The sequence below is a fragment of the Trichomycterus rosablanca genome, chromosome 1 (genome assembly GCF_030014385.1).
Source record: "Trichomycterus rosablanca isolate fTriRos1 chromosome 1, fTriRos1.hap1, whole genome shotgun sequence".
Taxonomy (NCBI): domain Eukaryota; kingdom Metazoa; phylum Chordata; class Actinopteri; order Siluriformes; family Trichomycteridae; genus Trichomycterus; species Trichomycterus rosablanca.
In genome coordinates this window covers 43,102,133-43,220,340 of record NC_085988.1, presented here as the reverse complement: position 1 = coordinate 43,220,340, position 118,208 = coordinate 43,102,133, and the positions used below count along the sequence as shown (strand labels likewise).

The following is a 118,208-nucleotide window of genomic DNA, read 5'->3' as shown; positions in this document are numbered from 1 at the left end:
CAAACTCAGATCTGCTCTGACAAAAGCGTTTCGGAAATTTCAAGATGGAAACCGCGAACTTGAAGTATAAACGTAATGAAGTACGGTGTCTGCGTAGCCCCGAATATTTTTAAAAACACATTCGTTTTAATTAAACTGATTTTATTAAAACAGAATTATAAGAACTTTGAAACAGATTTTATTAGTAATTTACACATTTTGTTTCATATTTTATTTATTTATAATTATTAAATTATTTATTTTTTTCGGTGCATGTAATTACTTTTCCGAGATTATCTGGCGTACCACCTCGTGCTGCTTCGCATACCACAGTTTGAGAACCACTGGTCTAAGCAATTGAGGGTTAGGGGCCTTGCACAAGGGCCCAACAGTGGCAACCTGGCAGTGGTGGGGCTTGAACCAGTGACCATTCGATTACTAGTCCAGTACCTTAACTGCTAGACTACAACTGCTCTATTTAAAATATACAACAAGAAATATGTATGTATGATACATACGAGCAAGTTTAATAAACCATCATAATTTTGAGGTTTAATGAAAAACATCTAGCTCTCTTGGGAAATGTCTTAGTACTTTGTGAAACATCCTTTTGCATTGATAACCTCAGATAAGCGATTTCAGAAAGTGCTACCAAGCTCCTCTGTCACCTGTTTTGTGGAATCCTCACCCATACACCTCATTCAAAAGTTATCGACTCACTGAGGTTTGATGACTTTGGTGCTGCAACTGCTTTATTTAAATTCCACCGAATTTATTCCATAGGATTTAAATCTGGAGACTAAAGGTCACTGCACCATATTCCAGGACTGATTCCTTAACCAAGCTTTAATCGACTTAGGAATTGTCTGTACAAAAACACAAGCACGCTCCCAACAGCTGACAGCTTTTATTTAAATCAAGAGTGTAGTGTGTGAGAGCTCTTTTATAGTTACGGGAGTAATAACTGTCAGGTTAAATGTGTTAATAGTAGGGACACAAATCTTCCTAATTTCTTTAAACTAAAAGCAAACAATTAACTGTTACCAGACAAGCTTAAAGCATCACATCAAACCATATAAACAAGTATTGATGCTTTATTTCCTGAACGGAGCAAAACTAAAACACTATGAGCAGAACTAGTTCATTATTCTGAATGTAAATTATGAACAAAGTCACCACTGTGAACAGTTACAAGGTCCAAATAACAAGATATAAAAAATATAGAAACTCAGTGTATTCATTATTTTAGTATTATTTTTAATTAGTGTCATTAATGTCATGTTTTACACACTTTGGTTACATTCATGACAGGACAGGTAAATACTGGTTACACATTCATCACTTTTAAAAAGTTTAATGTCAAACACAGTCCTGGACAATTTAGTATCTCCAATTTACCTTACTTGCATGTCTTTGGACCATGGGAGGAAACCGGAGATACCGGAGGAAACCCACAGAGACACAGGGAGAACATGCAAACTCCACACAGAAATGACACGGACTGCTCAACCTGGGAACCGAACCAAGGACCTTCTTGCTGTGAGGCAACAGTGCCACCCACCGAGCCACTGTGCCGCCCCAGTGTACTCATGTGTATACTAGGACATGATGCAAAATATTCACATCATTTCTGTAAATAAATAATTAAACACACAGATCCACAAGTGCAGAGATTAATAAGCGGTCAGACTCCATACAGTTTAATTCTGATGTACAATATCAGGGCTTTCCCAGCATTAGCCAATCATATCGGTGTAGACCCCCAGCTGGCTGCTAGCAACTAGCAACTCTGTAAAACGAACACAAGCCATTAAGGGCTGGTAAAGGTGAGTCAGAAATTAACATTGAGCCTGCTCTCTTCTTGACTGAAGTCAGGCATCAGTTGTTAGAAATGAATTTAAATGACATTTTAAATTGACAGCAGTAACCAAACGTGACTAATTAATGATTTGCTTAATTCTAACTGTCGGTATAAAGCACTGTATATTAGTGCTTTATATTGTTAATGTCTTACAACTATGACAAAATGAAAAAAAATTAGGCTATGACCCAGTGTCCACTTTGAAGGACATATGTGCCATTTTACCCACTCCCAAAGTGTATTTTACAGTCCATTTGTCAGCAGGTCAAAGCTATCTGGAAACCAATAGATAACTAACCAGAAAAGCTTTTCTCCCAAGTTGTGGCATAACCTGGTGAGCACATACAAGAACAAAACTTTCCACCAAAGAGGCCACGTTCTCTAATGTGATTACATCTGTGTTTGTCTGATTTTGTGTTTACGTACCACAAGGGCAGTGTAGTGGCAAATGCAGACTGCTGGACAGCTGGAAGGCTCCAGTTACACTGTCCAAAGCACTTCTCCCTACAGTTTGGGGAGGGGAGTCATAATCTAGTGTTGTGGAAAATAATGATACACTTCAGAGCTTCATTGCTACAATAATTAATTAAAAAAAAATACATAAAAAATTTAAAATAAATAAATAATATAAAATAAAATATATACTTTCAACTCTGTGACAATAGTCTTGGGAAGGCTCTTTCCTGTTCCAATATGACAGTGCTTTTGACCATGTAGTGTGAAGAAACTTTAGTGGCCTTCACAAAGTGCTGCCCTCAATCCTACTGAAAACCTTGGGGATTAATTAAAATATTAATTGAAAGCCAGGCCTTCTCATATAATATCAGTCTGACCTCACAAAACACTCTTTACCGAAGGGGAATAAATTCCCACATATGTTTAGTTGCCCATATACAGTACTTTGGGCTATACATTGGATTATTAAGATATCCTTTATTTGTCATATATACATATACAGGAGTACAGGACAATGAAATTCTTTCTTCGCATATCCCAGCTTGTTTGGAAGCTGGGGTCAGAGTGCAGGGTCAGACATCATACGGTGCCCCTGGAGCAGGCAGGGTTAAGGGTCTTGCTCAAGGACCCAACAGTGGCTGCATAGCAGAGCCTGGATTTAAACCGCCAATCTTCCGGTTGATAGCCCAAAGCTCTACCCACTAGGCTACCACTGTCCCAATTACCTGATTGTGATTGGTAATACCAGAATTACAAATGAACTGTTTGGTCACATGGAACAAGAAGGAACACATGATTGTCTCTGAAGTTTATTGCTCCTTAATACATAAAACTTTTTGGTTTAAAACAAAAAGTTTCCGCACCTTTATATTTTGGTTGGAAACGATGAGGGCGGGAGGAGTAGTAATTGCTCGTGATTTCCACCTTTGTGGATGCTCAAAGAAGCTTTAAGGGGAAAAAGATTTTCATGTGATGATGATGTGAAAGCAGTGATGCATCAGTGGCACGGTACTCAACCACAAACATTTTTTGCTGATGGCATTAAAAAGTTGGTACGACGCTGGGAAAAATGCATCGGTAGGTGATTAAGTAGAAAAGAGATGTAATTTGTTTTTGAAATTCTTAATAAATAGAGTTTTTAAAGTGCGGAAACTTTTTGAAGAACCCTCGTGGTAGCATTTGGCATTTCTATTCCTGGAGAGCATCATATTTTTGTTTTTATTGCTCAATCACACTCATTTCAGGAGTTTTTGAGTAAATATGCACTAAAGCAGGCAGAATGCTCAGACTTTGTTACTCTCCATCTGAAACTACTTTACAGAATTTTATTAATGCCTCAGGAGATGAATATTATAGAACAGTCTAACATGGCTAATGTAGAACAGCCAGGTTTCAAATTATACAGTTTGTCTTACAACACAATAGCCAATAATTTCTGCCAAGAAGCAACGGTCTAATGCGCTATCCTCAGCTGCGCTATTGCATGGCCAGGCACTCACACACAGGAACAAATGGCTGTGCCAATATGGGAAAGAAAATAATAAAAAATCATTGCTGCTGAACATTTGTGGGACTGAATTAGAGATCACTACTATTTTAAAGAAAGTTTACACCTTTTACAAACCAGCAAATTTTCCTCTGATACATTTTTAAAATGAGGACTAATATCACTCCAGTACTGCAAAACCTGATTAGCCCAGTCGACTTGGTTTGCAGAACGTGAGTACGTACACTAGATCTGCTTACATCATTTTCCTTATTCGAGTAAATCATGCCACTCTTTTAATTTTGTTCCATGCATCTCTCACAAAAAGATCAAATAAAGTATTATAACCCTTTTAAATCTGACTTGATTTCTCAAACTCGTTGGTTAAAATCTCAGCTCGTCTACCGGTAGGCTGGGCACCTACACGAACAATAATTGGCTTGTGGTTCAAGGGGTTCAGTTATCCGACTCATAACATAAATTACGACTGCGGCAGGCTGACTGATGGTGCCTGCACAGAGATGAGGGATAATGTGTTGATCAGGGTATGTCTCTCCATACACAAAGCTGGTCCACAAAGCAGGTGAAAAGATGCAGTCGGCTACTGCACACGTGTCGGAGGGGGCATGTGTTAGTCACGGCTCTCCTCAGCCAGAGTGGAGGTCAACAACAGTAAAGAGGAAGCCTAATGCAATCGGGTAATTGAATAAAACTAGATTGGGAGGAAAATTGGGGGGAAAATGCAAAAAGAAAGTAGAAAGGTATAACATACAAGAACAGCAGGATATTTTCTCTGCTCATGCAATAGCATTGAAATTACACCATTTTTTTAAGTTATTGGAAACTTTTTGTGGCTGTTGTTGGAGCCTAAAATAGGACAATTATATTATATTTGAACTAGGTAAAAAAAAGTCGGTTTTGATTAATGCTTTTGGTTGACGAGATCATTCCAATTCATTTCCAACAGTTGATTGATTTGACCAGAAAGAGGAGCTAGTGATTCAGACTGCTGATTCGAGACGAACCTCTATACCTTCAGTGCGCAGCGCTGCCAAACTGCACAAACTCATTCCAGAAAAGCACAACAGAGAAACATTTTAAATGCATTTAAATCATAAATGACAGAACTATTGAAGATTAAACTTACAAACGGTCAAGCTGCCTTGAGGTAGTATGGAGTCTGACTGCACATTACACTCTTGTATTACCTGCACTAACGATGGGCGATATGACAGTACATTGGGTAAACCGTCTTTGATTCCTCATACTGTATGGATTTTTCAAATGCCAAAATACCATTGTTTTATTTGTTAATGGGAGAGCTAAGGGTAATTGTACAATACTTAAATATTAAATAAACAATAAAAATTGTATTTATTTCAACTGTTTCACGTGTACTGATTCCATCATATATTGTGTCATTTTGTGGGGCCAAGCAAAGCTTACAGTACTCAAAACCTTCATTATATACATGGTGAAATTAACTATAATAATAAAAAAAATAAACTTTTTATATTCTATGTACTTAAGAAGGAACAAAAATGAAAACAAAAATATAAATGGACAATAGAAACAAGAAAAAAATGACTTAAACATAACACCAATCATGTCATAAATAACACAATCAAGTTTTTAAAGTGGCCTAAAAAAATTCAATAAATAAAATTAAAAAAATCTATGTACTTATGACTAGGGGTGGGTTTATAAAATCGATTTTTCGATTCGAATCGATCTTTATTTGAATGATCCGATATCGATTCATATAAACGCGAGATCGATCTTTTAAATACGCCCCTTTTTACGGTGCACACGGAAATCTGTTACCTTTTTTAATTTCTCGTGACCAGCCAGTGTTTTTTCATGCAACGAGATCTGACCTGCACATCAGTTCAGCATGGCAGAAGCTCAAGTTATGACCACTGCACAACTTTTTGCACTGATTTTCGCTCGGCGACGGGTCGGTGCTGGATTCAGGAGGAACTCGGTGTTCGCTCTGCGATCAAAACTCGGCTCTCAATCAATGTGTGAAACAGCGAGGGGAAACACAGGGGAGAGGTTGTAAACAGGTGGTGGAGCGCAATATAGTTTCTATCAGGATACATCAGCACACGCGAATTTTACAGTATTTCTGACCTGATCGTTCTCTACAAAACAAAAGATTTATTAACCTCCAACTCACTATAGAACAAGCCATGCTGCTCGTGTTGCCAAATCCACTCAGATTCATTTATTTCATCAGCGCACAAACTTTGATTGCTCGCTACTTGTTGATGTGCATGTTTGGACGTGGTATCATTAAACCTTTCATCACTTCTCACGTGTGTTTTCGTGACAAAACGTAGTTTTGGAGACCAGAGAAGCTCGCCTGTGATTCCCCCTGGTGATAGATGGTGTAGTGTAAAACTCCCCATCGCCGATCAGTCGTGTAGTGTGAACATTACAGCGACCAGGTGTTAATCAGAGTGTCGTGTAGTGTAAACTTGGCATAAGCTGTTGAACAGCCAGGTGTATGTTTACATTACATTTACAATGTTGTAGCGTGTCAGACATAAAATAATAATAAAAAATGAATGTTACTGTTTTCTGTTTTGGATTAATTATTTATGTAAACAAAATACACATATTTTTAATAATGAGTGTTCTTTGTACAATTATCACATTCGTTCTCTGAACATCTGTACATATTTAAACAAAACCTGTTAATGTAACTCAAATATGCCTAAATGTGTTGAATCGAAATTGAATCGAAAATCAAATCGAAAATCGAAGATCGAATCGAATCGGGACCTTGTGAATCGGAATCGAATCGATCCAGGAAATTAGTGGCAAAACCCAGCCCTACTTATGACAGTAGAATCAGCCACAGACATATAACAAGGCCCAGTCATACAAAAAAAAAACATACCGTGATACCGCCAGAATAAAAAAAAATACTGTGATACAAATTTTTGATTATACCGCCCAGCCCTACTTAGTGCTTATAATAAACTGATCATTACAACTACTTCTTAAAAGGTCCTGGGTTTGATCCCCAGGTGGGGCGGTCCGGGTCCTTTCTGTGCGGAGTTTGCATGTTCTCCCCGTGTCCGCGTGGGTTTCCTCCTGGTGCTCCGGTTTCCTCCCACAGCCACCAGGCTAACTGGAAACACTGAATTGTCTTATAGATACCTAGCCGCTAGATGCACAAACCAGTGCGTTGTAGTGCCGGTCCCAAGCCCGGATGAATAGGGAGGGTCGTGTCAGGAAGGGCATCCGGTGTAAAACTGTGCCAAATCCCGCCGGCGACCCCTAACGGGAAGAAGCCGGAAATGCCGACCCCGTAATCGAAAAACGGGACAAAGGCTGAGGAACAAGAATTTTTACTTCTTAAAATTGGTTTTACCCACAGTGTTTATCTTACTGTGCCATGTTCACTACATCTTACGTACTGCCATGTTCACTACATTTTTACACTGTTTTTATTCAATAAATCATAATGACATGTTGGTACAAAACTGTGATGCTTGTTTATAATGTAATGTGATGCCATAAGCTTGTCAGTTATCATTTTATGGTTGACTAATGACATGTTGGTTTAAAGAAACTGGAAAGATTCACTACTGAATTGATGCCATCTAAAAATGCCTTTGCAAACAAACTTTGTAACATACGACTATACTAACACAAACCAGTGTACATGCTCACACACCCAACCCAACACTTCCACTGTTGAGTACAGACACACTCCATATAGAAGCAAACATGTTGAAACGTTTTCATTTGACAGGTGTGTTTACAGAGATGCAGACAAGCGAGAGGCAGTTAGCAGAACTGGAAAGTCTTGTTTGGGGGGGACAAACTATAGAACAAGTAGTACAAAAAAATTCATGCTATACAAGTAGGTACTCTGGCCAGTCATTCACTCAGTCAGCGCTAAGAAAGTGGGACCTGAGTAGACAGCTCAGATTCCAAACTCAAGCACTCTTTCTCACGCCTGCCAGAGCAAAGCCTTACAAAGAACGTATGAATGAAAGAGACTGAAAGAAGGAGAACGTGAAAGAAGAGAGAGAGAGAGAGAGAGAGAGAGAGAGGGAGATGCAGTAAGCCACAACATTATTACAGGGTGCTAAAATCAGCAGCATGTACTAACTTGAGTAACTGAGCGATGCTGAAAAGTCAACCCAATCCACAGGACAGCACGTTATCTTTTTTTATTGTTGGTATTTTATAGCCACACAGTGCTAATCATTAAACTGTTCACTAAATGCAAAGCTCCCTCACGACCAGTGATTCTCAAAGTTGTTTGGTTACAGTACTCTTTTCTTTTGCCCAGCTTAGAATTTAAGCATGTCTATAAGACTAGAATTAGTCTTCACAAAAATGCTTGATTCAACAATACCCATATATTTAGAAAGACGTTTTTTATTCATTCATATTCCTTTTGACCAACTACGCTATCCTGGTCAGAGTCACCATGCCAACCACAAATCCTGGTCAGGACAACAGTCTGCAGGGTGTCACACATTAACACACATACAGTACATGTACTCATTCGCCCATAACACAGGAGAATTCATACACGCTAATCAGAATCAGAATACTTTATTGATCCCCGAGGGGAAATTTCAGATGTTACAGTTGCTCAGATTGTATATATGTATTAAGAATATTAAAAGGTAAGAATATATTAAAAAGTAAAGTAAAGTAAAAACGCTCTTAAAATAAAGTGGCAAAAACGCTCTTAAAATACACTTAAAACGCTCTTAAAATAAAGTGGCAGATGCAGTGGTGACATATATTGCACTATTTATGATACAACTATCATATTGCACGTATTGTAAGGTCTATTACTTAAGTGAGGAGTTGTAAAGTTTGATGGCCACAGGTAGGAATGACCTCCTGTGGCGCTCCGTGGTGCTTTTGGGTGGAATGAGTCTTTGACTGAACGTGCTTCTAATCCACCTAATAGGGATTTTGCAGAGCACTGGGGAGGTGGAAAGGAACCCCTAGTACCAAGAGGAAATGTGCAGAGATGAGAAATATGTGCATTAACTTCAGACAGACAGAAGTCATGTTGCTGCACCTTTTTTTCAACCATATTGTAAAATACTCAACTGGGAAACACTGGGCGCAAGGCAGAACTACCCTGGACAGGGTGCCAGTTTATTGCAGCACTTTGGCCATTCCCCCTCAGACACAGCCAATCGTGTCTGTGTAGACACCCAGTCGACTGATAGCAGTCGATAGCTGGTGGGCAAGCGTAAAAGAACCTATTGAGGAGTATTAAAGGCATTAAAAAAAGCTGTGTGTCAATTATTATTGATTGTTTACATTTACATTTTAGGCATTTATCAGATGCTTTTATCCAAAGCGACTTACAGTACTGTGACAGTATATTATCTAAGCAATTGAGGGTTAAGGACCTTGCTCAAGGGCCCAACAGTTGAAACCTGGCAGTGGTGGGGCTTAAACCAGTAACCTTTTGTTTACTAGTTCAGTACCTTAACCATTACACTACGACTGCCCTATACCCTATTGCCCTATTGTTATTGTAATTATAAAAAATGAAATAGTTCCACAAGTAATTAGTAGTTCCAATAGTAGTACATCCAAGTACCTGAACCAGTACTAGTACCGGGTGCTAGTGTAGTGTAGTGCTTTACTAGATGCAATTAAATCAAATTAATGAACCTTATACTGATCAAGTATATTTTTGTATACAATTTGAATTGTGTAGCATTTAAACAGAGTGGGAAAAAAACAGAACAAAAGTCATAGAAAGGCAAGTAAATAGTTCTGTCAGAACATTTCTGTCAATGCACAGACGAAATCAGAAGCATTCCACAAGTGGCTGTCTTTGCATGTCCTAGAGCTCTGAGCAATGCATGTCTGTTCAGGCTATTTACACCACAGGACCCCACTAAAAAAAAACCAGTCTGCTTCTTGTCCAGATTATCTTACCAGCCATCCTCAACCTTGCTTTATTTGCAATGCTACACTTAGCCTGGAATGTAGAGCTGCAACAACCAATTTGATTATCAAAATAGTCAGCAACAAATGTCATTACTGATTAGTCAATCTATTGTTTATTCCATACCAGCATGGCTTAATATAAAGTGTTGATGAATTGTCTTGGTCAGGAAAGCGAGAATTGAACATAAAGTTTTCACCTAGTTTCTGTTTCAGTGCATTAGATAGTGTGCTGATGCTTTATGGCATAGCTTGTGTTATAATGTAATTAATTTTGTAATCATTTATTAGTTGCTTATATAAGTACACATTGGAAGCATGATTTCATGCAAATAACCACAATCATTGCGGCCGGGTATTGTGTTTAGTTTAGAGATGTCAATGACAGTTTACTGATAACCATAGTCATTGTTTGATTAATGCTGTTGGTTTAAAAGCTCAACTGAATTAATTTCCAACAGCTGAAGATTGATTCTATTTGAGATCAGACCCAAACCACCCTCAGTGTGCAAGAGCCAACTCTGTTTACAAACACTGAATTTTTATGCATTGAAATTCCAATCTGTAAAGCTGTCTTGTATCAGTATGAAGTCTAACTGGGCTGTTGTAGCCTAGGGGTTAAACTACTGGAAGATAGATAGTACAGAAGATTCCTGGTTCAAGACCCACCACTGCCAGGTTGCCACTGTTGGGCTCTTGAGCAAGGTCCTTAACCCTCAATTGCTTAGATTGTATTAGAGATGCATGAGTACCGATACTGGTATCGGGTATTTGCCCGATACCGTGCTCATTAACTTGTAATCGTACTCACAAACGAGGCTCCGATACTAAACATCCGATACCGTGTGCCTAGTGCACGTTGCTGCGTTATGCCTGGTTCACACTACACGATTTTTGCCCTGATTTCCGCTCGGCGACTGGTCGGCGCTAGATTTGCCGGCTCGGGAGTGTGAACTATCCAACAACTCGATCCGACCGGCTCAGCGACCGGATCGAGTGTTCTAGCATGTCAGATATCTGATCCAATAGGTATTGGTGTCGGTATCGGCAACTACAAAAATACATGTACTTGTACTCGGTTGGGAAAAAAAGGTAGTGATGCATCCCTAGATTGTATACTGTCACGACTGTAAGTTGCTTTGCTAATGTCTGGGGGGGTGTTCAGATAGGGTTTCTCCAGGAATTGTCCTGGATGAAGTGTATGCTCTATGCACAAACCCACCACCGGCAAGTGAAAAAGCTGGCAACTGTGCACTTGTCACAATATACGGTACTTTACCGCCACTGTGGGCTAATGTTTGTATAACAACTGGATGGTTAAAATGAATATGATAAATAATATTAATATGAATAATGTACTTCTATGAATAGAATGACATAACCTCTCACCCCGACAACCCCAGTTACTTTACATTCTGCAAAACAACTACACTGGTAACCTGAAAGTAGAACATCTAGAACTTTTTGGCAACTTTCACCAGAACAGATGTGAACATCCCAAACATTAATATTGTGCAATACATGGAATGAATCAATAACATGATAAATAATAGAGTTTTTATAGATTATCCGTTGGGAATGAGAGGAATTAGGACAATACATCAACCACCCATACAACCTTTGATGTTAATCTTGACAAAGACAGCACTGCTAGTGTTTGTAAGTACCAGGGAATGGCTACAATATATGAGGTTTTGGATTCATTTGTAATGGGACAGAGAAAGAACTGAAACCCCAATGCTAAAAAAACACAGTGGGGTCCTTGAATGTAATAATACGTGCTTACTGTGCACCTATAAGTGTGTGTGGGTTTCTGTAAGATATTGTGTTTAAGTAATTGGGATTTTTGGGGGGATGGATACTTTCTCTAAAAAGTTTAAGAACCACTGGCTTATGGTCCTCTTACACTTATTACAATATCAGCTACGTATGATGCACCAGAAGTAATATGGGTATATTTGCAATTTTGTGTTTGTTGCTTCTAGATGTTTCTATAGTTTTGTTTGGTTTAGTTTCAACAAATCATGTCATACTTTTGTGTAGCTCAGAAACAACTGCATTTTTGAATAATAGCACAGTTAATCAGACATCATTACCATTAAATGTCATTTCTTGCCATAAGTAAGCAGTGTATGATTTGTTTTTGATTTTTGTTTTTTTATTATTATTTCCCAATTATCCCCTTTATCTCCCAATCTAGTCATTTCCAGTTTGAGATTGTGAATCTGCTGCAGCTTGAACAACCGCCGATCTGATCAAGCAAATGTGCCACATTGTTTATAATGATGATTAGATCATTTTTGATGGTTCGAGGCTTATACAAAAGCTATGCAAATTACAATCCAGCTGCAGGATAAAAACTAAACATACTGTATGTAAAACCAAAAGCATTTGTGCTCCTACACTTCATGTTCACTTCTGCAATTTTTTTGGAGAGTAAATAAACAAAACATTTATTCTATTGCCAAAAAATATTGTCAAAAAAAATGTTATTTCATTTATATGCCATTTGGCTGTCAGCTGTTCCAATAACCTGGCGGATCACACAAATGCCTCCAAGGTTCAATAATTATAAGGTTATCTTCCTTCTTAATCATTTCATGTTCTATCTGTGTCTGGGTTTCCTTCAGGAACTTTGGTTTCCTGCCACAGTCCAAAGACAAGTGAATTGGAGATAACCTGTCCTGACATGAATATAATGTGAGTGTAAAACATGACATTAAAATCGTAATAAATAAATAAACAAATCAATATAATTATTCTATAAATTTACCCAAAAGCAGCATAAGTTTTAGATTTGGAGCTTGGACTTTTTGCATGGCAGTATTTGAGCACCAGACCACATAAATGACACCTGTGTTTCAACAGCTTGCAATGTATGGCATACCTGTTGTGGTGGGTTTTGTATTACATCTGACCAACCATAGAGTGATGGTATGGTTTTATCTTTCTGACCTTGGTCACAAGACCACTGTTCCATGGGGTTTGAACTTGCTGTAAGTTGTTTGTACAGATCATCTTAGGACCTTTTAGTTGTTTAGAAATAGCTTTTGACAAAGAAGAAGTCCAGAGAAGTCACCAGCAGTTGTCAATCATAATGCCTAACAAGGAATGAAGAGGTCACGCCAGGCAACTAAATAACATGATAGTACTTTGGAGGAGGCACGGTGGCTCGGAGGGTAGCACTGTCGCCTCACAGCAAGAAGGTCCTGGGTTCGATTCTCAGGTGGAGTGGTCTGGGTCCGTTCTGTGTGGAGTTTGCATGTTCTCCTCGTGTCTGTGTGGGTTTACTCCGGGAGCTCCGGTTTCCTCCCACAGTACAAGGACGTGCAAGTCAGGTGAATTGGAGATACTGAATTCTCCATGTGTTCGATATTAAACTTGTGAACTGATGAATCTTGTGCAATGAGTAGCTACAGTTTCTGTCATGAATGTAACCAAAGTGTGTAAAACATGACGTTAAAGTCCTAATAACTAAATAAATGATAGTACTTTGAACTCTTTGGTGATTTTATTTTACACCCTGCATTTTTTTGTCGTATTTTTTTTTTTTTCAGATTCGTCAACAGACGTGTGTCCAAGTCACAAAAAGAACAGTTTGCACAAATCAAAATTGCAGAAATCCCAAAACTGAGTATGTAAGCTTTTGACCTTAGATGCATGTGAAATATAAAAAGCATGTTATATTATTTGCAGGGAGTAGTACACAAGCTTCAGGCAATAAATCCCAGCAGATGTGAACGTGTGATAAAGTTACAACTGCTGGAGTAGAAACAAGAACATTGCCTCTGGCGTTATGTAATGTTCCTTCCAGATGTCTCAGGTGCACATATGCCCCAGACTTGTACACAGAAGTCCTAACAATCATTGCAATGTATTTATTAAACACTCGGTCTGTTCTACTGCCAAATACAGAGTGTTTTAATTATACATCCTACACGAGATAAAACTAACCACCAGTAATGCCAGTTTATGGAAATTCAACACAAGTCCACAAACACAGGACATACCACAAGCAGAGATTTACAAAGGAAGCAGTCGGAGCAGGTTTGTCTACATGATGTACAGTGCAGCGTCCCAAACCGCATTCTCTGTTAACATATGTAAAAGATTAAAGTGCGGTTTGGGACGGAGCCATGGCGGCCTGATGGTGAATATAAACAATGCAGTTTAACATAGCGACCATGTCAGTATGAGAGCTGTGTACCTTGAGTTGCAGTGCTTCCATGTTGCGGAAGCTGACAGCAGACTGGAGCAGGTTTGAGAGTAGAAACAGGACTGAAGAAAGCCGGCTCTCCTTCCACGCGTCCTTGTTTGTCCGCCGCTGTCAAACTCTCTCCCTTCTCTCACCACCTGCCCATCCTCCCAAGCGCCCGGAAGCTGCGTCATGACAGGCGCCGTAGCCGTGGAGACGCTCGCGCACACCCCCCAGACACACCTATAGCGCGAGCGAATAGGAATGCGAGAGGATGTGAGCGCGAGCGGTGCAGTGCAGCGCCCCCTGTAGAGTTATCAAACCAGCTGATCTTACTGCGTTCTAACGGTCCACGCACAACAGACTCAGACATTTATTCCTTTGTACATTCATGCATTAATACGGAAGCGTATTGCTGCCACACAGATAAAATAAAAAGCCGTCAGTATGTCGTTTTAACGAGAAAAGATGTCGTTATAACGAGAAAGTATGTCGTTTTAACGAGAAAGGATGTTATAACGAGAAAGGATGTTATAACGAGAAAGGATGTCGTTATAACGAGAAAGTATGTCGTTTTAACGAGAAAGGATGTTATAACGAGAAAGGATGTTATAACGAGAAAGGATGTCGTTATAACGAGAAAAGGATGTCGTTTTAACGAGAAAAGATGTCGTTATAACGAGAAAGTATGTCGCTTTAACGAGAAAGGATGTTATAACGAGAAAGGATGTCGTTATAACGAGAAAGGATGTTATAACGAGAAAGGATGTTATAACGAGAAAGGATGTCGTTATAACGAGAAAAGGATGTCGTTTTAACGAGAAAGTATGTCGCTTTAAAGAGAAAGGATGTTATAACGAGAAAGGATGTCGTTATAACGAGAAAAGTTCATTACCTCAGATGCTGCATAGCTGACAGAAGCGTATCTGCTGATGGAGAGACAGTTTGCACACATGCATGATGCTGTAGTTTGTGTAACCTTGCAGCTTGTCGTACCGATCAAGATTCTCCTTTAGGAACAGTGCAACAATGTCTAAACTTAGTTTAATATTCAACATTTGTCTGACATTCGGCATTCCGATCTAAATAAGTGCTTGTAAAAACACCTAAGACCTTCTTATTTTATGATTTCTTACACGAATGAAAATAGTCAACATACTACAAAACAATTTTATGTTCATTTTAAGATTACGTCTATTTATCTAAAGAAAGGTTATAATGAAACCGTTTATCAAGCTCCCACTTCGTCCAATGAGTTAGGGACCGTCATAAAACTAACTGAGAAACTTAGGAGACATTAACTCTGCACTTATCCAGACAAATAAATCCATTTAAATCTTGTATGATTTGATGAATTAATGTCAAACAATTTTTACACAAACACATCAATGTTTCTCACCTACTACACACACCTTATTTTTTGAAATAACACAGTATTTCTTTTACATTACATTTAAATAAAGATCAATAAATCTGTAATAAATTTATATTTCAAATATACAAATTATATATAAGATTTAAATGGATTTATTTGTCTGGATAAGTGCAGAGTTAATGTCTCCTAAGTTTCTCAGTTAGTTTTATGACGGTCCCTAACTCATTAGATGAAGTTGGAGCTTGATAAACGGTTTCATTATAACCTTTCTTTAGATAAATAGACGTAATCTTAAAATGAACATAAAATTGTTTTGTAGTATGTTGACTATTTTTATTCGTGTAAGAAATCATAAAATAAGAAGGTCTTAGGTGTTTTTACAAGCACTTATTTAGATCGGAATGCCGAATGTCAGACAAATGTTGAATATTAAAGTTTAGACATTGTTGCACTGTTCCTAAAGGAGAATCTTGATCGGTACGACAAGCTGCAAGGTTACACAAACTACAGCATCATGCATGTGTGCAAACTGTCTCTCCATCAGCAGATACGCTTCCATCAGCTATGCAGCATTTAAGGTAATGAACTTTTCTCGTTATAACAACATCCTTTTCTCGTTTTAACGACATCCTTTTCTCGTTATAACGACATCCTTTCTCGTTATAATGACATATTTTCTCGTTAAAACGACATCCTTTTCTCGTTATAACGACATACTGACGGCTTTGTACATTAATACAATAATTCATTTATTCATTTAAAGACTAACTTATTTATACATTTTTTATAATACATTTGTGCATTCAATCATGCATTTATACAATCAATACATTTTTCATTCATTGTCTGTTTTACCACTGTTTTATCCCCTTCAGGGTAGCGGTGGGTACAGTTAATTGGGCAAAAGGTAGGAAACTTCCTGGACAGTTTGGCAGTCCATCACAGGGCAAACACAAACACACACACACACACACACACACACACAGGGTGGCTCGGTGGGTAGCACTATCGCCTCACAGCAAGAAGGTCCTGGCTTCGATAACCAGGTGGAGAGGTCTGGGTCCTTTCTGTGTGGGGGTTGCATGTTCTCCCCGTGTGTGCATGGGTTTCCTCCGGGAGCTCCAGTTTCCTCCCACAGTCCAAAGACATGCAAGTGAGGTGAATTAGAGATTGTCCATGACCTGAACTAATAATTCTTGTGTAATGAATAACTACCGTTTCTGTCATGAATGTAACCAAAGTGTGTAAAACATGACGTTAAAATCCTAATAAACAAACAAACACACACACAGGGCAATTTTTGTATCTTCAATTAACCCAACTGCATGTCTTTGAACTGTGAAAGGAACTCGGAGCACCCGGAGGAAACCCACACAGACACTGAAAGAACATGCAAACTCCACACATAAAGGACCCAGGTCGCTCAAACCTGGGAATTGAACCCAGTGCTACCCACCGATTGTTGGGTTTATACAACAGTTTATTCATTCATTTTTTACATAAGACGTCTTTATTCATTCATTCAATCCATTATGTATTTACATATTAATTTGTTTATTCATTCAATTATTCATTTATTCATATTCATTAATCCAGTCATGTAATACATTTATTCTTAAATTTATTTATTTATTTCTACAATAATTTAACCATTCATGAATTCATTAAAATAATAAATTTATTAATTCATTCAACCAATCATGCATTTATACAAGTATTCATTCATTCAATCATATCATCAATTTATATCTTCATTAATTTATTAATTCAGGTACAGTGGGGCCAAAAAGTATTTAGTCAGCCACTGATTGTGCAAGTTCTCCTACTTAGAAAGATGAGAGAGGTCTGTAATTTTCATCATAGGTGCACTTCAACTATGAGACACAAAATGAGAAAAAAAAAATCCAGGAAATCACATTGTAGGATTTTTAAAGAATTTATTTGTAAATTATGGTGGAAAATAAGTATTTGGTCAATAACAAACAAGCAAGATTTCTGGCTCTCACAGACCTGTAACTTCTTCTTTAAGAAGCTCTTCTGTCCTCCACAATGTCACCTGTTTGACCTCGTTATCTGTATAAAAGACACCTTTCCACAGCCTCAAACAGTCAGACTCCAAACTCAACCATGGCCAAGACCAAAGAGCTGTCGAAGGACACCAGGAAGAAAATTGTAGACCTGCACCAGGCTGGGAAGAGTGAATCTACCATAGGCAAGCAGGTTGGTGTGAATAAATCAACTGTGGGAGCAATTGTAAGAAAATGGAAGACATACAAGACCATTGATAATCTCCCTCGATCTGGGGCCCCACGCAAGATCTCATCCCGTGGGATCAAAATGATCATGAGAACAGTGAGCAAAAATCCCAGAACTACATGGAGGGACCTGATGAATGACCTGCAGAGAGCTGGGACCAAAGTAACAAAGGCTACCATCAGTAACACACTACGCCGAGAGGGACTCAAATCCTGCAGTGCCAGGCGTGTCCCCCTGCTTAAGCCAGTACATGTCCAGGCCCGTCTGAAGTTTGCCAGAGAGCATATGGATGATCCAGAAGAGGATTGGGAGAATATCATGTGGTCAGATGAAACCAAAATGGAACTTTTTGATAAAAACTCAACTCGTCGTGTTTGGAGGAAGAAGAATGCTGAGTTGCATCCCAAGAACACCATACCTACTGTGAATGTAGGGTGGGGTGGAAACATCATGCTTTGGGGCTGTTTTTCTGCAAAGGGGAAAGGACGACTGATCCGTGTTAAGGGAAGAATGAACGGGGCCATGTATCGTGAGATTTTAAGCCAAAACCTCCTTCCATCAGTGAGAGCATTGAAGATGGAACGTGGCTGGGTCTTCCAGCATGACAACGATCCCAAACACACCGCTCGGGCAACGAAGGAGTGGCTCCGTAAAAAGCATTTCAAGGTCCTGGAGTGGCCTAGCCAGTCTCCAGACCTCAACCCCATAGAAAATTTGTGGAGGGAGTTGAAAATCCATGTTGCCCAGCGACAGCCCCAAAACATCACTGCTCTAGAGGAGATCTGCATGGAGGAATGGGCCAAAATACCAGCTACAGTGTGTGCAAACCTGGTGAAGACTTACAGGAAACGTTTGACCTCTGTCATTGCCAACAAAGGTTATGTTACAAAGTGTTGAGCTGAACTTTTGTTATTGACCAAATACTTATTTTCCACCATAATTTACAAATAAATTCTTTAAAAATCCTACAATGTGATTTCCTGGATTTTTTTTTTCTCATATTGTCTCTCATAGTTGAAGCGTACCTATGATGAAAATTACACACCTCTCTCATCTTTCTAAATAGGAGAACTTGCACAATCAGTGGCTGACTAAATACTTTATGGCCCCACTGTATTTATACATTCATTTATATAATTACCTACTTTAAACTTTTCATTTTCATCAACCATTTTATGTTGGTCAGAATCATTATTTAACATGTATATGTATTGTATATCGTATCAGGATGACAAAGTGTCACAGTTGATAGAATTGGTGCTGCAAAACAACAGGTGTCCTGTGGATTTGGGTTACATTCTCACCTCTGGTCACTGTTTAAAGTTTCTTTATGCAGTATGTGCTGTGAGATTTCTCTCCATACTATTGATCGGCTGTCCAAAATTTTCCCTTGTAGTAGGTTGGAGTAAATGACTGAGTAATGTGTGATTGGCATGCTTTCTCTGTGTTCTGTGTCTTCATGGATGTTTCCTCTAAGCAGTTTGGTTTCAGTTTCCCTTCATCAGTAGCTAGTGGGAATCACAGTTAAATGTCCTTAGGTGTAAGCAAGAAAGAAAATGTGTGATGCTCTGTGATGGATATTTGACTGGGTAGGCTCTAGACTCACTGCAACACTAATCAGGATAAGCCAGTCAGTGGAGATGAATGAATGAATGAATGAATGAATGAATGAATGAATGTATAGATAGAATAGTATGTGCCTGCAGTAAAAATCTTGTTGAGTTGTCTGCATCCTGCATTAAAAATCTTCTTTCTTATGGGTTCTACACTATAAAGGTTCCATTATTGTCATGCACCCAACAGTAAAATAACTTCATGTCATGTGCCTATAGTAAAATAAATGTCTACATTATTTTGTCATGATCTAGTTTTCATAATGGAAATATAAACCCCATTTCCATAGGATGTTTTGTAAAATGTAATAAAATAAAGAATCTGTACTTTGTTCATTTTCTTGAATCTTGCAACAGAGGCATGTTTACCCGTGTTCCATCAGCTTTCCTATTAATGACTTTTTATTGGTTTGGGAACTGAGGTCACTAATTGTTACAGTCTTGCAAGCGGAATTTTTGTCAGTTCTTGCTAGATATGAGACTTCAGCTGCTCAACAGTCTGTAGTCACTGTTGTCTGATAACGAACATTTTCAATAGGAGACAGATCTGGAGATCTGGAGAATCTGTTCTTTTCACTTTTGTCAGTTGGGATAGGAAGATTAAGAAATTGGTTGGGCGCTGTACCACTTAGGCCTGAAATTCCCTTATTACACACACACAGCTCTAGGGATTCCAGTTTAATTCTTGCCCCAGTCTGGCTTCTCTCCAAAAAGTCCATGACAGTAAATTATAAAAAGTCTACCCGTCATGTTTTGTGATGTAAAAAACATACCAAGATAAATGATTTCAGAATAAACCAATCATATTTAAAATCATGTTAGTCAGTGACACCAGTCAGCGATTAAAGTGATTAACACACTTTACCAAGTTCAGCTCTTCTAGTAGAGTTTTCCTGACATTTACTTAGTTCATCTTACAGCAAAAGTCATTAAGTCAAAGCATCAAAGGGATCTACAACAACACACAGTACTGGATACATGTGACAATTTCCCATGTTCTTCATATGTCTGGGCTGTGGGGGTGGCAAATGTATGGTGCAGCATGAACAGGTGAATCAGACAACGATCACAAACTGTTGAGCAGCTGAAGACTCGTATCAAGCAAGAATTGGCAAAAATTCCACTTGCAAAACTGCAACAATTAGTGTCCTCAGTTCCCAAACCATGAAAAAGTCTCATTAATAGGAAAGGCGATGGAACACAGTGGTAAACACACCTTTGTCCTTCCAACCTCTTTGGAAATGGAGTTTGCAATTTAAGGGTATGCATATTTATGCAACCACATTATTTTAGTTTTAATGATATTTTTCCACTAAAATATTTAGTTTGTATTTTAATTAAATTGTACAGATTATAGGTCACATTAAACATGGACGTTTTGAAAGGCATAACAGCGGTATGTAGACGTATTACTGTATATTTAGTATACAGTAATATATACTGTATACAGTATATATTACTGTATTGTGCATACATTACCCTGATTGTGCATACAGTGGAATTCACTAACTGATGCAAGACTAAAACCTTCTACAAGAAAAGTGCTAACAGTCTTTTACAGTTTAAATTTAATTTCTTTCTCCAGTTTCATTTTTGAAAAGAAAGAAATCGAGTGTTCCTGGATGACGAAGGCCTTTATGTCATTGATTGACCCTGACAGTTCCCAAACATCAATCCAGATGTGAATCTCTGGAATGTTATGTAGCAGTGCATCAGTCACTGCCATGTAATGCCACAGACTGTCCTCTAGCTCATTGGTTGTCCCTGTTCCAGATCTGGACAGCATAAGCATAATCAGGATCATGCCTTGACATAGTTGGGGGCGCAGACAGGCGTGTGAATGCCATACACACTACTGAGCCATTTGTTGCAGTGATGAAATTCATGCAAATTGGCTCAGCCTGTGATTATAATTTTTTTACCTTGATTTTCAGTGTGATTTCGAATCCAGGCCTCAGTGGGTTGTTGATTTTGGTTTCCACTCACCAGCGTTACATCATTTTGTTCTCAACGAATTACACAATTTACATAAGCAAAGATTTTTATTGTTGATTTTTTGAGCTGTGTATTTGTAAGAGTAAATGAATTAGTGTATATTGTGCTTTGTGCAAGAGTGTATTCCCACCTTGTGTTTAGTATTTTTGTGGTCCCTGATCAGAATCCAGCAAATACTAAAAATGTATGACAAAGAATAAACAAAGAAACAAAAAAATGTGGCACAGTAGAATATGTTGGTGCCTTTCAAGCTGAAGATCTAAGTTCACTTCATTTTCTGGATATACCAGATTCCTCACAGGATTGGCTCCAACTGTAGATTATCAACCTTAACCCTGAATAGAATAAAGGAGTTATTGTAGATAAATAATCAAATACATTAAAGACATTGCTCCTCACCTTCAGATATTTCCTATGTGGAATAGGGCTATTTCCTACCCTGGTGTTTTCATGATAAGCTCTAAGCTCCCAGGATCCAGATCAGGATAAGGCAGACACTTAAGATAAATTAATGATAAACTAGACGACTTTGAACAGCACAATGACAGCCAAAAGTGTTGCCTATGGACATTTGCCATTTGCCATTTATGTGGGTTTCCTTTAGATACTCTGGTTTCCTACATCCTATCATAATGTGCCAGTGGGATGACTGGCTTCTCTTACTTGCCCATAGGTGTCAGTGAGTAAGTTTAATGCCCTTAATGGATTGTGCCCAGTGTTTACCATATGGGCTTGTCAGAATTAATTAGCCACTGAAAATAATTACAGTATTACAATATACAGGTCCTTCTAAAAAAATTAGCATATTGTGATAAAGTTCATTATTTTCCATAATGTAATGATAAAAATTAAACTTTCATATATTTTAGATTCATTGCACACCAACTGAAATATTTCAGGTCTTTTATTGTTTTAATACTGATGATTTTGGCATACAGCTCATGAAAACCCAAAATTCCTATCTCAAAAAATTAGCATATCATAAAAAAGGTTCTCTAAACGAGCTATTAACCTAATCATCTGAATCAACGAATTAACTCTAAACACCTGCAAAAGATTCCTGAGGCTTTTAAAAACTCCCAGCCTGGTTCATTACTCAAAACTGCAATCATGGGTAAGACTGCCGACCTGACTGCTGTCCAGAAGGCCATCATTGACACCCTCAAGCAAGAGGGTAAGACACAGAAAGAAATTTCTGAACGAATAGGCTGTTCCCAGAGTGCTGTATCAAGGCACCTCAGTGGGAAGTCTGTGGGAAGGAAAAAGTGTGGCAGAAAACGCTGCACAACGAGAAGAGGTGACCGGACCCTGAGGAAGATTGTGGAGAAGGGCCGATTCCAGACCTTGGGGGACCTGCGGAAGCAGTGGACTGAGTCTGGAGTAGAAACATCCAGAGCCACCGTGCACAGGCGTGTGCAGGAAATGGGCTACAGGTGCCGCATTCCCCAGGTCAAGCCACTTTTGAACCAGAAACAGCGGCAGAAGCGCCTGACCTGGGCTACAGAGAAGCAGCACTGGACTGTTGCTCAGTGGTCCAAAGTACTGTTTTCGGAAATCAAGGTGCCAGAGTCTGGAGGAAGACTGGGGAGAAGGAAATGCCAAAATGCCTGAAGTCCAGTGTCAAGTACCCACAGTCAGTGATGGTCTGGGGTGCCATGTCAGCTGCTGGTGTTGGTCCACTGTGTTTTATCAAGGGCAGGGTCAATGCAGCTAGCTATCAGGAGATTTTGGAGCACTTCATGCTTCCATCTGCTGAAAAGCTTTATGGAGATGAAGATTTCATTTTTCAGCACGACCTGGCACCTGCTCACAGTGCCAAAACCACTGGTGAATAGTTTACTGACCATGGTATTACTGTGCTCAATTGGCCTGCCAACTCTCCTGACCTGAACCCCATAGAGAATCTGTGGGATATTGTGAAGAGAAAGTTAAGAGACACAAGACCCAACACTCTGGATGAGCTTAAGGCCGCTATCGAAGCATCCTGGGCCTCCATAACACCTCAGCAGTGCCACAGGCTGATTGCCTCCATGCCACGCCGCATTGAAGCAGTCATTTCTGCAAAAGGATTCCCGACCAAGTATTGAGTGCATAACTGAACATAATTATTTGAAGGTTGACTTTTTTTGTATTAAAAACACTTTTCTTTTATTGGTCGGATGAAATATGCTAATTTTTTGAGATTGCAAAGCTGATTTACCAAAAGTATTTGGACACCTGACCATAATCTTGTTGGACATCTTATTTCAAAAACAAATGGTATTCGATTAGAATGTCCTTTATTTGATTTTTTCCACTATAACAACTGCCTCACTCATAAGAAGGCTTCTCAAAGACTTTGACTTTGTCTGTGGGAATTTGTGCCTATTCGGTCAAAAGAGCATTTGTAAAGCTAGACACTGAAGTTGATCAATGAAGGTCAAAGCACAGTGTAGTCTGCTGGAGTTTCTTTAAACTAAGCTGTTCTTCGTTTCATTATAAGCCTTGCTTTGTGCTGGAACAGCATGACTAAGCTATTATAATTTTCTTTATTTAGTTGATTTACTACACCTGTTAATAATTGTTGGGGTTGAAACACATGAATTCAAAAATTAGAAGGGGTGTCCCAGTTTGGCATGGAAGTGTCTACCCTTAAAACATCCATGAGAGGCAACATTAAAATACTACAGAGATTGGGTGGTGTGGTGGTGAATTATGCTAGCCCACTACCACTGGAATCTTGAGTTTGAATCCCCTAGTGGGGCTATCAATTAGTCAAGTGTCAACATACAGTCATGATTGGCTATGTCTGAAAGAGAGGGAATGGCTGAGGCCTTCTGATGTGGCCACTGACCTCAGGGAAACAGGACCCACCATGACTGGCTTCAAGTCTGTTATCAAACATTTGCTTTGCATACAATTTTGGCATTACAGGTTTGTTCCCCTTGAAGTAGACAGGACCATGGACCACTGGAATATACAAGGGTCATTTCAACAATGACTGTAGTGGGTCTCTTCTTAGAATATTACATTTTTGGCCCGGCTCCTCTCAGCAGGATAGACTAAAGGCCTTCAGTTCACTGCCTCTGCTGGACTTATTCCAGGAATGAAGTGAAGCAGAGCCCCAGCCATTTTCTCTGGGGGTCTTGAACATAAGGACACCGGCATTTTATTGCAACACACCCAGAAATCCGTTCTTCTCCTCCTTGCCTTACTTACCATTTCTCCACAACAGTGTCCATGCATACTTGATGAATGTCTGGATGATTTTATGGCATAAAGTGTAAATCTCGAGTGATCTCTTCAGCACAGAGCTTTTGCAATGAAAAGATTTCAGTAGGCTATTTCAAAAGAAACAGTACATCAGTACTTGCTCAACTGTGAATAAGATGGATTAGCTGAAATACTCAGTTCTAACATTTATAGATCATAAGGAAAATGATTAAGGTAATAAATTGTGTTAGAAAAGCTATGATGTTGAAAGAGCACAGTTTTTGTAATATAATCATGAAATGCTGTATCCATTGACAAATATTTGCTTCCTTCTGGCTAAAAATTATTCCTTCAAGGATAAAGTGATTAGCGAAAATAAATAAATGAATGAAACCATGGTTGCATATGACCTTTAAAACATTAACAGTTGTTACAATTGCATTATCAATAACTAATTAAATAGCATTGATTCATTACACTAAATGAGTTCATCTTTACAACCTGCTTTATCCTAATCAGGGTTTCTTTGGGTGTGGAGCCTACCTGGAAACTATAGGGGTCAGTCAGGAATTACAGGGCATTATTATTCACATTTACTTACTCACTTATCTGTTTCTAGGGAGAATTTTAGAATAAGTTGGAGAAAACCCAAGCAAACACCAAAAACGCATGCCAAATATGAGCCAGGGAAGACATTATCCCCCATTTCTGGAAAATGCATTCTGGGACATTATGAAAAAATAAAAATGCAATAAAAAGAACCTGTAATCACCTTTCTTATTAATTACAATTTTCAATGGTTTCAGAACTGAGGACATTTGAACATTCTTGCTTGATACAAGTCTGTGGTTCCCTTTTTTGGATTCTCCTCTTCATGATGCAGCACAGATCTGGACTGGCAGTCAAGCACATGCACTCTGTGTCCACCTAACCAGACTGTAGTAGTGTGTGCAGAATAAGGCCTGGCATCATCTTGCTAAAATAATCATGGACATCCCAGGAAAATATGTGACCTTGATAGCAGCAAATGCCTCTCTAAAATCCCTATATAAACCTCTGTGTTAATGCTACCTTCACACATACACAAGTCACTCATGCTTGGGCATTTATACCTTACATGCACCTACCATGGCAGGTGTTGTCTTTTGCACCTTTCACTGATAACAGTTTGGATGGATCTTTCTGTTTATGGGATTCAACATCTATTTTTTTCCAAAAACAAGTACAGAGTGGTGAGCCACAACCCATCTTTGGTGTGTACTTATTACGTTCATTATACTCTTACAGTCTAAAGACATGCTAATTAGCTCAAATTGCCTGTGATGGTGTTTGACATTGAACTTAAACAGATTAATCATATGTAACCTCTAACTTTCAAATCCTGTCATTAAAGTAACCAAACTTTAATACATGACATTAAAATCTTAATTTTAATGTCATGTATTAACACACTGACATATTTCATTTATTGGTGGGTAGCACTGTCGCCTCACAGCAAGAAGGTCCTGGGTTCTATCCCCATGTGGGGCAGTCCGGGTCCTTTCTGTGTGGTGTTTGCATGTTCTCCCCGTGTCTACGTGGGTTTACTCCGGGTGCTCCGGTTTCCTCCCACAGTCCAAAGACATGCAAGTGAGGTGAATTGAAAACACTAAATTGTCCATGACTGTGTTCGATATAACCTTGTGTGAACTGATGAATCTTGTGTAATGAGTAACTACCGTTCCTGTCATGAATGTAACCAAAGTGTAAAACATGACGTTAAAATCCTAATAAACAAACAAACATTTATTGGTGGGAAGCTGGATATTTTGGATATTTGGATATATGCATACTTGGATATCTGTATATTAATCAAGATTAATAAAACATACTAGAAGGAGATAAAACACACACTCAGAAAGGTACAATCACACGTAAAATAACCAGAATTGACATAACTAACAAATCACTTTTGTATTTTACAGTGTTGTATCAAATACTCAGTTTTCCAATGACTTTTTAAAAAGTGTTTATATTTACTAATGCAAACCCTTAATAAAATGGCAACTTTCTGCCATATTAATAAACTATTTCAATTACTTATTTGACAAAGCTTTTAACACCTACTAAAGTAAAACCCAAGCTAATGATTCACCTCTTTATAATTAACCATACTCTGAGGGCTTTGTAAACTTACTATGTGAACGACACTGCATTGAGTCTTTATTTAAAAGCAAACCATTGCAGTAGACTAAACCACACTAACATACATTATTTTTATGAACTTTGAAATTAAAAATACAAATATAAATGAATTGTTTAATTCGACATTTGCAACATTGTGTAGTAAGAAAGTCGAAATGAAACACGTTTAATATTTGTAACAATGTTGTTCGGCAACGTTCAAATGGAACTATTCGAAACTGTAGCTCAACATTGTAAACACCTGTCGTGCTGTGTGCTACCATTTTTGTCAGTCGAGTGAACACGGATGTATTTCATAATAAATGTGTTTTATTTGAAAACTAATCGAGATAGCTATACCATTACTTATAAGTCACTATCTCTATTTATAGCCTAACGTATTAAACTTTTTAAATGTAGTTTTAACAGAACATGAACTCAAAGACAATTCAGGAAAGGTTCACAACTTAAGTTAGCTATGTACTACCTAAATACAATGTTACATGGTAGCTGAGTTTTGCCAGGGTTAGCATTTAGCCTACTATTGGCATTTTTCATTATGTTCTATGTGATAGCGCAACGGTTAACGTAAAGGACTCGTTTAGTCCCTATTGCTAGACTGCCACTTTTGTGTCACTAAACATGACTATAATATTCCGTCACTATCCCTGCGATAGATTGGCGATATGCTCAAGTATTCGGAACAGCCACGACCCTGACCAAGACGAAGTGATTGATAAAATAATAATAAAAAAGCCGTTTCATTCACCGTACTAAACAGCAGGTGGCAGTGTTTTCCGTTTATTGAAGTTCAGGGTTGCGTATTGGACCAGGCGATTTGTTTTCCATTTGGGACTACTGTACTTTGTGAGGAAGTCTGCAGTAACATTTTATTAATGTATCGCTCACAACACCATATTTACGCCATCGTTTAAACCCCTAAAATATCAAGCTAATACATCTAAAATATTTATTTTACACTTTTCGCCCAGTGAATTGGACCCACCGCGACGCTAAATAGGATAAAGCGGTGGTAAAACACTGAATGAATGAATGAATAAATGAATGTTACACTTCTGATGCCATATATCATCATTAAACACAACAGGCCTAAAAAGCCTATTACTTCCATCTTATATACAGTGTGAGAAAACAAGAATTTTTACCACGTTTTTTTATTTAATATGCCTACTTAAAGTGCATTTACTTCAAAACACTTTAAAAGCACTTAATTGTATATCAAATGAATACCCATGGAAACACTAGGCTACTATAGTAACTGGACAAAATAACGTTGAGGGAACATTCCAATGCAACGTTCCCACAACCAAAATGGAACGTTTGGGGAACGTTCTCAGAACGTAATTTTATTAGCTGGACATGCTCACGAAATTGTTAGATGCGCTATTGACACACAACGTCGTATGTATGTGGTTAGTAAATTGTAATGAAAAGCTTTTTGGGGCTGTACCAACGTTGTTCTGCAACGATATACAGTGCCTTGCAAAAGTATTCAGCCCCCTTGAACTTTTCAACCTTTTGCCACATTTCAGGCTTCAAACATAACGATATGAAATTTAAATTTTTTGTGAAGAATCAACAACAAGTGGGACACAATCGTGAAGTAGAACGAAATTTATTGGATATTTTAAACTTTTTTTAGAAATAAAAACCTGAAAAGTGGGGCGTGCAATATTATTCAGCCCCTTTACTTTCAGCGCAGCAAACTCACTCCAGAAGTTCAGTGAGGATCTCTGAATGATCCAATGTTGACCTAAATGACTGATGGTGATAAATAGAATCCACCTGTGTGTAATCAAGTCTCCGTATAAATGCACCTGCTCTGTGACAGTCTCAGAGTTCTGTTTAAAGCGCAGAGAGCATCATGAAGACCAAGGAACACACCAGGCAGGTCCGAGATACTGTTGTGGAGAAGTTTAAAGCCGGATTTGGATACAAAAAGATTTCCCAAGCTTTAAACATCTCAAGGAGCACTGTGCAAGCGATCATATTGAAATGGAAGGAGTATCAGACCACTGCAAATCTACCAAGACCCGGCCGTCCCTCTAAACTTTCAGCTCAAACAAGGAGAAGACTGATCAGAGATGCAGCCAAGAGGCCCATGATCACTCTGAATGAACTGCAGAGATCTACAGCTGAGGTGGGAGACTCTGTCCATAGGACACAATCAGTCGTACACTGCACAAATCTGGCCTTTATGGAAGAGTGGCAAGAAGAAAGCCATTTCTCAAAGATATCTATAAAAAGTCACCTGGGAGACACACCAAACATGTGGAAGAAGGTGCTCTGGTCAGATGAAACCAAAATCGAACTTTTTGGCCACAATGCAAAACGTTATGTTTGGCATAAAAGCAACACAGCTCATCACCCTGAACACACCATCCCCACTGTCAAACATGGTGGTGGCAGCATCATGGTTTGGGCCTGCTTTTCTTCAGCAGGGACAGGGAAGATGGTTAAAATTGATGGGAAGATGGATGGAGCCAAATACAGGACCATTCTGGAAGAAAACCTGTTGCAGTCTGCAAAAGACCTGAGACTGGGACGGAGATTTATCTTCCAACAAGACAATGATCCAAAACATAAAGCAAAATCTACAATGGAATGGTTCACAAATAAACGTATCCAGGTGTTAGAATGGCCAAGTCAAAGTCCAGACCTGAATCCCATCGAGAATCTGTGGAAAGAGCTGAAAACTGCTGTTCACAAACGCTCTCCATCCAACCTCACTGAGCTCGAGCTGTTTTGCAAGGAAGAATGGGCAAAAATTTCTGTCTCTCGATGTGCAAAACTGATAGAGACATACCCCAAGCGACTTGCAGCTGTAATCGCAGCAAAAGGTGGCGCTACAAAGTATTAACGCAAGGGGGCTGAATAATATTGCACGCCCCACTTTTCAGTTTTTTATTTCTAAAAAAAGTTTAAAATATCCAATAAATTTCGTTCCACTTCACGATTGTGTCCCACTTGTTGTTGATTCTTCACAAAAAATTACAATTTCATATCGTTATGTTTGAAGCCTGAAATGTGGCAAAAGGTTGAAAAGTTCAAGGGGGCTGAATACTTTTGCAAGGCACTGTATATTATCAAGTTGATAATATCAACCCTCTAACGGTTCCAGTCTGCTTATTTAGCACATAAACCTTAATATTCCTTATTAATTTTGTGATTTGCAATGCTCTACCATTTGTCAGTAAAGTAAAAAAGAAGTATATTTTTTGCCTATCCTTAAAAGTATATTTTATTTAAAAACAGGTAAATAAATACATGTAACAGTATGTAGCATATTATAACCACCTTAAATCAACATACACTGATCAGCCATAACATTAAAACCAGTGCAGTGACACTGACATGGTGGTGGTGTGTTAGTGTGTGTTGTGCTGGTATGAGTGGATAAAACACAGCAGCACTGCTGGAGTTTTTAAACACCTCACTGTCACTGCTGGACTGAGAAAAGTCCACCAATCAAAAATATATCCAGTCAACAATGCCCGTGGGCAGCGTCCTGTGACCACTGATGAAGGTCTAGAAGATGACCAACTCAAACAGCAGCAATAGATGAGCGATCATCTCTGACTTTACATCTACAAGGTGGACCAACTAGGTAGGAGTGTCTAATAGAGTGGACAGTGAGTGGACACAGTATTTAAAAACTCCAGCAGCACTTCTGTCTGATCCACTCATACCAGCACAACACACACCACCACCACGTCAGTGTAACTGCAGTGCTGAGAATCATCCACCACCTAAATAATACCTGCTCTGTGGTGGTCCTGACCAGTGAGGAACAAGGTGAAAGCAGGCTAAAAAGGTATGTAGGACTGCTTGTTTCAAACCTACCTTACTTATCTATCAAAGATTTAAGTGTCCACTTATAGATTCCAAAACCAATTGTACCTACATTTCCACAGATCTTACAGGAACCCTGAATTTGTAACAAATCTGTCAATTTAGTCCCAAGACACTTGTGGTAAATGTTAGAGGACAACCATTTGTTTAAGGATCACTTTTGGAAATTTGCAGAATCTTTAAAACTAGATTCCATGAACTCTTAAGACAGCAATCTATTCAGAGGGTGTGCTTCTATCAAATCACAAATGGGGGGGGGCTTTCTCTGCCAAGAAGCTAAAACTGTCGTGGTTATTAACTTTTTTTCCAGGAGAACAGAGGCAAAACATACTCCTAAATCCATATAAGTACTTTGATGACCACAAAATTAAGGTTTCTAAAGGAATGGGAGCCTGGTGAGATATGGAGATTCTGTGTTGAGGAATGCTTTCAGATTCCTTCCTCTGTATTTAAAAATCTTATGTAGCCAGTTTGTTAACTTGCTACCGTTAAATTGTTGTAAATGTGAAATACAGCAAAATTTACCACAAAAGAACAACTTTACCCATTTTCCCCAGGTCCGCTGCATGTAGTCCACACACTCCTTGAACATAGAGTGTCCATGCACCAGTGTTCCACTTGTACAGCAATCAGTAAAGCCTCTTTCTTTGAATGTAGGGGGTCCACCAGTGAGGTTTTTTTTTTTTTTTTATCAAAAATGTAAGATGTCCTACACTGGTGCTGTTTGCATAGTTTCAATTCTAGACAATCAATCTAAGTACTGGAACAGGAGAACTAAGGACTTACAAAGGTACCTTTTTGCTGCTATGTAGGAGTGTGCAGAGTAAATATTTTGGTCTATACTCATTCATACCTACCACAAAGAAGCTGATTGAAAACCTGCTGCCTAAGACAAATGTCCTTAACGAGAGCTTTTTTGGTTTTGTAGACTTAACTCACCCAGTCTTTAGTAATTTATTGTTGTCACTCATGACATTATCAGTAAACTTACATTCTACATTGCATTTGTATCACACACCACCATGTAGCATTTTTGTATCTCTAAATGTTCAGACATTATTTCATACAAACAGTCCATGGGAATGATTAAATAACTGGGACCTAATTTTCGTTAAGGTTTTCATCTGATAGCACTTGAATGAATGAATCTCTCCCTGTTGTTAAACTGTCACTTTGTCCTTCAGCACGAAACCTCTTTTCAGAATGCTCTGTCTGAAAGAATGTAGGTGTTCATCTTAATGACATTCCTAATAAGCTGTCTTCTGACCTTCACACTGACTACAGAATTAGAAATTACCCTGCTCTTCACTTTGTTTTGTGTGCATATGAAAAGAATATGGTCTTAAAGCTTCACGTATTATATCCACGAAAACATCTTTCTCAGTTTGTCTTTTATTTCAATAAATGTTGGCCCTTAGGATATCAGTAAATAAGCAGTAAGAAAAATGGGCAAGTAAAAGTAAAAGAGGGCTTGTTTTATTGTCAATTTGCAGTATAAAAACAGACTAAAATAAAACACAAACAGCACACACTTCATTAAAAATACATTATAATACACATTATGTTGTGACGTGCCAGACATTGTTATAGTTGGTAAAAAAAATAATAAAGGGTAAGTGTTGCCCCCTGCTGGTAATTTGGTGTTGTAACGCTGCCCTTCAGGGAAGGCAGTAGGATGTATAGTTATCTCCTGATGGGGCAAAATAACTACCCTGAAACCACACAACCTACTACCTCACCCTGTACGAACACCAGGAACTACAAGTGCAAGTTCATAAAATAGCAACATAAAAAAGACTAAGAAAAGCAACATCAAGAAAGACTAAAGGAAAAGTAATACTCCTACCTCTGCACCTAACATCAAAAAAAGACAAAGACTAAGAAAAAGCAACATTAAGATGGGCTAAGACGAAAAAAGTAACATCAAGAAAGACTAAGAGTTAGAAACATAAACAGCAAGAACTAATACTTAGAAAAAGCAACATCAAGAAGGAATAAGAACAGGAAAAGGCAACATCAAGGACTGAAAAAGCAGAATGAGCAACAAAACATAAGCAGAATGCAGCTTGGAATTGTCTTGCTAAAAACAGGGAAAACAGGGGCATTCCTGACAACTCAGGGGTGCATGTACACATCAGCACCAATGGTGCATTTAAAGATGTGCACATTACCCATGCCATTGGCGCTAACACTCCCCACCACCTCTGGTCTGGAAAACACATCCATTATTTACCAAAACAATTTAGAGCACAGTACATGTTTCCACTTTGTGTTAGTTCTGCTTTCTAAGTTTATTCAGTTAACCTGTTTTAAAATGAATATGAGTAAAATATGGTGCTGATCATTCAGAGAACTAATTCATAACTAACTAAAAAAGAAAACGTTGTTACCTTGAATCTTAGACATATTCATACATTACTATTTAATTATTGGTGTCATTTTTATATTGCAATTTAGAGACAGTTAAATATTAATGCCGTTAACATACTGAAAACAAAGCAAATTAGAGTAAATATGTGCAATCCATGTGTGTGTTATAAATGTAGCAGTCACTTCACTGGATTCACATCTGGAGACATCCATTATTCATGGTGATGATACTATAGCCACTTCAGGAAAGACAGTAAGTTGTATAGTTATCTGACAGGAAGGGTATCACCCTAAAACTATACAACCTACTACCTCACCCCAAAGGACAGTTTAATATAGAGCTGAGTGGTTTGCTTGTCCAGTGTGGGCTGTAAACAAAGCTTCATATAGTGTATAAACAAGATATATAATCAAATAACTGAACATTTAGCTTCACATAAAGTGTATAAAATTGTTACATACAATGTACTGTACTTGTTCTGTAATTTTACTTACTACTGATACATTACATACGTGTTTTTCCTGTAAATGGTTCCAGTTTTACTGTTGGTGAATCTCTTGACTATGTCTCAACAGCCCTGGTTGCCATCTATAACAAAGAAAAAAAAAATAAAGACATTAAATTCATGATGCCTGAAATAGATTTTCCTTCACAAATACTTAAAGTCTGTTAACTGGTTTGATCTGACACACCTCCAAGATCAAACCAGCTTCAATTGGAAGGATGGAGAGGTCAGAGCGGTAGAGAGAACAGAGTGGCGACACTCCCATAGGGAACCGTTGGAAAGGGGGCGGGACATATTTTCTGTGCAGCTTCCGGGTTGTGGAGCTCTGTATAGTTCCAAACATCCCATAGAGCCCCATTCATTTTCACTACTTATCAAGCATTTTTAGCTGTTTGTTGCTTTGTTTTAAAAAAATAATGAATTTGATGTCATTAATATACTTAATACTGTTATTGTTTAGCATTTGCTCAGCACTAAATGTTACATGTTTATCTTAATTAATAGGTATAACTGAATTTAGCTTAGTCAGCTAAGCTAAATTATTGACACTAGTCTTTTCACCTAAAATTGATTAATTAAAAGTTGATTAATCAAGAGTCTTGTTACAGAAATGATAATAAAACATCAGAGCCATAATAAATCATTATACTTTTACTTTCATTCTTAAGTACATTTGAAGGTAAATTTAGTTTAGTACTTTAGTGGAGGTAAAGAGTATTTTACTTTTATTACTACTTTTACTGGAGTAATATTTCACCTTGGATATCTCTACTTCAACTCAACTACATGGTTTGTGTACCTTGTCCACCACTTACATTAGACAAAATGAACTAGTGCATATTAATTATGAATTAATTCATGTATTACATGTAGGAATACATTATTACTTACTCATGAAATAAGACATGAATTAATGCTATTTCATGTACCTGCACTATAATGTTAAAGGTATTGGTACGGTAGTGTGTTTATGAATCTGTTCATTCAGTGCAGGTAAACCTTATGAATCCAGCCACATGGCTTAGTGTTTAACCAAAATGATTATTATTATGAATCCTCGGGAAAGTGAAGGGAGATTAGTTTATGTAAAAAACTAAACATAAAAAACTCTTTAATCTCTGTACTGTATATCGTCTCTACTACTTAATGATATCACATTATGTAATGTATGCTAATATAATGTACTGTGTGTTAACAAGAACGACCTATTAAGTCATTATAAACATCAATCTTCCACTTCATATACCAAATTGATATTAAAGCAGATGCAGTAAATGTAAAGGCAGGTGAAAATACCCAGAAATTGTACAAATGTTTATTATTTAATGTTTAATATTTCACTCACTGCTGCCTGTCCCATATGAGAACATGACAGCGCCGGGTTTGTTTGGAACTATTGGAGGGTTACATGAACCACGTGACCGCGTGGCGGCGAGATCAAGGAGTGTCGCAACTCTCTCTATCTACGGCTCTGGGAGAGGTGTAAATTAATAAAATGCTTTTTATTGGAAGGATGTCAGGGTCTCCCTTGTTGCTATGCAAAGCACCAGCCAATCACAAACCTGCCTGGTCATGTGACAAATCTACTGTTCATGGGTGATTCTACAATACTGTTGCAGTTTTGCAGAGTGGAAACACACACACTTTACAGCCAACTCTCAAAGTGAAATTAATCACAACATTGTTTGGGAAAAGAGGAAAATAATACATGGTACCGGCAGACTTATCTTATGTGCATTCCTTCATTTAATTAAACAGTGGATCAAGTTTAATTGGTTATGTGCATCTTTAGTGATTAAGGGATTAATCTTCTTTAGTGAAATGCTGTATAGCCAGTGAATTAAAGACTGGCTCATATGTCGAAGCATAACATTAATATACTGTTGGATGTGTGCAGTTAAAATCCCCCTACACCAGGATTAGCACATTTAAACAGCATGTGTCTAGACTCTAGTGCCACATATAACATTTTAATACAGCGACTAACTGTGAACCAAAAGAGAGTGTTTATTCTTTATGCTTCAAGGCTATTTTATTCAGCATTCAGAACAAGATGAGAACAGTTCTTTCTCGCACTGCTACATTTATCTAACTGATACATATAAATTCCCATTTGGTGTAGTAACTACATCCAGATAAAATAAAACTGGCAAAATATTATTTACAAATATTAATATTAAAATCACATTCAAATAAATACACTGAGGTGTTCATTTGTAGGGTTGTTCCAGTCAAAGAACCCTAGTAAACTGTCATTAAAGTTAAAATATACCTAACAATACTAAAAAAGATACTAAAAAAATATGTTAGCCACTGGCTGCAAACCAACTATGTGACAGCTTTTATTATTGCCATGTTTGCCACAAAAGAAAATATACTTATTTCATATAAAGGGTGTGGTTGGGAGTTTCATGTTCTTAGAAATTGATTTTGACAACAGTGTTGCTGACGCCACAGCTTCTAGTTGGACCTTCATACTTTAATATGTTTTCATGCAGCATGGCCTCTAGTGCTAAGCAAAGTGGGTTTTGACCTCTCTACATTTGTATTTTAAGAGACAGTGTTAGCCCATTTTACTAAAAACTTAAATGGAGATTCTACGGATAGTGGTTTGATGGTTTAAAACAGCAGAAGTAAAAATGACAGCAAGGTTAAGAGCACAGTGCACCAGCAAAAGCCTAGTGGCAGGTGTTTGAAGTCGTTTCTTTCCTGAAGGTCAGTCCAACCACTAGCTATTCTTTAACTCTCAAGTTCAATTGAAGTAATATAATATGGATACTTACTATATCAAACTCATTTAACAGGAGTGAACTAAGCTTATTTGAATCATAAGACGAGTTATAAAATCAAATAGCTATCAATTACCTAAGCTGCCACCAGTGGAACAAAAGCACACACATTCTTAGAAACAAGTCCTAGTGGATTGGGTTGAAAAATATGAAATATCTTATTTGATACTAGTCTACTATTTTGGGTCTGTACTGGCATTTACACCAATCAGCCATAACATTAAAACCACCTCCTTGTTTCTACACTCACTGTGCATTTTATCAGCTCCACTTACCATATAGAAGCACTTTGTAGTTCTACAATTACTGACTGTGGTCCATCTGTTTCTCTGCATGCTTTGTTAGCCCTCTTTCATGCTGTTCTTCAATGGTCAGGACCCCCACAGAAGCAGGTATTATTTAGGTGGTGGATGATTCTCAGCACTGCAGTGACACTGACATGGTGGTGATGTGTTAGTGTGTGTTGTGCTGGTATGAGTGGATCAGACTGTCACGCGTACTAACGCGCACCCTGCTCCTACCGATACGAACTCCATTTCCCATAATTCAGCGGATTCTCACATGACAGTCACCTGCCCCCAGCCAGCCAATCCGACACGCTCATCATCGCCAGTGTTTTGATTCGTTTCACCTGTTCGGTATTCCATGAACTGTATTTAAACAGTCCTGTGTGGTTAGCTCTTGGCGAAGTATTGCCAACCTAGTTTGCATACCGAGCGTTATTGATTACTAGTTATTGCTGTTTCCGTGTATGACCTGTTTTGCCTGCCGTGTTCCCGATTTGCCTCAGTCCTTTGGTTTTGTCTGTTAAGTTGTTTATCTTCCGGTTTTGAACTCTGCCTGCCTATCGACTCTGGTTTTGGATCATCCTTTTGTTATTAAATCTCTGCTCTACACTCCGCGAGCGTCTGGTCTGTTACTGCCGCGTGACACAGACACAGCAGCGATGCTGCAGTTTTTTAATACTGTGTCCACTCACTGTCCACTCTATTGCACACTCCTACCTAGTTGGTCCACCTTGCAGATGTAAAGTCAGAGACGATCGCTCATCTATTGCTGCTGTTCGAGTTGGTCATTTTCTAGACCTTCATCAGTGGTCACAGGACGCTGCCCACGGGGCGCTGTTGGCTGGATATTTTTGGTTGGTGGACTATTCTCAGTCCAGCAGTGACAGTGAGGTGTTTAAAAACTCAGTCAGCGCTGCTGTGTTTTATTCACTCATACCAGCACAACACACACTAACACACCACCACCATGTCAGTCACTGCAGTGCTGAGATTGATCCACCACCTAAATAATACCTACTCTGGTCCTGGGAGAGTCCTGACCATTGAAGAACAGGGTGAAAGCAGGCTAAAAAGGTATGTAGAGAAGCAGATGGACTACAGTCAGTAATTGTAGAACTACAAAGTGCTTCTATATGGTAAGTGGAGCTGATAAAATGGACAGTGAGTGTAGAAACAAGGAGGTGGTTTTAATGTTATGGTTGATCGGTGTATACTGATCAAAAATCAAATAAAAACTGACATTATTAGTATGGAGAACCAACCTCCTGCTTTAGCAGAGGCTAAATAGGGAGGCTGGAGCCCCTGTGGCCCCAGGTTAATGGGCAAAAACTATTTTTACATATTAGAGGCTCCTATTACACATGTGCAGGGTAAGGCTGGGGCAAGTCGCGTTGTGCTAGGGTGGGGAATTGAGTTTGGAAGGGGGAGCAGTAGTCTGAGACAGACATGGTGACCTCTGCATCACCTTTGCAGCTGATACAGCAGCAAAGCACTGCAAGCAAGCATAATTAAAGCATTTAGAAATATAAACTCATCGAGCACTTTATTAGGAACAACTGTTATGTTTTTCATTAAATATTTTATAAGCTACACCTGCTGTACTACTGCTGTACCTGATACAATCATACCAGCACAACACATGCTACAGACACACACATCATTACCATGTTAGTATTGTTGCAGTGCTAAGAATGATCCGGCAATCACGGAGGGGTGACAAAGTCTACAGAGCAACAGATGGGCTACAGTCAGCAACTGTATACCCATACAAATAATCTGTATAGGAGATGTAGCTTATAAAGTGATTAATGAAGGTCCATAACAGATAGGTGTACATAATAAAGTCATTGGTGAGTGTATATACCCACATTTGTCTTTATCAAACAATAGATGCACAGAACAATTTAGTAAAAAAAAAAAAAATATGACCAGTTTTTCTTTAAGGGTGGGTTGTAATTCTATAATCACCCTGTCTTTTGCTTTGTATGTGAGATTTAACTGCTTTGACTCTATGGCATAGTCAGCACTATGCTTTGGAGATATTGTAAAAGACAGACATAAATGTTTTCAGGATACATTTAAACTCAAAGTACAGATGAGCTGTTCGTCACAAATGATTCAAGACCCACAAATTAATATCTCGCAAATTAACAACTTCAAACTGGTTTATTAGGATAAGAGCTAAGAACCAATTTGTGTAAGAAGCTTGGACAGGTTCTGAAATTTGACTTGAATATGCATATTACCTAGCTAAACACAACAAACACAAAAAAACTTAAACAGGACTTAATATGGTCTGAGACACACCAATTGCTGGTTCAGTGGTAGCCTAGTAAGTAGAGCCTAGGGTTATCAGTCAGAAGATTATCGGTTTAAATCCAGGCTCCGCTATGCAGCCACAATTGGGCCCTTAACCCTCTGACCCTGCGCTTTGACCTCAGCTTCCAAACAAGCTGGGATATGCGAACAAAGGATTTTGATGTACTGTACATGTGTATATGTATATATGACAAATAAAGGCATTCTTCCTCTTCAGTTCTAATTCAATAAAATATTTATGGTATATACGATACACACAGTAATGCACAATAACTAATGACGGCTTTGTGTCAGACCAGAACTCATTATGATCACCACAATCTATTATAAATTAGCACTCATTGTCCTCCAAAGCCTACATTTCCGTAAGGAAGAACCAAATATCCAAACCTGTTTTCTGCTTTTATTGGCCAAATCCAGCGAGACTTTTTACAGTCCTTAGTTACAATACAGTACAAGAATGCATCTCTATAACTGGCAAAATAAAGTTATTGGACATCCCTCTACAGACACTCTCTGACTCAGCCTTCTCCATTCATACAGCAGGCCAGCTGCATCCTGTTTTGAGTGTAGAAGGTTAGTACTTGGCTTCACCTGAGCACCAGCCTCCAAAGTTCAACGTTGGCTAAAATAGAATTTCAGCAAGGGACGAGCATTAACTCAGGCACTTAACACTGAAGTAGCAATATGTCCTTCTCACAAAAACTTTAAGTTGTAAGATGGCCAGGATAGCATGTGGCCTAAAAAGACACATCAGATTCAGAGTTGTCACCTCAAGTGCTAGTAACGACAGTTTTATAGTAGAGGAATCTGAACCCCTAGGTACAATTTAAGTAGGGCATTTGTGTATCTTTGAAGTTACATTTACAGAAGGTTAGGTTCAGTCTCAGAGGTAAAGATACTGAAATGAACATGCTATGTGAACATGTAAAGACCCTGAGCAGGGCAGAATTCTCTGAACAGGGCTCCAATCACAAGACTTTGGCCACCTGCCACCCAGACATAGTAAATCATGTTCGTGTAGATGCCCGACTGATCGTAGGCTAGCAAAATACATTGCTGAGCCAACTGAGTGGCCTGTCTATCTGTCTGTCTATTCTCTCTCTCTCTCTCTCTCTCTCTCTCTCTCTCTCTCTCTCTCTCTCTCTCTCTCTCTCTCTCTCTCTCTATATATATATATATATATATATATATATATATATATATATATACAGTGTATCACAAAAGTGAGTACACCCCTCACATTTCTGCAAATATTTTCATTATATCTTTTCATGGGACAACACTATAGACATGAAACTTGGATATAACTTAGAGTAGTCAGTGTACAACTTGTATAGCAGTGTAGATTTACTGTCTTCTGAAAATAACTCAACACACAGCCATTAATGTCTAAATGGCTGGCAACATAAGTGAGTACACCCCACAGTGAACATGTCCAAATTGTGCCCAAAGTGTCAATATTTTGTGTGACCACCATTATTATCCAGCACTGCCTTAACCCTCCTGGGCATGGAATTCACCAGAGCTGCACAGGTTGCTACTGGAATCCTCTTCCACTCCTCCATGATGACATCACGGAGCTGGTGGATGTTAGACACCTTGAACTCCTCCACCTTCCACTTGAGGATGCGCCACAGGTGCTCAATTGGGTTTAGTCCATCACCTTTACCTTCAGCTTCCTCAGCAAGGCAGTTGTCATCTTGGAGGTTGTGTTTGCGGTCGTTATCCTGTTGGAAAACTGCCATGAGGCCCAGTTTTCGAAGGGAGGGGATCATGCTCTGTTTCAGAATGTCACAGTACATGTTGGAATTCATGTTTCCCTCAATGAACTGCAGCTCCCCAGTGCCAGCAACACTCATGCAGCCCAAGACCATGATGCTACCACCACCATGCTTGACTGTAGGCAAGATACAGTTGTCTTGGTACTTCTCACCAGGGCGCCGCCACACATGCTGGACACCATCTGAGCCAAACAAGTTTATCTTGGTCTCGTCAGACCACAGGGCATTCCAGTAATCCATGTTCTTGGACTGCTTGTCTTCAGCAAACTGTTTGCGGGCTTTCTTGTGCGTCAGCTTCCTTCTGGGATGACGACCATGCAGACCGAGTTGATGCAGTGTGCGGCGTATGGTCTGAGCACTGACAGGCTGACCTCCCACGTCTTCAACCTCTGCAGCAATGCTGGCAGCACTCATGTGTCTATTTTTTAAAGCCAACCTCTGCATATGACGCCGAACACTTGGACTCAACTTCTTTGGTCGACCCTGGCGAAGCCTGTTCCGAGTGGAACCTGTCCTGGAAAACCGCTGTATGACCTTGGCCACCATGCTGTAGCTCAGTTTCAGGGTGTTAGCAATCTTCTTATAGCCCAGGCCATCTTTGTGGAGAGCAACAATTCTATTTCTCACATCCTCAGAGAGTTCTTTGCCATGAGGTGCCATGTTGAATATCCAGTGGCCAGTATGAGAGAATTGTACCCAAAACACCAAATTTAACAGCCCTGCTCCCCATTTACACCTGGGACCTTGACACATGACACCAGGGAGGGACAACGACACATTTGGGCACAATTTGGACATGTTCACTGTGGGGTGTACTCACTTATGTTGCCAGCCATTTAGACATTAATGGCTGTGTGTTGAGTTATTTTCAGAAGACAGTAAATCTACACTGCTATACAAGCTGTACACTGACTACTCTAAGTTATATCCAAGTTTCATGTCTATAGTGTTGTCCCATGAAAAGATATAATGAAATATTTGCAGAAATGTGAGGGGTGTACTCACTTTTGGAATACACTGTATATATATATACGTACACATACATATTCAGTCTATTTTAAGCTGACTAGTACAGTAAAAAAGCTGAATCAGCAGGGGGAACACTCAGATGCAGAACTTAAACACTGATATACTGAGATGACCCTTCAGGGTTGACACATTCTCAAACCATCTGCCCTGATTGTGCCTCTTAAATACTTGGAGACAGAAATGCATCTGTTGCGAGGCTATTAATAGAGCGCTGTCTGCATACTTTGTGCTCAATGGTAGAAGAACCAGAGGATTGCTAACCTTAGGCAAATAAGTTACTAAGACTGCAGTTGTACAGCTCTTTTTTCTGTTAGGCAAATCATTGTACAAAAGTGATTATTGTAAAGTGTGAAAGGAAAACCAAATTTAATTGTAGTAAATTCAATATTTTTCCAATTCTCTAGAAACAGAGCTAATTGGAATCTGTTTCTGATTTGTGATGTGCATGAGTAGTTTTCCCTTATATCTGCAAATGCATCATGTTGTGACATCCCATGCCATGCAGAGATACCATCTGCTCCTTGGAACTCTAACCAGGCACAGGCAATGGCAGAGGGACTCAGTACTGCATTTTTCTAATAGATCCAGCCTCTAGAGTTCCAGTGTGCTTGCTGTGGTCATATAGGAGGTGGTGTGGAAAAATGTGTGATTTGGGCACAGTTATGTAATGTGGCATACAATTCTAAGGTAAACACAATATGGATAGTTCAATGTGCCAAGCTTAGGTGGGGGGCCGCCTAAAGAAAATTATATAAAGAACAAAAGGGAGGTTTTTTGTACAGTCGGTTCATGTTAAAACCTGCAATGTTTTTATGTTTTAATCTATTTTAAATGTGTAATCTAAGACAATAGGTGGCTAAATACTTTGATACTGCTAATACTTTGAAGCTACTAATATTTCTTAGTCACAAAAATAATCAGAACTTCTTGCTAAGTAAGTATTTGCTTGCTGAATATGCAACTAATAAGTGATTTTAGTCTCTAGTAACACAACCAGTCATTAAAAGTGTACTCTTAAGTGTAATTCTTTTTCACCTTGTCACTGAATTCCTGGCATGTGCAGAATTCCAGAGGAGCTATCATTCAGCAGTGATTGGGTACAGTCACTGACCTAACCCCTTCGAAACTTTAAGCAAGTTATATTCAATGTCTAGCAGCAGATGGGGACACAGGAAAGAGTGGAAAGCTAGTGTGGGATTTAACAGGGATTTAATCAAGTCTAAAACAATAGTTTATGGCACTGGTCCAAGGTCAAGGCTCAGAAAAGAAAAACAAGGAAGAGTTCAGGATACTGCCAGCCAGCTTTGTCACTTAGCACACATAACACTTATACACTTGGCCACTTGTAAAATACTGGCCAATGTACAAAATGGTTGGTGAATATCCAAAAAGTCAGACATGTTGTTGATTCTCCAGGCACATATACATATGTATATACTGTATATATATATATATATATACAGTGTATCACAAAAGTGAGTACACCCCTCACATTTCTGCAGATATTTAAGTATATCTTTTCATGGGACAACACTGACAAAATGACACTTTGACACAATGAAAAGTAGTCTGTGTGCAGCTTATATAACAGTGTAAATTTATTCTTCCCTCAAAATAACTCAATATACAGCCATTAATGTCTAAACCACCGGCAACAAAAGTGAGTACACCCCTAAGTGAAAGTTCCTGAAGTGTCAATATTTTGTGTGGCCACCATTATTTCCCAGAACTGCCTTAACTCTCCTGGGCATGGAGTTTACCAGAGCTTCACAGGTTGCCACTGGAATGCTTTTCCACTCCTCCATGACGACATCACGGAGCTGGCGGATATTCGAGACTTTGCGCTCCTCCACCTTCCGCTTGAGGATGCCCCAAAGATGTTCTATTGGGTTTAGGTCTGGAGACATGCTTGGCCAGTCCATCACCTTTACCCTCAGCCTCTTCAATAAAGCAGTGGTCGTCTTAGAGGTGTGTTTGGGGTCATTATCATGCTGGAACACTGCCCTGCGACCCAGTTTCCGCAGGGAGGGGATCATGCTCTGCTTCAGTATTTCACAGTACATATTGGAGTTCATGTGTCCCTCAATGAAATGTAACTCCCCAACACCTGCTGCACTCATGCAGCCCCAGACCATGGCATTCCCACCACCATGCTTGACTGTAGGCATGACACACTTATCTTTGTACTCCTCACCTGATTGCCGCCACACATGCTTGAGACCATCTGAACCAAACAAATTAATCTTGGTCTCATCAGACCATAGGACATGGTTCCAGTAATCCATGTCCTTTGTTGACATGTCTTCAGCAAACTGTTTGCGGGCTTTCTTGTGTAGAGACTTCAGAAGAGGCTTCCTTCTGGGGTGACAGCCATGCAGACCAATTTGATGTAGTGTGCGGCGTATGGTCTGAGCACTGACAGGCTGACCCCCCACCTTTTCAATCTCTGCAGCAATGCTGACAGCACTCCTGCGCCTATCCTTCAAAGACAGCAGTTGGATGTGACGCTGAGCACGTGCACTCAGCTTCTTTGGACGACCAACGCGAGGTCTGTTCTGAGTGGACCCTGCTCTTTTAAAACGCTGGATGATCTTGGCCACTGTGCTGCAGCTCAGTTTCAGGGTGTTGGCAATCTTCTTGTAGCCTTGGCCATCTTCATGTAGCGCAACAATTCATCTTTTAAGATCCTCAGAGAGTTCTTTGCCATGAGGTGCCATGTTGGAACTTTCAGTGACCAGTATGAGAGAGTGTGAGAGCTGTACTACTAAATTGAACACACCTGCTCCCTATGCACACCCGAGACCTAGTAACACTAACGAGTCACATGACATTTTGGAGGGAAAATGACAAGCAGTGCTCAATTTGGACATTTAGGGGTGTAGTCTCTTAGGGGTGTACTCACTTTTGTTGCCGGTGATTTAGACATTAATGGCTGTATATTGAGTTATTTTGAGGGAATAATAAATTTACACTGTTATATAAGCTGCACACAGACTACTTTTCATTGTGTCAAAGTGTCATTTTGTCAGTGTTGTCCCATGAAAAGATATACTTAAATATTTGCAGAAATGTGAGGGGTGTACTCACTTTTGTGATACACTGTATATATATATGAAATAAAGGTGTTTACATTGCTTTAAACAATACTGAACTATTTTGTACACTGTTAATAAAAGTAGACATTTTAGAATAATACATAAATTGATCTATTTACACAGATCAGCCAAAACATTAAATCACCCACCATGTTGTCAAAACAGAAAATTACCAGCATTGGCATTCTTCAATTCCTGTAACTTGCAAGGTGGATTTTCCTAGTGCATCCTTGACAGTCAACCTTCCTCCATTTGATCCGATGTCCAGCGCATTTTAGGTGTGTTCAACAGTTAACAGGAGTTAACAAGGGGACTCTGACTGGACTGTGAAAACGCAGCCTCATACACTAAAGGGTTCGATGCATGTATGTTGTGACACCTTCACCTGATCACCAGTATTTAAATGATCTGCAATTTGAGCCATAGTAGCCCTTCTGTTGGTCTTTGCCAGATGCGGTAGCCTTCATGTCCTCTGGTATCAATAAATCTTGGTTGGCCAAAAAACATTTTGACGGTTCGTGGCCTGTGATCACCCTTTGTTGTTTCAAAGTTTCTTTAACCCAGTTGTCTGGCCATAATGATTTGTCTTTTATTAAAGTCACTCAGGTCTATATGCTGATCATATCTGCTGCATTCAACATGTGTTGTACGAGTATCTTACCATCAGCCCAACATTTAATGGTTAACATTTAACAGTTGTTATAAAATAGCCACTTCCTATTTGAAATAGGGAGCTTAGATTAATGTTCTTAATTAGTTTTTATCAGAACTACTTGTGAAATGTCTGCTATAAATGAAAAAAAATTACTTGTCCACTGTAATTAATAATTTGACCCAAATACCGCGAATTTCAACAAAATCAGTATAAATAGTTATTTAAATAAATCACTTAACTGACCCAGTTCTGCACGGAACAGTTTTATTATTACTCTTCTATTGCAATAATAAACTGGCAGGAGATGAATTCATAAAGAAAAGATATTTAATTCTGGAATGTGACTACTGTGGGAAATTAATTGCTAAACTGGTCACAATAAATTGACCATTAGTACATTCAGTCATTGTTTTACCCCCATATATCATATAACTGATTGCCCACAATCATGACAAATTACTTCTATCTACTTAGTTGTTTTTTTATAGAGGACGAGTGCCAATGACTGTTTCATGCTTTTGCAACATGTGAATATATACCAGCTTATATTTATGCAATTTGTTGAGTAAAGCTGCACATTAATTTATTTAGTTATATATTTATTCATTATTTCTTTTTTTCTTACTGCCAGATGGTGTTGCATGATTTATAGGAATGAATATTAAACTTGACTGAAGTGCAACTACAGTATTAATATTTTTCTCTTAATTTATATTATTATCTCCAAAGAACGATGTATCAGGCAGAATTCAAAGCCAACTCTGTAAGAAAGATAAACCTAAATAAACAAACCAAATTCCAAAAAAGGTTGGATAGTAGGCAAATGTAAATAAAAACAAACAGCAATGACCTGTATTTAATAGAAAACTGTTCAAATACAATGTTTCAGTATAAGTATGCTCAATATAAATTTGATGGCTGCAACATGATCCAAAATTTTTGGGACAGCAGCATGTTTACCAGTGTGTTTTGTCACAGGGTTTTCCTTGTCATATATTGTGCATCATAATGTTAATTTTCAATGCAAGGCAAGTTAGCAGTGCAGGCAGGTCAGTCTAGTGCATGCACTCTTTCACTACAAAACCATGCTTGTTGTAACACAACAACACACAGCATGTGGCTTGAGACAAATGCTCTTTTGACATGTGTCTTTTCAAAAGAATCCTAATGTAATTGGTTGCGTATGTTGCTCCAAAATGTATGTACTGAGCATGTGTGTACTGACACTGGTTTTCTGTATTCCATAGCTCATAAGGTTATATTCATTACAGAGTTGTCATTTGTAGTGCTATCTGAGGTATCAAAGGTCATAGGTATTTAATACTGATTTCTGGCCTTGCCAAATTTGCACATTTTTATAAAGATTTTTTCGGGATCCTCTGAGTCTTCTAATAACAAAGTGGAGAACCTTGAGACGTTTTTCCTTAATGCTCCTTTCATACCCATAATAGCATCACTTGTTACATATTTACCTGTTTACCAGTGGAAAGTTCCAAAACAGGTGTTTTTGACTGTTTAAAAAAACTTTACAGTCTTTTATTTGTCATGTGCTTATTTTTTGTTATTGATGCAGGCATCAAATTACATTGCTCTTCAGCTATGGAAATTTCTCATAAACTATAGATCATCACTATTATCAGTAAAAAAAAGCTCTGGTCTTTATTTCAGGTACAAAATGCCACATCTTGTGTTTTCAGGATTTATTTAAGTTACTCTGAAATTTATTAAGTTGTTTAGTATTTTTGTTATAACTACTGGTCAGGGTCGCTGCAGTTTCGGTATCGCTGGGAAACACTGGATGCAAGGTAAGAATGTCCTGGTCAGGGTGCCAATCCATTGCAGGGCTTCAGCCACCCCCCTTGATAATCATGTCGGTATGACAATAACACAGCTGAGATTCGAACCCAGATTTAAGCGGTGGTGGGCTAGCGTAATACCTTGAACGTCAAGTTTTTTATCTTGTGTTTTAATTGTAGCATTTAGTTAGGCATTAAACCAATTTCCTTTTATAGATTTATTATATTAATGTCAAAAAATCATTTATTTATTTCATAATTTATCCCTTCGTGTACAGAAACCACTTAATTAAAGCTAGGGGCAATTTATTTTAACTAATCAATCTGCTGGCAAGTTTGTGGGAGAAGTAATACTAGAATAAAAGAAGGAAAACCCATGCAGGCACAAAAAATGCAAACAAAACTCCACACAAACTCTAACCTATGGCAAAGATCAATTCTGGGTCGCTGGTGCTGGGCAGCACCAGCGTTACATGCTTTGCCACTGTCTATAGTGCACCAGAATCACAGACTTCTACACCTAACCATAGATACTTTTTCTAGAAGAAACCCATGCAGACTTGGCGGAAGGTACAAAAAAAGACCTAATATCAAGATTGAGATCTGAACCCAGGTTCCTGTGATCCTGGTTGCTGTGACAAAAATTAAAAAAGAAATCCCTAATAGACCTAATAGAGTATATTTTGCCATCATGTCAAATTTTATACTCATTTTCTTTAGAAATTATTGTAAAACCACTGATATTTACTGATACTAGTGACATTTAGTCTGAAATGAGCACTGCAAAAAGGAATGCATTTGATTCAGATTATCTGTGAAGTCAAATGCAGATAATCTGACTAATTACAAACGCTTCACAAATGAATAATTTACACTCAAAAGAACTCTATGCTAAAAATGTATTTGATATTGCTTATTGCGCAGTGGTCTACTGTGCTAGCCCAACACTCAAGATATGCATTCGGCCGGCCGTGTGTCTACACAGACAAGGCGTGCGATGGATTGGCAGGATATATTGGCAAGTTTTCTGGTGGAACCAAACCTGCTACCCTTTTTATTTGTTTGGCCACAAGGTGACAAAGCTGATATGGTGGATAGCCTTGCATATGCCACCAGTTTCAGTGTGGGTTTTCTCCAGGTACATGTTTCAACCCACCTCCTTAAATCTAGGGTAATCACTGGCTACATGAAATTGCACCTGAATATAAGTTCATCAAATGAATATACTAGTGTGTGTGCCCTGTTATGTATTGACATCCTCTCCAGAGTGTGTTTCTGCCACGCAGCAAGAGTTTTTGGGTGGCACTGGTACCCACCACAACCTTGACCTTGTAAGTGAAAATGAATGGATAATTCTTTTCTTCTTCTTTTTATTAAAAAAATTATTTCTCCGTTAATTTGTCCATAATTATTTTAGCTGCATTTCAAACAGCAATAAAATATATACTTTTTATTAACCTTCTGCAAGGGGATGTATATACATTTATAAACCAGGAACTAATACACAGAACCAAAGAAAAACACACTGTCCATAAATTTCTAAAAGATGTCATTAACCAAAGCAAATAAAACCATCTTTAAGGCATCTTTAAGTTTTTTAGTAACACCTGTCTTACTGCAAAAATGATGTATTAATATAAGAGCATTTTATTTCCAGCGATTCCAAGTTAATTTGTTTTGCTTCTTTTAAAGCACTCTTGTCACTCACCTGAGCTTTGAAAGGGGCAACAAGCTGCAGCACTCAGTGTAATAGCCATTCTCAAGCTTCACACCACTCCACTCTGGCAACAGAGAAAAAAAAACAACAATTACAATCATCACTGTTGCTTTTAATTGCTTAGCCTGTGTATTTTATTTGAAAGGTTTATACTATGGTTATGATCATATTTTTGTATGTATAAAAGCAAACACTACTTAATTTGTTTCTGGGCACACATTGTAATGGCATACATCTCTCACACATTAACATGTTCAGTTAGTTGTACATTTGCATTCTAAATCAAAAAAATAAGTGCAAAAAGCATCATTAACAAGGTCTCACTGAGACATTCTTTTCTTCAGTTTAAACACTCCCTACCTGATATGGCAATTAAAATCCGTTTTAAAAAACTATTTTAAAAAATCACTTTTTGTACAAATCTAACCAATTTATAGATCACCAATCTATCCCAGACACACAATATTACAACACGACCACCAAAAAGACCTTGCCATTTAACAGATATCAAACATGCATGCATCATATAGAATATGTGTTTAATAATCAAATCAAACAAGTAATTTGAGTTCACATAAACTGTTTACGCCCTGTGATGGATTGCCACCCTGTCTGGGGTGTGTTCTTGCCTTGCGCAGTGTTTCCAGGGAACCGGACCCATCACAACCCTGACCAGGATAAAGCGGTGATAAAAAATGAAATTAATATAAAATTAAATAGTGAAAACTGACACAAATGGCAAGCACATGAGAATACAAGGCACCTGCATTGCCTGAACAAATCACAAACAACACAAACATCTAAATGTCATGAATTCATCATTAGAAAGCAAATCTATTTTTATTTACATGTTTGTGTTGTTTATGATGAAAGAAAAGTGTTAGAGAAAATAAGTGTCAGTAGTAGAGAAAGAAAAATTTAAAAATAGCTTATGATTAGTCATAAATCATTTCAAACCTTGACCGGCACCTGTCACATTTCTTCTGTTTGAATAATCTGTTTGATAATAAATTCTGTAGAAATGTTTTGAAGAAAATGCTCATACAGACCATTTTTTCTTGGGTTCGGTTATTATATCTCATATGAGTGTGTGTGTGTGTGTGTGTTTAAGCCTGTGTGTAACATTCTGATTGACATTCATGATGCATTTACTGCATATTGTGTGTTAACATTTTTAAACATTTAATGCAAGATATTATTAACCGCATGACATTAAATTAATATAGCAAAGTTGGTTTTCATTAGGCTGTTGCCATTTAGAAAAGGGCAGCATTTCTACAGTTTGTATCCTTATTTGTGTTCATGTGAGTGGGTGTGGTAAAAAAAATGTAATGTCAAGTTTTGCGGTTTCTTTTTATTGTACATTTTCTACATTACATTACAAGTTCCTATAAATATTGGCTTGTAATGTAATGTAGAAGATGCACAATAAAAATAAATGCTGCCTGTTATTGCTCATTCCAGATCGGAGTTAATAAAGTGTCTCTATCAGCAAAATCCTGCAGCAAATATAGGTGATGATGCACATGGTTCCCGACTCCAACACACACATGTTGAGTATGCAGATATAAAACACAGCAAGAAAGTTGTGTTTATGCATAAAGTCTGAAAATGCATTTCAAATTGAAAAGTTAATGCATAGTTTTAGGCAAAGGAGATTCAAAAAGCAATTCAAACAATAATTGTAAGATCAGTTTTGCTTAGTCTTTGAGTGGAATAAGAAAAAAAACCTAAAAATGACTAATTATAAAGAAATGAAATAATTTAGAATTATCCTGAAAAATAAAAATATTAGTGAATAAGCGAATCCATTTCAATCGAAATATGCCGCCATTTTGATAAAAAAAACAGCTTATTCCTAATTACTGCTAAAATATATGAAATCTATTTCTGATTATACACTTTCATATAAGGTCAATTTAAAATGAGGTAATTTTAACCTGTTTAGTAAGATCAAAGTTTAACAAAGACAAAAAAATCAACCTGCAAAACTCTGCCCTGTGCAAACAGTTTGTTTTTGGCTACAACATAACTGAGAGAAAATCTGCATTTACTTGTATGAACTGTATAGAAAATCTACTCGATAATGAAAAATGCAGGTTTATTAACAAACTCACTTTCACACTTTTACATGTAAACATGTACAAATAGGAAAAACAAACTTAATGGTAAAATCTTACCCTGAAGGCCCATAAAAAGTGTTTTGGTTTCCTACAGGCCTCGCTTCGTTTTCGCAGCTGTCTTTCCACAAAATGTTTAAGTTTGGCGGAATAAAAAAGCTTAAAGAGTTCTGATTCTGATAGGGGAACTCGAGTTAATAGTCTCTCCCTTTGGTCCTCTCTCCACAGCAGCCTGGAGCTCCAGGTTAACCCCATGCTCATCACTGTGCCTGGGCCTGGAGCTGTTCGGCTCGTCAACAATAGGAGGCCACGCGGGTGTCTAGGAGGCGTGTGTGGAGCACAGTCTCATCCGAATGAATGGAGTATGTTAGAAAACACACAATTAGCATGTTCGCTGAATGCAAATCAGGATGCTAAGTCTCGGCCGGGCCTGGGGAACATTTAACAGGCTGGAAAAGGACCTCCCCTCCTCCTCCTTCCGTTTTCCTTCTTTCCTTCTTACCCTCCCTTCTTGGAGTCCTTAAGTTTCTCTCTTCGCTTTTCTAGCTACTGAACCATCAGCAGAACCAGGTTCAGGATGTATGATACTCCAGGCTAGCAATTAAAGCTTTTTGGCGGGATTGTTCCCGCTTTAGTTCAGTGTGCGTGAAGAATCTGCAGCACAAGGCGAACCACGTTTTCTTCCTGACTCCCTCTCACGAGTCTGCTAAACATTTTCAGCTCAGAAATCTGCGCTCTGCTTTCGCCTCTGTGCCCTGATTTTTTCCCTGTCTTTTGTGAGCAATTGGCACCTGTCCCATGAACAGCTCCTACACATCACTGGCCCTGTCAGAGTTAAAAGAGAGACAGACATGGAGTTAAAGAGTGAGATGGAACAGGATGGCAGTGGGACACTTCAAAAATGTGTGCCTGCCAGTGTCTAGCAGGCACCAACTACACAGTTTTAATCTAAAGAAACAAAGGTAACATTCGTGTTGCCAGAAGGATTTGGGCTGACCTGAATGCAACATGGGCCACGTTGAGGCCAAACATAGATCGGAAAATGGGGAAAGACTTCTTAAAGACATACCTACTGGTCCAGGCTGCTTTATGTCCCAAAGAAATCCCACGTTCTGAATCGCTCTCAGAAACTTACAAGTCATGTTCGTCAAACGGAGAAGTCAAAACCAAAGCAATACAGAAAAAAGCTGCATCAAACCTTGAGCAATTCGTTAGAAAGTGTGACTTGTTGCCAGGGTTTGCTTAGGCTGCAGTGCAGTGGCTGGAGACAGAGGGTTAAATCCTCTTAGGAGAGCAGAAGCCCTCCCATTCTGGCTGGGCCCGCCAGTGGGGAGGCCTTCACAGCAGAGAAAGCAGTCAGCCGAGTTTTTTTTTTGCCTCCTTCCTTTTTTTTTTAGCACTTTCTTTTCTCCGTGCCACGGTTTCTTTGCGGAGCTCCAGCAATCTCTGCCTTGTGAAAGGGCTGAGGAGTGGAGTGAGAAGAGGAAATGAGGGGAGCATGTGAGGAAAGAGCAAATGAAAGAGTGAAAGCAAGAGGGAGAGAGAGAGACTGACTAATGTTGAAATATGAGATTCGGTGGGGTGAGCCTCTTTTTCATCATACGCCCCACATGGTCTTGCATTTGAGATAGAGAGAGAGAAAGAGAGAGAGGGAGGTAAAGAGCAAATCCACAGTGCTAGAAGTAAAGAGATACAGAAAGAGGGAGGGAACATGTGTGACATACAATGCCACTCCTCCCCCAGTGTACAGACTGTGTGCACTCTCACACCATTCCGGATCTCGGCAAGCGCATAATCCCGCCAAACTAAGAGCTAAAGAGCGACACAGATTTATTAAAAGCTGTGGCTTTTCAGAATGTGTCCTCACTACACCTGCTTGAATACAAAGGCACTTTGCTTAACAGTGAGTATTTCTGTAATCGTCAAAAGCAGAGTACTAAAAATGTCCTGGGAAATTTCAGCACTTACCAAATTCATATTTGTAGCCAATGAAATACAGGCAGTTCAGCGAGTCCCCTCCCTTGTTACACCGCTTTCCTCATTTGCCCTCCCTTACTTTTTTTTTCTAGCCTAATCCCCTATGCTTCAATCCATCTACCCCACCTACTAAAATCCCACCCCGCTTTACACAAATAATAGAAAATGAACCCCCTCCCTCACACACACACACACACAAAAAAGACAAAAATAACTGAACCAGAACCGCACCTAATAGACAGAACACCTCAAAACAACCTTTATGCTTTGTCTTAATTAGGATTTGATTTTCATTTCACTACTCCTCCAATGCTTTTTTTCTTTTATATGTCCATGCATCCTTTTACATGAACACATTTAGCCTTCATTTATGGTAGATTGCTTTAATAAGAATAGATTCTAACCAAAAAAAGGGGGGCTTAGAAAGACTGAACTTCCTTCCTCGTATGCCTTTCACGCCAGAAAACCCGGCTGGACTTTTTGTGCTCCAAGTTTTTTTTTTCCTCCCTTCTCACTAGCTCTCGCTCTCAGGGGAAAGCCAGCAGACGCTAAACTATCTGCTTATCATGGATTTATGTCATTTGACAATTTCACATCTCTTTTTTTGCTAAGACCAAGATCTTGCGAGTCTGATTTGGAGTAAAACCAAAGAGGTGGGGGAAACTTACTTTGCTCTTTCATTAGTAGCTTGGTGACAACTTCAGATTCTGTTTAGATGCCTTCTAACATGGCTGCTGCTGTCATTTGCTGCGGTGCAGTTTTAAGACTCGGCGCACCCAATCCCTTTTGGATTGACTTCGATTCAGAAGGCTGCTTCGTGTCCGTCCACACACGCACACAAACACACTATACCGCACGCACACACACACACACAGTGCCGCATACACACACACACACACACATATACAGACTCAATTCAAAGCTGCCACATAAGTGAGGGGCAGTGTCTAAGGTTCTGATTTGGCCTGCGCTACAAATCCGGACAGCAAAACCAGCCGAGTTTGAGTCTAGTGTCCAGCACTCTGCTTTCTTGCATATATGAGTGATCATATTCTCTAACACCAGAGACACATCTTTGCATAGCTCTGAAACCATTTCACAGCATTGTTTGCTTAGAGCAGATAAAACATTTATCAATAAATTTAATGCGAACCTCCTTGCGCAATAGTTAACCAAAGACAAGGTCACTAATCTTCAGGCTTTCTGAGGTGTAACACAAACTGGAGCAATTGAATTAAACTGACTGTTTAATCTTTAAGCATATTCTCTCAAAGCTAAGGATGTGGAAACGTGAAAAGCTTTTCTCCATTTTCTCGTGTAATGTGTGCATAGCAATGAACGTGTGCATCTCACTCGAATGTTGCTTTAAGATTAATACAAAGAAAAGCAGAAACGGTTAGAGAGGCAGAATTGTGATCACTCCGACAAGCAGCTTTACTGTACTCTGTGTAAACACACAACTACATTGTTCTGTGTTTATTATAGCAAATGAGCTGCAGTGGACGACGAGGGCTGCCTGTGTTGACTTATAAGCATTCAAACTGATCCAGTCTTCTACACTCGAGCAATATATAACACAAAATGGCTGCTACCGCCATCTCGTACGCAGTTGGCTAATCGTGTAGACTTCATATTCGAAACAATGGCACAAAATTTGTCGCAAGTTTTAATGAAGTGATTCTGAAACCACTGCATTTTCTGTGTATTTTCATTCCTTCAGTTACATCATCTACATCAAATTTTTTTTTGTAATCCGACAAACTAGCTATATTTAACCTAAGAATAGGAAACATAGATTGAATTGCTTCAAATTCATTCCATTTTAAGCTATTTTTAAAAAGGGCAGATCTCTAATATGGTTACTGCTGGCATATAGCTTTATTGTCTAATGCTATGTTTTCAGTACCCAATTAAAAAAAATTCAAAGAAATGCATTCGTGAGCAATAAAGGTTTATTTATTTAACAATTTATCTACAAAGAAACCGCCAACAAAACAACAAATTAAAACAAGGGAAATTTAATAGATCTTTTAAGCCATTTTTGTCTATAAATCTGATATAAAGAGAGCAAAGTATGACATCTAGAAAAATATTAAATATGTCAAGAATAAAACATTCCTTGGCAGGCTTAAAACAAATAAGTTGCAAAGAGTTCTAAAGGCAAAGTGTGCGTGAAGTTACAAGAGAATATTAAATATTATCACAGAAATGGAGATGCAAATGTTGAACTAGACCGGTTTACATTTCTCACTATTGATGTCCTAATGTACATTTTAATGGTGTTTTTTATTTCAAAACATAAATAAACCTTAAAACAGTAAATCTTTTATGATACATGTTATATGTCTTTTATTTAGTTCCGAGGGCATGTGAACATTCTGAAAAACATAAAATATTTGTACCCAAATGAGGTGTGCAAAGTGAACTGATGAAGCAGTTTCCTTTTAGTGTATCTGTGCTCAATCACAGCCATAATGAACTTTTCTACATAATGAACCACATGAGAACAGTGGGGGTTTGTGACTTACACACCAGGTCAGCTCAGAATTTCTCTAGTAAAAGAGTTCTAGGCCACAAAGATAAAACAAATGGAGATGCAGAATGTTGAACTTAATAATTTTTTGTCTTTATGGCAAAAGGAAACACTGGACGAAAAAAGTGGGAGAGCTAATAGTCCAACAGCTACGCCCTGCCTGTATGGGTGTTATACAATTCTCTTTGCTCACATGTCCATAGACGAGCACTTGCTTGAAATATGATCAAAAATGAAATCCACATTCGGTTTAAAATGACATATTCAAGTACTTTAAAAATGACAAAGTATGAAATGACATTTATTTGGTGTCTCTAATTCAATTACTGTCATTTAAATAACTTAATAAATGTGTAACATTTATCTACAAAAATTATTTTAAATGAAGTTTCAGTGCAACTGAAAAACTTTTTTTACATTTTTACATTCTAAAGAAAAAAATAATATCAGGCAATGTGATCATCCTAGAAATATATACTAATAAAGCAAACTACTAAAAACCTAATACAGTTGTTTAAAATTGTAAATAAGATAAAACTTTACTGATCCTCTCAGGGAAATTAAATACGGTAGTTTGTCGTTGTTTTATTGGTTTTTCCCCACAAACTTTTTGATACTTGGGTGTTCAGAAAGACAAACAGGTCTAATATTAAAACAATGAAAAAAGCCAGTCACACAATTCAGAAAAAAAAAAAAAATTCTAAATGTAAGATTTCTTTTCTAACAGATGCATATTTTAAATAATGTTATGTCAACTGTGTGCAAAACAAAGCAGCTTGATGCTTTGCTATGAAAACATGCTCACACAAACATGAACCAAAGCTTTCATTTCGGCTTGGTTAAAAAGAAGATATTGTTTTATAAAATCATTTAATAGGATTTTTTTGTACAGCAACAACATCAGGAGCTTTTCCAAAAAAAATCGTGTCATTTTAAATTTAGGTTAGTTTTAATCAGACGATATCACTGTGAAGTGAAAACTTATGAAAGCATTATTACAACGCAGTGCCACCACTACATATTTTGATATATATTTTGTAGTAGTTTGAAACTATTTTAAAAAGATGTATATTTTTAAGGTTGGTGATAGTTTCTAAATGCTAAAACTATTTCCTTTTTTAAAATGACTTTCAAAAGCTATGATAGAAAAAGGCATGATGGCCAATTTTATAATTCTTCAGATTCCAGTTTTGACTAATTTTAAATTAAACCAAGCGTCACATCACAGTTTCTTGAGTAGTTGCCATTCCTGATAGGGACCAACCTAGTGCTTTTGGCTTTTAAGATAGTCTGACCTTTGACCGTTACACGTGCCTAAAGCACTGCTCCTTTACTCCCCACTGGCCAAGATGGAAAGGTCATGACCCCTGGGCCAAACGTGTGACTTGGGGGGCGTTCAAAGCCCTCTGAAATGCTGCAGTGCTTGTTTGATTTGACAAGGTAAAGACTGCGCACACATTAAGTGTTGCTAACAAGAGGGTCAGCCCCTAAGGGATGACTTCTGAGACCTCAGACAGCACTCCTTATTAGCTATCATTGACCTGAGACCCCTGCAGTCAACCAAGCGTGACCAGGTTCTCAATCACTCCGCCACACACACTAAAAACTATATTGAAACCAATATTTTATAAACATTCAAATAAAATTTTTTCTGTCTAGTATTTTAATCTAGTATTTTAGTCTTTACAACTAAAATACTAAGTTAGTTATACAATTTTTTTAGTTAAAATATAAATCTTATTTTTATCTGGATTTAAATTGGAAAAATTACCAAATATATGTATATGTACACACACACAAATACACACACACAAATACACACACACATTTTACCATATGTGGTAATATATAGTTTTTTAATAGTGAATAATCAAATAGTTTTGACTTGACAAAAGGCACAAATTAATTTAACAAAATAAAGTTTTCAAAGATAATACACACAGCAAAAATATTCAAAAAAAAGATAACTTGCAAAAGTTTGGACACCTCTGGTCAAATTTATTGTTTTATATATTAGGTAAATGTAGGATCAAAACCAAAATGTCTGTTAAATTAAACATATTGGAAAAAAATTAAAAGATTTAAAATGAAAATAAAAATGAAAATATTTAAAATGAAAATATTTAAACATGCTCCATTTAACATTTATTCTTTTTTCACCCAATAGGTTAAATTAAACAAATAAACAGCAATGATGTATTAACGGGAAAAGGTTTGTTCCATGTGAGGGATGTGTTTACTTATTTTACACTGACTTTGAATAAGATTGAAAGTGTGACAAATACTTTTTTAGAACATGAACATTAAATTTATACACAAAAACTGCAGAAATATCATGTTTTCCATTAAATATTTTACATATATAAAATCAACAGTAAATATTGCAAGCAGTGAATTAACTCAAAATAATTTTGACATCCTGCACTTGTTAAAAAAGTTATCAAAAAAAATAAAATATCATCAATAACTATTTAATATAAAATACAACACCCACAAGTTGCACTGGAGCACCTTTAAAATTCCATACAAAAATTCTAACATATTAATTATTTACCATGTAGATATTTTAACTCCTGATCATTTCCGAGGTAATTTACACATTATGCATTACTAAAAAGATCACATGTAGTGACAATTTTAATATAGAATTCACTGAACTAGACACAAAATATGGTGCCTATGAAATATGTCCATATCTCTAAAATATTATTATTATTATTATGATAGAATTCTGTCAAATGAAGTTTCTTAATTTTGTGTAGTTTATGTACATCTAAAGTACATTTAACTCAAAAGTATTCTACAATTCGATGTAAGATGGGTATAAAAAAGAATGAATATATATATTACAGTATATTATATTTTATTTATATACTTTGGCATGACCTTGTACTTCAAATTAAACATGCTATATATATATATACAGTGTATCACAAAAGTGAGTACACCCCTCACATTTCTGCAGATATTTAAGTATATCTTTTCATGGGACAACACTGACAAAATGACACTTTGACACAATGAAAAGTAGTCTGTGTGCAGCTTATATAACAGTGTAAATTTATTCTTCCCTTAAAATAACTCAATATACAGCCATTAATGTCTAAACCACCGGCAACAAAAGTGAGTACACCCCTAAGAGACTACACCCCTAAATGTCCAAATTGAGCACTGCTTGTCATTTTCCCTCCAAAATGTCATGTGACTTGTTAGTGTTACTAGGTCTCAGGTGTGCATAGGGAGCAGGTGTGTTCAATTTAGTAGTACAGCTCTCACACTCTCTCATACTGGTCACTGAAAGTTCCAACATGGCACCTCATGGCAAAGAACTCTCTGAGGATCCTAAAAGACGAACTGTTGCGCTACATGAAGATGGCCAAGGCTACAAGAAGATTGCCAACACCCTGAAACTGAGCTGCAGCACAGTGGCCAAGATCATCCAGCGTTTTTAAAGAGCAGGGTCCACTCAGAACAGACCTCGCGTTGGTCGTCCAAAGAAGCTGAGTGCACGTGCTCAGCGTCACATCCAACTGCTGTCTTTAAAAGATAGGCGCAGGAGTGCTGTCAGCATTGCTGCAGAGATTGAAAAGGTGGGGGGTCAGCCTGTCAGTGCTCAGACCATACGCCGCACACTACATCAAATTGGTCTGCATGGCTGTCACCCCAGAAGGAAGCCTCTTCTGAAATCTCTACACAAGAAAGCCCGCAAACAGTTTGCTGAAGACATGTCAACAAAGGACATGGATTACTGGAACCATGTCCTATGGTCTGATGAGACCAAGATTAATTTGTTTGGTTCAGATGGTCTCAAGCATGTGTGGCGGCAATCAGGTGAGGAGTACAAAGATAAGTGTGTCATGCCTACAGTCAAGCATGGTGGTGGGAATGCCATGGTCTGGGGCTGCATGAGTGCAGCAGGTGTTGGGGAGTTACATTTCATTGAGGGACACATGAACTCCAATATGTACTGTGAAATACTGAAGCAGAGCATGATCCCCTCCCTCCAGAAACTGGGTCGCAGGGCAGTGTTCCAGCATGATAATGACCCCAAACACACCTCTAAGACGACCACTGCTTTATTGAAGAGGCTGAGGGTAAAGGTGATGGACTGGCCAAGCATGTCTCCAGACCTAAACCCAATAGAACATCTTTGGGGCATCCTCAAGCGGAAGGTGGAGGAGCGCAAAGTCTCGAATATCCGCCAGCTCCGTGATGTCGTCATGGAGGAGTGGAAAAGCATTCCAGTGGCAACCTGTGAAGCTCTGGTAAACTCCATGCCCAGGAGAGTTAAGGCAGTTCTGGGAAATAATGATGGCCACACAAAATATTGACACTTCAGGAACTTTCACTAAGGGGTGTACTCACTTTTGTTGCCGGTGGTTTAGACATTAATGGCTGTATATTGAGTTATTTTGAGGGAAGAATAAATTTACACTGTTATATAAGCTGCACACAGACTACTTTTCATTGTGTCAAAGTGTCATTTTGTCAGTGTTGTCCCATGAAAAGATATACTTAAATATCTGCAGAAATGTGAGGGGTGTACTCACTTTTGTGATACACTGTATATATATATATCATGTTTAATTTGAAGTACAAGGTCATGCTAAAGTATATAAATAAAATCGACACATTAATTAGGACTGAAAATGTCATTTTTTATTTAAATAATTTTGTGTGCTAATAAAATCCCAGCCAGGACCTTTTTTACACTAAAAATGTTAATGGTCTTTTTTAAAGGTTTTAAACATACTTTAGTGCAGATGTACTATGGTTCTTTTTACTCTATTACATTATATTGTGATAAGATAAAGACCCTTGCAAAGCAAAGCAGACAAATAGATTTCAAAGTTTACATTTACATTGAACTTTAAAAAATCTTTATTAAAATGAAATGATCATTCTTTGCAAATATTGATGCAAAATTGACTGATCATTGAAGAAAAACAGTGACAGCATTTTACAGTAGGCATTGCATTTCCCCTGCTAAGGTCAACCTAATAGAATTTAAAGTAGGAATGTATTAAAAGTCTTACAGGAATATTTTTTAAAGTATTTAACTAAAATGCAACAATGCAGTAAAATCCATCACAAAGATTAAATGCAGCACCTCAAATCAACTATTCCAACTAAAGTTACAAAAAAGTGCAGAGCATTAGAAGTCACTCAGGTGAACCCTACACACCCAATCTCTGTTCAAAACTTCTATACTCCTTGTCATTTAAATTAATTTCAGGTCACAATTTTTCATTTTTATTTGCTTTTGATGCTTTAATTATACATTTAAAGCATTAAATGAGACAATCTGACCTAACTAAATAGCAAGGAAAATATGCACATCTCACTTAAGGTATACTGGGTCAATTACAGCAATCTCTACTTTTTTGTATGACAAGACAGTGAGGAACAGTTGCTCTAAATTAACTTAAATTAAATGTGGGCATTGTTTCCATGTTAAAATAAAATGCTGCAATAATTCAATGTTGTCTTTGCTTTTCACTTTTTTAATAAGCATGTTAATATCATTTAATTAATGCAATAAAACATTCAGTTTTAGATTTATAGCTAAATAAAATCTAAAATAAAATATTTTGTCACATTAATGTTATGTAAATACTTAAATTAACTAATAGTTTTTGCTCATTTATATATAGATGCACGTCAGTGGTTGCATGTTTTTGTATGTGTTTCTATATATATATATATATATATGTGTGTGTATCTTCAGATGAAGAAAGACTACTGAGGCAAAATGTGGTTAGAAATATATAGATGTGTGCTTTCTGGATGCCACAAATGCCATATTACGGGAGAACTTTTGTTGTCATTGTTCTGACAAAGAAAATAAGCCCAGATTTGTGGTGTGCAGTGCTTTTGTTAGTTACTCATGTTACTGATGTCATAAACATTTATTTATTCACTGATCCAGAGCTGATCTAACAAAAGATCACATGGATCTATGAGTAATCGTTAGCTCATTCTAAAATAGTTCTTGAACCAGTCACAAAATACATTGAGTAAATGCGTAACGCCCTGTGATGGTGTAATTCTGGCCTTACATTATGGATGATATTGAAAATCAATTGTTTAACAACGAACAACATACAAATGCTTTCTCTGCTTGTGAAACTATCATGCTTATCTTTAAAGAAACTCAGAGTACATGTAAGTTTTATCACACAGTTACCCATTTATTGCTAAAAACATGCACCTCATTTTATTATTAGATTTCAACAAATGCCAATGTAATATAGGATTGTTGTGAGGGAGGCTTGTATTTGCATGTTTTTTTAAATAATAGTAACAATAATAATACTATGTAAATAAAAAATTTTTTTATTACTAATTATTATATAACTAAACATAAAAGTAATTTACTGTTTGTGTTTTTGAAAAGAATTTAAGAAATTAACTAAAATATGACAAAACAAGTAACTATAAGTTTAAGAATTTGGTGTTGTTTCTTTTTATTACAACTTTTTTTAAAAATTTCAATTAAATTTCAGTGGAAAACTTATAAATAGTGCTGAATATGGGGACTTGACAATAAATTTTTTAATAACATTAAATAGTATAAAACATCCATGTAATAAATATTAAATAATAATATGTGAAAGACAACCATACCTTTTCACCATAGTATTACTCTTTGAAAGGTGGCAGACTTGGGGTAGTTTTTATTTCTCTCTATCTTTCTTTTCTTCGGTCTAGACTGAAGGGGGTGGGGGTCAACTCAGGATGGTCATGTGTGCCAAGTCCATGACAAAAGAGTCTTTTATGCACAGCGTATGCAGATAGAGCTGCTTCTTTTGTGCATAGACAGGGAGCCCATGCCTGTATGAGGGCAGAAAGAAGAAGAGGGAAGAAAAGCAGAGAAAAGATGATGCAAGGCACCCCTAGACTGGCATGAAATAAGCATCTAGGTTAAAGAGTGTGGAATATGGGTAGGTACATACATTTCAGGGTCCAGCAGAACTATGCAATAGGTTTATTTCTGTTCTGCTTTGTACTGCAGAGTCCTTACAAATAGCTATCACTGTGTATGCTTAATGCTCTCCTCTATTACATTTAAAGGCAAAAAGCCCTAGATACACATGTTCACATGCACGCCTCATTAAAAACCCAAAGAACATGAAAGATAATGTTGATTGTGGGTGATTGTCTGGGTGCCTGCAAGCTGTGTGCCAGAGAAAAAAGTGTGGTTGGCACCGGCCGCTCTCCACCATCTTATGCACAGCTGGCATCACCCTGACAAAAACACCCCAGAGCCTCTGTGTCACAAATTTGCCTCTAAAATGGACGGGTCTACCTATGGTGTGAATGCACATTTGGAAAAAAGGAGGTTAAAAATGGTCTTGACAGTCATTCTAGATAAATAGTGTGTGAATGATCATTATAAGAAACAAAGGTGAAGAAGAAAAGGAGTGGAAGAGAGCCTTTAATTACACAATTTAAGGCTGTTCAAACTGGCCTCTGAACCTTTCTGGCTGGAATAAATGCAAATAGCACTAACTTGTTCCCGCTAATTCCTATAGGCTTTTCAAAAAAAAAGCAGTGCTAAAAATATTCAGGCTGGAGTAGAATACACTGATTGGTGCTATTCCAAATGCAACATTTCTTAATCTAAGCATTTAGAATCTTAAAAAAGGAATGGGGAACTGATGACAGGAATAAAAAGCTGCAAGTACGCAAAAACTAAAATAGTCTTAAATGCATACAAGTCACAGTAAAAAGCAATATGGAAACTTCAAACTCATTTCAGTGTTGTTTATAGTACTGCAATCTTAAACTACATTATTTAAAAAAATGTCATATTAACAGCGTAAACAGGTATATAAACTTAGACACCTAACTATATTAAAGATGCACTAGTCAATGTTTAATTGTTTTAATTTTTCTAGGGTGAGTTCAGCAGTTAAGATACCGGACTGGTGAGCAGAAGGTTGCTGGTTCACCACCTAGTTGCCAATGTTGGACCCCTGAGCAAGGCACCTAACCTACAACTGCTTGCACTGTAATCAGTCACAATTGTAAGTCGCTTTGGATAACTTTCTAAAAATGCAAAAAAAAAAAAAAAAAAAAAACCTAAAAACTGTCATTTGTGAAATTGCTTAAAATTTTATTAAACTTTTATTTAACTGATAAAAATAAAATGTGATGCCTGAACACACTCAACACAGTTGGGGGGGAAAAATAGGGAAAACAGAGGGAACAGAACAGAAAAGTTCCACAGTTAGCAATTTAACTGGTAACAGAAGAGGTCATCAAGACTGAGTATAAATAAAGCATCCACCAAAGGCTTAGTCTTTGCAGGCAAAGATGGGTCATGGTTTACCACTTTGCACCAAACTTCATTAGAGAATTGTCAGTCAGTTCAGAGGCAATTTTTCTCAGTGCAAGATTATAAAAAAATCTAAAGGTTATAATATCTAAAGACCATCGAGCCCTCAGGTCAAGTGTTTGAGAAATTATCATGCTACAGTGATGGACACAGCCACATGGGCTCGGGAGTACTTAGGAAAATCATTGTCACTTAACATAGTCCACAGCTGCATCAAAAAATGCAATCTGAAACTCTATTATGCAAAGAGTGCAAAAATATATGCAAAGAAGCCATATATTTTGTGCAGAAACATTAGCGAGTACTCTGAGCCATATAAGTCATATAAGATGGACAGAAAGACAGTGGAAATGTGTGCTGTGGTCAGACAAGTCCACATTTTAGATTGTTTTTGGAAAAAACAAACATCAGATTCTACATGCCAAAGATTAAATAGACCATTTGTCTGAACTGTCCAATTTGGTGTGCTGCAGGCATCAAATTCTAAATTCTAAAAAAATCCTCATTAAAAGCACTGAAAATGTTTTTGACTGTTAAATAAAGGTTCAAGTAACATAACATATTACAGATTTCAGTTTTAATGCATTTTAAAAGATGTCCCAACTTTTCTGGAGAATGGGTTTGTACATGCACAGCACACAGTTTATTTAAAGTGTTAACTACTAGTTGTCTAAAAAATTGCTTGGTACTTTAGGAAATAAGTATTTTTGGATGGTTAATTCTTTAACTACGTGTTTGCTATGTGTTCTGCACATGTGAAATATCTACTCAGTATACGCACAATAATTAAAAACAGCCCATCTACCCATTGTTTCCTCTTTTTTTTTTTTTTTTTTTTTTTTTACATTTATTTAAATATTAATAGCATTTTTCTAAGTTTTTGTTTGTGCCAAGTCTTGGAGTACCCCAAATAACCTTGCAGGCAATTTGTTAGACAGGCAAGTTCCAGAATGTACAAGTTAACTGTTTAAGAGCCAAAACATTGTACCATCCCACAAAGTTTCACAGAGACATTAAAAAAATAAAGAAATTTTGCTTTAGTAGTGGTAGTCTCAGCTCTTTATCCTCTTGAAATGAAGATAAAGATTAAGGATTAAGTCTTTTTCTTAATCACAGATGTATTTCATTCAGTTTCATCCCATGCCTTGTTCTCTGTTTAATTTAATTTACTTCAATTACCTTGTTTGAACTCGGACATGCCTATAAATATGAGTATACATATAGCAATTGATTTATTTAAAATCTTACTTTCATTTATTCATAATCACTTTTATTTTTTCTCTGGCAAGTAGTCTCCGACATCAAGGCAAGAGTTAGCGTTTCATCTTTTTGTTTATTTTTTTTTATTTTTTTTTTTTGTTAATCTTTAATTTTATCTGAAATTTTATCTATGCTGGAGATTTTTATTTTTTGTAAAATGTTTCAAAGAACTTATTCTCTGTTAAATCTAATAAATTTTGACAACTAAAATAATGGAAAAAAAGCCATGCCAGCAAGGGTCCCTTTAAATAAGCTGGTGCACTAAAAATCAAGATTCATCTGTTAAAATTGGACCTCAACCCACCTGGTTCATATTTCTACCCCTTACACTCTCTTTGTCTCATATCCTAAAATCCCAGTCTGGTGAAACACGCTGCTACTAATGAATAATGCTTCTGGAAGACACCTGTATTTTGTAAAGCTGTGTTTAACAAGAGAGTAAGAGAAAATGTTACAGACAAATTGAAAGAAAAAGACAGATAACTGAGCACTGAACATATAATGAAACATTATAATTTATTGATAGGATACCATTCCCACTTTTTTTTCTTTTCACAGTTCACTGCAAACAAGTTTTAAAAACATCCAGACTTGATGATGTGCTGTAAAATATGGACAAAAGTAATGGCACACCTCTTTATGCATTTTAAAATCCACATTACAGCCAGAACAATTGCTAACAGGTGTTATAAATCCATAAAGAAAATGATATACTGTCAGGTCTTCCAGGTCTTTAAAGACAAGCTCAGTTTAAAGAAACTCCATGTCCTGCACAGAGCTCTGACTTCAGCCCCACTGCACAGCTTTGGAATGAACTGGAACATCAGTTGAGGCTTTCTTGATCAACACCAGTGCCCAGGGCACAAATTCCCACAGAAGTCTTATCAGAAGAGTGGTAGTGGCAGTACTCTATTTTGACACTCAATCCATTTTTGAAATGGGATTTCCATCAAGCTTGTGGTCAGGTGTCCAAATACTTTTGGCACCTTGTGTAGTTTAGTTCATATGTTTGTGTAAAACATTTGTCACTGATTAAAACAACATGCAATCCATTGAAGATCCGTGGATTGAAACATTTATCAGATCCAACTGAATATACACCCAGAACCAACTGCTCAATACTGACCAGGGTCACAATGGGTCTGGCTCCACCTGTAAATACAGGGCTCAAAAAAGAAAAAAAATTAAACATGCTGTTAGTCCACTGCACTTCGAAACACACTCTCATCCATTTAATTTAAGGCCAATCTACCTTCTACACATTTTAAAAGGTGAAAGAAAACCGGAGTACCTGGATAAAAATTTCATACAGTAGAATATTCAAAACCATGTCCCCCAGACCCTATGTTTTATGCTGCACCCACATCACAAGCTGAACCACCATGTCAAACAACCCTGATACAGTAAGGTTGCAAAAGCAATAGAAAAAGCATTTCTTCTGTGCTGATTTAAAGTAAATATGTGGTTATTTAAATATCAGCATTTACTATAGTAATGTCTTAAGCCTATTTATTCTTTGTAAAATAAACACAGAAATGAAAGCAGACTATGTGACCACTGACTGGGTGGACATGCCTAAGAAAGAAGGCACTGGTGCCACCTCATGGCCTAAATTATATACTAAAAATGCTATGGTTTTAGACTAGGCATTGTGTAAACAATTAATAATTGTCCTAAAAGATCATAATTAATAAAGACAAGCACTTAAACTGAAAATAATACAGAGGTGTACAAGAGCTTTACTACAAAAGCTTAAAATGACAAACATCTAAACATATCTGAATATCTAAATATAAACATAAAAATATAAAATATCTAAATATAAAACTGTTACTTATGTGTATCTTATTATTTTATGCTTGATATTTTCTTAATACTAAATGATCTGCCCAGCACTTTTGTCTGCCTGACTTAAGTTTTCACATCAGTTTAATGTAATCTGTCCATTTTATTTAAACCATTAATGGCAAGTGTGTTTACAGGTAATGTCCACAATTCACAATTTACTCATGATTCTCAGCACTCATGAGTGCTGTACCACAAGAATTCTGCAGTGTAAATGCAATAACCAAAAACATCGCAATATTAGGGCACTTTCTGAAAAAAAATGAATGAATCTCAGATTGTGAACTCTCAAAACAATCGCATATCACTTTATTTTAATAATTAATAGTTACATATTTTATAAAGTGGAAGTTCTAAGTAAAAACAAAATTACTATATTGAGAAATAAGTAAAAGTGGGTTGTAAAATCAATGACAAATGTACAAAGTATACACAAAATTCTGGTAAAATAGCCCAATGAAATCTGCAAAAGGCATATTCATATTGTTAGCAGTTTTCATGAAGCAGGTGGTAATAAAATATGTGTTGGGACTTGAAAGACAAAAAAGCTGGTGTGGCTAAAGGTTTCCAAAATTAAGAGGCCAAAACAACCTACAACATGTAAAGTGGCTAATAACTATGAATCTGTCTTCATAACAACACTACAACTAGAACTACACACAAGAGCAAGGACAGTATATGCCCGTATCACTCCTGTGTTGCATTAAAGACAACTACCCAAATAATAGCTGGTCGAAGGTGGTGTTATGCTGGGTGCTTTATTACTGGAAGACCGGAAATAAGAGAGTAAAACTATAAAGCATCAGATTTTTTAGTAATTACTTAAAATATTGAACCAAATAAAAGTAATACACACAATGTCAAGCACACATGAGGCAAAAAACTTCATGCAATATACAAACCCCATTTTCTAATAAAGATTTTTTATTTTATTTAACTGACAACTAAATATTTTATTTTATTTATTTTTATTTAACTGACAAACGTACAAAAAAAAAGATTTCCAATGATTTCACTGGTCGGATTAACTGTATTTTTTAAATATCCTTTTTATTTGATGCCTGCAACACATTCAAAGTTTATTCTTTCTCCTGTGCCAACATCGTTTTTCTTCAATTACACAGTTTACATTCACCTTATTAAGCAGCCATGCACTGCACATAGGTGTGATTTAGTATCTAAATGGTGCTCTATGCCCATGATAACCCCTGGACCCACTAAAACCCTAACCAGAATTAAGCAGTTACATAAAGATGAATAATTTACAGTACACAAAAAGTATTTGCCCTGTTCTGAATTTTCTCTCTTTCTAAATAAAGAGTAAATAGTTTAAACCTTGCTTAAAAACTGTAATAAAAAACAGACATAAAACACATACCTGTTTTTAAATTATAATAATTTCATTCACTAAATATAAAAGGTTAGGCAACACATGTAGGTAACCCATATAAAAATATATTACCCCCACTCTGAACTTTGAAAAAGTTTAAAAAAGCTTTGCCCAAATTTTGTTTTGCAGAATTTATATAATTTATAATGACAATTTTATAATTTATCATTTTGTGATTTATCATTTTTGACTAGGCCATAATGTTTTTGTAAAGTTGTTCTTAAAATTCCGAATAATGTTTGTTGTATAACCTTAAGCTAAAAGAACATAAACTGTATTTTCTTCAGGATTTTCTAGTAAAGAGCCGAATTCATGATTTTGTGACAACCCAGAATCAGTGAAAGTTGGGACAACATGCAAATAAAATGCAAATGTTTCTTACATTTACTTTTATATCACTACAGACAGTATAAACCCAAGATCTAAAACTCAGGTCTCGTCAACTTTTTTTGGTTAACATACATCCATTCATGCATTTCAGGCATTCAACATATTCCAAAAAAAGTCTTTGGGAAGCAAATATGGGCAGAGGATTTCCAGCTTGACCAGTCAAAAAATTAATTATCTTGGGTTTATACTGTCTGCAATTAAAAGTCAAAGTAAATGTAAGAAGCAATGTTTTTATTAGCATTTTCCATACTGTATTACTTTTTCTAATTTGAGGTTTTGATAATGGAAAGTTGCCCATTACACCATTACACTACCACTAACATGTTTGACTTCTGGAATGCTGAACAGAAGTCACACCAGATGTTACAGGACCTGTGTCTTTTAAAAAGTTCAAATCAGTCCACAAAATGTTACAAAAAGGCCTACTCTCTCTTAAATACTCTTTCTGACAGTGAAAGTATGACCACTGGCCTTGAGGGAAGCAAGCCCTAGCAGTTTCTTAGATGTCTGGTTCTTTTCTGACTTCTTGGATGAGTTGTCATTGCACTCTTGGAGAGATTTTGGTAAGTCAGACACTTTTCTTTATTTGGAGATAATGACTCTTTCTGTGGTTTTCTTTTCAGGCTGATATGTTTCATTAACTTTCTTTCTAATCTCTTTTAGAGTTTTTTTCATTGTGGCTTGGTCTGCAGCTTGTTTTTAGTCTACATTAAATTGCTCAAAACGTTTTATTTATGTTTAGATTTAACGGAACTGGCAGTAAAACCACAGACTGGATTGTCTCTGGTTTTACAAAACTTAATTATCAACTACATTTGATTAAGTGGTTAACTGAATGACTGAGAGCCATTTTATTTTTACACACAGACAGCTGTTGTTTGATACCTTATTTCTTAAATATTTGTAATAGTCTATAATAAAATGTTTTGTGTTTACTCAGTTTGTGTTTCTCTTATATAAAAAAAAAATGACTTATTCAAATATAAAATAAAAGTCATATAGAATACAAAAAGTAAGGGAAAAATACTTTGAATGTTTTAGCTTTATATATATAATTAGATGTGGTATTAATACATTTAAGGCTTTTATTTAATTCTGTAGAAGAATCTGAGGTCATGACTCAAACAAGACTAAACGAATGAAGCAAACAACACAGTGAAAAAGCTGACATCCTACAATGCTAACATGCTACTTCTGGTTTGACAATAGTTTGAACTTGTTACTTGGATTTAGGCATTTTAATTGAAGGCAGCACTTACTGTTTTTATTATTGACTTCAATTCACTTTCAAATTTTATATTCAAGTTAATCACCTAATTTTCTTAAAAGTTCTGTAACAAGGCTTCAGCAACAAAAAGAAAAAAAAAGTAAACTAAAAATGCAATGGCAGCCAGGAGCCATGATAATATTTTGCTGATAAGCCCTCACCACCACACTGTGTGCTATCCAGCAAGAGAGAGTCATGTCAGTAGGGCAGAGCTCCAGACCTGCCTGTAGCCATGGCAGCAGACAGGTGCTGTCTAGGTCACAGGATAAATAAGTGCAGGACTCTCAGGCCAACAGGGAGTTTTATAAATACTCATGCTATGACACTGATCACCTTTGGAGGCACACACACACACACACACACTTTAGCCAATAATAAACCCATTGTGTCTCTATGACCCCACTGACACTTGCACCCACATGCAATGATATACATACAATAGCAGTCCTTATGCCGCAAGATTACTGTTGTACATTAGACAGGTGTAAGCCTGCATTTTCTAGGAAGGTCATTAATTACAGTACAGTATTAATTAGAGGTCAACTATTTACAGTATGAAATTACTTATCTTCTTTAATGAAATAAGCAAAAAATATGCAGTTACAATGGCTAACACATGCAGGTATGTCACTAACTGGTTAACCCATAAACAAAGTCACGGTACAGTTAATGCTATCTGTCAAAAATGGCACTTTAATACGACAGAAAGCGGAAGTGGTTCTGCTCACTGTCTTTCTGATCATCTTACTGTTCTACATCACTGCCATGTCTGCTACATCACATTTATGCTATTTTTAATCAAGAAATTTTTTTGAAATTGTCAATATGAAACCCTATGGTGTGTTTTATATTTTGATGGGGCGCTGTAAGCTTGTCAGTTATAGGTTAACCTTCAACTAGTGACAGCCGGTTATTGGTTATAAGAATTTGTTAAATTTTCACAACACAAAATAAATTTATAGATCAGATTGAAAAATATGTCAAATAGGTTGATATCAGTCTATCAGTTTAGGCCAGTTTTGGCCCAGACAACAGTATTCAGCACTGGGGCAGGACATCCCGACTGCTAATAGTTTTAATGTCTGAGAATCAGCATAAGTTACCCTGCTTTTGTCTAGGGTCTTCTTAGTTGATTTAGGTATAGAGAGGAGGAGATAGTGTGACATGTTATTACTGAGGCAAACCAAAGCAAACACGCTGAATAAAGCCCCAGTTCAAACCAACCCTGCTAGCACTCAACACACCTCTTTAAAACTAGGCCATAATGAGTAGCTCTGGGCCTGTATCCTCTGAAAGCTCCCCTGCCAGATTATACATGGAACCGTAATAGAGGAACATCGAGTGCCAGAAGACCATTGCTGAGCAGAGCTGCTTTTATTTCAAAGCCTCTTTAGTGGCGTTTCCTGATACACGTTTGTTCTGGCCTATTAAAAGCCTTATAAAATTAAACTAGCAAATGGTTTTGCCATTAGCCATTATCTTAGGAGCTCAATCACTGGGAGACTTGGGTTGCTAGGGATTGAAGCTGACCACTAATAGCATGGACTTACCCATGCAAACGACCATTTCCTAATGATTCTAACAAACATAAGACAGAAAGGCTAAAGTTAAATTATGCTTCAGATTTAAGGAGCATAGCATTTACATCCTAGTTAGAAAAATGTGGACGGTATGTTGGGTTCTTTTTATTTTATTTTAACAATGCATAATAACATAAATAAAGGTAAATTTTACATATAAGATTTATAACTAAGTTTATAACCTAACATATGGTAAAAAATTTATTTATTACTTATATTATAGAAATTACTTTAAAATTATTTTGCTTTTCATTTCCTAATGTCAAATTTCCTCAAGTCAAATGCTAAGGAAGGCACTGCTGTAGAGTTTCTTTCTTAACCAATCAGTGCCTTGCATTCATTTAAAGATACAGGAAAGAGCCAATAGTAGGCCAACTCACTGTTTCCTCTTCAATAGTTGGATAAGCAGAAGTCTATAAAATGCCTGTAAAGACAATTACTCATCATAATTATGCTGCTGGCCAGCCTGGTGCTGTCATGACGCAAGAGAAATACAGACCAGCTGGTGCTCTAGTCTATTACACTGTGATTCACACCCAAGACAAAACCCCTACCCTTATTCACTGCTATGGGAGCTATAAAAAATTATAATACTATGGGCTACAAAAATCTAATTCCATTAGACAATTCTTTGCTCTAGGGCTTTGGCTTATGTTCAATTAGGAAACATTTTGTCAAGTGTGTGGTAGGTGTTGTGGTGGGTCCTGAGTCATTCATTCATTCAATCATGGTCAGGTCACACACACACACATTGTACTTTCTGTTCAAATTCACTTGAAATTTACACAAATATAAGATATTTGGCTCTGCACATACACATTTGTACAAAAATTTTACCTTAAATTACCTCTAATTAACAATGAAAAAGGGATTTGAGGTAATTGAATATGTAATTCAAGCACCATTTCCTTCTTTTTAGAAACCAGTTTAAAGTGGTTTTGGCTTTATGCTTGGTGTTCTATGGTATGCTATGGTGTTCTTGGGATCATATGTGCAAACTAGGAAACCATTTCCTTATTCACAACGTCATAGTTTCAGATTCTGAATAAAGATGGTGATGAATCATTGCACAAGTGTGTTACTTATGTTTCTTTTGTTTAGATTTGTCCAAATGTTCATGTGCAAATTGTAGATATCTTTGTGACTTTTTAGCAGAGCTGTTCGGCATGGAAAATAAACATGTTGTTTAGGTTTTGTTTTTTTCTTACATTCCTTTTTATTAGTGTATGTGATAGTTGTGTGGCTTCACTGTCTGGGTTGACTTGTGGTTTCATAAACATTTCACTATAAATTTTTTTTTAATAATTGTAGTAACAGAAATATTAACGGTGTTTTTATATTTCTGTTTATTTTAATTATACTTTTTATACTGAATGACATTGTACTGTATATATGATACTAAATACTTATTATAAACTTATTTTAACAAAAAACAACATATTAGTACAGACCTTGCTTCAAAGCTTATTATTATTTTTAGCAACAAGTTTTCTCATGCAAATATACTTTCTGAAAATGTAAAAAAAAATTTCACTTTCCATAAGCTATACTCAGCTACATACAAACAAGCAGCCCTTTTCCCAATGGAGTTCTAAACCAAACAGGAAGACATGGCTGAAACCTAGTGAGATTTATTTAATTTGCTTTAAGGACATGGTTGAGTCAGGAACTGGCTTTTGCCTGATGTATCTTTAAAGGACCTGAGGTTTTCTTGGCAGTGAAATGAAGAACTGCAAGTTCAGCCAAAACAGACAGTAAAGCAGTGCAGAGAAACATGCCAAAATGCAGAGGCAACTCAGTTCAGGGGCTCATTTTTCCTAAATGATTCACGCTGGAAAGAAAAGCATTCCTCTGTCCTCAGATGAACTCTTTTCTCACTCCACCAGCTCTTACAAGGAAACCGGGGGAGGGGAGGAAAAGGCACTTGCTACACAATCCCTCTTTCTTGTACTGCACATACAGTAAATACACAAACCCTTACAATGCAGAATCTATGCCAAATTGCTGATTTTGGCCAATTACATGGTTTCATAAAATAGACAAGTGAACATTAACACCCCCAAAAAGAATGTATTTATAATAAAAAATTAAATAAATTTGCCATTTAATTACAAAACCTACTGCTGCAACACACTCACAATTATATCCTGTGTAGATATGAATGACCTTTACAACGCTAAATCCACTCTGTCAGTGTTTGGAAGCAGAACAGCAATAAACCAATATATACAACAATTCAACATTGTAAGATACCAAATCTTGCTGGTTCTTACAAGACTAAGAAACAATACATAAGTAAAGAAATTAATAAATGAAAAATGATACAATACCAAAATAAATAAAACACAGTGTCACTGTGTAAAATGACTAGGTAGAAAAAAACCCAGAAAATATGTTACATCTGTTAAATACAGGACAGAATCAGCCATTTTACAAATGATACATTCGTACACTTGTATCAGATTATTGCATTCTTATTTTTAATGGAAATATACATGCATACTCATATTAATGAAATGAGTCAATTCGGAGTATCAGAAAAACAAAGCTACAGATGTTATTTTAATAAAGACTGTCCTTACACAGTAAAGTTCAACTCAAAGGTTAATTATATTTTTAATATTAACATGGAATATGAATTAAACATGTAGGAAATGTGATCTTTAATGTCTGCTTGTCTGTTTGTGACCAGAACAGGGTACGTGTGTCTTCATTTTAATAAATAGGCTGCAATATTGGACAAAAGCAAGCCAAATACATGTATTAGCATGTATAGTAGGGTTCAAAAATAAAATAGAATCAGAATACTTATCAATGTTATTTTCAAAATGCGAATGTAAGCAGGTAAGGGCACTCATGCAGCTTTAAATGCTACTGCTGCTTCATGTAAACCAAAATGTAAGCTGTTTTGGTCAGTTAAAAAATCTGTATTATTTATATTACTTATTATCTAATAAAAAACTGTACATTTGTGGTTTTGTGCTTATGCTTGTGTTTTATGCTCGTTTCTTAAATTGGCAGTAAAGAAATCATGTATGAATGTATTGTTATAACAGGCCTAGCATGTAGAAGTGTGGACTGCACTTTTATTTGTCATGGCAACAGGTTTAAAATCACTGTGCTGTGTTGTGCCAGAAGTAAGACACTCTTCTGACAGTTTTGTACAGGTAATATTAAATTATGGTATATATTATGTACTACATAATAGAATAATAGAGTGTTCTGGTCGAGTTAACTGAATTAGAATAAATGTAACACCGGAGCATACATGAAGACTGATGACTAAATTTAGTTAAATCTAGAACATGCACTGTTTGAAATTTGTGACTATGTCCAAAATCCATATACAGTCTGTTTAAAAAATATAAGGGGGATAGAACTTAAGGGCAATAGATCATGTAAATTCTCTTTTTTTTTTTGTTATGCACATAATTTAAATGAAAAGAATAGCTTATTTGTTCTGTTATTGACAGATTGGTGGCTGTTTTGAAATATTCTGACATTTCTCTAAAAGGAGAAAAATGCATTTGCACTGCTAAACATCATATATCATATAAATATCTTATGTATCTAAATATATTTTAAATATCATATATGTATCCAAACTATTATATTTACATAGAGAAGTTTTAAGCTGACTAAAATCTGTTTGGAATACCTAAGAGGTTTAAGATCACAAAGTGTAAAACATCAAACGTCACATTTAGGCAAAATATTAGATTTGCACAACCAGGGTCTTGCATTGTGACTTTATTGATTCTTCATTTAATAAATACAACATTGTGTAATAATATATACATTACAATACATGTGTTAAATATTTTCTTTTAATAATCTTTTTATCTATTTATTATCAGTTGATTTAATCTTAAATTAATAATCTAAATAAACTGAGTCATGTCTAGAGGATAAGTCCTTTTTTTCAGCTCCTTCTATAGAACCTTTTTTCCTACAAAAGTTTTTTTTGTCATGGTTGTCATAGGCTTGCCTGTTAATGATTTTGGACCTGTTTTTGTGAATATGAAAGAAAATGCAATACAAACGAATTTAACTCTGATAGTCACACAATATACAAAAAGGTCCAAATGTAATGTTTAAGGATTTGGCAGTTACAAGGTACTGCAACCAAGTCTTTTAAAGATGCTTTGTAAGGTTTAGAGGTGCTGCTTATCTTATCAGTTTCCAGATAAATTGCATTTTGCATGTGTAGACAAATTTAGGTAAATAACCTTGCGGCCTTAAATCGTGACATCACACAAGTCAGAAAGACCTGCACCAGATCCAACCTGATATAAGTCATAAGTCATATTAAACATTGAATTAGCATTCTTAACTTTCAAGGGTGACAGGTTTCAGTGCATACATAGAATATTTTAGATTTATGGAAGCTTACTTCACCATGTTACTTTTATTTTAAGAGGCAAAATATGAGACCTACAAACATAAGCCGTTTAATGTTTCAAAGCAATACTTTTAGTTTCATAGCCTTTTTAAAGAGTATTGTCAGGAGTATTGTGTACAGTATGCTATAAGCTAAGTTATGGTCCTTAAAGCAAACATGAAACAATAAACTTTAGCAAAACTACCAAAAACAGACCAACAACAGAAACGAAGAATATGGCATTAGAGTCACACAAACCTAGAGTTGACTGAAGATAAACTTTTTTCGACGAAGGCGTTTTTTTCGAGTCCTTAGCAATACGGTCATTCATGTTGTCAAAAACTTGCATGATAAATTAGCAACTGCGCTGATAAACTGTCGGACAGCAGCCGTCAAATTCTTGTTTACCTTTTCTAAACATGTATATGTATTTCTCTGAGGGTCCAAATTCGGGCTGGAGGCTAGAGGATTGCTATAAACCAATTTCGGCTCGACTAAGGTAGCAGTAATAGAGAAGCGCAGTCAGCGTGTGTGGGAGATTAAGCAGAGTTCAGCGGGTTTATATGTGCGCGTGCAGCACAGAGCGACCGTTACAAATTCAAACGCAGCGCTTATTGCTAACGGCGGTGTGAGTGCGTTTCAAACAACGTAACGTCCAAGAGCAGCACACACTCATCTACACATTTCACCATCGAGCTCGAGTCTGCTACCCTAGTGCTAATGTTCATCATATAACTGATTTATTTAACCTAAAAAAATACCGAGACATCGTAAAAAAGTCTTATATACATTACAGTTTACTATATTACACTTAATTATATATACTACAGTTACACACTTTCTAGACAATAATAACTGAAAGGCCAGGCTGTGGGCAGTTGTTCTGTTTTACCTTTTTTCTTTACAAATATTTACTCAGCAGTAAGCTTTATTATGCAGGACAGTGTTTAAAATCATTTTTGTATTTTAAAAAGTTATGTTGTATTTTGTATTATACAGTTTTTCTAAGGTTTCTTGCAAAAATATGAACAAATGATCAACTTAAAAAGGTACAACAGCATACACCGATCAGCCATAACATTAAAACCACCTCCTTGTTTCTACACTCACTGTCCATTTTATCAGCTCCACTTACCATATAGGAGCACTTTGTAGTTCTACAATTACTAACTGTTATCCATCTGTTTCTCTGCATGCTTTGTTAGCCCCCTTTCATGCTGTTCTTCAATGGTCAGGACTCTCCCATGACTACCACAGAGCAGGTATTATTTGGGTGGTGGATCATTCTCAGCACTGCAGTGACACTGACATGGTGGTGGTGTGTTAGTGTGTGTCGTGCTGGTATGAGTGGATAAGACACAGCAATGCTGATGGAGTTTTTAAACACCTCACTGTCACTGCTGGACTGAAAATAGTCCACCAACAAAAAATATATCCAGCCAACAGCACCCCGTAAGCAGCGTCATGTGACCACTGATGCAGGTCTAGAAGACGACCAACTCAAACAGCAGCAATAGATGAGCGATCGTCTCTGACTTTACATCTACAAGGTGGACCAACTAGGTTGGAGTGTTTAATAGAATGGACAGTGAGTGGACACAGTATTAAAAAATCCAGCAGTGCTGCTGTGTCTGATCCACTCATACCAGCACAACATACACTAACACACCAACACCATGTCATTGTCACTGCAGTGCTGAGAATCATCCACCACCTAAATATTACCTGCTCTGTGGTCGTCCTGTGGGGTCCTGACCATTGGAGAACAGGGTGAAAGCAGGCTAAAAAAGTATGTAGAGAAACAGATGGACTACAGTCAGTAATTGTAGAACTACAAAGTGCTTCTATATGGTAAGTGGAGCTAATAAAGTGGACAGTGAGTGTAGAAACAAGGAGGTAGTTTTAATGTTATGGCTGATCAGTGTATTAGGGCGACTGTTGAAAATTAACTTTTAATTATCAAAAGTTTGCAAATTTGCTTGCAAGTCTGCAAGTTTGTAAGTTTTGATTCCGACAATAAAGTCGAAATGCTTTCAAAAATAAAGTTGTTGAAGTTTTGAGTTCGAATTATAATGGCCACAGCAACCTCATATTAAAATGAGGGACGTTGAGGATTTGGTATAATTATACTTTTATATCGCTTTCAAAATTAAGAAATACATAATCTCCTGGCACATCAGCATCAGTTTGTTGTTAGTGTAAGAAAGCTGTAACTGCTTTGCAAGTAACTGTGTTTATTTAGAAGAAAGAACCAGATATACTTTGAGGAAATTGTCTGTTTTGTTGAAGCAGAACTTGCAGGAAGTACAAGTCCGCGCTTCTCAAAACTGGTAAGCGTGTACGACGCTCATCGTAGCACACATTTGGCCATTATATTTTGACATTATTCTCGAAATCATTTCTGATTCCTTTTTGAAATCAAAACTATGTAATTAAATAAATAAAGAAATAAAAACAACAGTGGTCCTAATACACTTGTAAAAAAGAGATGCCTTTCTTGCATGTTTAAAATCACGTTTCCTTTTAACTTTTAGTTTAGTTTTTTTTAATCTGCTCTTTGGTTTCAATAGTTTACCACACTGAAAGAAAACTAATCAACAAAAATGTCTATATTCAAGTGAACTACATCTAAAATCCTTGCCTCAATGAACATTTCTTGCCACACCTGAAAACAACACTTCAAAAGCGTAGCTCGAACACCTTGATGTATGCTGTGGCACTTTCACTTGCGCTTTTAAGCTTTTTCTTGAAACACAGTTGGTAAAAGATAGCAGCTATCAGGTTGTGTAGCTGCCATGGGGGCCACCCTGTTCTCGAGTTTTTTATTTATTTATTTTTTTCAGTTCCTTGGTTTTTGGCTCCTATAGAGACGATTTGGGCTACAATTTACTATGGATCAAGTAGCTGGAGGAGCTGTACCCAAGCACTCTTGTTTTTTTCTGAAGTCCGTCCCTTTATTTTCAGTGTTTCCTTGCAATCCGGTTGCATGGAGTACAGTGAATTCACTCCAGCTGTACAGTTGACTTTATTAAGTACCACTTTGTTTCTAAATAATTTTCTGTACGTTCATTATTTTGTTCATTTCATAATTCTTTTTCTTTTTAGTCTCTTTTTGTGTGTCTTTTGAGCCAGTCTAAAGCCCCATAACCTAAAAAATTTCATCACAAAATGTCAGATAGAACATGAGATTATTTATCCAAACATAAATTGTCAGAGGACAACAATGCATAAGAAATATTCTTAAGACAAATCAAATCAGAATTAAATACACAGTAAAACAAACAAAAAACGTTGCTCCAATCTTACCAACTGTTCACAATGTCATGACTCGAATTTGCCATTTATATGTGTGGTGAGATGTTGAGCTACACAAAGGCCCCATTTTTAACGTTGACATCTAAATAGAACCTCTGGGGGACAGGATGGGTGTTGTATCGCCTGTAGTCACAGAACTTCAGCCCCCACCCCAACTGGCAGCTTGAGTAGCCAAACCACTTTAGCATTGGTTTTACCCATGGGTCTCAAACAAGGGCAGTGCAGATGCTTCCTGTGGAACAGCGTATATTGGCAGTGGTATATTGATTGTTGGTGTATGGGCTACTACTTTTAATCATATATTTTGTTACAGTATACCTATTACTTTAGATTACTTTGAATTAGATCGCTATTGTTGAGGCCCCTAAAGAAAACTCATGATCAGTTCTCCAGCTTGTGCTGCTCTTACCTGCCATGTAGAATTCATATAGCTTCAGGATGCAGTTAAATCTGTGGTCATGTTTAACCATGGTTGTTGACATAGAAATTGTAGTTTGAGAAACCCAGTGGGAAGATGTCTTGTGGTTTTTGACTGGCTATATATTAGACAAACTTTGACGTGTACTTTAAAATATGTCCAGCAGAACTAATCTACTGTATAGGCATTTTTTGTCTGTGATTAAAAAAAAATTGTATACTCCTTAATCAGCTCATGTTAAATTATTTTGATGCAGTGGTGTACTGTGTTAAGTAACAAGTACTCATGAGCCCATATACAGTATACGGTATATGAATTATTTAGCACAATAACATGAAAGTTTCTTATGCAATGTCGTCTGAGGGTTCAAAGGTCACACACTTTCAACAGTGGTTTCTGGTCTTGCCCTACTCAGACTAAGATTTTTCTGGATTCCCTGAATGTTTCACAGTATTATGTATGGTAGATGGTGAAATGATGGTAAAAACCCTAAATTATTTGCAATCTTGCGTTGAGAAATATTCTTTTTGAACTGATTGACAAGGGGAATGATTTGGAATCCCTAAAAGGCTTTGAGGAGCAAAGATGGACAGAAGATCTTCAGTCAACAAATGCATGAAAAAATTATTAAAATGTTTAAAAATAACATTTCTTAAAGTAAGATTGGAGGACATTTTGTTATCTAGAGTCAATACTATCATTAAATACTTCAGGGAATCATGAGGAATTACTGTGTAAAGGGCATAAGTGCAAGCCTAAGCTGAACTCCCGTGATCTCCGATCCCTGAGACAGCACTTCCTCAAGAACCGCCACTCAACAATAGCTGATATAACTACATGGGCAAAAGATTACTTTGGCAAACCTTTGTCAAGCACTACAATACAGACTTACATTCACAAATGTCATTTAAAAGTAAGAAGCCTTGTGTTAACCATGTCCAAATGCAGTATCAAGTTCTTTGGGCTTGGTGGCAACTGGGATGGACCATCACACATCAGGAATGTGTATTGTTGTCAGATGAATCAGTATTCCAGATCTTTTTTGGAAGAAAAGGTTGCTGTGTGCTCCGGACCAAAGATGAAAAGGACCATCCAGACTGTTATCAGCAACAAATACAAAAGCCAGGGTCTGTCATGGTATGGGGCTGTGCCAGGGTCCCAGCAACATATGCTGCCTTCAAGATGTCATCTTTTCCAATGATGTCCATTCATTTTTTTAACAAGGCAGTGCAAACCACATCCTGCACACATTACAAAGGCATTGCTGTGAAAGAAGAGGGTATGGGTACTGGACTGGCCTGCCTGCAGTCCTGACCTGTCTCAAATTGAGAATGTATTGTGTGATGAATTCTGAAAGGAAACATGCAACAAGGACAACCTTGTATTGCAAACCTTGTTTGCATTAAAATGGTAGCTTGGTATCATCAGTGCCAAAACGTCTTTTAAGTGTTGTGAAAAGAAATGGCAACATTACAAATTTTGGAGATAGATAGATTCTAAATACAACCCCAAATCAGAAAAAGTTGGGACAGTATGGAAAATGCAAATAAAATAAAAAAGCAGTGTTTCTTACATTTACTTTGACTTTTATTTGATTGCAGACAGTCTGAACCCAAGATATTTCATGTTTTGTCTGCTCAACTTTATTTCATTTGTTAATAAACCTCCATTCCTGCATTTTAGGCCCGCAACACATTCCAAAAAGTTGGGACGGGGGCATTTTAGGGCTAGTAATGAGGTGAAAAAATGAAATAATGATGTGATTCCAAAAAGGTGATGTCAACAGGTGATTGTAATCATGGTTTGGTACAAAAGCAGCATCCAGCAAAGGTCGAGTCTTTGATGAGCAAAGATGACCAGAGGATCTCCAGTTTGTCAACAATTGTGTGAGAAAATTATTTAAATGTTTAAAAACAATGTACCTCAAAGAAAGATTGGAAGGAATTTGCATATTTCTCCCTCTACAGTGCATAATATCATTAAACGATTCAAGAAATCGAGAGAAATTTCAGTGCGTAAAGGCCAAGGGCGCAAGCTTAAGCTGAATGCCTGTGATATTCGATCCCTCAGACGGCACTACATCAAGAACCACCACTCAACAATAGCTGATATAACCACATGAGCAAGGGATTACTTTATTAAACCTTTGTCAAGCACTTCAATACAGAGTTACATGCACAAATGCCACTTAAAACTTTACTGTGCATAAAGAAGCCTTATGTTAATCATGTCCAGAAGCAGCTTCGACTTCTCTGGGCTCGGCGGCATCTAGGATGGACCATTACACAGTGAAAATGTGTATTTTGGTCAGATGAATCAGCATTCCAGGTCTTAAAAATTGACACAGTGTGCTCCAGACCAAAGACGAAAAAAGACCATCCAAACTGTTATCAGCAACAAGTCCAAAAGCCAGGGTCTGTCATGGTATGGGGCGGTGTCAGTGCCCTTGGCAAAGGTCATTTACACTTCTGTGATGGCAGCATTAATGCAGAAAAGTACACTGAGATCTTAGAGCAACATAGGCTGCCTACAAGACATCATCTTTTCCAGGGACGTCCATGCATTTTTAAACAAGACAATGCAAAACCACATGCTGCACACATTACAAAGGCATGGCTGCAGAAGAAGAGGGACAGGTACTGGACTGGCCTGCCTGCAGTCCTGAATAGAGAATTTGTGGAGAATTTTGAAACGAAAAATGCGACAAGGTCGACCCTGTACTGTTGCAAATCTTAAGATAAAAATAATAGCTGAAACACTAAATCACTTGTTATCCTTGGTGCCAAAATGTCTTTTAAGTGTGGTGAAAAGGAATTGCAACATTACAAAGTGGTAAATGCTTTACTGTCCCAACTTTTTTTGGAATGTGTTGCAGGCCTGAAATACAGGAATGAATGTTTATTAATAAATGAAATGAAGTTCACTAGACAAAACATGAAATATCTCGGGTTCATACTGTCTGCAATCAAATAAAAGTCAAAGTTAAATGTAAGAAACTGTTTTTTTGATTATTTGCATTTTCCATGCTGTCCCAACTTTTTTCTGATTTGGGGCTGTAGATTCTAAATAGTTTAAACTTTTCCCTGCAAACAGATGTAGGGCAGATTTAATGACTGTTGGCAATTATTCTGCAAGGACATTTCAGGACTTTCAGAGTGCTGCTATAACAGCATTCTTTTTCTTTAACAGATGGATGTAGAGATGTATACTAATAACTCATCATTGTTGATATTAACTTCAAACATTTCCTGTAAGACTGTGCTATGCCACTTGTACACTTTTCCCAAGGTTTTTACACCACTGTTTTGTTCACAATTTTCTGTGTAAACTGTATATATTCCTATGCATATATTTTCATACATCTGTATATCTACTTATCTCTAGTTCACAAAACCACTGCTTCTGGAGCATAAATCTATCCAACATGATTAGAGAACGAAGGAATGACATTCCACACAATAACCTACAAAGCCATTTATCATTTTGAATGGAAACCTGAAGTGGTGAATCATATTGTTCTCATCAGTGTGAAGGGACTGAATTGGGGAAGATGAGTAATGAGTATTGATGCACAAGGAAGGGATGCAATCTAGGGTGCCTAATACAGAACAGTCTAATACAGCACCTGTGTGGTTTTGTGAACAAACTAATAATAACGTACAATCAACTCTAGAATATTTGGTTGCCCTTAATAAAAATGGGTAAAAAAAGCTTGTGATAAAATGTCTGAGGATAATTACTTTAACATCCCACTAAAATATGGAAGAAATGTAACCTTACATTAAGTAAACTATAAAGTAAACTTAATCAAAAAAAATTATTAAAAATAACATTCTAACAACAGTTTGCTTGTCTGTTGGGACAGCAGTGCCATGGCAGGAGATGCTATGTGCTTTAATATACTAATCAAAAAGGCCAGCTCTATCACAGGACTGACTCTGGACTCTCTGGAGAAGGTTGTAAGCAAAATTAGAGGACATTCTGAACAATTCTGCTCGTCCACTTCATGGCATTATGTCCAGAAACACCTTCAACCACATGCTGATTCCACCAATATGATTTAGAAAGCAGTATTGCAAGACATCTCTGCTGTCTGGCTCCACAATTGCTTTAATGTGCATTCTCGTCCACAGCAGCACAGCATTAAAATAGAAAGTATAAACAATAGTACCACAATGGCCACCACACACACATCTCTAATGTAAAAATGTTTAACATTCATGTTAACAGTTTAATGTTATCTTTTGCTATCGTCTTGCTTTGTCTTGGTTTGCCCTTTGCTTTGTATAAATGTGTAAATATGTGTAGTATGTATGAGTGGGTGTAATTTAAGTACATATTGTCATTGATGTTTGTTACTGTAGTTCTTGGCGATATATTAAGTACATCTGTCTGGTTTTTTAAAATGCATTTTCTCCCCATTTTCCTCCCGATTTAGCGCAGTGAATTTGTCTTCTGCTGCTGAGGGATATCCGATTGCATCCGAGGAGAGCACGTCTCTGGACACGCCTCTTCAGACACGAGCACAGCCCTCCTCTTCTTGCCCTTGCATTCTGCACAGGCATCTCTTCAGCCAATCAGGGTCTTTACACAGCGTATGAAGATCCCACCCCACACATAGTCCGGTTCCCACCCTGCAGATACGGTGGCCAATTAGTATCTGCTGCAGGCCCTGCCAATTATGCCAGCAAGATGGCGCCCAGCCGACCGGTGGCAATGTCGAGTTTCGAACAGAGGAGTTTAGAAACTCGGCTCTGGCGTGCTAGCGGAATATCCCGCTGCACCACCTGGGCGCCTTCTGTCTGTCTGTTCGGCTGAACATGCTAGCCCACTAACACTGAGATCCAAGGTTTGAATTTCTGCTTTGCCATTAGCAAGCCACTGGATTTATACACAGACAAGATCTGATGGGGATGAAGGTCTGATGGGGAGATGGCCATTGCAAGGTACAGTTGTCAGTGCGGTCTCAGTGCCAATCCCAAGCCTGGATAAAAATGACGAGAGTTGTTTCCAGAAGCACATCAGGTGTAAAAACTGTGCCAAATCAGTTATGTGGATCAGAATGATCTGCTGTGGCAAAAATTTAGTACAGGTGCAAGTCCATAATGCTTGATAAAGCTGGAGAATCTAGGAGCACTTTTTAAAATTCAGATTATTTCTGTAAGACTCTCTTGTTGGATACTCGACTTCAGCTCACCTCAGGGTTTTAGATCAGGAGATTGGGATAGTCATGGCAAAGCCACATTAAATCATTTTTGCATAGATTGTAGCATTCTCTGCTAGAAGATTATACTAATTTTTAGGATTTTGGCATTAGATTTTTTCATGTAAAATCTTCTGGTACAATAAGACCATAATGCCAAAAAGTATTTTCCACAAACATAAACAAAACTGCCTGTAAAACAATATTTGTAGTGCTTTTACTAAATAAAAAGAAAAACTAAATAAAAAGAAAAACTCTTCTTAATTTGGAAGTACAATAAAAGTACAATAAAATAAAAACCCTAAATCTTATCATATGTGTGGTACAAATAGAAATATCGCTGAAACTGTAACAAAAGTTGTTTACTAAGTTACAAATACCAGATGCAAATGGTATCTGCTAGAAATATCCTACTCATCTATTACTATGAGAATACAGTAATAATTTGGACAAAAGGTTGTTGAACTGCACAAATCAGTACATGGCTACAGTAAACTGGAACACTGTGCTATTGGTGATGACCGGTAGTATAAGTTACGTTGTCTGCTGTCAGTCTGTGGGATAGTCTTAGTATTTAGTACTGTAATTTCCCCGTTAATATGTATAATTAATCTCTTATAATAATGTGTATTTCTCGTTTTAATTTCATATTCTCTAAATTGTAGGGTATATTTTACTATATTTTCATTTAGTCTTCATGTTCTTAATTGCTTATCTCTCTTGTTTTAATTTCATATTCCCTAAATTGTAGGGTATATTTTACTAAAGCAATAAGCCACGAGAGGCCGTGCGTTACTGTGATTTTAGCACGGGGATGACGTTTTTGCTAAAATCATAACAGTAACGCACGGTCTCGAGTGGCTTATTGCTTTTATAAAACGGCGGTAACATAAAATACAATATATACAACAATGTTTAATTCATAAATGTATTTATTGTGTATAAACTTACAATAAAGCATTCTTCCGCGACGCAACGTAGTTCGTTTAACAGTGTTGCTAGGCAACATGAGGGCGAAAATAACATTGGCTGCGTCCGGAATCGCATACTTCCATACTCAATAGTACGCGAAATGAGTACGCGAGAGCGGTTAGTATGTCCGAATACATAGTATACACAAAGAGGTACGCGAGAAGTACCCGAATGACCTACTTATTGGGCAGCCATGTTTGAGTATGCAAGCGATGCACACTCCGTTAATGTATCCCATAATGCAACTGGAGCTGCGTAGGCGTTCGAAGCGTAATAAGAAACAAGAAAGATAGCGGTCCTCTGTTTACAAGTGTAAGTAAGATAAATAAAATAAAACATTTTAAAGACGAATTAATAACAAAAACACAATAAATATCCAAAAGTTTGGCGAGTGGGGTTTGTAATGAGTCTGTAACCATGGTGATATTACGTCATCACGTCCCACGTCATCACTTGACGTTGGAAAGATGGCGGATGTAGTGCGTAGCAGTGTTGTGTGCATACTGCATACTTCTGTACTGGAAGTATGTACTTTTTTACATATATAAAACTATCCGTTTTATAATATATTTTCTTTTAGTCTTCATGTTCTTAATTGCTTATCTCTCTTGTTTTAATTTCATATTCCCTAAATTGTAGGGTATATTTTACTATATTTTCTTTTAGTCTTCATGTTCTTAATTGCTTATCTCTCTTGTTTTAATTTCATATTCCCTAAATTGTAGGGTATATTTTACTATATTTTCTTTTAATTTTTCATGTTCTTAATTTTTTATCTTTCTTTTTTGAATTTCATGTTGTCTTAATTGTAACTAAATGTTTGCAAGAAGTTTTTCTGAGGTTCTAGATCTCAGGAATGTGTCACACTTGAACCCTCTGTGTGCTCCTGTGTGCCACGCCCATCTTCTCCGTGAACACTCTGTCTTCTGCCACACCCCCGTTCCTGATTGGGTCTCTGGGACTAATTAGCTCCAGCTGCCCTCTAATTAAGAGGTGCGCTGGAGCAGAGTTGGGAACTATTTGGTTTGACTTGGCTCTTGTTTGGCTCTTGTTTGGCTCTTGTTTGGCTCTTGTTTGGCTCTTGTTTGGCTCTTGTTTGGCTCTTGTTTGGCTCTTGTTTGGCTCTTGTTTGGCTCTTGTTTGGCTCTTGTTTGGTCATGTTCCTAGCTCTTGTTACTAGCCATGTTCCTAGCTCTTGTTATATTAGCCATGTTTCTAGCTCTTGTTACTAGCCATGTTCCTAGCTCTCGTTACTAGCCATGTTCCTAGCTCTCGTTTCTAGCTCTTGTTACTAGCCATGTTCCTAGCTCTCGTTACTAGCCATGTTTCTAGCTCTTGTTACGCTAGCCCTTAGTTTTGCCAGTTTTGCCTTATTTTGCCATGTTTGTCTTTATTAGCCTTAGTTATGATATGTTTGCCTAGTTTGCCTTGTTTTGCCCTTTGTTATTAATAAATCCTTTGTTCTCTATTACATCTCTGCGTGTGTGTCCGCCCCTTAGCTCGTCCTTAGCCCCCGCGTGACATAGTTCCCCTACAATAAGGACACAGCGAGATGGTTTATGTTCCAGGCTTCCCCGAATTTGACTGAATGAGGTTCCCTCAGACATTCACGCTCAGTAGGCCGGCTCCCTATGATGGAAGTGATCCTTGTGTCGACGGCTTCCTTCTACAGAGCCAGCTCTACCTGCAGCACCTTCTGGACCCCCAGCCAGCTGAATCAGACAAGGTACTGTTCATGATGTCTAAACTGAGGGGTGCTGCTCGTGAATGGGCTAGGCAGCTCTGGTCTGAGAAGGGAGCTGAGCTGAACTCGGTTGAAGTCTTTGAGGGCCTCTTGAGAGCCAAATTCCCAGGGGAGAACCCTTATAAGTTTGGTTTAGGGAAGTTTGCGAAACTTCCCGTACCCATTGGAGACGCTCCACGCAGCAAAGCGCCCACTGCAGCGTATACCCGGCATCCAGTGCCCACTGGGGAAGTTGAATTTCCCCCGGTGCCCACTACTGATGTGGTCCGGGTGCCAGTGCCCGCTACTAATGCTCGTGACCGTCCCACGTTCATGTTAGGAGCTCCTCCTCCACGCAGCTGACTCCCGAAGCCTCTTCGCCAGGCTCCACGCAGCTGACTCCCGAAGCCTCTTCGCCAGGCTCCACGCAGCTGACTCCCGATGCCTCTTCGCCAGGCTCCACGCAGCTGACTCCCGATGCCTCTTCGCCAGGTTCCACGTCTGCACTTCTAGACGGTGTTTCTGTTTCCTCGTTGGCGCTCCCCGATGGCACTTCTGTTCCCGAGTTGGCGCTCCCTGATGGCGCTTCTGTTCCCGAGTTGGCGCCCCCCGATGGTGCTTCTGTTCCCGAGTCGGCGTCCCCCGATGGCACTTCTGTTCTCAAGTTGGCGCCCCCCGATGGCGCTTCTGTTTTCAAGTCGGTGCCCCCGATGGCGCTTCTGTTCTCAGGCCGGCACCTCCAGAGGGTGCTTCTGTTCTCAAGTCGGCACCCCCAGAGGGTGCTTCTGAACTCTCATTGGTGCCCTCCGACGGCACTTCTGAACTTTCGTCGGCACCCCTAGATGGTGTTCCTGGCTCCTCGTCAGCGCCCCCCGACGGCGCTTCTGAACTCTTGTTGCTGCCCTCCGACGGCACTTCTGAACTCTCGTCGGCACCCCTAGATGGTGCTCCTGGCTCCTCGTAACCCCCCCTTCCCCCGACGGCGCTTCTGAACTCTTGTTGCTGCCCTCCGACGGCACTCCTGAACTCTCGTCGGCACCCCTAGATGTTGCTTCTGGCTCCTCGTCAGCGTCCCACGACAGCACTTCTGGTTTCTGGTTGGCACCCCCCGACGGCGCTTATGGATTTTTGTCGGCAGCCTGCATTACAGCACTTATGTCATGCCTGCCTCGGAACATCCTTAATGACTTCAAATTTGCCCCGCAGGGCCCAGGACCTCCTTGTTTTTTGTTTTTTTGGTAAATGCACTCCAGGAGTAGTGCCTTTGGGGGGGCATCTGTCACACTTGAACCCTCTGTGTGCTCCTGTGTGCCACGCCCCTCTTCTCCGTGAACACTCTGTCTTCTGCCACACCCCCGTTCCTGATTGGGTCTCTGGGACTAATTAGCTCCAGCTGCCCTCTATTTAAGAGGTGCGCTGGAGCACAGAGTTGGGAACTATTTGGTTTGACTTTGGCTGGGTTTGGCTATGTTTGGCTCTTATGTCATGTTTCTAGCTCTTGTTATACTAGCCTTGTTACTAGCCATGTTCCTAGCTCTCGTTACTAGCCATGTTCCTAGCTCTCGTTACTAGCCATGTTTCTAGCTGTTGTTACGCTAGCCCTTAGTTTTGCCTTGTTTTGCCATGTTTGTCTTTATTAGCCTTAGTTATGCTATGTTTGCCTAGTTTGCCTTGTTTTGCCCTTTGTTATTAATAAATCCTTTGTTCCCTATTACATCTCTGCATGTGTCCGCCCCTTAGCTCGTCCTTAGCCCCCGCGTGACAAATGTTTTAATGCTTTTAATTAAATGTTTTTTTTCCTTATGTAAAGCACTTTGAATTGCCACTGTGTATGAAAGATGCTATACAAACAAACTTGCCTTGCCTTGCTTATTTCAATTTAAGATGTCAAGAACATACATGGTATTGGACATATGCTCACACTGACCATATGCACAGTATAGAGAGTAGTCAAAAAACATCTAAGGATCACAGCTGGAGAACTGTCATTATTAGTTAAGTCCAGCTAACTACAGACACCACCTACATAACCAGAAATTGTATGGGAAGTGTTGCAAGAAAGCCTGTTTTAATAATTTAATCAACTGTATATTGTAAAATCCCTAAATTGTGCATGAAGTAAAACTGGTCTTTTGGTTTTTTTAAACAACTGAGCCTTGTTAATGTAACTTTTATACCTGATCATGAAAACTTCACCTGTTTTAGACTTTTTTGTTTACATTTCACAGTGTAGCCCAGGTAGGACGTTTTAGAGACAAAGCTAGCAAAGCGAGAGGAAGGGTGAAAGGTGCTGAGAATGGAGCCACCAGACAGAAGGACGAGAGAAAAGCCAAAGAGGAGATTTATGGCTGAGCTGAGGAAGGACATGCATGTGATCGGTGTGACAGAGGAAGCTGTTCAGACAGAGGGCAAGATGGAGACGAATGATATGCTGTGGCGCCCCCTAATGGGAGCAACCGAAAGTAGAGGAGAGGATGAGGACTGTTCCTGATCCTAATTTCCCCAGCGCAAACCTTTTAGAATGTGTTTTAGGCCTTAAATAAAAAGATATTATTAATTATAAAAAATAATTATGGCAACTAAGGGTGGATGTTGAGAATTGTTCTTATACAACCCCAAATCAGAAGAAGTTGACACAGTATGGAAAATGCAAATAAAATAAAAATGCAGGGTTCCTAACATTTACTTTGACTTTTATTTGATTGCAGACAGTTTGAACCCAAAATATTTCATGTTTTGTCTGCTCAACATTTTTTCATTTGTTAATATACCTCCATTCCTGCATTTCAGGTCTGCAACACATTCCAACATTCCAAAGTGGTAAATGCTTTACTGTCCCAACTTTTTTTGGAATGTGTTGCAGGCCTGAAATGCAGGAATGGATGTTTATTAATAAATGAAATAAAGTTGACCAGACAAAACATGAAATATCTCAGGTTCATCCTGTCTGCAATGAAATAAAAGGAAATGTAAGGAACACTGCACTTTTATTTTATTTGTATTTTTCATGCTGTCCCAACCTTTTCTGATTTGGGGTTGTACAAATTATTATATATATTATACTATATTATATTCTTGACACCCTTTCTTTATTGTATGATATATACTACATAGTACACTGCAGAAAATACATTACCTAAAGTACTACAAAATCTGTTAATAGCTGGATGGGCTACTCTAAATTTCATCTACTATATGACTGGATGTATGAATAAATAAGCGAGTGTTTGTATTTCAAATTCAGGACAGGACAGGACAGGTACCTACAGGTTACACATGATTTATCAGTTCAAGTTCAATGTCAAACACTAAACATCAGAGGCAATTTTGTATCTCCAATTTGCCTAACTTACATGTTTTTGGACTGTGTGAGAAAACTGCAGCAGCTGGAGGAAACCATGATATACGAATACGAATCCTTTATTGTCATTGCACATTGTACTTGTACACTTGCACAACAAAATTGGAAATGGAGAGAACATTCAAACTTCACACACACAGTAGGACTGTTGAACCTGAAAATGGAATTTCATTAAAGATCCTGAAAATGTGTGTACATAAATGTGAACAATGCTGTTTATAAAGCTGCAATTAAAGTTACTATAAATTCATACACAGACCAGCAATACACTACATACAGTGTATCACAAAAGTGAGTACACCCCTCACATTTCTGCAAATATTTTATTATATCATTTCATGGGACAACACTATAGAAATAAAACTTGGATATAACTTAGAGTAGTCAGTGTACAACTTGTATAGCAGTGTAGATTTACTGTCTTCTGAAAATAACTCAACACACAGCCATTAATGTCTAAATAGCTGGCAACATAAGTGAATACACCCCACAGTGAACATGTCCAAATTGTGCCCAAAGTGTCAATATTTTGTGTGACCACCATTATTATCCAGCACTGCCTTAACCCTCCTGGGCATGGAATTCACCAGAGCTGCACAGGTTGCTACTGGAATTCTCTTCCACTCCTCCATGATGACATCACGGAGCTGGTGGATGTTAGACACCTTGAACTCCTCCACCTTCCACTTGAGGATGCGCCACAGGTGCTCAATTGGGTTTAGTCCATCACCTTTACCTTCAGCTTCCTCAGCAAGGCAGTTGTCATCTTGGAGGTTGTGTTTGGGGTCGTTATCCTGTTGGAAAACTGCCATGAGGCCCAGTTTTCGAAGGGAGGGGATCATGCTCTGTTTCAGAATGTCACAGTACATGTTGGAATTCATGTTTCCCTCAATGAACTGCAGCTCCCCAGTGCCAGCAACACTCATGCAGCCCAAGACCATGATGCTACCACCACCATGCTTGACTGTAGGCAAGATACAGTTGTCTTGGTACTTCTCACCAGGGTGCAGCCACACATGCTGGACACCATCTGAGCCAAACAAGTTTATCTTGGTCTCGTCAGACCACAGGGCATTCCAGTAATCCATGTTCTTGGACTGCTTGTCTTCAGCAAACTGTTTGCGGGCTTTCTTGTGCGTCAGCTTCCTTCTGGGATGACGACCATGCAGACCGAGTTGATGCAGTGTGCGGCGTATGGTCTGAGCACTGACAGGCTGACCTCCCACGTCTTCAACCTCTGCAGCAATGCTGGCAGCACTCATGTGTCTATTTTTTAAAGCCAACCTCTGGATATGACGCCGAACACGTGGACTCAACTTCTTTGGTCGACCCTGGCGAAGCCTGTTCCGAGTGGAACCTGTCCTGGAAAACCGCTGTATGACCTTGGCCACCATGCTGTAGCTCAGTTTCAGGGTGTTAGCAATCTTCTTATAGCCCAGGCCATCTTTGTGGAGAGCAACAATTCTATTTATCACATCCTCAGAGAGTTCTTTGCCATGAGGTGCCATGTTGAATATCCAGTGGCCAGTATGAGAGAATTGTACCCAAAACACCAAATTTAACAGCCCTGCTCCCCATTTACACCTGGGACCTTGACACATGACACCAGGGAGGGACAACGACACATTTGGGCACAATTTGGACATGTTCACTGTGGGGTGTACTCACTTATGTTGCCAGCTATTTAGACATTAATGGCTGTGTGTTGAGTTATTTTCAGAAGACAGTAAATCTACACTGCTATACAAGCTGTACACTGACTACTCTAAGTTATATCCAAGTTTCATGTCTATAGTGTTGTCCCATGAAAAGATATAATGAAATATTTGCAGAAATGTGAGGGGTGTACTCACTTTTGTGATACACTGTAGCTATTCATTTTATTGCTTCCATTGCCAATAATACTGTAGGTACCTACAGTAACAATTCTATTAAAAACTTCCACCTACAGTCATAAAAATGCTGCTACACAAATATTACAGTTTTTCTCAGTCGATTTGGTTCATTTCTCAGATCAGCTTTTGAAATTCTCAAAACTGTTCATTCAATCTCCACATCTCCTTGTCACTTGTGCACATCATAATATCATTTATCATTGTGTTTTACATTTTGCAAATGCTTTTGTACGTTCATGCAAATGGTCATGTACAACTGTCTGCTGTTTTTTGCATTATCAATTGCTTATGTCATGTTTATCAAAAGGCTGAGGGGACAAAACAGAGGAAGAGGTAGGAGAGTCCATGCCCATAGGTTTGTCCCAGATGAAATAAGGGCAACAATTGTGGACCATGTTTTAAATCATGGCCTTACAATGGCTGAAGCTGGTCACCGGGTGCAGCCGAATATTGGAAGAACAACTGTGTCTTCAATCGTTCAAACGTTTCGTAGAGAAAACAGGTATGTAATTCAGAATTGTGCACTCTGCTGTAATTGACATAAATTCTGAAATGTTATTCAGTCTTATGTTTTGCATTTTTGCATTCTTATACCATATAGGACTGCAAGACTAGCTCATAGGGGTGGCAGAGGTCCCATTTTCACACCTCAACAAGAGGAGGCTATATGTGCTATGGTCATAGCAAATAATGCCATAAGGCTGAGGGAGATCCAGCAAGCCATTACACAGGACAACAATGTTTTTCAAAATATGTAAGCATCTCCACCATTGACCGGGTTCTGAAATGACACCAGATGAGCATGAGACAGCTGTACAAAGTTCCATTTCAAAGAAATGGTAACAGGGTGAAAGAGCTACGGTACCAGTATGTACAGGTAACACCCTTATGCATACTGACACATTTGCTATGGCTGAAATGTATGTAACTGTTTCTTGTCCAAAATGAACATTATATGTACTTCATTACTCCTTTTGTGTTGTAGCGTATCATGGAGCTGGAATCAAGAGAACCACTCCACACTTTTATATACCTGAATGAGGCTGGCTTCAACCTTGCAAAATGCAGAAGGTATGGTCGAAACATCATTGGCCGAAGGGCTACCATTGATGTGCCAGGCCAACGGGGAGGAAACATCACAATGTGTGCTGCTATGTCAGAGAATGGCGTGCTTACACATATTCCCATTATAGGGCCCTATAACACACAGCATCTCGTCACATTCTTGGACACCCTCTACAGGGATCTCATCCCTGATAATGAGAGAGGTGTGATGTAAGAGGATTTGCCCAAATATGTGGTCATTTGGGATAATGTGAGTTTTCACCACTCTAACACCATCAGGCAATGGTTTGCCATTCATCATAGAATGCTGTTGGAATTCCTCCCACCCTACTCCCTATTCCTGAATCCAACTGAGGAGTTCTTCTCAGCCTGGAGATGGAAGGTGTACGATCACCAGTCGTACACCCAGATGAACCTGCTGACTGCCATGGATGCAGCTTGTGAGGATATCACAGCAGATGCCTGCAGAGGCTGGATGAGGCACTCCAGGAGATTCTTTCCACGCTGCATTGCAAGGGAAGATATCCAGTGTGACGTGGATGAAAACATGTGGCCCAACAGAGAGGAGCGTCAGGATGTATAGAAAAGAGAGCACTACAATTCCTTAAGTTGTTGTCTCTGAGAGTGAAAAATGTGTCTGTTTTTATTTAAGTGCCTACTGCGCATGCGGGATAGACCTAAGTTACGTTTGGGGAGCAGTAGAAGCTCCCGGTGTATATTCAATAAAGATTGGGGCTGTGTTAACAAAATGCCTGAGGATTTGGAGTGATTAATTATAGCGGTGAACGCCACATGGTGTCAGAAGAAAAACTTATAACGCTAGTGAGCTGGAGACGAAGTTGGACGTGTGTTTGAGGAGACCGACGCGCGGATTGCAATGGCGAAGTTTATACCGCCGGAGCAGTTTGATTTCTCCAAGCCAGAAGCATGGCCGGACTGGAAACAGAGATTTGCCAGGTATCGAATTGCTTCACGGCTTACGGAGGACGAGGAAACAGAATGCTCTGATTTATTCAATGGGAGCGGAGGCCGAGCACATATTCAAGTCGTTCACGTTTGGTAGCGCGGGAGACGGCGATAAATACGCCAAGGTCATGGCCAAATTTGACGAACATTTTATCCCGAAACGCAACGTTATCTTTGAGCGTGCAAAGTTTCACTCAAGAGTTCAACTTCCCGGTGAAAGTGTGGAAGCATTCGTCAGGCAGCTGTATGAGCTAGCCGAAAATTGTGAGTTTGGGGCACAAAAAGACGAGCAGATGCGAGACCGCTTAGTGATTGGCATCCGTGACAGGCAAGTTTCACAAAAACTGCAAATGAAAAGTGATCTAACGCTGCGGACTGCCATTGAAATGGCCAGGCATTGTGAGCTAATACAATCACAGAACACAGAAGGTGGGAAAGGCCCGGAGCATGTGGATAACATAAAATCAGTCAGAAAGACAGAACAAAAAAGAACAGGCATGTCGGCTAAAATAAACAAAAAGACAATAAGAGGAGCATGCACAAGATGTGGGCGAAATCATGCTGACAGGGAGCAGTGTCCTGCAAAAGGAAAAAAATGCCTGAAGTGTAACAAAACTGGACACTTTGCTTCAGTGTGTTATTCAAAGACAGCTGTGCGGGAGATAACTGAAGCTGATGAGGATGACACTATGTTCTTAGGATCAGTTGAGCTAAAACAAAGCAAAGATGCATTGTTAGCAGAAGATGAGCCACCTTGGCGTACCACTTTAACTTTAGGGGATACGCCAGTCTCATTCAAAATTGACTCCGGCGCCGACACTTCAGTAATGTCCGAGGCCACCTATGAAACATTACGGAGCAAGCCCAAACTCAGTGCTGTAAAGAACACTATACAGAGTCCTGGTGGCGTCGTGGCCACAAGAGGGCAGTTTTTAGCCAAAATTAAAGCTCGTGTCAATGGCCAACTCCAAAACTGCTGCTTTCGGGTAGTAGTGGTTAAGACCAATGGAGAAAACCTCCTTAGCCGAACAGTGGCAACAAAACTGGGCTTAATTAAGCGCATTGATGAGATCAGTACATTTAGTGGCCTGGGCACATTAAAAGGAGAACCAGTGAAAATCACTCTGAAAGATGGTGCACAGCCATACAGTATAGCTACGCCACGTCGGGTTCCCATCCCCCTACTCCCCAAAGTTGAAGAGGAGCTAAAGAGAATGGAGGCAATGGGCATAATAGAGGAAGTGACTGAGCCAACTGAATGGTGCGCGCCCATGGTACCAGTAATGAAAAAGAATGGAAAAATAAGAGTTTGCGTAGATTTGAAAAGACTTAACGAGAATGTGAAACGTGAGAAGTTCATTTTGCCTACCTTGGATGATATATTGCCCAAGCTAGCAAAGGGTACTGTGTTCTCCAGCTTGGATGCCGAGAGCGGATTTTGGCAAATCACTCTAGAAGAAAACAGTGCTCGTCTGACCACCTTTATTACACCCCTAGGAAGGTACTGTTTCAAGAGGCTGCCCTTTGGTATCACCTCGGCTCCTGAAATTTTTCAAAGGAAGATGTCGGAGCTGCTGCGTGGGCATGACGGGACAGTCGTCTTTATGGACGATATTTTAGTGACTGGAGAAACGCAGGAAATTCACGACCAGAGACTAAAGCAGGTCATGGAGACCATAAAAGCTGCAGGCCTGAGGCTCAACAAGGATAAATGTCGGCTCAGTCAGCCAGAACTGAACTTTCTAGGACAGGTTGTGACCAAAGATGGTATAACCCCCAACCCAGAGAGGGTTAAAGCCATAACAGCAATGGAACCACCCCAGAACGTGAGTGAGTTGAGACGGCTGCTTGGAATGGTGAACTACATTGGGCGTTATTTACCAAACCTCTCCACCGTGCTGCAATCGCTCAATGAACTGCTCAAGTCTGAGCGTGATTGGTGTTGGGGACCTCTGCAAGATAGAGCATTCACAGAAGTGAAACAGCTCATTTCGTCAGCACCCGTCTTAGGGTTCTTTGATCCAGCAAAGCCAACTGTCGTTAGCGCAGATGCTAGCAGTTATGGGCTTGGAGGAGTACTCTTGCAGAGCCATGATGGAGCACTGAAGCCTGTTGCGTTTTGCTCGCGTACTTTGACTAAAGCCGAAAAGAGATACGCGCAGATTGAAAAAGAGTGCCTCGCAGGAGTGTGGGCCTCTGAGCGTTTCTACCAGTATCTTTGTGGTTTAGAGAGTTACAGGCTGCTCACAGACCACAAGCCACTGGTAACTCTCATCAACTCAAAAGACCTTGACACCACACCTATACGATGTCAGCGCCTGCTCATCAGGTTAATGAAGTTTAATCCAGTCGCAGAATATGTTCCCGGCAAACACCTAGTCGTCGCCGATGCCCTGTCTAGGCAACCCTTGGGAGACACCGCTCCAGCTGACCTAGAAGCAGAGGTGAAAGCATACGTGGATTCAGTGGAGGATGACCACAGAGTAAGGAAGCCAACCATTGAACAGATAAAAGACGAAACAAGAAAAGATGGTGAACTCCAGTGTGCCCTCAAGTATGTCCACAATGGATGGCCGGAACACCTGAAGAGCATCGCTGTGCAAGCGCACGCATACTTCAAAGATCGTGGTTCACTCAGTGAGGCCAATGGATTGCTGCGACGTGGCAAACAAATAGTGATCCCTAAAAGTATGCGAGAACATATGTTGCAGAAGATTCATGAGGGCCATCAAGGCCTTACCAAGTGCCGAGAGCGATATAGGGGTGCTGTGTGGTGGCCTGGCATCGCTGGAAAGGTGAAAAATCTTGTGTTGTCATGTGAACATTGCAAAATCCACAGGCCAAGCCAGCACAGAGAACCATTGATTACCACACCGTTGCCAGATCTCCCATGGCAAAAGCTAGCTGCCGACCTGTGTGAACACAAAGGTCATCATTACTTAATTGTGATAGACTACTTCTCCAGATGGCTCGAGATTTTAAATCTGCCAAAGACAAATTCGGACACTGTCATACAGAAGCTGAAAAGCATCTTCACACGCTTTGGAACTCCAGAGGAGCTTATGACAGATAACGGCCCTCAATTCTCAGCCGATCAGTTCAGACGTTTCGCAGCTGAGTACAACTTTCAACACGTCACGTCAAGCCCTCATTTTCCCCAGTCAAACGGCGCGGCTGAACGAGCTGTAAAGACTGCAAAGTGGATCTTAAAGCAAGCCGACCCTCACCTAGCTCTTCTGAGTTATCGCTCAACCCCAACAGAGCCAACGAGGGAAAGCCCCGCCAAGTTGTTGATGGGTCGAGAAATTCGCACAACGCTCCCAGTTCTGAAAGAGAGACTGCAGCCAATGTGGCCTAATCTAGAGACTGTTAGAGCAAATGATGCGAAAGCAAAACTGAGCTACGAAAAGTACTACAACCGCATGTACTCTACCCAACCTCTTCCACCACTGACCATAGGTGATAAAGTTAGACTAAAGATTGATGGGGAAAAGGCTTGGACAACTACAGCGACTGTGCAACGCCGGGAAACTGCGCCACGCTCTTTTACACTGGAGACTGAGCGAGGCGACACACCCCGGAGGAACCGGCGCCACATCCAGCTGGTGAACCAGGAGTCGTCCTCACCTCCAAAGATGGAAACTTCTCCACCGAACGATCAGCATGTGCAGAGTGTGCCAGCAAGGCAGGACTTTAGCGCCACTAGAGCTTATGTTCCTGCTGATACCCCTGGACCCCCTCAACTCTCTGCTCAAGTCGTCACCAGGTTTGGGAGGACTGTTAAACCTAACCACAAGTATGCTAGTTAGATGAGATGGTGGACTTAAAGGGCAGAATAACCCCTGTCCCATCTCAAGGGATTGTGGTAGTCCACCCACACCCTTAGTCAGTTACTTGTTTGTGTGTTAAAAAAAAAAAAAAAAAAAGAATACATTGTAAGGTATGGAAAAGACACACTGGGACAGTTTTTTTTTGTGTTGTTGCTCGAGACGTAGTAGATTCTGTTCGACGAGTAATACCTAACGGACGCAGGTAGTGTTTGGACTTTAAAGGGTTGATGTTGTTTTGTATACCCATACTAACAAAAAAAAAAAAAGAGAAAGGGGGGAGATGTCACGGAGAGTGAAAAATGTGTCTGTTTTTATTTAAGTGCCTACTGCGCATGCGGGATAGACCTAAGTTACGTTTGGGGAGCAGTAGAAGCTCCCGGTGTATATTCAATAAAGATTGGGGCTGTGTTAACAAAATGCTTGAGGATTTGGAGTGATTAATTATAGCGGTGAACGCCACAGTCTCAGGTTGTTTTGAATGTTTAGAGTAAGTTTCTAATTTTGTAGTTTTTCCTTTGTGTTATAGAGTGCTGCCAAACAGTTGTCTGTCTTTCCTGAATTTCTATCAGATTTTTTGCAGTGCGAACAATACAGTAAAAGAATATTACTGTATAAATTTGATTCCAGTCCAATTTCTTGCTGTCAGTCTGCTACATACAGTCATGTGTAACTTTGTGTTCTGTGTAAGTTTGTATTTTGTGTGTAACACAAACCGTTTCAATTGATATGCCACAGAATGTGCAGCGTTCTTGTAATCAAAAGCTTAGCTAGTTTCCATCAGAATATACTTACAGTGTACACTGTTGCACTGACAACATGACTAAGTATTTTGACTGCCTTGTTCATAGGCAATGACACACAGACTAGACATTCTGATGGCACTGACAAGTTGATTGACATAAATATTTGCTTTTGAGGCAAAAACAAAGAATTCTGAGCGAGGTTCGTGCTTTTGCAGGTATTTCATTGAGTTTTGCTGTTTGCACTAACTGTTTTGAGAAACGCACTTGTTGTGATGCCAATCGACTGAGAAAAACTGTAAGTAACGGGTTAAATCAGGGGAACTAAAGCGTAGTCATGATCACGTGATTGCCGGTGTACCAGGACATTGTGCAGTATTATAAGCACTAGATTATTATTAAAGAGTGCCATCTAGTGGTAACTAATGTTAATGTCTTCTTTTGACCTTCAGCAAAGCCAGCCGACGATTCACAAGTAGAGAACATTGAAAGTCAACGAGTTCATGTGGGGCGCCTGAGATGCAGATGGTATCACATCTTACACACCCCTGTCAGTACAATGGTTTCAGTATCTGCAATCTGCAATTTAAAACACAAATCTCTGTCTCTGGACAGGTGTGTTAATCACAATACTACAATTACTTTCAGACTAACGATGACAAGAAAGACATGGGACATGGGAATTAAGATAAGATAGCCTTTTACTATCCCACAGGGGGGAATTTGGAACGTTACAGCAGCTTTCAAAAATATAAAAATACAAAATTGTTTACACATATATACACAAATATTAAAAAGCAGAAAAGTAAGTAAAAGTAAGTAAATTAAAAAGCAACAGAAGCAACAATTTACAGAGGAATGCACAGCAATAATCATAGTTTTTTTTTTTTTTTACACCTTACCCAAAACTCTTTTAAAACAGAACACCTCAAAATTAGGACACAAACATTTACAACAAACAATTTGATTCAGACACCAATTAATATTCAAACACATTGACCTTTTGCATGGATTTGAATATATATGCCAATCAAATTACATTTCATTACAATAAAAATCAAGTGAAAATGTTAAAGTTTTTCAAAAATGTAATAAAAATCAAAAAAGTGAAATCTCTCTTTTGTAAAAGTATTCCGACCCAGTATTCAATGCTGTGTACATGCTGTGTGCCCCTTTGGCAGCAATTACAGCTGCAAGTCTTTTTGGATATGCACACCTGGACTGCGTCATTACACTGGCATCTTCAGAATTCTCAACAGATATCCAGATATCTGCCCCAGGGCCACCCCAGTATCATTTTGGTTGTATGCTTGTTTATTGGTAATTTGAACTGGTGAACTGTTGTGACCTAAATTTCTGTGCACTCTGAATGAGCTTTTCTTCAGGGAAAAATCTTGTTCCTGTATTTGGTTGCATTCATCTGTCCTTCAGTTCTTACCAGTCTCCTTGTCTCTGCCACTGAGAAGCAGCCAAACAGTATGATTATAGACTAAGGCTGCCACCACCATGTTTTACTGTAAGTATGTATTGATGTAATTTGATAGATATTTCTGTAAGTCGCTCTGGATAAGAGCGTCTGCTAAATGCCGAAAATGTAAATATATTAGTCAGCTGAAATGCAGTACCTGTTTTTGTAAAACATAAAGCTTTTTCTGGCCAAAGAGATAATTTTTGTCTCAACAGTCCATTTGCCAAGCTTCTTCCATTTTAGGAACAGTGGTAGCATAGTGGGTAGGGCTTTTGGCTATCAACTGAAAGATTGAGCGTTCGAATCCCAGCTCTACCATGCACTCTGTACTGTACACCTGTATATGTATATATGACAAATAAAGGCATTCTATTCTATTTTCATACTACATTATGTCCGTGAAGGCTTCGTGCCACAATTTGATCACAGAAATACACAGACAGGTCTTTAGAATTGATGGATTGTCAAGAAGTCTAAATACTTTTAATCCACTGTAAATAGAACTCTTTGGCAATAATTCAGTTCATCATGTTTGAAGAAAGAAGGGATGCACAAAAAACATCACAACCAGAGTGGGGATGCTGACCTACAAATGGTATTAGGGAATTACACATTTTTGAAGAAACCATAAATGGAACACTGCACAAGGGCATATTAAAGAATACTTTTATTAATTTGGCCAAATATTTTGAATGTTTTAGCCAGACAAATATAAAACCAAAAGAACTAAAGACTGGTTTCTAACAAAAAAAGAGAAAATGCTTGCATTGTCTTTTTCATTGTTTGTACATTAGAAGAATTCTGATAACTTTAAGGCACTTAAAGTGTTTTTTAAAGGATTTTTTTCTGTTTGTCTGTTAATGTATCAGCGTCACAATTACACTCTGCCTTAATGTTAGGTGTCACGCAACAACAGCAAATATAAACGGACTAAAATTAACATTAATTAATTAATTAACTGCCACTTAACCCTAAATTGTATCAGTGCATAAGTATTATAGCATCGTTCTATAATATAAGGCACTGTCGCTATCTACCGGTATCATAGCAGTAATTAAAAAGTGGGAATAAAACTGACTAGGATGAAGCAGTTACATTTACATTTACATTTTCAGCATTTAGCAGACGCCTTTATCCAAGGCGACTTACAGTACAGTTACAGTCTGAGCAACTGAGGGTTAAGGGCCTTGCTCATGGGCCCAACAGCAGCAACCTAGCAGTGGTGGGGCTTGAACCAGCAACCTTTGGATTACTAGTCCTGTGCCTTAACCACTAGGCTACGGCTTGCCCTACAAATGGCAATGAACACATGACGTTTGATTATTTGACAGTAATTCTCACATTTTCTGTAATTTTCTGATTAATATAGTCCGCACTGTTTGTTTTCAGGAAATAAGATCTATCTATCTATCTATCTATCTATCTATCTATCTATCTATCTATCTATCTATCTATCTGTCTGTCTGTCTGTCTGTCTGTCTGTCTGTCTGTCTGTCTGTCTGTCTGTCTGTCTGTCTGTCTGTCTGTCTGTCTGTCTATCTATCTATCTATCTATCTATCTATCTATCTATCTATCTATCTATCTATCTATCTATCTATCTATCTATCTATATTTATATGTCTGTCTGTCTGTCTGTCTGTCTGTCTGTCTGTCTGTCTGTCTGTCTGTCTGTCGTTCTATCTATCTATCTATCTATCTATCTATCTATCTATCTGTCTGTCTGTCTGTCTGTCTGTCTGTCTGTCTGTCTGTCTGTCTGTCTGTCTGTCTGTCTGTCTGTCTGTCTGTCGTTCTATCTATCTATCTATCTATCTATCTATCTGTCTGTCTGTCTGTCGTTCTGTCTGTCTGTCTGTCTGTCTGTCTGTCTGTCTGTCTGTCTGTCTGTCTATCTATCTATATTTATATGTCTGTCTGTCTATCTGTCTGTCTGTCTGTCTGTCTGTCTGTCTGTCTGTCTGTCTGTATCTATTTATATGTCTGTCTGTCTGTCTGTCTGTCTGTCTGTCTGTCTATCTATCTATCGTTCTATATTTATTTATGTCTGTCTGTCTGTCTGTCTGTCTGTCTGTCTATCTATATATCTATCTATCGTTCTATATTTATTTATGTCTGTCTGTCTGTCTGTCTGTCTGTCTTTCTATCTATCTATTTATTTGTCTGTCTATGTATCTGTCTATCTATCTATCGATCTATCATTATCAAGTTGATTTTTGTTAATTTTTTTTTATCTACAACAATCAGTCCATCCTGCATCCTGTCACAGTGGGTCTAATGCTTCCCAGAAATGTCAGGAATACTCACGATTCATTACAGGACATCCCAAACATGCCCACAAGAAAGCCATGCTTTATTAACACATTCACAAAGTTACAGGTTGTTTAATGCATTTGGAAAAAATGTTTCGTATCATGATTCTACTTAATACCTTTCAATCTTTTAAAAGCTATATCCTGGTCAGGGTCTTGGTGATCCATGGAACACTGGTTGCAAGGCAAGATTTTAACCCAGATGGGCTCTGTGTAATATTATATATTTTTTTATAATGCAGTTTTTGTCCTTTATGATTTAATACTGATGAATAGTCATTTGGGCATTTTAATTATATGGTTTTGAGGCCCTATGAAAATGAAACAAAAGTTTCATGTGTGGACTGATGGAGGGCTGAGGGACTCCATTGTCTGTAGACCAAATTTCATCTTGTTCCTGTAAGCATAGCTTTTTAATTCATTTATGGGAAACATTCAATTCAGAAGCAGAATTTGGGCCAACGCAAACCGCTGGTCGATGGAAAAAGTTTAATCCTTTCCTATTCTGCCACTCCCAAGTGTAAGACTGGGCTTGACCAAGACCAAATGGTCCATTTTAACCAAAAGCAAATAAATCCTGTGAAAAGAATGAACACATGCGACCAGAGTATAATAAAAAACTTCAACTCCACTGCACTTTTTTGCTAAAAATAAGTATAGCTCTTAGTGAATTTGAATATAGCACTTCATTGTGAAACAATGTGTACAGTTTAAACATCCATAAAAACTTCCAAACAAAGGAGTGTAAGTATGATGTATATGCTTCTGTGAAGAAAGGTTCAACATGGTATGTAATAATAGTTTGCAATCCCATTTCAGTTTTACTGTGGTATTAGGTTCATTAACTTACTGGCTAATTATTGCCAGTGAATTACAGTAAATTAGATGATTACAGTATTACAATATGCATAAATGAACTGAAAGACTCTTTTGTAAGGTTCAACCACTAAATTATATGAACAGTCCCTTCAGGAATTTGCAATAGTAAGATTTACACAAATTTAGTCTAGTCCAGTTTCCGCAGTATTTGTAGTCTTGTTCAGTCAAACGCATTTTAGTCTCATCAGGACAATCATTAGGATCTGCAAAGTCTGCATGATCCTGGTACAGCTGTGTAATGAACCCTGAACAGTAGTGGAACTGTTCATAATTATAAGGTAATTGCAAACACATCTTAGTGTAATGTCAATGACTGGACCAGTAGTGTACAACATTTTAAGCTTTAATTTAATTAATTCTGACCAGTTCAATTCAAACTAAAAGCTAGTATTTAGTGATCGACTTGCTGTATAAAATTCAGGTACACAAGGCAGAAAAAATAAGGCACAAAAACGCATTTATCTTGATCTGTGTACCTCAGCTTAACTACCAAATATTTACCATGGTCTTGTGTTGTTTCACCTTGAATTCTGTATGGTATTTATGGCAATTAAATGGTAAAAAAATTAGTGATTTATTCATTCATTGTCTGTTTTACCACTGCTTTATTCTGAACAGGGTCACGATGGACCTGATTTATTGCACTAAAGAAAGAAAACACCCCAGACAGGTCGCCAGTCCATTACAGAACACACACAAACCCACACGTACAAACACACACACATACATTTATGGCAATTTTTGCGTCCATTTTTAAACCAATTGTGTTATGCTTCCTCTCTACTGGTGATCACCCCCACCATGACTGAGAAGAGCAAACTGACACACGCCCCCTTCGGCACATGTGCAGTACCGACTGCATCTTTTCACCTGCACAAGGTGAGTTCATATGCGGATCAGCCAACAAAGACCCACACCCTGTTCGCATTATCTCTCTATGCAGACAGCATCATTCAGCCAGCAGAGGTCGTAATTGTAGTCGTAGTTATGAGGTCCCTATCCGGCTTTTCCCTCCCTGAATGAACAACAAGCCAATTGTTGTTCATATAGCCGCCCAGCCCAGCCGGATGGCAGAGCTGAGATTGGAACCGACGAGTTCGAAATGTCAGCTCTGGTGTGCTAGTGTGTTTTACCGCTGCGCCACCTGAGCGGCCTGGATTGCATGTCATGTCTTTTGATTGTGAGAGGAAACTGGGGTACCCGGATAACACCTATATGCATACACAGAGAGAACATGCAAGCTCCACACAGAAAGGACCCTATGCGGACGGTCGGGAATCAAACCCAGGACCCACTGCACCAACGTGCTGCCATTATAAAATTATATTTGGCATTAAAGCAAACAAGTAGGAGATGAGTTTTAGGATTAGGTTATAATTATTACAAATTTAATTGGTGAAAGTTAACTGCATAAAACAACAAACTGTCCAAGACTTAAAAGGCAGACTGCAATCACAGCAGGATACGTTACAATCGGCCGTTTGAGGGCCACCATTATGCAGATGTGGCCCTCGGTGAAAATGAGTTTGACACCCCTGGCGTAAGGTGACATTTCCATAAAAATTTTATCTAACCTTTTAAATTTAACGTTATACTTGACAATTACTTGTTTAGTTAATAGTACTGAATTTAGAATTAATGTAAAATAGTTCTGTTATCATTTACCTACTATTAAATATTTTTCTGAATTTAGCTGGATTTAGTAAGATTCTATTACTGTTCCATGAGAATTAGTGGATAAACCCTAGTGGACATTTACAGTCACCATAAGCACCCCCCGGCTCAAAAGCCTTTAGTCAACAGTGGCTACAAGTCTGATTTTGTGCAGCGACTAATGTCTTCCACACATGAATGCGGTCTAATTGTTTATAAATCTTCTACAGTGTCATGCAAACTGAAACAGATTGGTGAACTCATCATACATATGGTCTAAAAAAAACAGCGTTTTACTAACAGGTCTGAAAATGTCATTGTCATCCACGTCGACGCCAGTGAGGTCATGGTTTCATCTAGTCTGGTTGAAGATGTACACATCAAACAGACTCAGAGACACAAACAAGCAGTCACACAGACCAAAAATCTTATTAATTTGCGCAGTAAAATGTGCAGTTGTCACTTAGGTCATAGCAGCCTGTCACCAAACAACACAAAAAAAGACAGAGACTGGGACAAATGACAATCAAAAGGAGAAAGCAGCTATCCACATCACACAAAAATGAGAATACAAACACAAACCACAAATCTCACATTTCAGAAAGCACCGTTGGCTGGAACCATTGTGTCTCTTTACATTTTTGAGCCGGTGGTGCAGTATGTCAGCCCTAGGAGCCACCAGTTTGTTTGTAAATGAGGCTGGTGTTTGGCATTTTAAGGAAGCAGCCTAGGGTGCACCCAAGAAAGGGGGGCCATTCTGTAAACCTGACTGGAACTGGATAAAACAATATATATAATAATATATATAATGTGAAAATATAATTATATATAATTTAAATTATATTAAACTCATTTAGAATAAAATTTAAGTGAAGACTTTTTGTATCAGTGTTATAATTGTTAGCACCTTAACAATAATTATGGTTAAAATTAAGGTATTAATTTATCCTTTCATTCATTCATTTTCATTAACTGCTTAATGCTTGTGAGGGTTGCAGTGGGTCTGGTATCACCTGGGCATGAGACAGTATGCACCCTTGACAGGACACCAGTCCATTGCAGGGTAACATGTAGTCACACATTTTTTTACTCACTCATACCAACTCACTCATACTGACTTCTGAAGTTTCTAAATACTCAGGGAATTTGAAAATGTAACATAAATGTGCCAATAATTGTGAATTCATTTAAACACTGTTTGTTTTACCACCAGGCGAGACGGTCCTGGGGTTTGATCCCCAGGCAGGCGGTCCAAGTCCTTTCTGTGTGGAGTTTGCATGTTCTCCCTGTGTCTGCTTGGGTTTCCTCCGAGAGCTTTGGTTTCCTCCCACAGTCCAAAAACATGCAGTCAGGTTAACTGGAGACACTGAACTGTGTATGTGTATATGTGTGTGTGTGTGTTTGTTTGCTTTTCGATGGACTGGTGCCCCATTCAGGGTGTTACTGTGTGCCTTGCGCCCATTGAAAAGCTGGGATAGGCTCCAGCACCCCCCTCCCCCGCCGTGACACTAATTGGATAAGCAGTTAAGAAAGTGAGTGCTTTACCACCACTTAATCCTGGTAAAGATATAGGATAAATGTTTCTCAAAGTAAGATTGGAAGGGATTTGCATATATCTCCCTATACATTGCATAATAGCATTTAATGATTTAAGGAATCTGGGTTCTCCCTGTGTCTGCGTGGGTTTCCTCCGGGTTCCTCCCACAGTATATAACCACATGGGCAAGGGACTACTTTGGTAAACCTTTGTTAAGCACCACAATATGGAGTTACATGCACAAATGCCACTTAAAACTTTACTGTGCAAAAAAGCCTTATGTTAATCATGTCCAGAAGCGGTGTCGACTTCTCTGGGCTAAGAGGCATCTAGGATGGACCATCACACAGTGGAAATGTGTATTGTGGTCAGATAAATCAGCATTTTTTTGGAAAAAATGGACGCCATATGCTCCGGACCAAAGACGAAAAGGACCATCCAGACTGTTATCAGCAACAAGTCCAAAAGCCAGGGTCTGTGCCCTTTGCAAAGTTAATTTACACTTCTGTAAAGGCAGCTTTAATGCAGAAATGTACATTGAGATTTTAGTGCAACGTATGCAGCCTACAAGACGACATCTTGTCCATTTTTTTTTTCAACAAGGCCGTGCAAACCATTTGCTGCACACATTACAAAGACATAACTGAGGAAAAAGAGGGTGCAGGAAATGGACTGGCCTGCCATTTTATTTTATTTTTCCCCTTACCATCCTAACATGAATTGGGGTTTTGTGTGTATATATACTGTATATAAATACAGTGGGGTCAAAAAGTATTTAGTCAGCCACTGATTGTGCAAGTTCTCCTATTTAGAAAGATGAGAGAGGTCTGTAATTTTCATCATAGGTACACTTCAACTATGAGAGACAAAATGAGAAAAAAAAATCCAGGAAATCGCATTGTAGGATTTTTAAATAATTTTTTTGTAAATTATGGTGGAAAATAAGTATTTGGTCAATAACAAAAGTTCAACTCAATACTTTGTAACATAACCTTTGTTGGCAATGACAGAGGTCAAACGTTTCCTGTAAGTCTTCACCAGGTTTGCACACACTGTAGCTGGTATTTTGGCCCATTCCTCCATGCAGATCTCCTCTAGAGCAGTGATGTTTTGGGGCTGTCACTGGGCAACACGGACTCCACAAATTTTCTATGGGGTTGAGGTCTGGAGACTGGCTAGGCCACTCCAGGACCTTGAAATGCTTTTTACGGAGCCACTCCTTCGTTGCCCGAGCGGTGTGTTTGGGATCATTGTCATGCTGGAAGACCCAGCCATGTTCCATCTTCAATGCTCTCACTGATGGAAGGAGGTTTTGGCTTAAAATCTCACGATACATGGCCCCGTTCATTCTTCCCTTAACACGGATCAGTCGTCCTGTCCCCTTTGCAGAAAAACAGCCCCAAAGCATGATGTTTCCACCCCCATGCTTCACAGTAGGTATGGTGTTCTTGGGTTCTTCTTCTTCCTCCAAACACGACGAGTTGAGTTTTTACCAAAAAGTTCCATTTTGGTTTCATCTGACCACATGATATTCTCCCAATCCTCTTCTGGATCATCCATAAGCTCTCTGGCAAACTTCAGATGGGTCTGGACATGTACTGGCTTAAGCAGGGGGACACGCCTGGCACTGCAGGATTTGAGTCCCTCTCTGCGTAGTGTGTTACTGATGGTAGCCTTTGTACTTTGGTCCCAGCTCTCTGCAGGTCATTCATCAGGTCCCTCCGTGTAGTTCTGGGATTTTTGCTCACCGTTCTCATGATCATTTTGACCCCACGGGATGAGATCTTGACCCCAAGGGAGATTATCAATGGTCTTGTATGTCTTCCATTTTTTTACAATTGCTCCCACAATTGATTTATTCACACCAACCTGCTTGCCTATTGTAGATTCACTCTTCCCAGCCTGGTGCAGGTCTACAATTTTCTTCCTGGTGTCCTTCGACAGCTCTTTGGTCTTGGCCATGGTTGAGTTTGGAGTCTGACTGTTTGAGGCTGTGGACAGGTGTCTTTTATACAGATAACGAGGTCAAACAGGTGCCATTAATTCAGGTAACGAGTGGAGGACAGAAGAGCTTCTTAAAGAAGAAGTTACAGGTCTGTGAGAGCCAGAAATCTTGCTTGTTTGTGTGTGACCAAATACTTATTTTTCACCATAATTTACAAATAAATTCTTTAAAAATCCTACAATGTGATTTCCTGGATTTTTTTTTCTCATTTTGTCTCTCATAGTTGAAGTGTACCTATGATGAAAATTACAGACCTCTCTCATCTTTCTAAGTAGGAGAACTTGCACAGTCAGTGGCTGACTAAATACTTTTTGGCCCCACTGTATATATATACTGTATATATATATATATATATATATATATATATATATATATATATATATACAGTATATATACAATATAAGTTTCTATTTTCTTACAATTAATGTGTAGACTTTTTGAGTCTTCCTTTCTATGACATGATTATATAAAGATGGTCAGGGATGGCATTTCTAAAACAAAGCAGTGTGTGGCTTCCATCATCTAATTGAAATAAACACTTAAGGTCTTTCAGAAACATGCTATATGCAGAAACAGAACTACCCCTATGTGATGATGATGATGATAGGCTGTGCTTGGGTTAATGTCACTTGTATATTTAAAAATCAGCTTACCAAATGTCAGACGTCCTCACCTTGTCTGTTTATGCAGGCTTGTTTTAACAATGTTTTCCTCAAATTGCTACTTTGTGTGAGGTTACTTTTTATATAAAACACTGGAAGTGCATAAGGTCAACCAACAACAGGCTGAGTCTGTAATGGACAATGTGCAGAGAATCTAGATGTGCTCAGCTGTGTTACAGTGCTTTGAAGGAATCACTTTGTGTCTAAAGCCTTTGTTAGGTACATTGTTAATACTAAAACAAGGTTAATTAAGGTTTGACAAGTTCTATTTGAGCAATCTCAAGACATACACAGCTTAAAATAAATGTGTGTCATGCCTGTTAAATGTACAACCTAATGGCTTACAAGGTATGAAGTTATTGGAGCGAACAAAAAGATAAAAGCCTTTTTTTTTTATTATTCTGGCACATAGGACTTCTATGTCAACACTGTTGCCAATTTATAGCTTAAGGTGTTGTACATCATAAAAACATTTTGTTTAGTCATGTGCAATATAAAAGGGTTTTAAAGCACAGTTTACCCTAGATGTCAAATAAATTTAAATGATGAGTGAGGTAAGTTAAGCTACCGGTGATATTGGGAAAATAAATGAAAACAAATAAACAGTCTTTGTATGTTCTTTATGTACAGTTGCAACTAGGAATATTCAACCTGGGAAGAAGATGAGAAGACAGCAAAGGAAAGAAGAGAAGAGAGTACTGTAGAGCAGGGGAGAGGAAAAGAGATGACAGGAAAGGAGATTATAATAAAGGACCAAAGAAGAGAGCAGATCTCCTTGCTGTCCACCCAGGTGTACTTGTACGTAAATAAAAACAACAATTTCCCAGGCGCCCAAGAGGCACAGCGGGATGTTGCGCTAGCACACCAGGGCCGAGATTCTGAACTCCTCAGTCGAATGGGACCCTGATTGGCAGATAGAGAGGCACCTGTGCAGAGTACATAGGTGAAAAAGGGTTGCGCGCGAGTCGGAGGAGGCGTGAGCAGCAATATACCCACCTCAACTGCAATCAGGGATCCCTCAGCAGCGGAAAACAAATTGACTATGCAAAATTGGGAGAAAATGGGGGAAAATGCATAAATAAAATAGAAAAAAAAAACAATTTCCCAAACCTTGGTCACAAGGTAAACTTGTCTTCATATAACAATGCATAGATTTCTGTTTATAGGATTTTGGTTATGGTTGTACTTTATTAATTCCTTATCTCTGCAATTACAATACACTATTGGCCATTATTTAAAAATGTAAAAAATAAAAATAAATAAAAAGTAAGTTTGTGTCATGTGTTAACGAATTTAACACCCTTGGTAGATTGGTTTTGCCCAATGTTTAATTCATGGCTACGGCCTACATTAATCATATACTGAATACTTGTGTACAACATATTGACTTGTGATTTGACTTAGACTTTAGCCCAGGGGTCTCCAAACTTTTCTTGTTGGGGGCCAGATGAAGTAAAAAATATCCAAATATACAAAATACAAATACACAAATATACAAACACTACTTGATTACTAACAATTACACTTTATTTAAACTTTATTTGAGTAATCAATTACCTATCTTTGGCAGTGTTGTGTAAACTAACATTTTGCCAATTTCACTCACCAGTTTAGAATCTGAATGGGTAGATTATTCTACTTCTTTAAATTAAATGTACATGCTTTCCTCTGAACTCAGTGAAAAAATATTCTTTTTTTCAGCACAGCTGAAATAGTCTGCGTTTGCTGTCTAGTTTACGTTTCTTTGAAGGTGCCATATTTATCCAAAAAACTTGGGAACAATAATGAAGGTGTAGCATTAATTTTTTGAGTTGGGGAAAAGAAGATGGGGAGCAATTTAGATAAATAAAAAACATGCCTAATAGCGGGCCAATTTTATTTCCAAGATACATCAAGAGCCATTTCAAAAATAGTGACCAACCACAAACGGCCCACAGACCATAGCTTGGACATCCTTGCTCTAGCCTAAAGACTTGTGAGTTGACCTGGACTCTAGCCTAAATACTCATGGCATGTAAATGACAAATCATACTCACTAAACTTCAGTTCAGTCAGAGCTGTTATAAACCTGCCTGGAGGAAAATGTGAGTAAATTTTGTCTCCACACACAGTGAGGAGTATTGTTAAGAAGTCCACATCTGTATCAAACCACATCTATAAATATCTGTTTGGTAATACTGTATAGAAATGTTTACTTGGTGTACATTATTTTGCAAAAAAACATTTAACACAGGGAGAACATGCAAACTCTACAAAGAAAGGACCCAGACCGCTCCACCTGGGAATCAAACCTAGGACTGTCTTGCTGTGAGGCGACAACCCTACCTATTGAGCCGTGCTGCCCGAAGGGAATAACTTCAAATTCCATATTGCAATACAAATTATGTAAATGAATCGTCCTTATCAGTCAATCACATGGTTTCAGACACTTTTCTGTTTGATGAGTTTTCAACAATTTTACAGACATTTTGGCAATTCAGCTTTATTATAAAAACAACCTTGAAGTAGATTAGAATGTAGCAAGTACTAACTGTTGAACTATGTATATAGTGTCACTAAACCCTGGAAACACAGAATACATTTTAACTGGTCTGATACGTATAATGAAGTTTCCGATTTACCATAATGCCTCATATTAATCTTCAAATACATCCGCACACACAAGAGGATCTGCCAAGCCACCGGGTGACTGAAGTGGTGAGGGTGAAGCCAAGAGGCGATTGATACTTACATTGCTGTTTTCATTCTGCGTAAAAATAACTTGTATGCTGGTCAAAAAGTCTGCCAACAATCCAATGTGCCCATCTACACTTACAAAGGGTTTTTAGTGAGGACTGGGCGTAAATGTTCCATATTTAATGTAATATAAACATGAAGTGGATTAATAAAAGGAGCATATTACAATAAAGACAAAGAAAACACTCACTGTTTTAATATAAAAAAGCCCCTAACATATGCTTACATTTTATTCTCTCAGACATAGCACTGGGGCTTGAATCTGAGTGGTGCTATTGGCTGGCTAAGTGTGTACACAGACATAAGGATAAAGGATAAACTTAAATAAATAATAAAAAGTTTTCTCAGACTGCACATTTCACATATACTAGAGTTAATGTCTAGTGAATAAATTATGTAAATCAAAAAAAGACCATAGATTTAAAAAATGGTTATAAATCTAATCATGGAAGCACATTTTTGTAGAAAGATACAAGACCAGTATTTGGTCTAATGTAAAGAAGTGTGGGAAATTATGAAAATACAGCCAAACTGCCTAGGTCAGGCCACCTTTCTAAACTTAATTACCTAGAAAAACACCTGCTGACATTAAGTTTCCAAACCATTTTTCAAGTCACTTTCAAGTATTCTCAACAACATAGCAAAGGGTCTTGTGTTCTACTGAGACTAAACTGAAACTTCTTGAATTAAATTCTAAGTGCTATTTGGTATGATTAAAAAAGGATAATTAGCTAGATAATAAAAAAAAAAAAAGTAAACTATGATGGTGTTAGCATCATGTTATGACAATGCATTTTATGAAAAGGAACCTGGTCAAATTCAAGGAAAAGAAGCTCCAGTCTCTAATCTCTAAGGTAAGTATCCTAATAGAGAGGCCACTTAGTTTAAACATTACATAAAAATCCCAACCACGCCACTACACCTGATACACTCATTGCAGAAGAACACACACTATGACATAGTTATTACCATGTTAGTGTCATCTCAGTGCTGATAATGGTCCACCACTCAATAGCATCTGTTTAGTATGGGTCCTATGCGGGTAAATTGCAACAGATGTGCTATAGTTAGTAATTGAATACCCATAAAGTTCATTTGTATAGCACAATCAATAAATATGCACTATGTATCAGATGATTAAACCTCTTTTTATATGCTTACTTCTGGTAATGTATGACTTATTGTTTTAATTTGGACTTGCCACAACACACACGCACACTCAGCCATAACATTAAAGCCACTGACTGTAGTCCATCTGTTTATCTGCATGCTTTGTTAGCCCCCTTTCATGCTGTTCTTCAATGGTCAGGACTCTCCCAGGACCACTGCAGAGTAGGTATTATTTGGGTGGTGGGTCATTCTCAGCACTGCAGTGACACTGACATGGTGGTGGTGTGTTAGTGTGTGTTGTGCTGGTATGAGTGGATAAGACACAGCAATGCTGATGGAGTTTTTAAACACATCACTGTCACTGCTGGACTGAGAATAGCCCACCAACCAAAAATATCCAGCCAACAACGCTCCGTGGACAGCGTCCTGTGACCACTGATGAAAGTCTAAAAGATGACCAACTCAAACAGCAGCAATAGATGAGCAATCGTCTCTGACTACAAGGTGGATCAACTAGGAGTGTCTAAAAGAGTGGACAGTGAGTGGACACGGTATTTAAAAACTCCAGCAGCGCTGCTGTGTCTAATCCACTCATACCAGCACAACACTCACTAACACACCACCACCATGTCAGTGTCACTGCAGTGCTGAGAATGATCCACCACCCAAATAATACCTGCTCTGTGGTGGTCCTGTGGGAGTTCAGACCATTGAAGAATAGGGTGAAAGCAGGTTAAAAAAGCATGTAGAGAAACAGATGGATTACAGTCAGTAATTGTAGAACTACAAAGTGCTCCTATATGGTAAGTGGAGCTGATAAAATGGACAGTGAGTGTAGAAACAAGGAGGTGGTTTTTATGTTATGGCTGATCAGTGTATATGTGTGTGTGTGTGTGTGTGTGTGTGTGTGTGTGTGTGTGTGTGTGTGTGTGTGTAAGAAAGAGAGAATCGTTCTTCTATAATCATTCTACAGTATAGACAGGCCCCTCCTTTGATAAATGCAGCCATCAGTCACTGCGGCACCTCACTGGAGGTATAAAGGAAATAGGAATGAACAGGGTGGTCAATATTTACTCTTTTTTCTTTTCATTGTAACTTGAAGGGGCCTCATTTTCTTGCTTTATTTACTTGAATTTTGTACTTTGTAGATACTGCCTTCAAGCCATTAAATATTAGCAAAAAAGTAACATTACCATAATGACCCTTGTTAATCGAAAAACAAAGATTAGAGCAACAAGAATTCATATAAACTACTCACCATATAGCATCCAAACAAGTAAAAAATAAGTTGTAATTGAAATCTTTTAATGCAACAAGTTCTAGAGACACTTGGACCAAGCAGAACTCTTCGACGCTTTGTATTTTGTATTTCTTGTATAGTTGCTTTCTTAATTATTACAAATAAATGTGTGACATTTGTACTTACCTTTTTTTAGTTTAGCAATCATAAATAAAGCTTTGATGGCAACCAGTTTAATTAAACTTCAGACCTAGTCTTGGTCATTACTTGGTCTTACTCTTTTTTGGACTTATTAGACTCAGTCTTAATGTGATCTCCAGAATTTATGGTTTTCTTAGTATATTCCTAATAACCCTAATTCTCTTTATTGTACCAAAATTCACATGCAACACATTCTAATTCATGCAGGTGTGGTCATAGTAACAGAAGAGTACATATACAGACACTCAGTACACTTACACTTACAGTAAAAGAAAGTACTAAAATCCTTTTTTGATGCTAGGGTGATACCACCAAGTGTATTTCTGGACCTTTAGTATTAATTACACAGGAAAGTACATTATGTGGCCAATTATATGTGGACACACAGCCATGAACTTGTTAAACATCCAGTTCCAACATCATGGGCATTAATATAGTATAATATAGTCATCTTCACCTTCTGGGGGGCTTTTTTTTGGAGACGGGCTGTGAAAATTTATATATATATAAAATCTCCCCTGTTTTCCTCCCGATTTAGCATAGTCCATTTGTCTTCTACTGCTGAGGGATACCCGATTGTATCCGAGGAGAGCATGTCGCTGCCCACACCTTCCAAAACGTGCACACCCCTCCTCTTATCGCCAATGCATTCTGCACAGGAGTCTCTTCCGCCAGTCAGGGTCTTTGCCCAGCGTTTGAAGAGCCCACCCACATAGTCCAGTTGTCCCGCCCTAGCAGATACAGTGGTCAATTGCAGGCACTGCAGGCACTGCCAATTATGCCCACCAGATGGCGCAAAGCCGACCGGTGGCAACGCCGATTTTCAAACCGAGGAGTTGAGGAGAATCTCGGCGCTGGTGTGCTAGTGGAATATCTTGCTGCGCCACCTGGGCGCCGCGAAAAAATCATTTGTAAGGTCGGGTACTGATGTTGGAAAACCCGTTCTACAATCAGTATTCCAAATCCTTCCAAAGGTGTTCTGTAGGGTTAAAATAATGCAAAACAATTTTTTCACTTTGGATAAAAATTTTGGATAATTTTAAAAATAAATGTATATTTTTTCCCTAAGAAGTTCCCAATACTACTGTTTAAGCATGTGATTTAAATTCTAAAGATATAATTTGCACACAAGTTTAGTTTTAACTGTGTGTGAAACAATTCTTCCTACTACAGAAGCTGCATGAAAAACTCATTTCCAATCCGTATTTCATCTCTTCACGCAAAAAGTAATGCACTATTGGAAATTCTGTATTTCAGTTTTTGGCAGAATGATTGTTGAGTCTGTGTGCATGGTGCATGTGATTTTTTTATTTTATTTGTGGAGAAGGGCTAAATCATTCTGCAGAATGTGCAGCTCGAATAGAGATAAAATCTATTTTCATGCATTCATTTTCTCCAGAAGCATGAAGCAACTGGTAAAATTGGTCCTGGCAACCAACTCATCAGGGTCTCTAAAGGAGCTCCTCATGATACTTTTCATCGTTCTTCCCATCTCAAAAACCAACACTCAGACTTAACATGATCATTACTAAAAATAAATAGGTTTTCTCTAGCCTCCATGCATATGGTGAGTCTTTTCATAAACAGGTCCCTAGTTCAGAGAAACTTTATCCAGCTATTTTACTCTTATCACCTTGCCCTAGTATATGGTCACAGACTCTGAATGGAAGGGCATTTCTACATCTTTACTGTTTTTTAATGCATTTTCTCCCCTTTATCTCCCGACTTTTTAGCGCGGCCAACAGCCAGATTGCGTCACGCTTCCTCTCCACTAATGCTGACCCCCACTCTGATTTCAGGAGAACGAAGCTAACCCACGCCGCCTCCGACACGTGGGCAGCAGCCGTATGCATTTTGTCACCCACACTAGGCGAGTGCATATATGCGAATCAGCCTTGTGTACGGATACACCCTGATCCGCACCCCTTCCCTGCCTCTGTGCCAGCAGAGGTCGTAGTGCATCAGTTACAAGGAGTCCCTATCTGGCTTAATACCCCACCCCTATATGAACAACAGTCCAATCGTTGTTCATGTGGCTGCTCAATATGTATATATATATATGTTCAATATGTATATATAGTATGTGTATATATTCAATATGTATATATTGGGCTTAGAAAAAACATGAATGACCCTGTTTGTAATGGTGGAAATTGATACAGAAATTCTAGTTAATCTTTTTTGAGAAACAAACCACTTTGAGAATTTAGTGAAAGCTATGGACTTCCTAGAAAAATGCATACTGTTACATACTGTTACATAAACAGAACATTTTGCATGCAGTGAGCATACCTATTTTATTTGAATATCAAATGCCTCATACACAAGGTATTAAACCATTTTTACTAGGAATCTTGTTTCCAAGTCTTTCCCATTTAAAAATGAATGTCCAGTCTATGAATAAATGGAACACATCCAACTTTTGTAAATGAAACAAAGAAAACTCTAATTGTGCCAAAGTTTATTTCAATGTGAAGGTTGTTGCTGCTTGTCCAAAATAAGAAGGTTAAATTGGGGAGTGTTCTTTGACAAGACAACAAGGATGTCATCTTTTATGTTTAACAAATTTTAATTTTTCATTTTATAGTAACAGTTGCAGAAAATCTTAACTTGCAGAAGTGTGCAGTAGCAAACAGAATCACAGCAACCATGGCTCACTTTGCCAAATGAGGGTAGGCTTATGTCAACAAACACCAAAATTCTCTTTGAGTTGAAATCATTTCATATTGTTTCCAGAGTCCACAGATCATTGATCATCTTTGGAAAGGTCTTCATCAACAATAGAGCCTAAGTTGGCAAGTTGAAAATGTTTATGAATCCTTGCTTTGATGAAGTTGATGACTTTCACACCAGTAGACAAGACTTTTTTTTCTGGATTGTTGACTCTTTGATGCCAATGCATGGCCATGTAGAAAACAAAGCAGCAAAACCAAGTGTGTTGCCAAGCATTTCAGATGCTCCATCTGTACACAAAGTACCAACATTTTTATTCCGTTTCAATTTTTGCTTGGCAAATGTGTCACTATTTCGTGGCTAACAAAATAGGTATTCTTCTTTGACAGCATGAGAAAACCATCTGACCCCCAGTTTAAGAA

The 118,208-nt window shown here is 38.2% G+C and overlaps 1 protein-coding gene and 1 long non-coding RNA gene across 3 annotated transcripts; one reads left to right on the top strand and one right to left on the bottom strand.

Annotated features, from left to right (window-relative positions):
* Positions 1–33,086: 33,086 nt before the first annotated feature.
* Positions 33,087–76,337, bottom strand: LOC134311480 (uncharacterized). Of its 2 annotated transcripts, XR_010011435.1 has the most exons (5): positions 51,930–52,329; positions 50,921–51,685; positions 48,732–48,804; positions 33,277–33,352; positions 33,087–33,131 (listed from the first exon to the last, which is right to left on the bottom strand). It is a non-coding gene; the product is annotated as an uncharacterized LOC134311480 (long non-coding RNA). The 2 variants fall into 2 exon arrangements; XR_010011436.1 differs by lacking the exons at positions 50,921–51,685; positions 51,930–52,329 and adding an exon at positions 76,083–76,337.
* LOC134311472 (uncharacterized protein K02A2.6-like) lies at positions 53,375–98,989 on the top strand. The gene is made up of 7 exons (XM_062993105.1): positions 53,375–53,490; positions 63,272–63,400; positions 69,049–69,159; positions 83,996–84,503; positions 93,019–93,213; positions 93,313–93,588; positions 93,697–98,989. Exon 7 carries the CDS (start codon positions 94,793–94,795, stop codon positions 98,549–98,551), a length of 3,759 nt encoding a protein of 1,252 aa, XP_062849175.1. The 5' UTR covers positions 53,375–53,490; positions 63,272–63,400; positions 69,049–69,159; positions 83,996–84,503; positions 93,019–93,213; positions 93,313–93,588; positions 93,697–94,792; the 3' UTR covers positions 98,552–98,989.
* The last annotated feature ends 19,219 nt before the right edge of the window (positions 98,990–118,208 follow it).

Bases quoted from the DNA above. Each gene is read 5' to 3' on its own strand.
- LOC134311472 (XM_062993105.1), top strand. From the start codon at position 94,793: ATGGGAGCGGAGGCCGAGCACATATTCAAGTCGTTCACGTTTGGTAGC.